Source organism: Varanus komodoensis, unplaced genomic scaffold, assembly GCF_004798865.1.
Source record: "Varanus komodoensis strain SLA01 unplaced genomic scaffold, ASM479886v1 scaffold68, whole genome shotgun sequence".
Lineage (NCBI taxonomy): Eukaryota > Metazoa > Chordata > Lepidosauria > Squamata > Varanidae > Varanus > Varanus komodoensis.
Genome location: NW_025336321.1, coordinates 179,341 through 322,983, shown reverse-complemented (window position 1 = coordinate 322,983; position 143,643 = coordinate 179,341). Strand labels below are relative to the sequence as shown.

Here is a 143,643-nt window from a genome sequence, read left to right as displayed (position 1 = left end):
ATGATGATAAGGACATCATTTTTTGGAGTTAATTCTAGAAGGTGCTGTAGGCCTTCATAGAACCGGTCAGCTTCAGCCTCTTCAGCACTAGTGGTTGGGGCATAGATTTGGACTACTGTGATGTTGAATGTTTTGCCTTGGATTCAAACTGAGATCATTCCGTCATTGTGGCGATTGTATCCCAGTACTGCTTTTCCTGCTCTTTTATTGACTATGAAGGCTACTCCATTTCTTCTGAGGGATTCTTGCCCGCAGTAGTATACCTGATGGTCATCTGAATTAAATTCACCCATTCCTGTCCATGATTCCTAAGATGTCGATGTTCAGTCTTGTTAACTCTTGTTTGACCACATCCAGCTTGCCTTGATTCATGGATCTTACATTCCAGTTTCCTATGGAGTATAGATCTTTACACCATTGGACTTTCCTTTCACCCCCAGATACCTGTGCAACTGAGTGTCCTTTTGGCTTTGACCCAGTTGCTTCATTCTTTCTGGCGCTACTAGTACTAGCCCTTCGCTCTTCCCCAGTAGCATATTGGACACCTTCCGACCTGAGGGGCTCATCTTCCGGCATCATATCTTTTTGCCTTTTGGTACTGTTCATGGGGTTTTCATGGCAAAGATACTGGAGTGGGTTGCCATTTCCTTCTCCAGTGGATCACGTTTTGTCAGAGCTCTCTGCTATGACCTGTCCATCCTGGGTGGCCCTGCACGGCATAGCTCATAGCTTCATTGAGCTACGCAAGCCCCTTCGCCACGACAAGGCAGTGATCCATGAAGGAGATATTACATTATATATAATGCTAAAGTTTTGCTTTCTTCCAAACTCAGTATGGCTAACTTTTTGAGAAAATGTAGAAATACTGCTCTTGGAAATCTTGTGGTTTAAATTCAAAAAGACTGGGTCAGATGCAGAACATAAAGGCTCCTTCAATCTATGGAAGGTTTCCATTCCAGCAAAGCATTTCCACTGCCAGTCTGGAGAAGGATTCTTTCTTCCTTAGTTCTTATATGCTGCCCAGAAATTTGTTCTGGAGAGTTGGGGGACCATCTGGAACAGCATGAGAGATGGCTGGTGTTTCTGAGAGAGGAAAGAATTGATGGGGTTTACCTTTCCATTGGTTGGACTGTCCTGACTAGAACTCTGCTCAGCGAGTGTTCTCCTGCAGCAGGAACACCTGAATCCAATCTAGTAAATTTTGTTTTGGTTTTTATTTGCTTTGCAAAGCAGTTGACTTTAAATGATGCTTAGAAATAAGGAATATCTGATTGCTGCTTCCAGCATTAGTGCCACCATTTTATTACTGTTCTGAGTGTTCACTTTCTGCCCTTTTTTCCCTTCTCTATTGCAGCAACAGCCGGAATCTGAGACTGTTCATCTGTTCATTCCAGCCTTAGCAGTGGGAGCCATTATTGGCAAGCAGGGGCAACACATCAAACAACTTTCTCGTTTTGCAGGTGCATCTATTAAGGTAACATTAAACTGATCAACTTCAAATATCCCCAATCTTCCTGACTATTGCAGCAAGTTTCTGCAGGTATGGTTATGTGTCTGTCTCAGAAAGACACCCTGCTTTGACTAGAAAATTGTAAGTGGTATCTACTGTTTATGGAATGGATCTCACTGACTCCTTCAGAGACAGGATAATTACAAATATGTTTCTAAAAGTTCTTTGAGGAGTGAAATATAAGCTGCAAAACCACCACCACCATGGTGATTGTGAATTTTGAATCTGTTAATTCTTAACTTGGCATAAACCCTTAGGCCACACTTTTGAATTGAGGCTTATTTTGCCATAGTATGCAGAGCAGAAAATGAGATTTTAATGGGCAAACATGAAACAACTTAAATGTTGTTCTTCTCACAAGGCTTCAGATGTTCAAAATGAGAAAAGCCAATTGTTTCACCTATGAAGTTATTATCATTTGAAAAGTTTGCTGTTCAGAGTTCTGCTCACTTACTATATTTCAGCATCTACTGCAAAGGGTCATCTTTGGCTACAAATTATCAACAACTCTACTGTGCTTCAGATTTAATGGGTGTGAGGGAATTGATTAGTAATATTCTTTCTCCATTTATGATTAATGATTTTAACAGGCCAGTGTATCTCTGATAAGAGATTTTAGCTTTCCATACTTTGCCTCCATTCCTTCTCTTTGTTCTAGGGACACTGCAGAATATTCCAAAAGCTCAGTCCACTTTTCAACTTCCTCCAACTCCTTTTCCCAAGAAAGTGGCATATAGCATAGTCCATAATCAAATACGCTCAAGCAGAAGCAAGTTTGACTTAAAGCACTGGTGTATTGCATCTTTTTTTAACCTATCACTTAATGGCTGTATCCTCATAAATTCAGAATGCAAAGGAAATCATTAAGACTGATTTCCATGTTGAATATGAGTACATTTGTCTTCGAATACCAGGGTTGTATGTGTGTGTTGCCTTGCTTTAAAACAGAGTTATTTATCATAGTGAGTTGGGGGTTAAATCCAAACAACTCTTACATCTGTCATGTTTTAGATCGCACCTGCTGAAGGACCAGATGCCAAGCTTAGAATGGTGATAATCACTGGACCACCAGAGGCACAGTTCAAGGTACTATATTCTAGCATTCTGAACTGATTTTTTAGTTGGAAATGCATCAATAAAGACTCTTCTCAACGATCTTGGGAGTGTTCTGCTAGCTTAAATTTCATTTAATTGATGTCAGAAAATGAACGATCACAGGAGATGTCAACCCTAACCTTCCATTTGACTGCTAGGAGGAGGTACTTATGTCTAATGTTTTGCCTAAGCATAAAAATAAATGCTGGTTACTCAGCTATATACTCAGAATGAACCATCAACATATTAAAAAGTGTTTTTAAAAAGCCCCCATTCAGGAAATGTATCAGTTGGAAATCACAGTTCAGATGACCAAAAGTGTTTCCATGGGTCTGTGCACTCACAAGAACACTTGTGAAGACTGCCACATTTCTGAACATAGTCTGATCACACTGATCTCATTGCTTGCAAAGTTAATACTATTGGTAGGCTGACTGCAACTTCTAAAAATGGGCTTAAAGGTCCCTAACAGAATTTGCATGAAAAAGAGCTGCATGTCCAAAACAAATATAAAGGCTTTAATATTGGAATATTTAGATAACCTGCTCTTTATGTGAAGAAAGCAGTGTCTAAATTATACAGATTGACTTACAGTGCAACCCTATGGACTCTTGATATTGTGTAAGCAGTCATAGGTTAATTCAGAGAAATGCTCTGAAATTGGAGCCAGGACTCCAAATTTGGAGCACCCTTCCTCTGTGCTCACAGACGGTACCATTTTTTTCCTTGCCAGCTGTAGCTCTGAGGTTGCAAGACAGGTATTGGGGGATAGGGAGGGGGAAGACCAAGGTACTGACTACAAGGAATCCAAACATTGCCTCCAGCTTCTCTCCTCATTGAAATTGGCTGCCTAAGTGCTGAGGCAATCCTTAGTCCTAAGTGCAAAGTATGGATGCTGAGGCAATCCCTGCCTTCTATTTGGATGCCCATAATCCTCTCAGTTCAGAATGTTATAGGCGTTGGGTGGCACCTTCAGTCACATGGCAGAAAAAAATCAAATCCTCTGTTTCAGTATCTGCCTATGCAGGATTTTCTGAATTACCTATATTGTACTGCTCAGGCCATCAGAAACGTAAAGTTTGGGATAATTGTCATTGGATAACAGATACTGCAGTGTGTAGCACTGAGCAAAGAATGTACATTACTATGACCATTTCATCATAAAATGGACTACTCAGTTTCTCAAGGTACAGGATTTAAGTAGAAGATCATCACGTAATTTTAAGAAACTTATTATTTTGTATTCTCTAGGGAGAAATTCTTTTCAAGTGTACCTTAAGTTTCCATTGATCCATGTCTTGTTGGCTGCTTACATGTGCATCAATGATATTATGGCAAATTAATTCAGCGAATCAGTTCTAAAACTCCTGATGTGTATTCATGGCTGGTTTCTATAAATTTGCTTCAACATTTTCTAGTAACCATCCTGGTAGTATGTGAAAACACTTAGATGCTAATACTGAAATCAGAATTATACCAAATATTATGTGCAGTTTTAATAAGTAAAATACAGGGGAGAGGGATCAGACAAGCTTTTCCGTAACCTTATGTATTTTTCATGGAGCTTTAATATTGGATTTGGTTTATCATTGGACTGATTTGATTAAATATGTTTTTAAAGGCTCAAGGAAGAATCTATGGAAAACTTAAGGAAGAAAATTTCTTTGGACCTAAAGAAGAAGTGAAACTTGAAGCTCATATAAAGGTGCCATCCTATGCTGCTGGCAGAGTTATTGGTAAAGGAGGCAAAACGGCAAGTAACAGAAGAAAGGTTGAATAATAACAAAAGTATCTTTTTCACTACTTGTATTATAAAGTTTGGTAAGCCAGTGTACTAATTTTGCTTTTGTACAAACCCACAGGTAAATGAGCTTCAAAATTTGACAAGTGCAGAGGTTGTTGTTCCTCGAGACCAGACTCCAGATGAAAATGATCAGGTGGTTGTGAAAATTACTGGCCATTTCTATGCATGCCAGGTAGGTTGATGATTCTATAATGTGGAAATAGTCCTTTGAATTTCATAGCATTCAATAATTCTGTATGGTTAATTGGGCCACTATCTCAAAGAGAGAATAAAATGTTAGGTAGAGATACTGAAACAATGGATTCAAATGAGTTTGGATTTTTATGAGTCCAACCTGCAGAATCCACAGTGGACTGGCTTTTTGAGTGACACAGACTGGTTTGATGCCCTAATCTACATTAGTTATTTACGTTAGTGATAATGCACAGTAATTAATGTGAATTAATGAAGGTATACTTTGAACTACAATGCAAAGTATACAATGCAAATTAGCTCAAGTACAAAATTCTGTTGTAAAAAAACCCCCTGCTTATGTCAAGGAACAGATGACAGAAAGAATAGATTCCATTCTGGAATGGAACAGAATGTAGTCCATACCTCGCTGGTAACAAGGCAATCTTATTATTTATTCAAAATGTCTGCTGGAGGAAGGTGTGGCTCCTTTCCTCCAGTTTTCCTGTAACTACTGTTTCTTTCCTATTGGGAGTAGCAGAAGGGAAATATTTGCTAGATTCTCAGCTGGTCCAAATTTTTCCTTCTGTTAGGAAAGTGGTGGAGAGTTGGCATAGCTTTGGACACTTTCATATCCAGAACGTCCCCTATTCTATCCATTTCCCCGCTCTGCAACACTGTGGTTCTGACATCAGAGAGAGGGCTGTGGCAAGGTCCACAGAGGCAGTGAGGAAGGGAAATCTAGATTGGATCTTTTCCATGACCAGGGCTTTCATCTCTGCGGCACCATCCCTCTATAATCACAGGATTGCAGTTTTAGTGACTGTTTGGATGCCACAACAATCAAGTGTATGTCAGCTGTTTTTTCAAAATACCCATGAGTGCTTGACAGATGAACAGGAGCATTGTGTGTACTTCACTTCCTTTCTGTTGTTCTATGAGGGAACACCACACAGAGGAGCAAATCTCCTCCCTTTGACAGCCACAATCAGGAGTCGATTTTGGCTTGCTGTGGCTGTCCCTTTAAATGTATTCCTGGCAAAAGCTGGCTGCACAGAGGCAGACTTGAGTCTGTGGCACTTTGCAAGGGCTCCCTATGCTTTCCCATTATTTTTTTTTTAATTAATGTTTTACACACATTAATAGGCACAATTTTTTTTCTGATCCATTTTCCCTGAAGCACAACAGGGTCAACTTGCAGCTTCAACCAGATCGTGTGGAGAGGTGCAGGGTTCACCCCTCTCTACATTGTCCCAACCAAGGTTGGAAATCTCTTTCCCTTCCTACTTTTCAGTGGCTGGTTTGCCTTGAAAGACAAGATGCAAGGGATCTTTAGCGAAGAAGGGGCAGTTTTCCAAAAACAGCACCCACTTCTTGGCAAGATCCTTCCCTTTTTTACTGTTTCTTCATTGTCCATCAGGGAGCTACTTTAACCTTTTGCCTTGTGCATCTGTGGGTTTAGGATGAAGGATCATATGCAACTCCAATGTAAAGGGAGTTGCAGTTTGACAGTTCCCTTTTCCTGTAAATTGTTTCCATTTGAAGTGTAGGGATGTGGAAGTTTGACCCTTTGCTGATCCCACAGAGTCAGGACAAGAGGGAAATACTGTGCAAAACAAAACACAAAACTGGACTGCCATGGGAAGCCATGCCATGCTGGCTCATTTCTGGCATTAAGAATATTGCAAATGCAGGCTCTCTAACCAGTTTTTGTAAACTGAAAAAAGTTTTTAAAAATCAAAGGGACAAAATGTGATAGCCAAGCAAAATAGGGTTGTTTCAACAGGCAGAGCAGTCATCTCAAGTGCGACTGGGTAGTGTGGAAGTGGTGGGCAATTTTATTTTATAAAATTGTATTAGAATTCTTGCTTGGTCCCTTCAGGTCTTATTTTTTGGCAAAAACTTTTGATAGTCATTTGGTCCTATATCAAATTAATTTGGTTTGCTTGGCTTTTTATATGCATTGGTATTTTGAATCTGATAGGCTAAAATATTTTAATAATAATAATAAATAATGTATGGCAACATTTTTCAGAAAGCTAATCTGTTATCGGTTGTGTGCACAGAGTATTCTTATGGTTTTTACTGTCCAGAAGATCTTGATAAGACTGAAGCAGGGATGGGAAAGGAGGATAGGAAAAAAAAAAGGTATGAAAGTGTATGTGACATGATGGGAATGTTACAACTGACTACTCACAATTACTTTGCCCTGCAGCTTGCCCAGCGAAAAATTCAGGAAATACTGGCTCAGGTAAGAAGGCAGCAACAGCAGCAAAAGACAGTGCAAAGTGGACAGCCTCAGCAGAGACGAAAATAAAGGTTTAGGGAAAGACCCATCGGAGACAGATGCCAGACCAAAGAGAGAGACTGTAACAGACAGGTTCTGGGCACCTGTTGGAAAAATATGCAGACATTTCATCATGCCAGTCATTTGTTTGAGGACCAGGCCGCAGGTGGCATGCTGTCTCTGAGAATGTATTCTTTAGGCTCTCTTACTTTTGAAAACCCAGCTTTAAACTAAGAACCCCTTCACTTCCCTTTTGTTCTATTCTCACAGTTTAACATAAACTTGTTAGTCTTCTTTTATTGTTCTTACTATTCCCCAGCAATTTTAGACCTTGGTTTCATGAAGCTTTCTCTTTTGAGTTCACTGGTTTAAAAAGAAAAGGCATTGCTCTTCTAAGTCCACTTGTAAAAGAAAAAAAGACAATTGAAGGGTGGGATTGTGGGTTAGGGTTTGGGGTTTAAAACAAGGGCATTGACAAAGAGGTTAAGTGTTAATCCCAATGTTAACCAAGTGGATTTCTTTAACATTTGGTTGCATTTTTACATAACACTGCCATGTATAAACTAAGGGAAGTGTTTAATGGTGTTGGCCAGGGCATGAAAAGATAAATATGCATTTTACTAAACTACCTCAGGCATTTAATACCTCAAGTAAGAAATTGTTCCTTTTTTGCTTTTTTTTTTTTTTTTTGCTTTTTTTGTATACTTTATAAAGCTAATAACTCTTGAGCATTTTATTTTTTTAAAAAAAAGTAAAATTTGATCAGCCAACAGCCAGGAGTGCTACAGAATTTATTGAGGTGGAAGAAATATAGTAGATTGCTTCTAGCTGCTGGCTGACAGGAGTGAGATGGAAGCATATAGTCTCAGATTATATCTGAGGGTGTCAACACAATCATTTGTTTGGGGTGGGGGGGAATCAGTGAATGTTCAAATGATACCTAAACAAATGCCAACATTCTGATAGCAGCAATGCCATTATTTTTCTTTTCGGATGGGATGAAAAAGTTTGTGATGGTACTTTGTTGGGAACAGAACAAGGAAGTGATGGCAAGAGGCTGGGACTTGGGGGTAAATTTTAGGAGACTGGACATTTTTGTTTCTTATACTACTTGATTGAATGCATGAATCCTTTGTGCCTTTGACCATCACTACCTACCTACTAATGCTACACTTAAACATTTGCAGCCCATTTGTACTTTGCCATTCTGTTTCAAAGAGCAAGCTTCATCTTCAGTTGGATAGGATGCTTGATCTGCTAGAGCCATTTGGAGGCATGGGTTCCCTGCTCTCCAGCAGATTGCTTCATACCGTTTTCAGTTACCATAATATTGGGCAGGGGAGGAGAGATCAAACACTGTTTGATCCAGTTTAAAGGTAATGAAAGGCTAAGTTTACATATCCAGCCGCTACTAAGGGCCAGACTAAGCCACTTCGAAGGTTTTTTTAAAACTAAAAATGAATTAATACAACCTCAAGCTTGGCTTACAAAAAGATACAGCAGGATTTATGCACATTCTGCAACCAACCACAAAAAAAGAGGAAGAAACTTTGTATCAAAAGGCAGGGATCACAGGAAATTTACCAAATTTATTTTTTTTAATTTCAGAATGTAATTTGAATCATGATTGTGGTAATATGCATTCAAGTTTCTACAATAAACTTCAGTCTACCTCAGTTTTAACAATGTGGCAACACATGGTGCATAAAGACTGCTGTGCGCGTGCGGGCCTGCCCGTGTACGCAAGCCATGCTATTACCTCGGACCCTTTTGTTTGTGATGTTTCTGTGCATGAGAAGATTGGAACTGCTATGCTGCACTGATTTGAGGGGCACAATTAGCAAAAACAAAAGTTTGTTTCACCATTTTGTTGATCTACCTCTTAGACTGATATGAAAATAGAGGCATTTCTACATAGAATAGATCATTTTCCCAAAGATTGTTGTTGTACAGGTTAGAGAACTTTTGAAAAATGGTCTGTTCTTTTTTTTTTTTTTTTACTGCATCTTTTCTTTACTAATTGGTTTAAAAACCACAAATTTATGTTATAGTTTAGCAGAAAGAAACAATGGATTTTCTTCTTGGACAGTACTTTACATAATATTTAGATTTTTTCTTCTTCTTACAGTAACTTACAATTACTGAAGTATGAGAAGGTCATAGTGTGAATTTTTGTTGTCTGAATCCATTTTTTCCTTAATATTGGAAAAAGATTGATTTGTTTTCCATAACAGTTTTATTTTACAAAATAAGTGCTGCATTTACATCTGCTCATTTAAATATTGTCATTTCTCTTGAATTTGTAGACTTTAGTGTGGTAAAATCATGTCTTTTACTTTCAATTGAGACTTGGTAATTTGGAGTACTTGGAAATAGCTAGGACGTGATTCTGTAAATGACTTCAGTATTCACAAAAGTATTGAGCATTTCTCCTCTGTAATGTGCCCCCAATGCAGCTTCACTTGCCAGATGCCTCTGAATGGAATAAAGAGTTTAACTCCTATTATTAAAGATGTGTATGATTTTGTGTTCTACAAGATTAACATGGCAGTTCAGAGATTTACAGCTAGAATTTAGACCAAATTTTATTTGAAAAGTTAGCCTTGCACAAGAGGCGCTGCTTGTTCCGAGATGCTTGCCACACAGAATATAGCCGCAACTTGCTATGATTGAGCTTGAAACTGCTAACAAAAGAAAATTCCCACAAGAGCACACTCAGCATTCATAAGCCTTTTGGGTTCATGAATAATGTAATCAGGATTGCTAAACTTGTGGACTTCCAGATGCTTTGGTCTACAATACCCATCACCCCTGGCCAGCATGGCCAGTTATGGGGGTTGATAAGCATTGGAAGCTGAAGCAACTGAGGAGTCATGAGTTTGCCCACTTCTGCTTTCCATGTTGTAAAAGCAAGACATATTTAAGATAATGGGGATGAGTTCTCTACTGTTCCTGAAGTAAGGGAACAAGGAATTAGCTAGTTGCTTTATTGGTTTTTACACTAGAATGGCAGGTGAGCACCAGTATGATAAACAATGCATGTGGAAACAGTCCTGACTGTGCCCATACAGCAAAATATATTAGTGAGGACATCTACTTGAGTGAGAATGGCCTTCACCCATAATTTAGTTACACAATGCATTATTTATAGAACTTAGCATGGAATTAGATCCAGATGCAGTCAGCAAACTCAGCCTGGGCGCAACTCATTAATGTAGGGTTAGGCAATATGGGTTCCTCTCCTGTCCTATCTGCCAGTTTATAGCTGGCTTTAACTCAGCATAAACTTGGTGTACACTTCACATACTGCTTAATATACTAGGTATTTTCCTAGAGGTGGTGGGCAAGGGGAGTCAAGTGCTTGCTGTTCCAACTCTCAGTGTGTGGTTGAGTAAAGATATAAACATATTGGGGCCAACTTCAAGATTTGGACCCTCATCCTTTAATGCGATTGTGGTATCCCAAGCAGGGCCCAACTGCAGGGAGCAGAAAGGACATGGAAATGCCATGGAAATGAATTTTTAAGCCATATAGTGAACTTACAGCATCTCTACAGCATCTCTAAGAAATAGAACCCCATCTTGTGACAAAGCTGAAATTTATGTTGACGTATTCTGAATTGGCATTTTGATGGTTAATTTATGCCTAATTTTAAATGCATACTCAACATAGTTTTTTTGCAGATAATGCACAGTATAAGTAGGAAAATGTATACTAACAAGACCAGCTTTATATAAAGTCATGTTTTCAAATGTGAAGGCTAACCCATTTCTACACCACCACCAAATAAAATCTGTAATACAAGATACAACAATAAGCAAATGGCTCGTTGACCTGTGGCAAAACTGCATGAGAAAGGAAGAGTCACATTTACACCCCCTGTAGTACTGCCTTCCTGCTCAGTGAGCTGCACCATAGCAGAGGGCCAAATAGCTGTATGCCTACTGGAAGAGACATCTATAATAGTTTCTTTCTGCATACTGGACACAATAACAGATTGCAGCAATGTGAAGGAGCAAAGGATGGATAATACTATGGCTTAAGCAAAATGCAATGGACTCCATAGAGGAATTCTGCTTAAAAGAATCAGTATCTGGTTTCCTGTGAAAAGAAAACAGCCTGCCATGTCACTATTTGGAGAATTCTGTACACAACTGCTACATGTCTATGGTCTTAAAGCAACTGCACTGTTAATAGCTGGGCATGACATTGTTTAGCTTTGTGCAATTTGAAATACAGCTACCTTGCAGGAGAGCACAAGTGTGCTGTTGTGTATTAATCTTACTTAAGGCACTGAAGGGAGGGAGACTTAACAGGCTCATTATTGCAGACATGATTATACAGATAGGTTATAGTTCTGCAGTAGTAAATGTATCAGAAGCACTGCAGTTGCTTTTGTATAGCAAAAACTTTGCAGGGGGGATACTGGGCACACATTTCAGCAGAGTGAAGCTCCTCTCTTCAGACTTGCAATGCAATCATTTTATTTATTTATTCTTCCATTTATATGCCGCCTACTACCAACTACTCAGAAATAACTCCTACCAAGTTCACTGGGTCTTACTTCCAGGTAAGTGCATACAGCAATAGAGCTTAACTGTCTTGTTCAAATGTTTTTCCAGGAACTTCATTCTAAACAGACAGTGACTTGCAACCAAACAAGCTTTCACAGATTATGTTGACACTTTTAAGTTAGTTCTGGTATTCAGGTGAATATATTAGAATGCATCGATTATTTTGATTTTTTGCTGTGAGTACTGGATTGGACAATGGTTATGACAGGGAATGTAAAATGGTTAATCATAGACAAGATTGCCACATACAGGGCACAATTGGGAAAAACCTGTAGTACATGAAGCCGTTTAGCCTGCAAAGCCTTTCCAAACCCAATGCCAGAGAAAAGTAGTAATTCCCACATCAACCCTCCACTGCAGTAAGATTTGGAAAATGCTTTCCAACTGCAAGGGTGTGTAAAACTTGGATGTGCATGGGTGTACAGGTAAAGGGGGTGAGTGTGTGAATAGCAAGGATGGCATGCTTTTGTTTTAGGGCAGTAACAGCAGCACAGGGGTCTGTTCTACCTCTGCATCCTGAAGCAAGTTGGCCAGCAGATGCTCTTGAGTGGTCAGTGAATTATTACAGCTGTGAAACAGGCAGAAAGATAAGTGACCCACTGTGACCAACTTGTAAGACACTTTGCAGATAAACTGCTCATTCATTTCAGATTCTGCCACTTGCTTGGTATGTGCTGAACCTTGTTTATAGGAACAGCTGTAGGAATAGCCTGTAGGAACAGTATAAAAAGTATACCTAAGGTTAATAAATGAAATTAATTCAGAACCATTTCAAAATAGCTCTGTTTGCTTTGCTTTTAGCCACTGTGCTGATCAAGCCATGCCTATCAAGCCTTTCAGACTTGGGTTTCATCTGAAAAATCATTAGCACAGCAACACAACAAGAAACACTTGTGCTACCCAACAATTATTGTTTAGGATAAAAACAATGTGATACAGGAAACCCCATACTTTGAGGAAACACCTATTAGGTTTTCTACCAGTTCATTTCTGCTTGATTCAAGTCTCCTTTCCAGAATATGCTTTTTGAGACAAAAAGTTTTTCCTTCTTTGTGTGCTGTATATTCATTATACAGCTGTATTCTGCTACCAAGTTCTGGGCCACTCTGGAGTCAAAGGGGGTTTTTTTGCCTTTCTTCCTGTTGTAGCTTTCCAGAATTACCACCGCAACCCCAGCAAGTCATGCAAAATAGGTTTGTTTTGCCCTATTTAAAGTATCACTGCTGTTCAGAAGTTAGTCCAAGTATGAAATCTTCGGGCAAGGATTCTGGGAGCATCTGTGCCAACTGGTCATCATAGGATCGAAGTGTCCACAACTTTTCCAATTCATAGATTTCACGTGTCTCTGGCAACATGAAATGGATCACAATATTGCCTGCCAGTGAGAAAAAGCACAGTAAGCCAGTATCGTATTTGGTACATCCATCCATTTGGTGATCACAGTTGAACTTGACCTAGATCAAAAGGAACCCAAGACAGCTTATATAGCTCCTTTTTATCTTTACAACAGCCCTGTGAGGTAGGTTAGGCTGCATCTGACCAACTGACTCAAAGTCACCAAGATTAGGCTAGAACCTAACTCTCCCCAGTCCAATGCTCTGGCGCTCAATGACCTGGTTTACACAATCACAGCCTCCCAATCAAGTAACTTCCCCATCCCCTCAGTGTCAGATGATCTAACAAGCTGCACCCAGGTGGGTAATTAGAGAGATGGCGACTCTCATGGACCAGGGATTAAAATTAAATCACTGGATTATTTAAATTGTTTGACAGCATTAACTGGCTATCAAAGATACTAAGATGTAATCTGTGTTTAAAGTAGTGAAGTAACAGAGGAGGCACTGACTGTAATCATAAAACTGCAACTCCAGCCAGGCAACTGGAACACAAACAAAAAGCCTACTTAAGATCACCATTTAAAGTGGAAGTGATATTAGTATCTACCTGTGTGCATTACATCTGATCCTTATACTCAGCTAATATGATCTTTATTTATCTAATAATTGCATAATCCCGCTGCATACTGTATCAGAGCAGGTATCTGGATGGTGTACACCAACAGCTGGGCCAACGTAACATGGCAAAGATACCATGGGCTTAATTCCAGATTGACACTGGATCAACCGAACTGACAGAAATGGACTTCCCTGTCTCCTCCTCACAGCAGTCCCTCCAGTCTCCAGAAAATGCTACACAGAGTCGGGGATTATGGGGAGGGGGATCCCCAAAACTTAGAGGGCACTTTCTCAAGAAGAGCCTTTCCTCTTGTACAGGACAGATCCTGGGTAAAATTCTCCTTGTACTCTAAAAACACATAACAGCAGATTTTTTGGGGACAAGAAGTCACTTTTTCCTATTGAAAAAAGCTATTGTGACAATATGCTCAACCAGTTTCTACTCATTCTCCACTCTCCTCCTGGTTCTGGTTCTACTATATTACCAATGAGAATATAATTTACCAAAATCTATGCACAGCCAGTTGTCGGAATCTTTTCCTTCAAGTATAACATGAGGATCAGAGTCTGTCTTCAAATGCTTGTGCTGGAAGAGAAACAAGTGTAAAGAGTCATAGTCTTGAATGCTAATATCCCAAGTATAAGAGACCAGAAACTACTAGAATCTAATTATGCATTCCAATAAGGTCAATTTAATGGCCAACTTCTTTGTTGACTCATGTGTCCCAATATATATTCCATCTTGAAAGTATCTGAGACAGTATGTGCTGTTCCCAAGTCATTTAGCTCCGTCTATACTTACTATTTCTATTCCTAGGACTAGGACCAATAGTACCACATTGGTCTCCAGCCAATAAATGTGAGATCTGTTACATAGATTAGAGACACAACTCTGCATGCCCTACTTGCAAATGCCAGCAACTGAATCTGGAAGCTACAGTACTTCCCCCAGTACTACCAGCCTGTTACGCACAAGAGAAATACAGAAGAAACCAAGACGAGATAGAATCATAGAACGGTACAGTTGGAAGGATGCTGGAAATGACTGATGGCAAAAGAAGAAGGGGGTGGTAGAGGGTGAGGTGGCTAGATGGGAGTCACAGGGGCAATGGGTGTGAGCTTGGGTGGACTCCCAAGGGATGGTGGAGGACAGGAGAGCCTGGAGGAATGTTGTCCATGGGGTTGTGATGGGTCAGGCATGACTTAGCGACTCAACAACAAACAAGAACAGTTGGAAAGGGTGATGAAGGCCATCGGGTCCAATTCCCTGCTGTTACAGGACACCAATTTACACCATTCCACCCAGATGGCTGTCCAGTTTCTTTTTGAATGTCTCTAGTGTGGGAGAGCCCACTGCCTCTCTAGGGAGCTGGTTCCACTGTCGGATTGCTCTGACAGCGAGGAAACTTTTCCTGATATCTAGCCTGAATCTGGCTTGTTGCAGCTTCCCCTTATTCTGTGTCCTACACATCAGCAAGAAATCCGGACCTTTCTCTTGTGACTTCCTCTACTTATAGAGGGATACCATGTCCCCCCTCAGTCTTCTCTTCTCAAGGCTGAACATGCCCAGTTCTCTCAGTCTCTCCTCATGGCTGTTCTGCATTGCACCTTCAGAAGTCTGCCGAATAGGTGAGTTCATACAACCTAACAATGCATCATGCTAATAAGATAAATTCACTGGAGACTCCATCTGGAGAACAGCCCATGCTAACTCGAACAAGTGACTGGGCTTACTGTGGTTTGTTCCCTGTCTCCACTGGTCATACAGCCAACATCGCAGGGCTCCATGCTGCAGAACCTGCTCCAATCACTGCCGCTCCAATTTGGAGCTCTACATCCTATTTGCATGAAATCTGCAAATATTTTCCCTGTCCTAACAAAAAAGTTCAACTTTGCCAGGTAAGCAAGTCCCTTCTAAGATATTATATTTTTGTTGGCAATGAAAAAGGAAGGCTTATGCATCATCTTTGTTTCCCTTTGTCTGCATTCAAGTAAACAAAAGTAGAACATGACTCTACTAAATCTGAGCATTTTCTTTCTTGATACAGAAATACGTAATCATGAAATTTGTGTATGTTTTCCTATTGAACAGAAAAAAAATGCTCAATGTTGGTAAGTTTTTAAAAGAATGTCTTGCATGCAATCCTTGATAAATAGTCCTTGTTTACAGAAACATGTCTGTCTCATCTCCAAGAAGCAATACATGTAATGATACAGACACAAAATCCCTCCATTCTCCAGAGGAGTAAACATATACACTTCTAAATGCTGCAAAAGTCTGCTTGCCTGCAGTTCACACAAATCGGAAGCCATCAGCTTTGGAACATTCAAGGGTGGCCACTATGTGAGCAGAATGGGCCTTTGACCTGCTCTGACAAGGTTTAAATGCCCTAAGCTATCCACTGCCATTCTATTCTCAAATCTAAGAAGAATGGAAGTATTTGCCGTACCATTTTTACCAGGTAAAATGCCATAGCGTGGAGGTGCCTTGTAGAAGTTCCACTGACAATGATAAAATAATTGCTGTATTTCATTTCTGGAGGCAACTGGATAACACAAATATCTTGGGCATGTTCTTGTCTCAAAAGTGATACCATTTGGTCAATGCTGAATACTGACGGAAGCAGTTCTGAAAGAAACAATACTCAGGTTATCAAAATCAAATTATGTGGTAAAAATATAAAAGATAATTATAAAGATAAGACAAAACCCAGGGTTGGATGATGTAATTACTTGTCTGTTACTGTGAGTTAATTTCCCTCATTTAGGTGTAATATTTGTTACATTACAGCTTGGTGCAAACATAATACCGGCTCCTAGAAAATGATGCACTGCAAATGGTCCAGATTTAAGCTGGACCAACTTCTAATTCATGGGACACAAGAGCCCATTGCAGGGTTAATTAATTTGTAGCAATTGCCAATGTTGTGCAGAACACCTCCTAGCGCCATTTTTGTAGGCTCATAGTTTGCCATTTTGTACAAACCCGGCAGTGGGGGAAGGTTAGACAACCCTCAAATAACCCATGGCTTGTTTTAGAGTTATTTAACTTGTGCCTTACTCTCTAACATTGCCTGCTACCTGACTTTATGAGACACGACCAGCCATGGCAACTCAGACACCACAAAAAAAGGGGCACAGCACAACAGCACCCATGGATAAATTAAGCCATGGTGTACTGTAGTGTCACGCAAATGAGATCCAGGGGTCTGAAGGCCCTGCTGGATTGGTTGCATTGTGGTGTGAGTGGAAGGAGCATCCCCCCAAATTAGGTCAGCGGACATCCTGTGAGTAGAGCCTTTTCTCTTGCAGAGGGAAGATCCTGGATCCACTCCCATGTCTGCAGACTAAAGTCAGTTTTTCCTTTGCTTACATTATCCATATTTAAATGGAATGGGCAAATTGTGGGACCTCCCCCCAAGATGGTGCTACAAGCCTAGAATTCCCACCTTCCTTTACTACTGGCTATGCTAACTGGGGCTGAAAAGAGTTCTAAATTTGGTGGACCAGGAGTTGCCCCTCCTTGCTTTACCATAACATTTGTATTAACACTAAACAGGCTCCCTCTTATCCAAGGTTTGGTATCTTATTTCAAATCCTATTTCTAATCTTGGTTAAGACAGGAACTATCATTCACATAAGCACAGTTGCAACATAAGAACAGGCTTCTGACCAACAAAGAATACACAGGAAATTCCAGAGATAAAATCCTGACTTGCAGCCATGGTTTACAGACAGCTACCATAATGCCCAACCCAGGCCTTTGGAATACACATTGCCAAAATTCGTTTTGCCAAACTCATATGACCGCAACCCCACAGCTTTTCTCCCTGCAATCCTCACGTGTGTGCTTTCCACCCCTCCACTGTATCCTCTGAGTGGTGCAGATGTGCCTGTCACAGAGGTGGAGGCAGATGCTCTGTGCAGTTCAGACTTCCCCAAGCTGGTGCCTTCCAGATGGTCTAAACTTCAACTCCAATCAACCCTAGCCAGCACGGTTAGTGGTAATGAACACAGATAGTTGTAGTCTCAAAGATCTGGCCTCTACCATCTTAGGGAAGCCTATGTACCCTTGGGATTCACTCTCAGTCAAGAAAGAGAAATTGCTTAAGATGCAAAAGGTGAGAAGGTGGTTCTCTTCGCATCACAAGAGGTAAAGCTCGAAGGGGATTTCTGTTCATTGTTTTCTTAAGTGCCAGGTCTTTCCGCCTTACACCAAGCTCAGACCAGCGGCGAGTCTAAAGGATTCCTTTCCTCGACCTTCCTGAAGACGCCAGGGTAGAGCGCAGACCCTCCTGCACGCAAAGCAGATGCTTCACGTGAAGTTACAAGATTCTTTCACCTGAGCAGAACTCAGAACTGGGCGGGCAGAACTGCATTACGACAGTATCCTGCCGAAAAGCTCTACTGAAAGCGGTTACTGTGGCCACGAGGTGGCCGTCCTGACCTGGATCCTGAGGTTCTTACCAGACGGAAAGCCCGACCCAGCTCCACCCGCTCCTTGCCCATCTTGCTGCTCCTCTCCGGCGGCGCCCCTTTCGTCCCGCAGTTCAGAGATCCCTTCGCTACTCAATCTCCGCAACACTAACGAAGCGCTCCGGCAGGGGACGCGAGGAATCGCCGCCGCCGCCTCCCTGTGTCCAGCCTTGCCCAGTTTCCACGCTCGTCTGGGAACGCCAGCGGCTTCAGCTCCCCACGACTTCACCGCCAGCAAAGTCCGCAAACAACGGCTCCCTCGCCACATGGCGCCCGGCGCGGCCTCTCCGCCAGGAGAACCCCCGACGCTCTGAGGAACTTCTAAATGGCCAACGTTCCAAAACAGACTGTCTCCGCGACACGCCCTCTCACCTCTGGTTGGCTGGTGCGAACGCAGATAGCCATGCTGGTTGGCCGAGTGCTGCACGTGACAGCCCAGACGGCAGGCGCACGCGCAATTTGGAAAGCTGCGCTAAAAGACGGGAGGGAGGGATGTTTCTCCGTCCCCGCTGTGTGGCGCGCTGTTTCCTGGACAGGGAGAGTCTGTTTTAACCCGTTAGTAATGCTGGGGTACTCACGTTTGACATCTGTTAGAAAGACAGCAATAATGATAATGCCAGTAATGGCTAATAATTATTGTAGTTCTTTAAAAGACCCAAGATGCTTCACAATAGAATGGCAGCATTCAAACTGTGAAACAGCAACAATTGTATATTTAAGTAGATGGGGGCACCTTTAAAGACTTAGGGATGTGTTATGGCATCAGCTTTGGTGACCTTCGGCCGCTTCATCAGATGCAGCATGACTAGTCCCACAAAAGTATTTGGGGCTGTTTGCCTAAGAAAAAAGGAGAGTAACTGACATTGCTTCCCAAGGGATGTCAAGTGGCCTCCACCCTGCTGAGAGTTATCTGTGTAGCAGAATCGTAATACTTCACCAGATGTCCGGCTTTTAAAATTGCATTTTGACTGTTTTAAAAGATTTCTCTGCTTTTTTTGGATTGTTGTGATTACATTGTGTATTATTTTGAGCACCCTGGAGGAATGCTTTTAATTACTAATTTCCAACTTTTCTTTGCACTATAAAGATGTTTTTCTTTAAAATTACCAACCGTAGTCATGGTTTACAGTATTTACTACTTTCAAAAAAGTACCTGTTTGAAATCCTCAAGGTACCAACTATCCCATTTGAAGACCCATGCATTTGGAATGAACTATGCAGACAGTGAAAGATGGGGGCAATGAAGGAGGGGTTTGTTTTACACAAGGAGTGTTACCTCTGTTCAAATATGATCAGAGTCAGATATCAGGACGAATGAGGAAATGTTGGTATGTACTGTGCAGAAGACGGATCTGTTGACCTCTTTGAAAAATTTTCCCATAACTGAAATTTAAAGTTTTTTCCATGCACAATTTACTGCCTACTCTTCATTTTTCCAATGATGCTCCTCCAAAATTATTTCAAACATTATAGAACATTTCTAGTCATCTTGGATATTCTTTGGCAAATTTACAGCCCCAAACAAGCATGCATTTAACCCATTTAAAAAAAAATATCAAAATTAAGGTGCATTCCTATGCATGCTTAAACAGAAAAGACCCTACAACTCAAAGCATCACCAATCAGCATGGGTAACACTGTCAGGATAAACTGCATGAGAACAAGTTTGAATCTTGCAATGAAGCAGAGTGAAATGAACCTCTAGGTCCTTGGGCACCATTGTCAGTTTTAAAAGTGGGAGAAGGAAGGAAAGAGAAGACTCTTAGTCCTCTTTCTTGCTCCCTGTCCTGTAACAATTCTTTGCAGGAGAGAGAAATGGTGCAAAAGGAGTAAAGTTAGTCCTATTTCACCCACTCAGTGATACAGCTTGACCTGGAACTTGACCTGGTCAGAGTTGAGGGCCTGAAGCCCAAAGACCTGCTGTACAAATGTCCAGAGAGTGGCAGCTGGTAAAGTCAGCAGCAAAGAGCCCCTTGGGTCAGCACCTAGGCCAACCAGGGGCTATTGGGACTGCATCCTTTCTTGTTATCCTTGAAAACATGTTACAGTCAAGTGGCAGCCTCCTGGGAATGTCACATGCTTATAAATACCCATATTAGTTTTACTTTTAAAAATGTATCCTCTTGTTCTAAACAAAATTATGCCTATTCTTAGGTAAATGTGTTCAGCATCAGGTCAACATACACAAACTATATTGTAATCTAATATAGTTTACATTTTGACTTCAGAAAAAGTAAACCTGTTCAGGGTGTTTCTACTTCTTTTCATTCTTTTTCTAACATACATGTTGTAAAGCATAGAATGGTAGTAGGGGTGAGGATTGTGTGGTTCACTACTTACACAATATACTTGGCCATCTAAAGAGCCCCGATTTGGGAATTTTTCAGCTTCCGTTTGCTACCTATACCACCACAGAAAGGGAGGGATTTGCACTCAAAGGTTAAATGCCTCTGGTAAATCTTGTGCTGACAAAGGATTCAACAAAGCACTGGAATTCCCAGGTGAACAGCTAAGCAGACTGAACAGGGATCAAATAATTTCTGATTAAAAATATAGTATTCAGTATAGTTAATAAAATAATCTTTATACATTTTCCAGCTTGGTAGAAAAGCAGGCAAATCTCTGTGCTGCTTTATTAAAAGACCGATACAACTGTAAGGTGCAAGAATTTCTGAAGTAAACCATGCAAATTCTCCTGGCTATAGTGTGTTTACCAACCATAGGGTTCAATCCAGATCTAGTCATTCTTAGAGCAGTCCCAATGAAATAAATGGGACTAGTTATATTCCTGTATTGTATGGTTTAAAAACTGAACTGCCTATAGAGTTTCAGTCACTGGGCAGCATAGAAAGGTAATAAATAAGTGAGGAGACAAGTCTTCCTAACTTCAGGGGGTCTTCTCTAGACATAACTATATATTTATATATAACTATATATTTCTAATCTTTGCACTACTGTTAGCTTTATGCCTGTGTGACTGGGCTTCTGGAAGTGGACTTTCCCCTGAGGGGCATATAGACCAGGCTGGTGTGAGCAGAAGGTAGATTAGCTACTCTGATAAAGTTCTGGTGATTCATAGTACCTTGGCAAGGATTTCTGACTCCCCAGATTTAACAATATCAGCAGCATCTCACCACTAAATTACAGTGTTGAAATAAAGCTTGAGATAACGAGCACATTTTTGTACAAAAGGACTGGCAACCAAACGTGTCTGAATTCAGAATTATTTAGAATGTATAACTTTTGCATCAGGTTCTGGTTGCAGATCTTGTAAAAAAAGACATGCCCCCCACCCCAGCCCTAGACTACAGGTGCACACTGAATGAACACAGCTGAGTCCCCAAACAAGGTGTAGGCAAATACATCACTGGGTAGTGAAGCCATGGGTATCCTAAGCACTGGCTACTACTCCACTTGGCACAGACAAGAGACTCTTGTGTCTCGTGTTGTGAACTATTCAGAGGATGAACACTGTCACCAAACTCCAGTTTTTCAACTAACTGGGGAATTATGTGTATATGACTGTCCAGTTGGAGCCTTTGGAATAAATTGTATCCAAGTGTCTCATTTTAACAGATGCCTACCCTGGTTTTCTAACAAGCCACACTGAAGCTGGAATGCACAAATCCTTCTAGAACAAAGGAATTTCCAGTTTAACAACACAGTCCTCGAAATCCTCCTAGAACAAAGGAATTTCCAGTTTAACAACACAGTCCTCGGCATGCTTTTGCACAGAAACAATCCTTTCCAAGTTCAGTGAGACATAATGCCTTTAGCTTTCAGCCTGACCCTAAATACCTCAGACAAAATTTCCACTACCAAATACACACTCGCAGGAGTAAATAATCTGAGAAGCTGTATATTAATACCAAGTTTTATAGGTTTATTATTCGCTAATATAGTATAACATTTGAGAACATAAGCAAGTTTAATGTTCCATTTCTCCACAAGATGCCATTTTATATTTCCATATGAATTGAACAGCCATTTCCCTTCCCTGCATGTACTGCAAGCTCACCATCTAAACACATAATTTTAATACTTAACGTATTCTTCCATTGAAATACAGTTCAATGTAAAGCCCAGGTTTATGCAAATATAAGAGGTTATACTGAAGAGTTAGACAATTCCTGGCTTGCTTTTTAGCAGAGGATCTTTCTCATTGTTTGCAGGGAAGAAAACAGCCTTGACATTGTTGAAGTAAACATTCAATCCTTCACTAGTTGCCTCTTGTCCTGTTTTCCTCTCAATAGGTTTGTATTCTTTATATCGCCTAGAAGAAATTTTCAGAATTAATTTACTGAAAAGCCCTCCTGCAAGGGTGCATTATGTTCAGCAAGTAACAAGCAAACCTATTCTTGGATCATATTATGCTCCTTTAAAATATGTTCGTGCACTGAAGGTCAGTATTTTTAAAGATTCCATGGAAACTCTACGATTATTAGCAAAAAAAAATTACGGCTCCAGGTAAAAACTGATTATATTACACATGTGCACAGATACACATTCTAAGCATTTTAGCTGCATGCTACTTTAAGAGCCAGCCTTGGCTTTAAAATGGTATAAATAGATAAAAATAAAGTGAATCATTTTCCCTGCAGAAACCTCTTTCCAAAACAACTAGAAATCTGTGCTGCCAAAGGGGAGGCCCATGTGCCTACTGACAGAGCACAGTCCTCTCTTTGAAAAATCTCCTTGAAGGGCTTTCTGGGCCAAAGCTGGCTTAAAGAAAAAAGAACAACAGAAGGCAACCTGAGCCTTGTAGTTGTCCATCAACACCCAAGCAACATATCCAGGTCACCCAGTCACAATCTTTCCCGCCATGGTTAGAGGTGTTGCACTTCTATTTACTTTTATAGTATTTCTATTTATTTTCAAGTTTGCATCTACACATGTAAATTAGCATATGCATTTTTAGGCAAATCTCGGTCTTCTTTTGTGGCAATGTGCAAATGAACACCCTGCTGTCAACATTTGTGTTTGCATAGTAAGTATTTCAATTCTGAGAGTTTTGCCAATAGTCTGGCACTATTTCTGATTACTGGAGGCAGCAGCTTACTTGTAAAGGAAGAAAGTCAAGGCGACAGCAAAGACCACCAAGAAACCACAGGCTATCAGGACACCTTCTGCTGTTCTTGAAAATGGCCCTGGAGCTTTAATAACAAGATAAACATAAAAATATTATTAAGACATGTCCGCAACGCTTATCATAGCAATCAGATGTAAATTTAGAGGATGCATTGTACAAGTGTTTCATGCATCCATGTTCACTGTGTCTTTCTACAACAGCACTAGGGTGGGAGCAGCTGAGACGACAGCTAACACATTTTCTTGGCAGGGGATCATCTGGCAAAAGGGGGCCTGGCTTTTGAAGGATAGTCCCTGAAATCACAGCTCTGCACAGTATCCAGTAGTGTAATTGTGCTAGCAGGAGTAACAACTGGTGCTTGCAACAGTAACTGGAAACTAGCCTCAGCTAGCATTTCTACAGTGGAACATGTCAGCCAAGCTCACAGGTAGGAGCTCCACTGATCTGATCTGATCTGATCCGATCCGATCTGGAAAAGCGCATCTGGGCTAATTTCTAGGATTCCTGTACCAAGCTCGAGCTTTATGTTGCACTGATGGCCATTCCAACTAGCACGACCTGATGAGCACTGGCAGATGGCCAGCACTGAACATTTCTGTATGTGCCCAACTGACTCTGAAGCTAAATGTATGGGCAAGAACTTATTTCAGATATATTCAGGGCAAGTGTACAATCAGTCAGGTATGGACAGGTGCAGAGCACTGGGAAAAACAACAGTCGTTAACTCCCATTCATCACTGAGTACAGAGCTGCATGATTTATTTTACTTCATTTATGTCCTGCCTTTCTTTCCTGGTGCAGCTGGAGAAGGTGCAAAAATCCCTTCCTCACAGCAGCATTTAGCTCTCCCACGATGGGCCTAATACCTAAAGGCCTCTTGCCCCACGCATCACCCTGAATGCAGGCAGCATTTGGTACCAGGGATCACTGGGCATGTGCAGCACGGGTGTCGTCGCTCGTGTCTGGGGAAGAGGCGTTCAGCTATGCGGCCCTCCGGAGTCAAGGACAGGGATGGCTGGGCACTGGCCAGGGGTCCACAGCTAGCAGGTGGCCACTGGCAAGCATTGCTCCTGCAGTTGCAGGTCCTGCTTGCCTCTGCCGCCTGCTTCATTCGCCTCTCCCTGTGGCCCATGGAAATGGTCGTGGTCACGGAAAGGAGCGGCAGTAGCAACAGGGCCCATGCGCTCCCTTGCCGGACAGGCAAAGATCCAGGGAAGGCAGCAGTGGCCCCGACAAAAGGACAGTGAGGAGTGATAGCAGCTGGTGGCAACCACAGTGAGAAGGGAAACCCGCTAAGGGAGGGGCCCATTGCCCAACCGCCCTGGAAAGCCTGCAGCCACCACAGGCCCCGTTAGACTCCTGACCATGGGTATCTGTTGCCTCCCCATTTTAAGTAAGAGCGGCCACAATTGGCTGCACAACGTACTAGGAACCATCACCCTGCAGGAACTTCTGCAGTATAGGGAACCACTCAGTTAATTTCTAGTCAGTTCAATACCCAAAACAGTAATGCATCCCCACATTCAGTTCATCTCCTTTGCGGTGGGTAAGCTAGTAGCTTATCCAGCCAACGAGGTTTAAGGTCTGAGTCTGAAACCTTTGCTGAAGGCACAACATTTGACTAAAGTAAAAAAGGCAGTTATCCGCTTACAACAAACTACTCAGCCCTTTCCCATCACATCTGGAAAGTAAATAATTCTAATAATGTTTCAGTTCTTTGCTTGTGAAAGCCTCCTAAATAGAAAATAGAAGTTCATTGTGGTCTGTTGCTTGCACAGTCATAAGCTATCCTGCTTGGCTTTATTAGTCTTCTAATTTTGGGTATAGATTTAGTCATACTTAAAGTATACCCATTGAAAGAAGTGGAACTTGAATTAGCCATGATTACATGTGCAATTAAATCTGATTCCCATCCCTAACCTTTCCTAGTTTTACTCATTATTTTTTGAAGTCTATAAGGAAGGCAGCTAGAAATAACCCAAATGGAAACAGCATGCACAAGCTCATATCAAGTTAATAAAACCATGAACAGTCTCCCACATTCTCACAGTACTTGATTCATAAATAATTATTTCTGTGCTGAGATCAGAAAGTTCACCATTGCTAGGCTGAGAACCTGTGAAAGTAACTCATACCTACACAGAGAAGAATCCTTCCAAATGCTAAGCAATCCACTGTAGACTAAAATAACTTCTTTTGAAATACCATGAATTCACAGGAAGGCCAGATTTTCACATGACATATATGACTTGTCAGCAAGTAGTTAAGAGAGGCACTTTGCAAAAGAATGGATGACAGTTGGCCAAAGCTACATCTCCCCCAAAATGCCTTGCTGCCAATTTTATTGCCACAGAAGTTGCTTATCTTTAAACAACATGAAGGGCCAGATTCAGCCAAAAGACCACTATTTGCTGACTATGAGCCTAAAATGTAAACAGCCCCTATTTGCATATTATTGCATCATTCAATGACGACTCACCCCCACTGATAGAGATCAGAGTACTAGTAAGAGCCAGGCTGGTTGCATCACCCAATGTGATGTTTACACAATATGTCCCAGATTCATTGAAGGCTCTTCTTATGGTCAGCAGGCACTCCTCAGCAAGGTCGACTGGGTCACATGCCTCACTCTGCAACACCTGGCATGTCGGGTCAGCAATGATGGTACAGGCATCAGTAGGGAGACTACAGCATGGGAGGAAAGATGGAAAAATAATGGATTTTTCACAGTTCACACCATGCAAGCCAGTTCATTTACTTGAAACATTCCTATACTGTTTTCCATAACACAAAATTATTTATGATCATTTATAATGAAATTAAACAATTAAAGATTTATTTAAAAAACAAAACAATATGTAATGTGCCCTCTGCTTTCTTGAATAATTTACCCCTCCTGAAGACTAATTTTCCCTGTTTAAAAACTGTACCAAGATCCATTTGGAAAAGTCCTTCAGCACATGCACATGTGCAGTGATGATGAGACGGGCTGCAGAGCCATTCAAAATAACCCAGAATTGCCTGGTTGCACACAGTTGCTGACTTCCCCTTGAGAATTCATAAATAGACAGTCAAGGAATTGAAAATACGCCTGGGGAATTTACTATTTACGAACTTGCATGATTCAGTTACATTGGTCTGCTCCAACCTTGTGTTTGCCAGGTGTGCTGGACTACAACTCCCATCATCCCCTGCTAGCATGTCCAATGGTTAGAAGTTTTGAGGGCTGTAAATATCAGGAAGGCATCAGGCCAGCAAAAGTTAAGCTATGTTAGCGGTATAATCCAGTCTTCTTGCCCAATATCAGTATGCCAACAGGAAATACCGAAGTATTTATAGACATTCAATCACACTGGTATTATTTGCTCTTTTATGTGAGGCACCTTTAGTGAACTGAGATGAATACTGCAGTGAACAACTTGGGCACTGGAGACACTCCAGTATTTGCCTTATGAGAGCAAAATGGATGGCAAACCTACCTCCCTTGACAGGTTACTGTAAAATCAACCATAGAGTTCTCAGCTTGAGAAGTTTCCACCTGGACAGTTGTCATTTGGATAATATTTACCCCAAGGATCCCCTCTGGCAAAAGAAAGCAGTTGACAAAATGTCAGAATTTCAAAGACAAGAATGTTGGCAAACAAAATAATACATTTGGAACCACAGCAAATGGTTAGCATGATCTTCACTGGATCTGAAAACTGCTTCAGGAGAATTTACTAGTAGTTACTAATGATGACTAAGCATTCCAATTCTTCCCCCAGAACTGTACACAAATACATGACATCTTATTACATATTGGCTTCTTAAATTCTTATTAAATCTATTAGGGTTTTGTTCTTCTTGCAGTTTATGCTTTTGCATGTTATCCATTATTTATTTTGTATCTATATTGCTTTTTCTGTTTATTTAGTGTAAGAGAACTTTAAGTCCAGAGAACTTTAAGTTATGGGGCAGCATAGGATAGTCATTTAAAGACTATCATAAAGAAATAATACTAAATAAGTGTTTGCCTTCTACTGTAGTTTAATAGTAACTGAATGCAATTATTGTACTCCAGATAATCAGACAGAAAATGCCCTACTTTTTCCTATCCCAGCATGCCTGGAATTGTGCCTTGAGAGACTTAAGAGTTTAGACACTTGCGATTACACTGACCAATTAACTGGTTAATCTATATTTTATTTTATAGAATTTTGCAATCTATAGGATTTATATGTCAATATGTTTAGAACAGTGAGTTAAGTACTCTTACATTAGATATTAATTCTGTTGAAGTCAATGGAGCACCAATCTCATTTTCAGAAGGACTTAGCCTGAATTCATGAGCCATCAAAGGATTGCTCGGTGCGGTTGTATCACTTGCTCTGCTTGCACAATGCCACAATATATGGCAAGACAACAACACTGCAGAAATGTTGTAGAAGGGGGTTATATAGAGCTGCCACACTGGAAAGGTTGCCTGGTAAAATGTAGGACAGAAATTGTATGGCTGGATCCAGAGACTCCCCTCTGTGAATGCCAGGATTTTTGTCAGAAAGGACTCTTCCACTGATGGAAGGGATCCTCCTGTTGAAAAAAACCTCTTTTGTCTCATGGAGAGTAAACATTGGCTGCAGCACCTAATATTTGCCTGGCCTTTGAAAAAAGGATGTAATGTCCTAACTACAGAAACATCCCTTTACTGATGCTACAAAGTCTACTCTTCTAAAAGTTGCTTCTTGCATGGTGAGTCTACAACAGCAGTGCCTTTTTAGGAACATAATGATGTTGAAATTACTTTCTGTTACCTACTAAAACAATATTCTTCCTCTGGGCCAGTCCTACCATTAGGCAGAGTGAGGCAGCTGCCTCAGGCAGCAGTTTTTGAGCAACAACAAAGGCAAATTGTTAGGTATTTGCTTGTAATCTTTTTGTCTGCAGGCAGCAACTCCAGGATCATAGGATGTAGTGGATCTCCTCCTCCAAGGTTGGAGAGAGAGCTCCCACTATCGATCCTCACCTCCACCGCACTCCACCTCCACTCCGCTCCACTCCTTCCAAGTGTCTCCCCTCAATCATGAAAACTTCCAAAGTGGCTTCCACAACTTCCTGAGGTCAGACCTCTGACATTAGGTAAAAGAGAAGCATGTGTGAGGTGGGTATGCGAGTTGGAGGGAAGGAAAGACTATGGATCCAGTGAACCCAATGGCTTCTGAACTTCTGTCCCTGCAAAACATTTAGTCCATGGCAAGAAGAAATATATTTGAAGACTTGCTTCTCCCTAACCTGCACTTGAGAGCAAAAGCAGACATAGGATGGGTGAACCCAGTCAATTGCTGCCTTCCCAAAAAGGTGTTATGGGAAGCAGAATTACTCACAGGTTATAATGGAGCAGAGCTTCCCGCATCAGAGGCTCTTGATGCTCCTTTCTGGCACAATCCTATGCATGTCCAGACATAAAAAATTTCTACAGCTCATGGTATGGTCAAGCCAGCCATATTTGGACAGCATTTTTTTCTGTCTAAAATGCGTATGCTTGTGCTCTTAATGTATTATCACTGTAATTTTACTCCTAGTGGGATTTTCTGGTTCAGGTGCCCAAGTAACTTGGCCAGTTATGGTTGTTACACTGGATGCTGTGGGTTTGCTTGTGGAGAATTTGCTTTTCCATCACAAGCAGCCTTGGAACAGCCTCGTCCTTTCTTTTGGATCACACAGTTGCCTTCTTGAGCTCACTATGTTCTGTTTTTTGTTTAAATGCTAAGTTTCACAATGCTAAAGTCTGCCCTGCCCTCATGGAAGTCCCCAATCTGCATCCTTACCTTTCATCCTTCCTCCTTGCATGCTGGTCCCCAGATCCCTACTTCTGTGAATTGTGAGTCAATTCACCTGTAAGTACAACCTTTTTGCACAAGACTGTCCTGGTGGAAGTCTGTGAATGTGCCTTTGTACCTCTGGAAGAACTCAAGTGCTACCTCATCAAAATAAAAAATAAGGGGGAAATGATCAACTTTCCAATATGCCAACCAAAAATAAATTGAAAAGAGGAGTAAAATTCTGTTCCAGAGCAGAGCAGAATTCATTCAGAACATTAAAATAAACATCACCACCACATCCCTACAGAAATGCCACAAGATCCTCCAAATAGGGATCCTATCAGTTGTGGAAAATATGCAGGCAAAGCGAGGAGAAAAGTCAAAAAGCAGCTGTAAGACCATGACAAGCGATGGGTAACCTGCAGAATTGTACAAGTGGGGAAGGCACCACAACATTAAAACCTCTTCTGAACAAGCCCTTAGAGATGTAGATGTGTACCTGCAATGAAGAGTGATGATTTATAAGGTCCATATCGAGTAATATGGCATCCAGCACTGGGAGTCTGTCCTGTTGGCAGGTCTGTGAAACTGACAGTGGTCTGAGTTGTCATATTAGAAGGCAGTTGGGTGGTGACTGCTGAATCGAGGAAGTAGAGGAGGAAACTGGTAAGCCAATTCCATATCCAGCAAAGTATTTTGAGCATAATGAACAGAATCTACCTAGAACATCTCTGCGTCTTGTCATGCTAGCCTCTCTCTGGGGAAAGACACCCGAGAACAAGGCATTTGGGTCTGGCCAGCTTGGTAGAAACATGTCTGTTGTTTTCCTTCTATAACATTTGCTGTGGCAGGAAAGCAGGTGATGGGGCTCTCCAGAATGCATGCCACCTGCCCTCCTGACCCCTCACTTCAAAGGGTCCTTAGAGCAAGGCATCATTGCGCAGCTTCTCCAGAAAGCTGTGGTGCCCTCTCTCCCTGTGCGGCATTCACCACAGCAGGAGAGTGGTGGGCAATGCTCTCTAGAGCACCCCCTGCTGTCAGCAGGGGGTACAAGTTTCACTACCCCTGAGGTAAGGGATTCAACTCCATCTTATCCGGGGGGTGGGGGTCTTGGTCAAAGTCCCACTCCAAATATCCCCTACCAGCATCACTGCAAAAATATAAGAAGGTATTGTAAACATGCATGCAGCAATTATTTGGCCTGGCTCTGGCCCATGCTGTGTTTAACCCATGGTTTGTTGCAATACCCAGGATTAGGCTGGCAGACAGTCAAACCATGGTTTGCTTTTTCAGTCCCTGAGTTGTTTGTTTCCCTCCTCCTTGTTCCCTCCCTATATTCCAAATACCACTGCATTGATGTCATACAGGCATTTAGGGTAGCTGAGATGTTTCTTACTGCTTTTTCTTACCACTTTTGTGACCTAGTAAAATCTCCCAGGCAGTGTGTATGGTTTTGGGTTTGAACCAAACAACCATGGTTTAAACATCTCAGAGTTCAAAATCCAACAGTAAACCATATGTATGCTTTCCAGGTTGTTTGTGATGATCAAACTATGGCTTGCTAGTGCAGCCATATTCACACATTCTGATGACTGAGAATTCAAGAACATATACCACAGATTAGTATTATGTGCAAAGCTGGCCTTCCACCTATTAATTACTGCCATGGAACATTCTCCTGTTAACTAGTCACACATCCCCTTAATTAGCCACACAATAAGGTAAGCAATTTCATTTCCTTTAGCACAGTGCCTCAAACTTTTACCTGACTGGGTTGGTAGGGGTGGTGTTGGTGTCACTGGCCCACAAGGTATTGGTATAATGGCTTGGACAGACAAGTCAAGGCTGAAATTTCCCAGGAGGGTGTATGTGTGCATTGAAGTAGAACTGTTGGAAACAAATGCACCACTGCCGTCTCCATAATTCCAGTGGTAGAAAATAGCAGAGCGGTTCAGGTAGTTGGACGGATCATGAAGCTGGACATCAAATGTAATTGGGATATCTTTGATGAAGATAAAGTCTGAGGCATTGCGGTCATTCTTTTGGGATATATTCACATAGAAGGGGATTTTGTCTGTGAATTACATAAAGCCAAAACAAAAGGAAGAGTTAGAATGTCCTCAGAAGAGATAATGCCATATCCTTGCTGGAGAAAAGCCAACCGTGTAGCAAAATCCATGTCATGTGGAACATTCACAGTGAGGACAGTTCAAACGTGGCCCAAGGTATTTTCCTGCTCAAGTGGCATAACATAATAATAGTAAATAACACCCCTGCCACAGTCAAGGTGCATTGTATCCAAGGCTGGCCAAATTATTTGGCAGGGGAAAAAACAGTTATTTCCCTGGAAATAAAATGCAACTAATAATCAGCCTCTTTTTAATGGTACTTCAAACCAGCACCTGAACTGGTTACGTCATTCTGTCTAATGGTAGGATTGACTTTAACAAACCTGTGTTCCCTGCAAATGTCCCTGTGTGGGATAGCTGAAAACAATGCATTCTTGCTGGGATCTCCTCCCTTGACTGGCTGCTGTGAGAATGGCAGGTAAGGTCAGAGGGTACTGAGGCAGGGCTAGAGCTTTGTTTGTTTGTTTAAACTATATCCTGCCTTTTACCATAATTTGAGTTCAAGGTGGCTAACAATAAGATACAGGTTTTAAAAATCTTAATTACTATCTAATATAAAAATAAAACAGTAACTAAGAACTAAGATAAAAAATTAAAATGCAATTAAAAGCACAACAATAAAAGAATTGGATTGCACCAATCTGTTGAAACCTGACCAGGAAACCCGCTTGCATGCCAAATAAAAGCTTTCCTGCTGGTGGCAGAGCAAGGGAGAGGAGACCAACCTAGGGTCCCGAAAAGGGCAGCTCCAGCAGCTGGGAGCAGCCCCACAGAAGACTGGCCTGCTCAGGGGGACCAGCCCTCCCTTCCTGCCTAATTGCAGCCTCAGTTAACCTGAAGAAAAGTTTCTGCATCGCCCCAGCCAGAAAAACATTCCTTGATAGGAGGCCAGGAGAAGGGCTGTGCCTAACACTGGCTCCAGGCAGCACCAGTGGATGAAAAAGCGAGGGGACGATCAGTCAGGTGGCATTTTCATCTATGGGATAAGTTTTCCCATAGGGTTGGCTTGCCAGCTGAGGAATGCTAATCATCCCACCCTTGCGTAAATTCTGGTGCACAGACAAAAGCGGTTTGCAAGTACATCGCTGATCCCTGATGCTTGGGACAGCCTGAATTATTCACTGCAAGTCTTGAACTGTGTTTCTGGGAACATTCCCTTAGATTCCACTGTTTGGATTATGAGAGCCAGCTTGAACTTGGGCTCACAAAGAACTGATCCATGGACACTGGTGAGGTGCCTGTGTTTCTCTCCTGCTGTAACCAAAGACTGTGCAGTTTGGTTAACACACATTTGGTTGCTGATGTTGTGAGAGGGCCATGCAGAACAGGGTGGATGTTTCTGCCAGCCTCACGGATGCAAACAGACTCAATTGGCACACGTACCTGTTACAACATAAACCACACTTGCAGAGCTTACTGGTACATATGATCGATAACCCCTTCTGTACACTGACACTTCCATAATTTGTTTTCCAAGAGTAATATTTGTTGTGTTGAGAGACACAATTGCTGAAGAACCTCCTGTCCTTTGGTAATACTGGCCTGCAAATTGGGAAGGAGATGAAAAAGAAGACATTGGTGTGGGAGTGGTCAATCTTCCTTTTTCCCCTTTCTGAAAGTGTGCACAATTAATTCAAGTGAATTGACAACTTGCCCATCATCCAAAGTACAAAATAGATGGATACCATGTTGGATGCAATGCTATAATGTATTACATACTTCTCTAAGGGCTTCTTATAAGAAGGGTCGGGGTGTGTGTGTGTGTGTGTGTGTGTGTAAATGATGCTGCCATTTTACTTCCACAACAGTTCTGTGGGGCATGTTAGGCTGAGAGACAGAAACTAGACCAAGGTCACTTACCTCAGTTGAGTTCATGCTTGAGCAGTAATTTGAATTTGAGTCTTGTTTTTTGGGTCCACGTTCAAAACTCTAACCACTTGTGCTTAGAAGAGCCCTTCTAAGGGGTATTAGTGTGTGTTCATTTATTTTCCCACCTTTTTTTCCTTTTCAAGGAACTTAAGTCAGCTTACATTAATTCCCTTTCTCTCAATCTTATCCCCACAACAACCTTGTGAGGAAGTTGGGCTGAGTCTATGACTGGCCCACAGTCACCCAGTTAGTTCCATGGCTGAGTGGGGACTGGAACCCAGACCTCCTGAGTCCCAGTCCCACACTGAGGTTCTTCCTGAGACATCAGTAAAATCCAGAATACTCGTCTACAGTTGTGTGGGTAGTGTTATTATAAGCCTTAGCCACTACATGGCTCCGTACTGGGCAGTATCTGGGTAGAGCAGGGAGTTCACTCTCAGTTCAGTGCTTGTTGAAGAGAGACAACAGCACCTTTTTCGAACTTCTTGACTGGTGAGAGCCCTCCATGAGACCAGCAACAGTTATGCAATAGAAAACAAAGGAGAGAGGCCACACCTCTGTGGTGGAGCAGACATTGTGCATGCAGAAAGTCCCACGTTCGGCCTCTGATCAAAAGGATTGCAAATAAGTCTAGGATAAGCTTCTGCCTGAGAGCCAGACACTGAAAGGGGGGACTGTAGCTCAGTGGTCAAACGACTGCTTTGCCTGCAGAAGGTCGCTGTATCGATCCTTCCATTGTCAGACTGGGTGGAGGAAGAACCCAGCCTGAAACTTGGAGAGTCAGAGTCAGTCAGGGGGAACACTACTTAGCTAGATGAATTAATGGTCTGTCCAGATTGAGGTAGCTTCCTATACATCAGCACTATCTAAATGTTTGAGACTACAACTCCCACTCTCCAGGCCAACAAGGCTTATGGGATCTGTAATCCAGCACATCCAGAAGGAACTGGGTTGTGGGGGAATGCACTGGCATAATGATTAAAGTAAACTTACCAACAGATCCACCAAGACTTTGTAGCAGACTGTACCAAGTGGGCATTACTTCAAAACTGTGTATTTAATTTTTTAAACTTAATATAGGTGTATGCTACTTCTCCAAAGCTCTTGAAGGTGGTTGTCATTTTGAGCAGTTCTGCTATAAACACACTATATTCAAGTAGGAATGCTGCACATTTTCTGAGTGGCATGCAGGGATCTGTGTGACTTCCAGAACCTGGACAAGTCAATGAAGTAGCATCGGTATCCTCAAAGCAGTATCTGGACTGTCCTTTCCCATAACAATAGCTGAGTTTATCTCACAGCATCCTTAATAGCAGGCAATATAGGCATGTGTAAACCTCATTACTCTTTTTCAAAGTGTTAAATTAATAATAAGAAGGAAAAGAACGAATAAAAAGCTAGTACTGAGCTGCATTTTAGGACCAACCAAGAGTGTGAAACACATAGACAAAATTCCTTCTTCTCCAGTCACGATGGTGGGGAAATGGCCTCCCATCTGGGAACACGTTGTGACTGTTGTTGTATGTGCAGTTTGACCAGCTGCAATCATCAATCCATGCAGTCCAGTTATAAACATATTGATCGGGAAGGTTTGAATAGCCTGAAGAGCCTAAAAGCACACACAAAATCAAGACAAAAGGGGAAAAGAGGGAATGGGAAAATGGGAGAAAAGTCAGGTCTTTAAACAAAACTTGAGTCCATTCAGACTATGGCTGTAAACATAGTTAATAGGCAGTAACCCCATGGATTAGTCAGGGCCTTTCAGGACTGGCTAAGGTATTTTGCTGCCAGAAGCAGAGCAGCAAATTATACACATAAATGCATAGAAGCCAAATGAATACACCTCGTACCTAAGCAAGCCAAGTTATCTTTGCACCTGAAGCAGAAAATTCCAACAACACCTCTCCCTTTCTGTGGGAGCATAAACAGAGGAAGATAACAACCGAAAACAACAACACAAATGTTGCTTTTTTGTGATGCTCTAAACCAGCAGCTGCTCTCGCCGAGCAAGTTGCTGCCTGCAGGTTTTAACCTTTGGGGAAACCAAAGAACATGACAATGCACCGTGGGTGAAGAAGCCTTAGAAGAGCCCGTGGGTTCTTACTGTGGCTTCTTGAAATAATTTTAAAAACCCATTGTGGGTAAGCTGGCTGAGTTTGCACAACCTAACAACCATCCAATCATAGTTTCCCATGGTTTACTGTTGTTTTCATGTGACTCAGGCCCTTATTTAGCTATTTTGGCTTTTCCCCCACAATGACAGTTTTTCTGAAGAAGAAAGGCAGAAGCAACAGTGGAAAAACATGGGATGGTTACAACAGTTAGGGAACATGGGTGCTCCCACTAGGAATTAGAAAGTATTTGTAGCTGTTTCCATCTTTCCTTACCTAGTGGTTTTTCTGTGGTACGAAAGAAGATCAAAGGAGCAGTGAGCAAACAGAAAAGCATAATAAGTGGATACCAGCAACAAATGGGCTTTCTGCAAAATTCCATGACATGTGATGGAGGCAGGACTCAGAGAGACATAGCACTCTTACCTTTTTATTAGTAAGAACATGGATGTTGATCTGCCCTGCCCCACTCAGAATTCCTGCTTCTGTCTGAGTTTTGCTGCAATCCTCATGTGGAGAAAGGAGTTTTCTAAGCAAGAACAGGCTGGTTTGCATGACATGGCTGGCTCACTGGGGGTTCTTCAACCCAGCAGGAGCTGGAATGCATGCCTGGTGAAATTTTTAATATACCACCAAGCAGGGATTGGCATGTCATGTGAATTCAGCCACCAAACTGGTGTAACCTTACAATAAAATGAGGATTATGTAGGGATTGTTTATTCCTCAAATTACCCCAGGTGAGTGGGTTCACACATGTCAATCCCCAAACATGGGTTGTATATTTAAAATGTCACCTGTACATGCCCAAAATGTGCCACAGCTTGTTGTGGCTTAAGGATGCCCCTCATGAGCCCAGCCTGCAGTAGGATCCAAATTAATATGTAGTTGCTTGTTGTAATGCAATGTATTTTAAGGTGGCTCAGTCCTTAACGAGCAACTGAAGCCCATGCACTTCACAGAAGCCCTGCCTCTGGGGGAGAGGAGAACTGCTTGGACTATTTTGTTGACATCAATCAACACAGGTCTCTGTTGCTGTTGTTTTTAAAACTTTTATGGGCATGTAATGTGGACGGCCATGACGAATGTCTATTTGTACTGTGAAATACACCACTACAGTTGGATACACTATCCAGGGATGAGGCAGGGTCATTGTCATGCTAAAAGCTTCATCTTTAAGCACCTCAAGATGGAACATGGAGGTAGAAAACTCAAGAAGATTAAAATGCAATCAGAGCTGTTACTTACCATTTATGCACTTTCTGTCATATACTATATTGCTGTCATTATCTTCTCTTTGACATCTAGGAAAAATCAGCTTCACACGAAAGGTCACATTGGATCCTATCAGGCTTGGGCTGTCACTGGTCAAATTGGCTACTACTCTTCCCCCTGAAAAAAAGTCAAGATTATGTCTGTTTTTAAAAGGAAGACCAAATATGAGATGGGTTGACTCCATAAAGAAAGCCACAGCCCTGAATTTACAAGAACTGAGCAAGACTATCATGGATAGGACATTCTGGAGGTCTTTCATCCATAAGGTCACCATGTTGGAAATGGCTTGATGGCACATAACAAATATCCTGTCTTTCCTCCAAGGATATCAGCAAGATGTACAAGGTTCTCTCCCCAACCCTATTTTATCCTCACAACATTCCTAGTAGGGATGGGCAGATAGTAGAGCAAAAACTACTGGTAGATTGACAGGGCATTTGTAAAAGATCAGTATGGTTTTTTCATTCAACGATATAATGGCAACCCACCCCTTCCATAAATGTTCCTTTGTGGACTGGAATGAAAATGTCCTCTAAGGGAAGAATAACCAGAAGTCAATTTGTGTGGGGAATGACTGTGAGCTGCATTCAGTTCTGAGATTTGAAACACATTCCCAGATATAGAATTCTTCAGTTCTTCATGTGTGTCTTCTGCCCCTGGCTTTGCTGAGGGATCTTGTAAAATCTCAGAGTTGTTATAAAATCAAAGGAAGCCCAGAAACCTGCCCAGTCCTGTTACACAGCACTTTCCCCAAATGCTTCTTCTGCACTGGTGATATTTAAAACAACCCTGTAACATGGAAATGGCCATTCCTCCTCTTAAAAACTCAGTCAAGTGTTTATTTGGTCCATGGACCGTCTCCTCCTTTTTAAATTGTATTTCATGTTTAAACTAGTTGTACTGAAATTCAGTAGAATAAGAAAAGCACACATGTCAAAATTCATATACCAAGTGGTTTAATGCATAATGATATCAGACTCATTTGGGTGAGACAGACTGCTCTCCCTCATCTCACACTGCACACAGAGCCCTACCTTTCCAGCAGTCTTTCCACCTGCGGTCTCCTTTTTCCCAGTAAGGATAAAGCTTGTCATTCCAGTTATTGTGATCAGGAGACCAGCTATTTAGCCTGCCATGGAATTCGTTATGAGAAGATTTTCTTCCTTGACTCATCACATCTCGAAATTCTAGAAAAGTTAAAAATGGGACAGGAGTTACCACAATTATTTTCTCTGTGCTACTTATACTGCAAAGCTCATGTAACATTCTACAACACATATCAAAAACTTGTAGCTTAGATGTTTTTCCTTAGTGTGTAGCATGTTCAAAAGGACATTTGTAAATGTACCAGCTTGTGAATTAACACTTGCCAGTCTTCCATTTGCTCCTTTTCACATTCTCAGAGACAAAGTAAATCAAATGCAGCTCTTACATGAAAGTACTTTGTGGAATTATATTAATTGGTTTAAGCCATGCATGTAGTCTACAACAAATGTTGTATGGTTTGGATGAGTCATAATTTGGATGGTCATAAGATGGCAACTTGGATTCTTTCCAAGAGACACAAACTCATCCTGTAATCTTAGCTTGAAATTATACAAAATCTGAGGATCTGCAGTCTTTTTCCCATCTTTCATTTGACACAATTTCGGATCTCTGGATTGTTTCATAGGATACACTGTCTGATGGGTAGTTCTTTTCAATATGGCAGCGCTTTTAAGAAGGTGATAAGCTCAAAAGTATGATTCTTGTTTGTGGATTCTGGATTCCTTCTTGTTCATTGTTTCTCTGACTGAAATTATTAGGTTTTTCTGTTTTGGTTTGTTTCAGTTTTTGTTATTTTTTTATTCTATCTATCTATCTATCTATCTATCTATCTATCTATCTATCTATCTATCTATTTTGCTTATTTCATGTCAAGCCTCCCTGCTCTTTATATAGAAGTGTGCATCACTTCACTTACTCCAAAAAGTGGTAAATTAGCCTGCTCCAATTGCTGAAGAAACCCCTGGATTTCTGTCCCAAGGTCCTGCCCTGAATAAACACTAATCAAAAGGATATGTGGGGATGGAAGAAGGGCCCTGAATTCAGACAATGGGTGATCAAAACAAAAACGTTCTATCCAACCAATTTCTCTGCCCCTCTTGCCCCAGGAGAAGAAACAGGATCTGCACCTGGTGCAAGGCGAAGGGCTCAGCAACCCCTTTTCACTCTGTAACCTTATTGTAAGGATCTTAAGCAATTGCCTTTCTGTCATGGTACATGAGATCAACCATCTGTGATAATTCTGCATTATGTTAGGCACCAAATGTGAATGAGGCTAAGTGCCACTGAAGTTTAAAACTGTAAACTAACTCTCCCAAATTTGGTGCCCTCCAGACTGGAGAAGATTTGTATACACCATGTAAAAGATGATGGTCATCAAATGGTCATATCTGATAGCTGCTTGTGTTGGCCTCCTGCTGCCAGGGCCACACCATTTTATAAACCTTTAGACTATTAAAAAATTAATTTAAAAGTGATTTGAAGGCTGATCATCCTCCTTCCTGTTTGAATATTTCTCCAGGTTTCAAAAACTGTGCATGTTGGGTAACACTTTCCAGAAATGTGCATTCTTCATATTTTGTTGGATGGGGGAAAATACACATTTTGCATGCACACTTTAAAAATGCATACTTGTCCTTGATTAAAAATGCACATTTTCCCCCATGTGGGGTGTGGAAGGATAATTAGGTTCAGGGATGCAAATGAGGAGAACTGAGCTTTGAGGAACAATTCAGAGAACTTCCAGACCAAGCTTGGCATGTTCACCCTCCCCTGGTCCAAGTGGCCCCCCTGTGACTGCATTTATTAAACACAAACAACACCATGTGGGCCAGTGCATCACATGCGCAATGCCATGTCTATCTTGGACCCCATTTATACAGGATGAATGCAATCCAGGCCTCACAAATATTTTTGGAAACCTGTACCAAAGATTTCTATTTTCCTGGAGCAAGACTATGTCCAACTAAGACCTCTTTAAGGTGTTTTCTGTTATATGTTTCTTCTCCAGAAGAAGCTCATATATTTTCAGCAGACATAAGAATCTCCCCACCCCACAAATAAATCTACAACCCACTGCTTTTTATAGAGAGCTGCCTCTCATTGTGTGCCAATGGGTGTGTAAATTCCAAAATCACTTGTCACAGTTGTTTGTTCTCAAAGCCAGGTGAGTTAAAGGAAAGTAACACAAGACATTAAAAAGAAAATCTCCACCCTTTAAATGCATACTCATGGAAAGGATGCAAGTTTAAATCCAAATTAGCGATAGTGAATACAGAACAATGGAGATTAGTCTATGTAAGCATTACTGAAATAGAAGGATATGATCTGCATATGTTATAGAGTCAAAACTAGCAATTCCCACTAACAAAGTTCATCTGGTAGCAATTTATGCTTGCTTTGACACATGTTCTTATTTTAATGCTGCCCTTTTATAACAGGGGAAAAACGTTCTTAGGCATCCTTCTGTTGTTGTTGAGGCTGACACAAATGAGGCTGCTTTATGAAATGCCTTGCATTTCAGTTAAAATCACAAGTCTTGAAAGGAGTTTTTTCTTCAGCATTCTTCCAGTGGGTCAGATGAGAAGATTTACACTGTAAGAAGTGATCTTACATGCTAGTAAATACAAAAAGCCACCCTATTCTTTGACCCTGTGAATGCATTTTACAAATATAAATTTAAAAACTAATCATCCTAAAGTAATGAAAATTGGAATGGAGACCAGAGTGTCTTTCCAAGTCTTGAGTAGATTAACAATCAAAACAGATTTAACCCTGTGCCCCAAGTATAACTATTGCTGTATTCTTTGAACCGGAGATGCTCAAATATTTCTCCCATTTATCTGTGCCCTGTCAAAGACACATTATATACTATTGTGTGTAACAACACCCAACAGCTTTTGTATTTTAAAAAAAGCTGCTTTGGAAGGAGAAAGGTAAAAGCAGGGAAAGGGCAGGAATGGGTGCCACACCCTCGCCCTGCATGCTGCTTCTCTGCCATGAATTGGGCTCCCAGAGAAGTCCCTCTGTCCATCCTTTACCAGTCAGAAGGGATGTTGCCCACAGAAACTTGCATCTTGAACCCCACAGGAGAAAAATGAGTGGAGAAGTTGCACAACCCCCCACCGCTTTCCCTTCAAAACTTCCCTCTTCTTAAAGTGGCACTGCTTTAAAAGAAAAACAAGGCTGGTGGTGCATTTGTACAAATATGAAAATGTAGGATGCAGCTGGCTCTTAAGAACGAGGGAGTGGCAGCATCAGAACCCCACCAAGAAAAAAGGTTGGCAGTGCAATTTTATGAGAGGAAAGAGCCCCTGGTTTGCATTCAGAAGTCTCCAGTTCAGTGCCCATGTCTCCAACTAGGGCCCGAGAAATTCTTGCCCAAAGCATGTCATAGCCTGTGATGCCAGTCAGTGTTAAATAACTAAATAGATTAAGGATGTGACATGGTAGAAGGTGGATTCCTGTGTCCCTGTGAGGCAAGGACAATTCCTGAAGGAGACATTGGGGCTACCAAGAGATGCTTGAGGTCTGGAAGAGAAACTCTGTGGCTATCATGGCTGTCAGCACGTCCCCGTTCCGGGGCCATCTGTGGGAGCCAGGAGCAGGCGGCATCAGAAGTGAAAAACACTTCCACACCTCATGCACTAATATTTGCATTAATCAATGCATTCATTTGGGATAATTCACACAGAAGGATCAGTTCTCATCATTCCTTGTTCTGTAACTCAGAATCATTCATATGAAACAGGATTCTCATCCTCTATAAGCAAGTAGTACAAGGGATGGGAAAAGGCATCCGTTACCTGAAGTTAGACGGGATGGTTACAGGGCATGAAGAGGAAACGACTCTGGATCAAGTGAGCGTGTACCTGAACAATGCAATCTTATACATCAACTCAGCAGCATGCCCCATTGAGTTTAACGTGAGTTACTGCCATATACATGCATAAGGAATTGCAGCCCTGTTCTAGAAGCAGCGAGACACATAGGATTGTTCTCATAACTCTATCACTGGAGATGAGGACTGTGCAGCTTCATCCTTGTGCTGTGCAGTTTGCAACAGCCTGAGTGGCACTTTGCACCCCCTCCCCTCTCATGCTTCCCTTGCTGGTTTCTTCAGGTGCATCAGCAGTTAAAGACACAGGTGCAAGCCGCTTTTATCCATTCTGAATGGACAATCTATGGCGGATCGGTTTAGTGAAGGGATTAAAAAGGGGGTGTCAGGCACTCACGTCTGGTGGCCACAGCAGGTAGAACTCCTTCAGCCACGAGCAGGTATCCGAGGAGAAAGAGGAGGCAAGCCCACTTCATGAGTGTGTAGATGCAAGTGAATGCCTGGATCACAGAACTTGCACTGGTCTATGTGCTGTTTCTCCAAATCTCTTCAGAGCCTATCTGGGAATAACACTTCCCTGCTGCCCTCCTCTCCTGCGATTAAATTAAGGCCCCAGGGCTCATCATGTGATGGCATTAAGGAGAGATGCATGATTTTGTGTCTTCACTCCTCTCTCTCTCTCTCTCTCTCTCTCTCTCTCTCTCTCTCTCTCTCTCTCTCTCTCTCTCTCTCTCATTCTCTCTCCCTCTCCTTTCCCCAGCTCATGTGATTATGACTCATTTCTCTCACTTTTAAAATCTGCTGGGACTGTTAACAGTTCTGCTTAGGCACACAGGCGTTTGCCTCTCAGGCATTTCTGGAACAATTTTGGATCTTTCCCTAAGGGCAGGTAGACATTTGTGTTAGAGAAGGCTGTGAATACCTGCAGCAGTTCCAGCACGGACAGATTCTGCATTCTGAAGGAGCATTTGAAGCCACAGAGGCTTGGCATGTTGTCCAAACCCAGAACTGTGTTGCAAAAGTGGCTTCAGCTTGGTTTATAAGCCACTCAGACAAGCCATGGCTTCTTGTACGGCTTGCTTAACACTCCATGGTTGACTGTTTCATTTGAACTTGGCTAAAATGACCCACAAGAAAGGAGCAAGCGAGCGACTTGGCAGGAGTGTCACAAACCCTGTGCCCCTTTCTCCAAGCCCCGAAGTGCCTGGTGGCTCTTGCTGAAGGCTGTCATCTGCTTCTCCTCTAATGTATGCCAATCCCTCAGGTTCTTAGGGGTTGGGGAGGTGGCACAGGGCAACACTTCCAGTGTCCTTCGCACACTGCACAGTAGACACTGGCAAAACCCACAGGAGACACTGGCACGCTAGTCACCAGTGCATAGGAAGAGCAATGCTGCATCTCATTGTCTAGTCCAGCATTTATTGACACAGTGGCCAACCAGCTGTCTGCAGGAAGCCTAAAGCAAAGCATGACTGCAATAGCACTCTTCTGCTCATGTTCCCCAGCAACTGCTATGCACAGGCACGGCACCTCCATTCTCCAGTAACTGTGGAGGCATAGGAAGGAGTTGCAGCTTTACACGATCAGCCAGTGCACACAATTCTCTCTCTGCATGAAGCAGCCTTTCTTCATGATTTCAAATGACTGCTTCATCATGGCTGCTCTGCACAGGATTATGCCACAGAAATTGGTATGTCTGTCTGCTCCAGCCTTCCCCAATGTGGTACCTGCCTAATGTGTTGCCCTGGATGATGGAAACCGCAGTTAAAAACAAATGGGAAAGCATCATGTTGGGGAATGCAGGTCTACTCTATATGCAGCAAGAGGATACAGCTCCTCAGCACAGACAAGTGAATTTGAAGAAGGATGCCATGCCTAACTTGACTATAATAATGCTTATTCCAAGCGATTTATATCTATATAATTTGTATGTATGCTTAGTCCCAGAGCTTTTTGTTTGAATTGAAAAGCTGTCACATGATAAATTCCAGAATGATATCCTGCTTGATCTGTTGCAGCAGAATATTGTTATAGAACAGGTTATAGTAATAGAAATGGCAACGATCCAAAAAAGAACCATGAAAGGAGTGCCGTGGGAATTCGGTCTTGTTTTTATCGGAGCGTCCCTGATGTCACATGGTAAGTTGCTTTTGAAATGAAGAGGCGTTTTAAATGAAGCTTGTGATGTGGCCCAGAGGAAAGAGACACTTGGTTGCACTGAGCCCACTGAGCGACACAGCACTCTTCAGACCACCTGGTTGTTTCCCTCGTTGGCGGACATTCTTTGCTTCAAAGAAGCAGTCCCCTTTTGAGAATGTCATGCCAGGATTCGAGCCCTGAGGAAAATTAGAAAAGGGAGAAACGAGTGAACAGCCAAATTCAAAATACGTCCGTGTTAATCAATGGAACTATTAATCAACTACATATTTCAGTGCTTAAAGTTCTGAAGAAATAAAAGGTTTGTAAAGGCAGACTCCTGTGCAGGTTTGTAGGCTGGTGTGGCAAGACCCACTTAGGCTACCTCCCCAGCGGCTGAAATCCTGTTAAAGATGCCTGAAATGTCCGATTCTTGATTCAACAGGAGCAAGATTTAGCCATGAAAGCTTAAAATGGACAAACCTTACTTGGAAAAAAGCAAGATTTGGATGTGTTGGACTTCCTTAGCGATTTTGGGTGTCAAACCTGTGCCCCCCCCCCCCCAGCATCCTGGGGACACCCTATATGGGAGAAGACTGTCTGGGGATGGGGAGTGAACATATTCAACCTTGAAACAGATTGCCTTTAAATAGAGGAGTGCTCTGTGCAAATTAGGGCACATGGCCACCCAATGCATGATGAAAAATACACATAACTCAGGACTGAGAAAACACATTTAAAGATGGATTTACAGGGCTAACATGCAAAACTCTTCAGTTTTAAAAGAATTCAATTTTAAAAACTTTGAAATGGGACGTGTGGTCATCTGTTATTCTTGAGTCCGTTTATCTCCCCTCCCCCTGTTTTAAAAAAAGAAGGCATGGCATGACACTTACTATAAGATGAGGAAACTGGTGCTAGCTCTATATGTACTCATGATATGTGGGGAGAAAGTTGTGAGAGTTGCTGCGTCCGCAAAAATAGAGGGAAGACTGTCAGCAGACTGATTCCTAGAACAAGTTCCCTCATGCAATTTTAACACATTGTTAACTACAGCAGGAGTTTACAACTATTACAGCTGTGAACCTAACAATTTACTATATGGCTAACAAAATAGCCTGGAGGAAAGCCATCTTGTTTGTCTAGATTAGCTACCTTAAAGACAAGCAGCTTTTGAGAACTTCAGGCCTCAACCTTGAGAACTGATACATTCCAGGCCTCAAGTCAAGTGAATGTCCTACCTTTTATTGACTATGCCGGCAGATTTCAGGCATGTGATGTTCCCATCCTGACTTGTCATGAATCCATTCAAAGACGTTAAAGCTGAAAGGAATCTCCCAGACCTCTTAGGATGAATTCTTTGAATTAGTGGCATTTTTAGTATATTATATTTATATCCTGTCTTTTTTCCTTCCAAGGAACTCAAGGAAGCTTACATAATTCTCCTCCTCCTCACAATCTTATACTCATGACAGCAACACTATGAGGTAGGTTGGGCTGAGATTCTGTGATAATCTTTTCTAGATGGAGATGAGAGAAGTCTGAAAGAAAGGAGAAGAGTATAAAATAATAGAGCATTATCTTAGCTAGCAAGATTAGAAAATAAGAAGCAAAGAATCAGAAAGCATGCATATGACCAAAAACTGGATTTTTCTAGAAGAGGCATTGATTGTGCAATTGTCATTTTCTCCTCACAGTTGTCTATATGTTTTTTAGACAACTTCATGAACCTCCAGCTTTGCTTCTAATGTCTAACCAGCATTTTCTGCAAGGTTTTTTTAAAGCAGAGAACATGCAGCCTATAATTGTGAAAGTGAAAGAAAGTGTCACTTTTGCTTGTGTATTTGCACTATTCCACCATGCCACAGTGCCAGCTAGAGCAGTGGCTTTCAATCTTTCCTCAGCTGGGGACTGGTGAAAACAGAAAACCTCCTTGGGGACCACTGAGGCAGAAACAAAAAGCGCCATACACATAATACAGTATTCTGTATATTAGTTTCCAAACACAATACTAAAAGAATGAAAATTCTCCAAAACAACCAGAACCAAGCAGCAAAATGCTAACAAAAGAACAAAATTGTGGCTCCTAGCCAGCTCACACTAAGCCACCTCTCTCCCCCCCCCCCCCCCCCGGCAGCACTGCACACTCCCTGAGAACACAATGCCAACTGAGGAAGAAGTGGTGGAGCACAGCCAGCCCCACGTCAGTCTGTGGTGAGCAGGACCCACAGCCCTCCCACCCCCCCATGGACCAGCAGGAAATCTCCCACGGATTGGTACTGGTCCACAGACTGGTGGTTGAAAACCCCTGAGCTAGAGGATATTGAGTGGAAAAGCAGGAAAGGAAATGCTTCTTAGATCTCAGTATGGAGACGAAACTGAAACTAGACACAGAGATTGGCAGCTGATAGCCTTATGTAGAAAACCTCTCTGTACAACTCACCTTAACGTGGCTATTCTTGCACAAAAGAGCTTCAAAGGCAGACTGCAATGCAAACCTGCTGAATTACAATACTTCAAGAGATTCTGGCTTGCATCTGGATAAAATTTGTTTTTTTCCTCAGCATTTGCAAGGTAATTGCTTGTCCCAATTAGTTTACAAATGCTGAGAGAGAGCCAGTGTAGTGCATGGTTAAGTGCACGGATCTGGGACCCAGGCGATCTGGGTTCTAGTCCCCGCTCAGCCATGGAGCCACTAGGTGGCTTTGGGCCAGTCACAGACTCTCACCTCACCGGGTTGTCACTGTGGGGATAAGATGGAGAGCAAGAGGAGGAGAATGATGTAAGCCACTTGGAGTACTTTTTAAGAAAAAAGATTGAATATAAATCTAATAAATACATAAATAGATGCCAGGATGAATGTGTTAGCATCACCCATTATGTTGTGAAAGGATATTTTTTTATAGTTTCATTGGCATTGTCTGTACTTTCTGCATTTCATTTCCCTTTTTCCATTTTGACTACTAGACAGTATAGAAATGTCATAAGGAACAATACAAACAAGGAAATATCTAGACACAAACTCTATAGAAAGGGCATGCTGAGAGCAGTGTTGCTCTACATGCCAAAGAGGGAAATGTTCAGACAAACTAGAAATGGGTAAATCTGCAATTCTCCTCCTCAGAATTGTGTGGAGGGTGGAGGGGAGCAGGGAAGAGCAATGCAATCCACCCTCCTGCTCAAAATGATGCTCAGGCCGATCTTGAGATGGAGGATGACATCTGCAAGGCATCCAGAGAAGAAAGTTCTGGTGCAATGGGTGACTTTAATTATAAAGGTGATAACTGTATATTCTGGTCATGACAAAGAAGCACAATGTCTGGATATCCTAAATGCCAGGTGGGCATAGAGCCCACAACCATGTACATAATTCTAAGTGATGCCCAGGACATAGAGATGGGGGAGTTGCTCAACCATTTGGGAACAGGGGCTAGAGTACTACGAGTTTCCATTTCTATGTACATTCATTCAGAAGACTGTGGATTCTGGTCTTGGAGGGCAAGATGATGGATGGATTCTCTTTGGGGTGTGGCTATTGGGGCAATCATGATGAGCTCTTGCAAATTCTCTTCAGAATTTGCTATGATGTCACTGGCTGATGTACGCAGGTTACAAGTGGTTTGTTTGGTACAAATAACTTTTTCTGGGTCTTCAGATGGAAATGCTCACCTGTCTCCTGTCATTATAGAGCACATGTTTCAGAAAGCCGCTTAAACTGAAATTTTCTTATGCAGAATGTGTAATGCAATCATTGCAAGGAAGAATATTTATTCCACATTCTACTCTGTTATGTGAATACCTCTGGCAACAGTTGACACAGAGATGAATCTTCTCCTTGTTTTAAAGAGATAGCCATCTAAAATTACTATTTTCTAGGATTTCTGTGGCATTTAAGCACTCATCTGTGCATTGCCGCCCATTACCTGAGGCAGGAACATTGGAGCTGTTTTTCAGTCTCTCAGATTGCTCCTGTCTTACAATACAAGATGTGTGTCTCCTCTAACTCTCCTTTACAATCATTTCCTAGAGTGGATTGGCGGGTATGCCTTCTCAATGCAACCAAGGCTTGGCAAGAACAAGAATGGACATGTGACTGGAGCACTGGGATCTTTTGCATAATCAAAAGCAATCTAATTACCTTGAACACATGACAGACCATTTGCTGGCACCACATTTCATGTGATCTGGAAGAATAAAAGCAAAATAAGCTTTACTAGGATGTGGCCAGCATGCTGACAGGAAAGCCTCGAGTATGCTAAGCCATAAAGGCACACAGATTGTTCATTATGACTTCTCTATAGTAAATGTCTTTTAAAGAAGTTCTTAGCCGTACAAACTGGGCATCCTTAGAGTAATAACCTCATTGCTATCTGATCAAATCCTATGCGATTCATCAGTCTGAGCAAGTGTAATGTCAGCTCGTGTACACAGAATAGGGCACATTAATAAATATTACAGGGACAACATGAAAAAGTGAGTTCTAGAGATCAGAAAGGCAATTTTGAAAGGGTGTCTAATGGGGCAGGACATCGGGCCAGTATCTGAGGTTAGCATAACCTGGGACCTAGAAAACTAATTTGTTTTTTTAAAGAAAAGATGCTGGTTCCAGCATCTATTTCACTGAATCTCTGCAGGTATAGTGCAACAATTATGCTGGTCCCATTGGCCCAACAGCACCACAAAGAGTAAGCAGGATCGGTTTAGTGGGGCATCCCCAAGAAAGAATGCTGAGAGACTGTAGAACAAATCTCTAAATATTATTTACTTCATTTCTATACTGCCCAATAAGCAAAACTGTCTGGGCACTTCACAACCATTCATAAAATTACAAACCCCAAATATAGATAATAAAATGCAACATAAAATTTCGATATACAAAATGTAAAGCAATTTAATAGCTAAATATACTTTCAAAAAATCTAGACTTGTTAAAACAAAGCTGACATAAGTGCCCCATCATACGCTATTAAATGTCTTGGAATAGAGGGTGGTCTTAACCTGACATTTAAAAGATGATAGTTAAGGAGATCTCAGCTGGGGGATCATTCCATAATCAGGGGGCCACCACTGAGAAGGCTACCCTCCAAGCATCCTTTAGAGCTGGCACTCAAAGGAGAATCTCTCTTTCTCTCTCTTTCTCGCACCACACATTTGCGTGTGTGTAGATGGCAGCTATATAAGGTTTGGATTGGTATTAGAAGGATTTGCTATGCATGCAATATTTGTACTGTATTTTATGCAGCTCTGTCAGTGTATAAGGTACTCTGTAGAGCATCATGAGCAAAAAAAGGGATTAAGATCCTCCTTCCATTGAGCTCACAATCTCTACAGAGGAGGAGAGACACATGTACGAAGGAATGTGAGCAAACAGTGATAGATACAGAAGCCTGGTTCCATTTGGGCAATAGAAGAGAATAATCCAAAGTCCTCATTAAAAAGGAGGATTTTGAAGGGGGATCTGAAGGCAACAGGGCATGAATGAAACACAGTAAATTCCATTTCTATACAGTACTTCCCTATTGCAGAAACTCTCTGGACAGTTTACAACAGTAAAAAGAAAGAAAGTACAATAAAATACAATACAAATACATGCCACCCCTTCCAAAGAAATAGGGAATTCTTGCAAGGAGCCATTTATAAGAACATCATAGGTTACATGAAACACTTCACAGTTCAAGTTTCATAAAACTGTGGACATCATAAAATCAAGACAGTATTTTATCATTCAAGTGTTCTTTTTTTCTAGGATCTATATATGAAAAGACAACTTTATAGGAAAGAAAGATACATTTTTTGTTAAAAATATTATTTATTTCATATTCAATGCAATAATTTTCTTATCGGTTTAGTGCACCCACAGGTTCACAGAGCTTATCTGGCTTCTTGCTGGTAGTTTATTCTAACCTTCCCACTCCGGCCATGCAAACCTTTGTATGTGTGATCTAAAGCTATTCAAGTGCCTACAAATGCATGGATTCTTAATACTGCAAAAGGCATTGTGTGGATCTGTCAAAACAGAGAGATAGAAAACCTGTTAATAGAATTTATAACATTCATAGCTCGGGCAGTCCATGTACTTTACAGTTGTCATAACTGCACAAGCTTTGAAATAGGGCTTGACTGACAGAGAATGACATGCTCAGAGAACTTCATGGCACTTTAAATCTGAGTCTTTCGCCCACTAAATCAAAGTGCCTCAATTCACTATTTTATCTTGTGATCTACAGTCGTGCAATCAACCGTGTTACAACACCACTGCCTCCTTGGCTGAAAACACTACTGCATGCAAAGAGTGTGCCAGTCTAATTTCAAGGCTGTGAATGTGGTTGGAGCCGAACATCTGCAAATACATTCCATCTGAAAATGATGCAGGGCAGAAAGTCTTTGCACTGAGATGCATGTGATGCTTATTCACTGCTCCAGATGCAGCAAGTGCTATATTGGGAAAGGCCAAAGCATGGATCTCCTTATTTGGAAAGAAGTACCATTTACCCTGTTTAATGTTAGGAAAGGATGCAGAGCTAATGAGAAGCAAATCTCAAACCTATTATACCATTGGAAGATTTGCTTTGAAGAAAGCTCCCAAATCATTGTAGCATGTACTTAAGGACACAATCATATGCAGCTTTAGACAAAGGCCTACAATGCCCAGTAAGTCCTAGTCAACCTTGCTTGTTTCTATCTAAACATGCCAAGGACTGTGCCTTTAATTTTGTAAGGCTTGCTTTGAGCCAATAATGGTTGTGCACGCCCTTTCCTTTCTTTATGACAGAAGTATCAAACTTCTTGTAGTCTGTGGGCTGACTTCAATTTTGAAAGAGGTTATTGAGGGCCAAGTTCCAACAGTGCAAGGTAAAAGGGCCCAGGAGCAATGCACCAGTGTAACATTTTAGCTTAACTCTCTTTTTAGCACAAAGCTAGTAATTAGTCCTTAGGAGAAATATTCCAGCCTTTTAGAATAGGGAAGAAACTGCACAAAAACTAGTAAGTCACTGAATAGCTGGTGGTATGAGAGGGGAAAATAAGGGGAAGGCATGTAAGGAAGGAGCATGGTCATCAGGGAAAGCCTGGAAGACCACGTGAGCTAGATTTTTTCCCTCAATCTGAAGCTCCACACCTCTGCTCTATGGGTATTCTCTGATTCAGGAAAACAGGATCCTGATCCTGATCAGGATCAGGATCAGGCCTCCCCTCGCCTCGCCTCCCTGCCTCTCCGGAATTGCATTTCTCCATACATGCTGTTCTTCAATATCTGTTAGTGTGTCTTAAGTAGATTTAATTAGTCAGAGGATAGGCATTTCCTCTCTGCAATGCTGCAGGCCCATAAGATCTTTAAAAAGGTGGGCAGGAAGGGACAGCAGTGCGGAAATACCCCTGGAGCAGGGCTCCCTTTTCCTGTGGCAGGATTTTACTTGACTCAGCACTTAGAAATGCAGCCTTGTGCATCACGATCTTTCACATCATTAGACTACAGCTTTCTAAAATAATGCACTGTTCTATGCCAGCTGCGCAGAGCTTTAAACGAATGATACTTTTTGTCTGAATGCATGCTTAGTGAACAGCTTTGGAAATCCCCAAAGGCCAATAGTGCAATTAATTAATCTCTTTATCCTTTACAGATATTCTCAGCTGCTGTTCTCCCTTCAGCTGAAAGCATAGGGCAATTTATAAACCACAGCCATTTATTTAGATATCAATACCCTCTCTCAATGTTGATATCCCAAACATTAAAATGAATGCTTTACAATGAGGAGATGAGTCTAACTGCCCCATTCCTTTCAGTCATAAAGTAATTGTCAATAAAAGCAATTAGGTTTGTCTTACAGAGTGCATTCACCCTTTTATTCCCAGGGTATTCCATCCCTCTCAAGTGCACAATATCTTTGGAACACTAAGTATATCAGCTGTCTTTTTACTGCTCAACAGGGAGATCGGTACAGCTTCCATCCCACTGGTAACTAACCCTCCCAAATAGTCTGCCAAGCTGAGTAGCCTGCATCAGGTGCTGGGAACTTTTATCACCCAACCCACTACCCAATACTACCCATACCCAAGCTGAGGTAGGTGGTCCCTGGAGTTGTGTGGAAGACCCGACTGGTGGTCTTAATGGACTTTGAGGCTCCCTTCTCTACACTAGGTCAGAATTTCATGGCTTCCTTGATAACCATGTTTTATATTATATATCAGACTGAGCCCATATGGCAGGGTATAGTTTGGATTTTCTTTAACAGACTAGGTCAGCCAATGATTTCTCTGCTCTAGGGGCCAGATCATTACCAGATCAAGTCTGATTTCAAATTACCTGTAACCTCTGCAAGGAAGGAGGTTCATTTTGGATGGTTCAAGTTTTGACCATTCTGGGAGATTAGTAGGTGCTTGGTCAGTTCTGCCCCTTGGCTTCTGGCATACAGCTAAGTGCCAAATTATTTTTGGGTGGGTAGCTAAACCAGGCCACAGTGATATCAGAAGCCCTTTCCCCTCTGCATTTTCCTTTATGTGTGCTGGAAGAAGTAACTAATTCCAGGCCTTTTTCAGGATGGATAGACTCAAGCAGCATTGAGACACCATGTACTGTATCAGAATTGGGGAAAAGGGCTGCTTTTATCACTACCATTTTTTCTATTGCAGAGAAAAATGTTGATCTCATTTGTTAGTTCATTAGTTTAGGATTAGCGATCTACTGTTTAGGGAAAGCACAGACCATTTTTGATCCACCAAGCTCAATGCATCCCACAGAAGCAAGGTCAGCCAACTGTTTCTGATGTCAAACACAGGTGCAGGTTGCCAAGCACCTGGCAGGCCAAAATTATGGCTGTTGCTTCCTTAGCTACGTTGATCATTGACTTTTGGCGATTAAACCTGTATGTGTGTGGGGGAAGCGGGGGGGGGGGAGCCTCTCTTGAAGGTGCCACAGAAAAGATGGTTTTTAAAGATGGTTTAAAGGGGGGGGGGGTGAGCTCCTTTTATGAGGGCATCTGCCACCCACAGATTTGTGTGTACTTACATTAAGATGGATCCATTTAGAAAGAGCCCCATTCATCAACTAAAGGCAGTCTAGCTTACTTGTCTGCTCAGCTGTGTTTTGATTTCATGGTTCACAAGCTACAATTTGCTACTCATCCCACCTTTCAATAGTCTTCCCAACAAAAAGAAATTTTGAGCCTCTTACTTTCCATGCTAACCAAGTCCAATAACAGCTCACATGGAAGTGCTTTGTTTACTCTGACCTACTGTAGGATGTAGCCGTGGACCAGGCAGGCTCTTCTCAAGCTACGGTCAGCCATTAGATGCTCAAGACAGTGACATGCCTAATAAGTTTTGAATTACTCTAACATTTGACCTGCACTGAGGAAATGGCAATGACACAAACACACATCCTGTAATTTCAAATGACAGTAATAACATGTAACCAGACTAAGGCATGAAGGCACTTAAGCTTTTTGCTGCCTTTGTTCTTTTATCTAGCAATTGAAAATGTTGTATTTGCTATTGCACTGAGTAGTGCAGAAAGGGACTGTGGCGCCATTCATATTTCAGGTGATCTGTTTAACATCCCACATAACATTACTATGTTGAACAGAATGAAAAAGCAAAAAACACAGCAAAACCCCCGTACCTGCTGTTTCAGTTACTGTAGTTTCGCTTCATGGCCTGAAAAATGGGATTTCTTTTGGAGTTTTGCAGCCTTGTGCAGCCCACTGCCTACCTAAGGAACTCTCTTTCCTGGCTGCAGCTGACTTGGAATGGTGTGCTATCCCCCTCAGTGAGGGTGGGGTGGGAGCTGAACTCTGGACCAGGTGTGTGGTTGTATGTGAGGCTTGCAACATGACATAGGAGGAGCTCTCCCGAAGTGAATTGCACTCCAGTCCATTGGGTCTTGTTTTAAGCTGAAGGTTATTCAAATGGCAAAAGAGGTAATTGTAATGTAGCTCCAGTACATGTATGCTCAACAGTATGAAGAGTTAAGCTCGTGTGTGTTTGTGTGTGTGTGGCGGGGGGGGTGCTAGAGATATACATGGGTTTTCCATTTTTGCAGGGGTCTTGTACCCCTAACCTCTGTAAATGTTGAGGGCCAACTGTATAGTGTTTGCTACTATCTGCCATTTCAAACATCTGCTAGAGAGCTTGGAACCTATCCTCCCCATGGATATGTGAGTTCTATTTTACTTGCTTTTTCTCCCTCTTATACGGATCGGTTCATTCAATGGCCCAATTCACAAGGATGATCCTTAGTTAATGAACTGTGTAAGTATGTGAAAATAAGCTTCTCTTGCCCACTCACCCACTTTCACGTGGCTAAACAACCCAGGAAGGCCTCATTTCTGGGTTACTGTCATAAGGGGCAAACCCACTACTTATGGTCAAATAAACTTTAGTATGATCATAGGATTTGCTATCAGGTTAAACTCCTGGACTCTAAACAACCCAGAGCGCCAGGTCCATAATACTAAATCGTGGAGTAGGGTTGCATCTAAACCAGCCAGGTGTACCATTTGTCTGAGCACTGCCAGGTACAGCACGTAGTACCATGTCTATCAACAGCTAGATGGAATTGAGATTCAAAAACAGGGTATTAATTTCCTGTTAATTTTAGTACCTCAATGTCAAAGATATGTTGTCTCAAACTATTACAGCTATCATTTTGACTATTAGTAATTGTTTGACCTGCTTATCTAAAGCAGCTATTCCCCAATCTGTTGGCCTGCAGAGCCACTGGACTACAACTCCCAGTATTCCCAGGCTAGAAAGCATGGAAGTTGCACTCCAGCAAATCTGGAGGCAAGCAATTTGGGGAAAACAGATCTAAATGCTGATTTTTTACTGCAGCACCCCACCCCTCAAACCAAAGGAGACAGAACTGTGCTCTATAACACCAAATTGCTACAACTAGAAAGTCCAGTAGCTGTTGAAGATCCACAAGGCCAGAGACTATAGCAAACACAGTGGAGGTTGGTGGATATCTCACAAGTTCTGGTCTTGTTGGGGAACAGCTGGTGAAAACATGTGACCTTGGGGAAGTTAGGATTCATCTTGAGTTGTCTGCAAAAAATCTATTACCAAAAGGCATAGAAATCAAAGAGTAATATTGCATATTCTTGTAAGATATGGAAGTCATACACCATGGGTTTTGCTACATTTTAAGTTTATTGCAAAGTTATATTCTCAACTTAAATGTACATTCTGAAACCAATGAGTCAAACAAATAATTTAGTACAAGAAATGAATGAAACTTTTCTGAAACAGTGCTGGTTAGCCATAGGGAAAAAAATTTCTGAAAGAATAAATTGGAATATTTTTGGTACTATCATATTGGTATTATCATATGGAGGAAGCAGGGGAAAAATATAACATCCTCAGAATACCATCACATACTTAAAAGTTCCACAGGTGGTGGCTTTAAAGGAATTTTTCCTAGGGTGAATTTCTTTGCTTCAAATTGCCTCAGTTCTTCTGCAGACAGCTCAGTCTTCAGTGTAAATAACTTTTCTGAAGTAACGTTTGTTGGAATTACTGGAGATGCCAATGTAGCACTACTTCCAAAGACATTTGATTGCTGCCCAAATGGTATGTTCCCTGAATTCAGAGGAGAGGAATCAACTGCTGTAACTCCTGTCCCAAACACTGAAGTAGATGTGGTGTCTGAAGAGATTACAGAAACAGATTTTCCAAATCCTGAAAATCCAGATGCTTCAAATCCACTAGGAGCTGCAGAAGTTTTAAATGAAAAAGCTGCTGCCGATGGAGCTGGTTGATTCCCAAAACCAACTGACTGGGAAGCAGCAGCAGAAGCTGCAGCACCTTGAACATCACCAAGATTTCCAAATGCAGGTGCGCTTCCAAATGTGGGTGTACCTCCAGTTGAGACACTGGCAAGATCAGAAGGTGATTTGAAAACGAAGCCTTGAGCACTGTTCTGTTTAGCCACAGGAAAGGCTGCAAGTGAAGCAGACAGGGGAAAAGGGTTTGCTATATTGAGCTTAAAATGGCATACAGAAACACAGAGGCAGGATGTGAGCACTAAGCACCCACATGACCTCCCAAAGAAAATGTATACTTACATGCTGCTCTAAAAGTGGATTGCTGCTGTGTTGCAAGTCCAAATGCAGGTGGTGGTTGACTAAAAACATTCTTCAATTCAGATATCTTTTTTTAAAAAAGGGAAAAAAACAGGTTCTACATTACACAGAAAAATCAGATTGTATTGCTTTAGATTCAATAATTTTCTAAAATACCCCTACCTATTTATTATTTCCTTGGGAAAGAGACATCAACAAGGCAAACAGAGTAAGACAGGAACTTGCTGCACAGTGGAAGCCTGGCCTGTTGCTGCTCAGACCTTTGGTTTCCAACTGGGCCAACCTTCTGCATGACACAGGGAGGCCTGTCTTGACCATCACTGCCTCAGTAGCCCCTTTGGTCAGAGAGATCACACCAGATCTCTATATTAAAAAACCAAACAAGCATACAATAGTGCTGATACCATTTGTTCAGTTTAGGAACAGTGGCAGGTACAGAATACTTGGTGGACCCCTTTACTGTCATAATCACCTTCCAGGAGAACAAAACTAATAGCCATATGACACCATCAACAGCATCTGCCATTCAATATCTCTTATTTACCTATAAATCTAATTTCATGTTGCTAACTACTATGAAAAGCACTGTGACAGAAGTTTTCAAATATGGTAAACTAAACTAAACTTAAAACCTCCTTCATGGATCACTGCCTTGTCGTGGCGAAGGGGCTTGCATAGCTCAATGAAGCTATGAGCTATGCTGTGCAGGGCCACCCAAGATGGACAGGTCATAGCAGAGAGCTCTGACAAAACGTGATCCACTGGAGAAGGAAATGGCAACCCACTCCAGTATCTTTGCCATGAAAATCCCATGAACAGTACCAAAAGGCAAAAAGATACGGTGCGGAAGATGAGCCCCTCAGGTCAGAAGGTGTCCAATATGCTACTGGGGAAGAGCAGAGGGCTAGTACTAGTAGCACCAGAAAGAATGAAGCGACTGGGTCAAAGCCAAAAGGACACTCGGTTGTAGATGTATCTGGGGGTGAAAGGAGAGTCCGATGCTGCAAAGATCTATACTCCATAGGAACCTGGAATGTAAGATCCATGAATCAAGGCAAGCTGGATGTGGTCAAACAAGAGATGACAAGACTGAACATCAACATCTTAGGAATCATGGACAGGAATGGGTGAATTTAATTCAGATGACCATCAGGTATACTACTGCGGGCAAGAATCCCTCAGAAGAAATGGAGTAGCCTTCATAGTCAATAAAAGAGTAGGAAAAGCAGTACTGGGATACAAGCGCCACAATGACGGAATGATCTCAGTTCAAATCCAAGGCAAACCATTCAACATCACAGTAGTCCAAGTCTATGCCCCAACCACAGGTGCTGAAGAGGCTGAAGTTGACTAGTTCTACGAAGGCCTACAGCACCTTCTAGAATTAACTCCAAAAAATGATGTCCTTATCATCATGGGGGATTGGAATGCTAAAGTAGGAAGCCAAAAGATAACCGGAATAACAGGCAAGTTTGGCCTTGGAGTACAAAATGAAGCAGGCCACAGGCTGGTAGAATTTTGTCAAGAGAATACGATGGTCATAGCAAACACTCTTCTCCAACAACCCAAGAGAAGACTCTACACATGGACGTCACCAGACGGTCAACACAGAAATCAGATTGATTATGTGCTCTGCAGCCAAAGAAGGAGAAGCTCTATACAGTCAGTAAAAAGTAGACCAGGAGCTGACTGTGGCTCAGATCATGAGTTTCTTGTTGCAAAATTTAGGCTTAAATTGAAGGAAGTAGGGGAAAGCACTAGACCACTCAGGTATGACCTAAATCATATCCCTGATGAATATACAGTAGAGGTGACAAATAGATTTAAGGAATTAGATCTGATAGAGTGCCTGAAGAACTATGGACGGAGGTTTGCAACATTGTACAAGAGGCAGCAACTAAAACCATCCCAAAGAAAAAGAAATGCAGGAAAGCAAAATGGCTGTCTGAGGAAGCTTTACAAATAGCTGAGGAAAGAAGGGAAGCGAAGGCAAGAGAGAAAGAGAAAGATACAAACAATTGAATGCAGAATTCCAGAGAATAGCTAGAAGAGATAAGAATGCCTTCTTCAATGAACAGTGCAAAGAAATAGAAGAAAACAACAGAATAGGGAGGACCAGAGATCTCTTCAAGAAAACTGGAGATATGAAGGGAACATCTCATGCAAAGATGGGCATGATAAAGGACCAAAATGGCAGGGACCTAACAGAGGCAGAAGAGATTAAGAAGAGATGGCAAGATTGTGTTGTAAGCCGCCCCGAGGCTTCGGCAAGGGGCGGCATAGAAATGTTATAATAATAATAATAATTATACAGAAGAACTATACAAGAAAGAGTTTAACGTCCCTGATAACCACGATGGGGTGGTCACTGACCTCGAGCCAGACATCCTGGAATGTGAAGTCAAATGGGCCTTAGGAAGTCTGAGCAACAACAAAGCTAGTGGAGGCGACAGTATTCCAGCTGAGCTATTCAAAATCCTAAAAGACGATGCAGTAAAAGTGCTACACTCAATATGCCAGCAAATTTGGAAAACTCAACAGTGGCCACAGGATTGGAAAAGGTCAGTTTACATTCCGATCCCAAAGAAGGGCAATTCCAAAGAATGTGCAAACTACTGCACCATTGCACTCATTTCACATGCTAGCAAAGTGATGCTCAAAATCCTACAACCTAGGCTCCAGCAGTATGTGGACCGAGAACTACCAGAAGTACAGGCAGGATCTCGAAGAGGGAGAGCAACTAGAGATCAAATTGCCAACATACGCTGGATCATGGAGAAAGCTAGGCAGTTCCAGAAAAACATCTACTTCTGCTTCATTGACTATGCTAAAGCCTTTGATTGTGCGGATCACAACAAATTGTGGCAAGTTCTTAAAGGGATGGGAGTACCAGACCATCTTATTTGTCTCTTGAGAAACCTATATGCGGGTCAAGAAGCAACAGTGAGAACTGGACACGGAACCACTGATTGGTTCAAAATTGAGAAAGGAGTTCGGCAAGGCTGTGTACTGTCGCCCTGTCTATTTAACTTATATGCAGAGCACATCATGAGAAAGGTAGGGCTAGATGAATCACCAGTTGGAATTAAGATTGCTGGGAGAAATTTCAACAACCTCAGATATGCAGATGATACCACTCTCATGGCAGAAAGTGAAGAAGAACTAAAGGGCCTCTTGATGCGGGTGAAGGAGGAGAGTGCAAAAGTTGGCTTGAAACTCAACATTAAGAAAACTATGATCATGGCATCCGGTCCTCTCACTTCCTGGCAAATAGAAGGGGAAGGAATGGAGGTAGTGACAGATTTTATTTTCCTGGGCTCCAAGATCACTGCAGATGGGGACTGCAGCCAAGAAATTAAAAGACACTTGCTCTTGGGGAGGAAAGCTATGGCAAATCTAGACAGCATACTAAAAAGCAGAGACATCACCCTGCCAACAAAAGTGCATATAGTCAAGGCTATGGTTTTCCCAGTTGCAATGTATAGCTGTGAAAGCTGGACCATAAGGAAGACTGAGCACAAAAGAATTGAGGCCTTTGAATTGTGGTGCTGGAGGAGACTCCTGCAAGTCCCTTGAACCGCAAGGTGATCAAACCAGTCAGTCCTAGAGGAGATCAACCCTGACTGCTCTTTAGAAGGCCAGATACTGAAAATGAAACTCAAATACTTTGGCCACCTAATGAGAAGGAAGGACTCCCTGGAGAAGAGTCTAATGCTGGGAACATTAGATGGCAAAAGAAGAAGAGGACGGCAGAGGATGAGGTGGCTAGATGGAGTCACTGAGGCAGTTGGTGTGAGCTTAGGTGGACTCTGGGAGATGGTGGAAGACAGGAAGGCCTGGAGGAGTGTTGTCCATGGGGTCGTGATGGGTCGGACACGACTTCACGACTAACAACAACAACAACAAAACTTAAAAAAACAAACAAACTATGAAGACCTTTTAAAATATTCCAATTACTCTCACCAGTGCAGTTTTAGTAGATGCATTTATATTCTTCAGTTCAAGTAATCTACTTCTCCACTGGTTAATTAGCTGTTGGACTGAATTGATCTGAAAAGAGTGGTGGTGGAAAGAGAAGGAATTAGGTTCCGCCAACGAAGCAAATGAAAAACAGTTTTTGAACAACTATGATGTAAAAGTATCAGCATGTTCAGAAACAGAAGAACTTCATTACCACGCCATGAGTCAAATACATTTCCTTCTGAAAAGACTTGATCAAAGTCATTCACACTAAAGACACTTACATAATTTTGTGCATCATTATTTGCTCTGCAGTTATAATATTCAAGACGTAACTCTTCTGGTAAAAAGTCTGTAAAACCTGCAGGAAGAAGAAGAAACCAAAATTCTGAAAGAGAAAGAATATTGCTTCTATCCCCAACTATGAAATTATAGTACCTTCATCCCCCTAGAGGTTACATGTTTGTTGCTGAGAGTCAGTCGATGATCAACTGAGCTCAGTCTGCAAAGAAGGAAAGCATTTGATTGATCTTCTTTCAAAAAGCATGATGTGTCACTTCAAAACATGGCATCCAATTTGTTTTCAGAACAGTGTTATTTTATTTTCAGAGCTCCAGGCGAGCTTGTCAATCCATCATTTGTGCACTCAGGGCCAAATTAGATGTTATCTTGACAAATGCACTATCTTAATTCCACGTCTACCAAGGTAACATGAAATGCACAGCAGGGGAAATCGAGGGGTGCTTAATACAATGATTCTTAGCTGAGGCCATATGGCCTTCCAAAAGTGATATACATACCTTGGAAAACATGCAGAACTTTGAGAAACAGGCATTTTAGCCAGCCCTTTCTTCCTATTTGCAATGGCTTCTGACAGCTGTTGGTGAATTGTTACATAGCACTTACCCCACTCTCAAGATAAAATCACTGATTTTAACCCCCAGGCCCTTAAAAGAAGTGACACATAGCAAAGAGAAATCACAGAGCAGTGATTCCACCCACTGGTGTGGTGGTGGTGGTGAAATCAGAAAAATAATGGTCCTCCAGTCTGTTTACAGTGAGACTAAATACGTGTTATAAGTTTTCAAAACAGCAGCAACAACAACAGACAGGCACCACAACAAGGGAGAACAGATCCGAGAAGTGCAATCAGGCCCAAAAGACCTAACGTGAAAAAGTCACCTGATGGCCATCAGGCACAAAGCCCTCACTGCATGTGCATCTCTGATCTACATATCTGGCCTTGTTCTAACTTTTTTTACTTGTAGCTTGGAGATCAATCGGTCAGAATATTGCATCAGCTGCAGTGGATAAAAAGCAAAGAAACCATTCATACTACCCTTTCTGAGCCTTTCATTCCCCTGCTGACAATGCCTCTCAGCTGTTGCCCCCACGGGCGGACTTGTTTTTGAAAGCCTGGCTGAAGGAGGGGGAGAGAGAAAACACTGTCCACTGCAGGGCATTTGCAGAGGAGAGTAAGAACTCCAGGCAGGGGTCAAGATTCGAGCAGGTTTTAGTTCTTCTCCACTGTAAACGATGTATATTCTACCACATTCCAAGGCTAGACATGAGAACTCTTTGCTTCTCACATGTCCTACTAGTCTTCATAGTTGTGATGACAGTATACAAGGCGCAATACAAAGCAAAGTCACTGCAAGTAGGATAAATCACTGAGAAGTGCTTATCAAGCTGGATCCATGCCTCATAAGTATACCCATCTAGATTTAGTTACATGTTGAGATACAGAAAGAAATAAATGAGAATTTTAAAAACAGAGACCACAGCAAAGCCTCATGTATAATATTTATTTTAAAGAGATCCTGCATATCTTTAAGAACTTTTATCATCCTTTGAGGTCTAATGCCAGTATTCAAATGAGAGATCAACCTAGGCAATTAGGGAAATAAAGACAAAACAGTATTAGGGAAGCCTCTACCTGAAATATTAGGCTTTTCTTTCATTGGTGAATATGTGGAAAACATCCATTGTCCTGAAGATTCCCAAATCTCCATGTCTTTCATTATTATTTCACTGGATAAATGATATCAAAAAGCCATAAGCCAAACTAAATTGCAGATATAAAGCAAAGCCTACTTAAAGTAAGTTTCAAGATTTATTCTTTTTAATACAGAGGCAAGTCAAAGGCTTACTGAAAGTGATAAGAAGCAATATGTTTCATAAGGGTGTGATCCTATGTAAGTTTGGATAGAAAAAAGCCTACAAGTTCTAGCATGCCCCAGGAAGGGTTGAACCATAAGAGGCATTCACCAATATTCTTTCTGTTTCTAAAATACAATAGGCAGGACTAAAAAAGCAATCCTAAGGCTAACCAAAGCTGACAGAGGGACTGCTGGATACAGTAGAAGTACTGCTCTGTGGGCAGAAAGAAAATCCATGGGCAGGCCAGCATTTTTGCCTAGAAAACGCCTCTAGTACACCTGCAGAAAACTTAGCATTTGCAAAAATCTGAATGCAATTATAATGCTTTACTCGCATTGATTTTAATATTAGCAACCTAGTAGTATACAAGTTTGGAGCAATAGCATTGGGTTTTTTTTTTGAAAAAGCAGGACATTCAGATTAATTAATTCAAAGTGCATAAAGAATAAGGTAATAGAAAACTATGACTTACAGAAGTTTGTCTTCCTCATCTTTAATGCCATCATTGCGAAGGTTTTCACTGGGGACTAATGCAGCAAACCTGTTTTGAGAAAAGCCAGAGGATCCGGGATTCCTGTTGTCATGCCAACTGGAGGATTTTGGAAAACTGGAAGTATGAATAACATTACTGTATCGCTGGTTATGTCCAGTCCATGTTCCTCTTCTACTGGAGCCTTCAATTGAATGTCAACATGATGTGTTAATAATATGTACATCTAAACAAAATAACTTTCACTGCTACATAAATTTATGAGCACTTATTGAATGCAATTGTTCTGACATGGGATGACCCTTTGATATTGGAAAGGAAAAAGACCTATGAGCCAACAATGTGATGCAGCTGCCAAAACAGCAAATATTATTTTGGGATGCATTAATAGAAGTATTACTTCCAAATCACAGGTAGTAGTCGTTCCCCCTATACTTCTCACTAGTCAGACCCCATCTGGCATACTGTGTCCAGTTCTGGGCACCAAGTTTTTTAAAAAGATGCAGAAAAATTAGAAAAAGTACAGAGGAGGGCAACAAAAATGATCCAGGGTTTGGAAACACTGCCAGAGAGGAGAGACTGAGAGAACTGGGCATATTTAACCTTGAGAAGAGAAGACTGAGCGGGAACATGATAGCCCTTTATAAGTACCTCAAAGGCTGGCACAAAGAGGAAGGTAAAGATCTTTTCTTGCTGATACAGAGTGTAGGACACAGAATAATCAATTCAAGCTATGACAACCCAGACTCAGGCTTGATATCAGGAAGCACTTTCTCACTGTCAGAACAATACAGCAGTGGAACCAGCTGCCTAGAGAGGTGGTGGACTCTCCCACACTAGAGACATTCAAAAAGAAACCAGACAGCCATCTGGTGTAAAGGTGGGATGGTGTAAACTGATGTCCTGCAACAGCAGGGGTTGGACCCGCTGGCCTTAATGGCCCCTTCCAACTCTCCTATTCTGATTCCATGAACACAATCCTAAGCAACCTTAGCAATGACAAAGTCTCACTTAAACTGCTAGGGCTTATTTTCAATACTTGTGTACAAGATCATGCTGCACTTTTATTTTAAATAATAAATTGAAAATATTTCAAAGGAATGAATAATGTAGCATATTGCTCTGAAGCTTGCTTTTTGCACCTGGAAAGAGGGATGTATGTCCCCAAGGGGTGTGTGTGGGGGGGGGGGGGGGGGAGGTAATATTCAGAGGCAGAGCATTTCCGGCATTGCTAAACAAAGTATTTGTTCATATGATCAGATAGAAGGGGATGCCAAAGAAAGACTGGAAAAAAGACTACAATAAAGCATAAACTATGCTTGTATATGACCTCACTTGGAGACCCCTGCCTTTTCCAGTTAAACTCATCATGTAGCAGGTAGTGATGTTGAAGAAATCTGCAATGAACTGAGCTACAAATGGGAAAACATATCCATAGAATCTCAAGACAATGATTTATTTACTGTTATTCTAAAAGTGCATTTCTGCAAAACTCATTTTGCCTTAAAAATAAAATTACCATACATCCCAAAACACTGGTAACTTTTTCATCACTGTACAAAACCATCATCAATTTTTGTTCAGCATTTGTCCTCTTCTGCATCAAGCAAAAGCACAATAAACTAGACTGTAATGGTGATTATTTCAACGTGTTCTCATGTTATCCTGTAAGCTGTCCAGAAAACCTCTGCTGCAGGGAAGGCTATAAATGGTATGTTTAGGTCCAGAAATAACTCACTGATATTTAAAAATGTTGGATTCAAACCTAGACACACTTAGAATAGATCAATAAAAAGCAATGGGACTTGCTTTTAGTCATGACTAGCATATGACTGTCTCACTGGTTTCAGTCTGTCCTCTCCATGCACAACTAAGCCAGGATCCTACTGGAGCTTAAGGGAAGGTGATCATGAAATATAAGCAAGCAACAGTGCAACTAGAGCAGAACCAAAATCCAAGACACTGTTGCCTCACCCAGTCCAGCCTCCCTAGCCAAATGATCACCCAGATGGCAGAAGAAGGCTGGGTTAGAAGCAAGGTCTTGTTCATTCTAGGGCCTCCTGGAGCTGATGCTCCTTGCTGCAGCATTCTTGTTTTTAAGAACACTTTATAGGCAGGGGACATCTGGGTGGGCTACAAATGCTGATTTAAATATTCTTACTTTTTATTTTATTTATTTATTTATTTGGAGTTTTTATATGCCGTCCCATCGCTTAACGCCTCGGGACGGCTTACATAAACAAACATAAATAGACAACATAGTGCCCGATACACATACAAAAAATACAAATTGCACAGCTATTCATTCTGGCTGGAAGTTAAAACCTACAGATAATATTAAACATTGTTAAATTATTGTTTAAATAAAAAGGTCTTAACCTGGCACCGAAAAACAAATAACAATGGTGCCAGGCAGACCTCTCTGGGGAGTGCATTCCATAGATGGAGCGCCACCGCAGAGAAAATGTACTTTAAAATGTACTTTAATTTTACTTTAAAAATGTAATACCATTTATGATAACAAAACAGTGCTTATTTCCACAGCAGAGCATTTAACATCATGGCAGCATAGCTTTGGCTATGGGTAGTATAGAAATGTAATGCAATAATAATAAATAGGCAAACTCCATTTTATTCCTGTAGTCATAGTGGTGTTATGATTGATGTGAAATTAAAATGCAAAACTGCACATGTTTAGAGTATTTTTGAAAATCAAGACTGGCAAAATGTTTTCTCTCTTTTAGCATATCGGGTATGTAAAAGCAATTGTAAAACACGGAATGGTGGAGAAAATTGTTTGTATGCCTATTATTAACTGAACAAATACAGTCAGCTATCTAATGAGGTCCCCACCTGCCTTGTAAGAACATCAAGAGTGGAATCCTATGCACATTTAGACACAAATCCCAACCTGCCCTAATGATTACATCATAAGATGGTCAAGCTGGGTGCTTCAGGACCTTTTCCTGTCTAAATATGCACAGGATAGTACCCTAAATTAGTAAGAATTACACCACATAACTTATCAGGCTTACAGGAGCGGTTGTAGAGCATGAAGTGGTGGTTGGAGAATGGAATAGCGAAAAGTTACTTGCTTACTTCACAACTAAAGTAATACATACAGTCCTGTAAAAGTTGCCCACCTGTAAAGTTCATTAACTCCAGGGTCTAAAATTATTTAGCAGTCCCACTGCAAGTGATCCAAACCAACCCTGAGATCAAGGCTTGTCTCACAGGGTTAGCTCAGCTTGGAAGGAGATGGTGACTACTTCTTCCCTTCTCTTATTTGTAACATTTTGCAGCAACAGCACATCATAGAGGAGGAAGGACTGGGGAAGGCAGAGGGACCGGTAACGGCTAGCAGAAAACAAGTGGCGAGGCTGTGATTTAAGTGAATTTGAAGTGTAACACTACACCTGTCCTCCTCCCCACCCTTTTTTTCAAGCTTAGCATACCGTTTGGCTGCTGCTGTTATCCTAATCTTCCAGGAAGAGAAACGTGTGCTTCATAAATATCTAACAGACTCCTGCACAAGATCTCCAGGGCCAGGAATGAATAGTACGAGTAGCACCACGAAAACTGCAAGAAATCCTCCTCTTCCTCACCTGAGTTCTGAGAAAAGGACGGGCTGGAGCTCCCGGAGCGCGGATGCTCGTTCCAGCACCTCTCCCCGAAGCGGCAGTTGCCTTGCAGGAAGTAGAAGCAGATCCCGCCCGCCTTACGAGCCATAGCACCGTTGCGGGCGGCGCCCCTCGCCTCCCCTTCGAAGCGCCCCCAAGCTCGGCCCTTACTGACGCGTCGCCGTCACCATCGCTTGAACACAACAAAACCTCTCCTCTCGACCTTTCGCGGAGTCTATAAGGCTCATGTTGATGACGCAAACACGGCGCGCAGCTCTGTCAGGCGGAAGAAAACGGAAAGGTATGAATCGAGGGGGTAAGGAGTTACCCGCGCTCTTAACCTGTAATGGGTCCCTAAGGAGACTTCCGGTTCCCGATTGTGGGTGGTTCAGCTCTCTCATGGGCGGGCCAGGAGCGCTGGAGATGCACGGAGGGACGATGGCATGAAAACACCACCACATTAAAGCAGGTTGGCTTAGGAGCTCATACCTGTTATTTGGCTTGGAAAGCATCGTGGCCCCAAAGGAAGAGGGAAGGCTGCTGGACAGGGCTAAGATTGCGTGAAAGGGCTCCTGTGCCTTTTAAAGGCTGTATTACAAGTAGACATTCAGCAGATACAACATCCTTCTATTAAGTAGAACCCTTGGCACTATATAGAAGCTGGTAACTAGGAAGGTGGGAAAGAGGCACTGACTGGGTTCATAGGACGCCATAAACGTCAAAAGTACTGTTAGAAGTTGTTTGTCCTCAGTGCTGTCATCAAAACCCCGATGACACACCAAACCCAGGTAAAGTCCCAAAGTATAGAGTTGCTTGACAGAAAGCCTTGCTACTCTGGCAAGTGCTTCCAGTGACAGCCCAAGCGGCACATTGGACAGCTGTCATTGCTTTTCTGGTATTACACACTACCCCCACTTGGGGCTTGACAGGTGGTAAGCAGCAGTGGTGCTGGTGTTGATCATGTACTGCCCCTTCCACCCCACATGGAACTTGGGGTGCTGGCACTTAAAGGACACTGGCCTGTGGCCTCTCCCAGCACTCACTTTGGCAGCCACTCAGCAACTGCTGCAGGGAGCAGTAGGAATGCATTCCACTGGCCTGCCTGAGGAGGACTAGCAGAATGCACCCTTATGACCTGCCTGTTGCGGCAGGTTAGCCTAAGTGACTGGCTTCTGTGCAATTGGCAAGCTTTGAAGGACAGTAAGGATATGAACACACACATTCCTGATCTCAGTTTGGCTTTTTATCTGCTAGAACATACAGATGGTTACAGTGATCAGTAAGCAGTTCTATCCGTTTTGACTCTTTAAAAAAAGGTTAAGTCTAATTTTTGCCAATGAATGTTGCATGCATTGGTTCATGAGGCATATCCCCATTCATGTGTCAGCTATCTTGGTAAATGGCAGCTTCAGAATTCATACAGAAGAGTGGGCATAGCTATTCAAAGTTTAATGTGTTCCTACATGTGTCTGAATCACATAAAAACTTCCCTGCACACTTTCTATTCAAGTGATGGCCAAACCAAGGCTTGCAAGCTGCACACAGCTTTTTATTTTACAGCTTGCAGAGGGCTTGGAGCCCCTGACTTCCCTCCCCAGTCTGGATCCCAGTGATGGCACAGGCATGATTGCAGTGAGCTCTTCCAAGGTTGCTGCCCAATAAGGCTCTTTTTCTAAGGCTCAGAAGAGTGTGGTTGAGCTGGTGGCCTCACAAGAGCTCACCCCAGCATGCCCCACCCACTCCTGCAGATGAGTGCAAAGGTGCTTTGATGGTTTTACCTCTGCCGCTGCTCCAGGTGGCGGTGCTATCAGAGGGAGTGGTGGCAGTTCAGTGTCTGAAGAATGCAGCCCTACTTCCACTGAAGAAGCCAAAGATGGAGCAGATCCAAGCCAACCATGAGCTCTACCTATCAGGTGGGAAGGGAAGAGGGGCCAAGAGTAACCACTCACACACCATCTGCTCCATTTTTGGCTTCTTCACCAGGAGTAGGGCCACAGCTGAAGCAGCCACCACTGGAAATGGCAAGGAAGTACCACTGCCACTGCTTCTGGCAGCACCAGATTTGCTGCCTGGAGCAGTGGAGGAGGTAAAACTGTTCAAGTGCCATTTGCTTATCAGCAGGAGCAGGCAGGCCATGCTGGGGTGAGCGTTCATGCTGCTGCCAACCTGATTTGTGGCCTTGTAAAAGCTTGCCTCAGCATGCCATGCACCACTCTTACCTTCCTGAATGTAGAGTGTGGGGAACAGTTGTAGCTCCAAAGAGTATTTGTGTTATTTGACAGCCCCTGAAGATGGCTATCCTATTGTTGCTTGTCCCTTCTGCAGCTCCTTCCAAGGTCTTCAAGTTAGAATTCTAAGAATTATTAGCACTTCTCACTGAGCTATAATGTCCAGGATTGTGTCTGTGGTAACAGTAACCCCCACCTCTATTTTTGGTTAATATGACATTTACTTTTGAGTTCTTGTTAGTAATGGTCCATCACTTTGAGAAGGAAATCCCAGTTAGTGTTCCAGGTGTCCATGTGTCTTACCATGCACATTAAAGATCATACTATGATAAAGAGCACACTTTCAGAAAATCATTAATAAATATTTGTTCCTATCTTGTGGCTCTCAAAACATCTAGCATTTACTGTACTTGTCTTTTCTGTTGAACAAGTCTGGCCACTGCTGCTATAAGTATCTGGCAGGTCCTGGACTATAAGACAGTGTATACTGAAAACAGGCTTAATTCAGTTTTAAGGCAGCAAGAGGTTACAGAGGATAGGGCTTCAGACCTTTTAATGGTTGTGTAGAAAATGAGAATCTCAACAGCTGTAGCCTATTGTGCATCAACTGAAATGTCCTGTAAAGATGCATCTAATCTGTTCTTTTACACCTGGCCACCCTAAATTATAGGATAAATGTTCTTATTTGCTAATATATATAGGAACTGACCCATCACTCTCTTGGATTAAAATTTCTTCTACAATCACACTGGAAGTTTTCAAACCACTAGATTGCTGGTAGCCAGGGGCTGGAGTGGGAATAATGTATGTGAACAGTCATATACCTGTTTATCACCACATGCTTGCATGTGAGGCCCACTGTCCTTATTACTAGAAGATTCTCATGACATAAGAATGTGTAATGTTTATTATAGGAGGTAAGAAAAAATGTAATTATTGGAACCAGCAACAGCATCACATTTTGCCACCACAACCTGCTGCAGAGCAACATCCCGCAAAATGGGATATTATTTTCATTTTATTCACTACTTTGTTATCATCCCTACAAATATTGCTGCTTTCTACAAAATGACCTGTATATTCATGATGCTCTGCTTTGCTCCCCCTTTGCACTATTTAACACAGAAGCCTTTACTGGAAATAGCCACTCCTGACTAGGCAATACTGCTGAGAAAAAGACTGAAGATTCCTACCCTTCCACAACCCAACCAGATGTGCCAAAACTTTAGCTAATGGGGACAGCACTAATACTTACAAGCTTGCTTGGCTTACCATCCAAGATTACATGTGTCAAACGGTAAGTAGTATTATGGAACATTGAATACACACTTCATGACCACATTTAGCAAAACAAATATTTAATTAACAAAGTTTACTGATCCACAAGCCTCACTGAGGTATTTGTTACACTGCGAAAATAATTCCACTGATACTTAACCAAAGTATTCAGTAGACAAAGTTGATCAATACATATCTCTGTCAATACACAAAACAGACTAAGAAAACTTGTTGCACCTAATGTTCATATATTAAGAACTGACAGTGAATCAGATTTGTCACACACTGCCCATAACATGGAAGTTTTTCATACTAGATTGCCCATATCTGGACTACTTGAAAATTAGTAAGCAATACAGGGGGACCCTATTTGCTTATGGAGCTTAAAAAAAGACTGAAACTAACTCAACTCTTTATGGTATCTGCATTTGTGTATCTAGATGAGATTTAAGCTTCTTATTGATGTTCAAACTATTCTATTCTTGGCAAGTATGTTACCTTAATAAAAAAATAAACTTTTCTAAAGTGCTTCAGAATTCATTTAAAAACTGAAAATAAAAAACAGTCCTTAAAATGCAAGCATACATACCATTGTTCAATATAGCTTTAAAAAACCCACATCATTCACTGATTTCATGGAAGAAAGACTGTATTATAACTAAGTACACAAAAGTGTGCTTTAAAACAATATAAGGTGTTCCAACCCAGAACTAAGGAGCCTCATTCTTAGCAGGTTGCAAAACAGGTGGCAAATTTGGAGGGAATCACTGGGTTAGACAATCAGTATTTTATGCATAAGTGATGTCATTCACTTTTGCACATGGAAGCTTATGAGTCAGTCCTCTTACAGTATAGACAAGAATTTTGGAACTTCAGATGCAATATTACATCAGGCATGTAAGAAATGGGTATGAATTTTGATCCATTCCCATGGAAAAAAAAAGAAGTGGGGAAAAAGGAATATTCTAGACATGAGTATTTCCTGGGTACCATCTTATCCACACTAGAGTGTATCAAAGAAAGAAAACCGGAACAAGTCTATACAGGTAAGAGCAGGCTAAATCCCTATTAATTTTTAAGACAAAATTAAATTGGGTACAATAAAGGGGCAAATGCAGTTTTCAGAAAAATTTAAAAAAAGGAAGAGGCAAATTTAGCTCCTTACCTATGCATTTACTTTCTCACAAAGGTGAACAAGTGCCTTTCAGTGTGCATCTGAAGGCTAGAAGACTGTTTTAGGTAAGGGGTGTTCTCCTCTGTACAATTAATATTTTTGGAAATAGATGCACTCATGAAAAAGCACCAGTTCCCATGCGCATGGTTAAAAGTACATTATGGGAGGGTATCACACAGCATATAGTTTTGCACAGATGGAATTAAGAATGTTTAAAAAGAATACAGGCCTATAGCTAGGCATAATTTTATTTGTACTGAACCAAGTGAGAAGGATGCTTATGTACAGATATACCATCAGCAATCTGAGACTGCTTGGTACAGGCTGAAGATGCATAAATAGTTACACAGCTCTGTATTTACTCAACTACTTCAACTACTGGACACAGTAAAGTTGCCCAGCTCCAATTCAGTGATGAAGCTGCATGGCAGTAAATATATCTATGTGTTTTGGCAAATGCATACCAATTTATGACAGTTTTTTCACTCACCATTGCTACTTGAAGAATTTCACTGTATGCATGAAAAAGTGCAGGCTATTAAAAATCTTGTCATTAAATATTACATTTTAAGCAGTTTTGCTTTTGTTTGCAAAACTGCACAAATGCATCTTAAGGAGTTTATGTCTTGTCTTTTCAATCTATGTTCATAGTTCTTGAAATACTCCCGATTCTTAGGAAGACTCTTGAAAAATAGAATTTGCAGAAGCAAATCCACATTACATAGATAGTGGAGATAAAAGTAGAGGATTGCATTCCAATTCTTCCATGGTATTGAGTCTGACCATATAATAATGTTGATGTAACAGCAACCCGTTCTTTCAAGAGTACTGCATCATTTTCCTGAAGTCTTCATGTTTCTAGTGTTTCCTCGTTTGCGCCACAAGTATCAACTACACAGATTAAACAGCTGGTCACTGGGAAAGCACGTACTTTGGAATTGGCTATCCACTTATCTGTTTCAGTATTATATTCAAGGATGTGTCCCAAGCGACCTACACCCTGAAAACCAGCTAAGACATAAACTATGGAACCCACAGCAGCACATTTTACAGTTACACCTTTCCATGGCATAGGAGAGACCATCTTCCACTCATTCACTTTAATGTCATAATATTCCACATTGTCTAAGCCACCTTTGAAAAGAGGAAAACACAGCAATAAGCAATAAGCACAGATTCTGAAACCTAATAATCTATTTTAGATTTAAAAAAGGTTAGTTAAGCCTTACCAAGTATAACTAACAAAAGATAAAACATTTTCTAATGAGGTAAATTAAAAGCTGCTGGGATGGTTTGAAAGAATTAACAATTATAGAATAATAAAGGAATAAATTATAACAATTATAGAATAATAAAGGGACTAGCTAAAAATATACTGGGACTTACTGAGCACAAGAGCAAAAATCCAAGGTTTAATAGCTAGGTTCAGTAATGACTGTGGACTAGTTATTTTTCTAAATTAACTTCTAGTACTATCCTATACATGTCTATTCAATAGTTCAATGGAACATATTCCCACGCGTACAAAAGCTACAGTCCTGTATTTACTGGCAAGGACAGCTCTGGTTAGAAATTCGATGGGAGACTTGAGTCACTGAGCAGGGGGGGCTGGACCCAATGGCCTTTTAGGCTTCTTCCAATTGTATGATTCACTTATGATATGACTTAGGAGTAAATCACATTGTGAACACAGTGTAAGGTACTTCTGAGTGGTCAAGTACTGGATTGTGTTGTTAAAGTCACAATTTCTTCACATTAAGAGGAAATAATTTTAAATTTCTATAATTTTAGAGATTAAATATCAATTATAAACACATTAAATAGGACACTCAGTGGCAATTCTACATCGGAAATCTCCTTTATTCAGATGACTTTCATATATGATAGTATTGTATAAAATGCAATCTTAATTGTAGGGAAGATTATTAGAAGTATTACTATGCATGAATACATACAATTTTAGTCTGGTCTTCCCTTGATAAGTTTGCTGCTCTTGCAGTTTTTAATCATTGTTAATACTGCATAGGTTCTTAATGTGTTTTGTTGTGCTTCGGTCCTGAAATGCAGCCAAGAAGTATATTTTGAATGAATGAATATCACTGTAAGAAATATAAAAGTTGCAGAGGGGATTTTAATTTTAACCAAAAGATGAAATCCAGTCTGCAAGGTACTTTGTGTCATTTTTGACAAGTTTCAAAGGGGGTCTGTTGGGGATTCTGAAGATCTAGAGAAAAATTGAAAGGGTAGATCCCACTGGGACTTCTTTCAGTGTGTGTGTGTGTGTGTGGGGGGGGTGTTCTTACTCAGTTTTGTTCCTCTGCATTGCTTAATCCCCCCACCCCCACTTTTGGTTACTGAAGCAATGTAGCTTTTGATTCAACAAGCTGTCTTCTCAGTACTCACAGGCTTCTGTTAACCATACTTGATGTTTTGTAAGGATTTAACACCAAACCATGACTGAGGAAAAAGAAGGAAATTGGACAGGAATGAGAGGGCCATGTGATCCAGGAGTGTACTGCCAATCTCCTAATTCTAATTAAAGTTCGAGCTATTGCTACAACTGTACCAATCCTCTGGGATTTATGGCATCTGTTTCTATAATAATTTTGTCCCATATGCTAGATATACAAAAAACATGCACTTTGAAAGTTAACCGAAACTATGTTGGTTAGTACTTGTTCTGATCAGTATATTATTTAAACACCTAGTCTCTGTCTCACTCTCTGTCTCTTTCCCTGTGTGTGGGGGGATCTGCAAATGTTGCAATAATAGAGCAGAAATCAGCTTTTACTTGATCCTTTTCAAAAACTAAGATTTTTGGAAAATTCAGGTGTAACTTCGTACAGATTCTGCAAGTTAGCAATACATTTCAAAAGATGCTTGCAGCTGAAGTTTAAGTCAATGCTACTAAAAAACTCATTTTTGATACACCTTAACTTTCCACATCCCAAATTTTTTTTTAAAGTGCTGCTATTGTAAAACGCATAAGTTTTCAACCCATGTTCTGGGGGAGCCTAGTGCTTCCTTAAAACTTATTAGGTGCTCAGTAATGAACTAATAAGTAGTATCATTCAAACTCTTCTAAAAGACAACACCAGTGTTGTAGTTGGATCTTATGGGTGACATTAAGTCAAATGGCTCTGGGCCAGCACTCTGTGCATCCCAAAACATTCTCTAGAATCCTCTGCAGTGCACAGTTTCTATGGCTGACAAGGCAGCACAGAAAGGCTTCCTCAGGAGTCAGAACTGAATTGACAGAATTGTGAGAAGGAACTGAACTGATCAAGGAGGTCATCTTGTTCTAATTTGTCACATGCTCTGAAATTTGATATAGGTAGTTGGTTTACAAATGGGATCCTACAACAAAATGTTGTAGGGTAGAGCTCAGATCCCAGCCATTCCATTTCCTTTCTTTCCCCAGTGTCCCTTCCCCCGACTTCAGCGAGTCAGTATTCAGTTGCATGTTTGGGAATTTTCCGTTGCACTTTTTTTTAAGGTGGGGGCTTGTCCCCAATCCTACCCACATTCTGTCCTTAGGATGTTTTAAAATAGCTTCTCAGTATGAACCAACAAGTGACCTATCTAAACAATGGCTGGCTATTTCTTTTTGTATAATGCACCTCCTCCTCTCTTTCCACATATTCCATTCTATCCTCTTCCACCCAACTATTTGTCTGTCCATCTGTTTTGGTCCCTTGCATCATCTTCCCCTGACGTGTGTGAGCACATGCATGCACATGTGCAGGGGGTGGGAGAATGGGTATTTGCTAACTTCAGAGTTATGGCAAGTCTGCAAATGCCTTTCTGGTATATGGGTGATGCAGTTTTAGTTCCAATTCCATGAGCAATAGACAATTTAAATTGGTATCAGAAGAAATATTATTGCTGCCCTGAGACAGTGTAAAGGGTGGGATACAAACATACACACACACACAGTGTGTTATTACTAAAATTGGTATTTTATGATGCTATATAAGGCTTTGTGATGAGATGACTCTATCCTGAAAAATTAGTAGTAAGCTCCTGGTCTGAGATTACAAAGTACTATGCATTCCAATTAATAGTCCAATTATACTATTAATTCCAATTATATTTCCTTCCAGTACTCTAGTGATTCACACATTTAGAAAGGGGAAGCACCCTGGTTCAATTGAAGTGCACATGTTTTTCACGCAGAAGGTCCCAAGTGCAGTCCCCAGCATCTCCGGATAGAGCTGGAAAAATTCCTGCCTGAAATCCTGAAGAGGTGCTGTCACTCAGTGTCAATGATACTAGGTAAGACGGACCACTCTTCTGACTCGGTATGAGGCAGCTTATGTTTCTAAAATGTTAGCTGGTTTAACTGACGATTTAAAAAAAATTCTACATTAAAAATAATTCTTTAAATAAAACATTTAAAAGTTTCATTATATTTGCATTGTTAGTTCTGTCTGCTACTTAGTCACACAGCACAGAATTCCTCTTTTCTCTTCTAGTGCCACAGAATTCTTACACATGCAAGGCCTCTCCCAAATATCTAGCGATCCATGTGCATGCAGCTCATACTTGTATTGTCACTAAGCTTCTAGTTCAGCCTTTTACATTAATCACTCAGCCAGAAATATTATGTTCATGCAATATGGGCACATTTTGAGAAACTGCACTTGGGACTTGTTGCATATTATGTTTGACATAGCAGGTCTTACAACAAAACAACAAAAATTAATACATACCTAGGCTATTTTGTCCCCCAACAGCAAATATTTTGTCTTTCACAAACACCAACCCATGATTCTTTCGGGCTTCAAGCATTGGACACAACTCTGTCCACCTGAAAATATTAGAAAGGATATAATCTTCAGCTTTATACCCACCCACCCACTGACACTGCATATGATCAGGTAATAAAATTGCAAAGGAAGAAAATGATAGCTTCACTTATGGTTTGAATCTGCTATCTCAAAAGAATACCAGATGAACTGCTACGTCACTTAAAAATGTAACAGAGCCCTAAGCTAACTGCAGTGCTTAAAAAGTGCTTGCTCATTGTGGAAACAAGAAGCAATTAATCAATGGGCCCTTGATAGTCATTACAACTTTTTCCAGTATTGGGGAAGGAAAAAATAGTTTATAATTTTACTACTTTTCTGCATGGTTTAAAATTCAAACTTCACATGATTAAATTGCAAAAAGAGATCAGCAAAAATAATGCACTCAGATACAAATTGTATTGATAGGGAATATGAAAGGCAGTACATACGTTTCTGCTGCTGGATCATAAACTTCACAGGAATTCAAGACTCTTCCAGAAACATTGTTTCCTAAACTTCCTCCACATACATAAATGAGACCATTTGCCTCTACCATCCCATGACTACACCGTTGCGTCAGCATGTTGGGCTTTGTGTGCCAGCTTTCCGTTCTTGTATCATAGCATTCAAACAAATATAAAGCAGAATTTCCTTTAAATAGAGACAAGCAAATCGATTTCAGTAATACTTTAAAATCAGATTCATTTCGTGCAGCCTTGCAATAAAGTCACTGATGTAATATAGGTGTTATGGTAGAAAAGTCTTCTATGCCAGTTGAACAGTTTACTTAAAAAGCACTTTAAGGTGTATGGTTTCAGAGTTAGTTATTCCTTCATCATGCTATCCTTCTAAGATACACAAAGTACACAGTATGATGTCTGAGTGACCTTTACACTACTTTTTCTTGTCAAATATGAATACATCCTCAAAGGTGAAAAGAACCCTAGCAATCCTCACTATTTGGTAGAAAAAAGAGGGTTTTTAAAAAATAAAATGCTCACAATATATTTTGTGAGAGGACAGGTAAAACCTTTGTGGGGGGGAGTGGGGCAAGCAATGTGTTCTGGAAAAAACCCCAATAAAAGTGGATGGAAGTACGCTGAACTACAAGAATACTACACGTTAAAGTAGAAAAGGGGATTCTCGGCTCTGTGTCTCTCAAATGAATTTACAAAAGAGAACTGATAATTACTTAATCCATTCCCCACTGTCCACAAGTCCTTGCAAATGCTAACTTCAAAAATACTGTCAACTAGTTTTTCTGCATCCGGCCTCTAAGACCAGAAATAAGCCCAACCTGAGAAAATCGGCTGTGGCATCCATTCACATGGAATATCATCTTCAATATATAACAAAAACAGGCTAACACTTAAAGAATATCACAAGGCAGTGCAGATGAATTTTGAACAAATGACTGCATCCTACTTATGAAATCTCACACCATTTCTGAAATGTTGAAGAAATATTTTCTGTTTTCAGAGAGGAAGGTGTCTTAGTCTGCTGCAGCAAAGACAAAGTGTCTAGTTCATGAAACCTTTTGCCACAATAAATTTGTTCATCTTTAAAGGTGCCACAAATAAATGTCTAGACAATGACATAGCTGTTATAGGTTGGATCCATGCTTTTACAAATTGATTGAACAGGGTATTCATGGCAATGGGCCCTTCCCTCCTCAAACAGGACAGGGGGTGGGGACACATAAACATGCAAAAATAAATAAATAAATAAAAGGAATGAAGTGGCAATAAGGCTTTAAAGATTTGTCAATATTTGTGAAAGATTCACATAAATTCAAAATATGCAATAACAGAGGAAGATGAACCAATCTCCATATGAGAAATAATAATCAACTGGTGCCAGCAGAGAACTCAGATTAAAAACAAGATTAAGGGAACAGAGGGTAAAGCTCAATTTTCTCTTTCCATCTTCAACCTTTACATTTACGAAGAGAAACCAAAGTGTTTTTCCTAATTGATGGGATTCCAACTTTAAGTCAGCTGTTCAAATATTTCTTTAAATTGTTTGCAATTATTTATTAGAAGCTAAAGGAGGCATTTCAATGGCTAAACAAAACCCTTTGTTGAAGTCCAGCGTGCGTCACTGATTAAAGCCATGCACTCAAAAGCAAGTATCCAAGTTTCACTGAGCTTAGGCTCAAGTTAAGACACGTAGGATTACAGAATTCCATTTTTAAATACTCCTTAGTCTTTAAGGCATGCTTTGGAAAATGGATTATTTTTTCAATTTTCTAGTAAAAAAATTGTCACAAGTTAAAAGCAGCACCTCACTAACCAAAATCCACATGTTCTCACATTTTCAATTTTTCCAGAGAACATAAAAATCTGAGTGAGGAAAACAGAAATGACTCAAAAGTAAAAAAAAATTCAGACCAATATATATTGGCAATGTTCATCAACTGAAATGCATCATAAAAGCTTAATTCTACAGAAGTAAGTCCCAAAGAGTTAAATCAGTCTTCCTTAACCTGGTGCCACAAGATGCTTTGGACTTCAGGAATATTGTGAGTTGTGATACAAAATATCTGGAAGGCAGCAGATTAGGGAAGGCTGAGGTAAATGGTGCTTGTTCCCACCTAACTATATACAGGCTTACAAAGTGTGTTACATAATTTCAGTTTCATCAGCCTATAATAACTACTAATAAATGCATATAATATTGTTGCATAAGCATGTTGGGATTTCTACTAGCCACCTGTGAAAATGTTTATCTTTCAAGCCAACTATGACCAGTAGACTCCTTGCTGGATCCAGATTTAGTTGACTCTTGGTTGGATCCAGTTTTAATCATTCATGTCTTATAGTGTGTAGATTTCAAAGTGAATTAAGTACAACTTAGTTAGATCAAAATATTCTTCTTGAACTTTTCATTAGACTTTTACATATAGAATGTGTATGCACTGACACTACCCAAGACTGTTGTTACATATGGCTACCAAAACTACTTAAAAGTCCAACTGTAAGCCCAAGTCTCACAGAATTCAGCTAGACTAACTTCCAGGTGTGGATAAAATTGTGGCCTTGAGGCTGAAAGGAACTATTTATTTGAAAGTATCTGGTATAGAACAGGATTCTGCTTGCGTAAGGACACTCTGCTAATTGATTCCATGGTGAGCTGGCAAACTAAGTGTCAAGGTCATCCAACTTGGTTCATCCTCATCATCTACAGTCATTCATTTGTGTGTGTGAACTGCCTGCTTGGAAGAGTAACTGCCCCCTCTTGACCCCCACCCCCCAACATCTGGGCATGTATGTGCTACAGTAAATACACAGCCTTCTGTGCCTCACATTTTTTTTGCTACTAGCATGCTGCATCAGGGAGCTGTCAGCAATGTAATGTTGGAAAGTCATACTGGAATACAAGTCTAATTCTTTAACATAGCCAGGCCTATGGCCTCTTCTCATCCTGAACAGGCAGATGATCTAGGGACTCCCACTGTCTCAATGGGGTACCTGTGCTACAACCTGGCTATCCACAAGTTATATGCAGGCCAGTGGGATATATTTTTTCATTCTCAGACAGAATTCATAGGACAAGTGAAAATTACATGACAAGTATCCTTTCTGAAATTACATTTATACTCTTTGCAATGAAGTTTAAAGTTCTTACTGAAATTTCAGAAGCACTTTGATCCAAAAAGTGTTATTACTTTTTATAGAAACATGTAATTACAGTACTAGAGTGCTATATGCAACTTCTACCTGAAGGTTCCCCACCACCAGACCCATAAAACTGTCTTACCTACTTCTGAACCACCAGATGTATAAATTTTACCCTCTGCTGCACAAGCTGCAAGGCTATCACGAGGTGTTGGTGGACCCAATTTGGAATACCAGCTATCTTTCACAACATTGTAACAGTCCATTCGCTTTATAGGGAAAAGCTGGGAACCACCCAAAATATAAACTACATTGTCCCAGAAGACACAGGCTGCATCCCTTCGCTTTTCAAAGGGACATCGGATGTCTGTCCAGCTGTAATCCTGTATGAGAAAAAAATAAGGAATTGACAGGGTTTACATAAAGACTATCCAGCTGAGTAGTTTTGAAATTCTTCACTTCTGACACAATCTTATTTCATTTAAATCTTACATATATACATTAGTGTTTTGAAAATTAGTACTGCCTTGGTATAGCTGTCATGTAAACCTAATCTGTATGTAAAGGATAGATGTGAGCACTCTAAGCAGCAGCAAACTCATATGATTCTATGAGATGAGTGGACTGGAAGTGTAGAGCCAATAGCTAGCCAATACCTTACTGCCTTTTCCATTTGGCAAAAGCCTTGTGTTTGCTCAGGCAAAACAAAAATCTTGAAAAATTTCCTTCATTATGTTGCAAGCAGTTATTTTATTAATGTGTTTTAAATCTTTCCTCAGTTATGGGCATCAACAATTCTTTGGTGGGGAAAGGGCAGACAAAAGGAACTTACTATGAGTCTGTTCAAAAACCTCCTGGCCCTTCTTATAGCCGCTACCCATGATGCATTCTTCCAGAATTTGGATTTATTTTAAAATGGAATAGATAAAAATAGTCAAGAAGGAATGCACCATCGAACAAAAATGTGGTGGGGGAGGGAAGGGAACAAAGAAGGAAAAGAGCTGACCCTAAGAATTATAATTAGGTAAAAAAGAACTTGCAAGAATATGTTGTCATGACAACCAAGAATTCTTCTATGCCACAAATTATAACCTACCTTTGATGGTTACCTCTAATAAACTACAAACAGTGCTGCCAAAAATACCTGCAGCCATATCAGGACTTAATGCTTCCCTGCATTCCAGCAGTCAGAATATCTGCTTGAACAGGCCCAACCAAAACAAATGAAAACTTCATACAATCCATCACACAAAAGAACACTACATTCAGGAATTGTGGGGGAATGGCGAATTGAAGTGGCAATTTCAATGATCTCTGCTGCTCTGTGCCTTATCTCATTTAAACATTTATAAATCATCTTTGAGAGGGTCTTTACCTCTCTAAATGACAGTTGCGCTTGAAGACTTTCAGTCTACAGCTCTGATTACAGCAAGATGGCCAGATAAGGTAAACTGAAACATATTATAGAGTCAACCCCAACAATATGGCATATACCGCCTATGCTGTGGCGGTGAGGGCGGCAAAGAAGAAATTCTTTTCCACTTCCACTGCCTCCTCGCAGTGCCGTCCAGTGGAGCTCTTTCGGGTGCTACAGGGACTGGTACATCCTGGCCCCAGGAAAGATCCTGTGCCACCCCTGGTGGCCCGCTGTGACGACTTTGCCCAGCACTTTAAGGAGAAAATCATTCAGATTCGTCACGAGCTGGACTCCACTAGTGATTCAGATTCTCTAGGGGAGGTGCCGATGTTGCCGTCTGGTCACATATTGTTGGATGTGTTTCAGTTGTTGCGGCCTGATGATGTTGGCAAGGTGCTTGGACAAGTACGTCCTACTACATGTTTACTTGACCCTTGCCCTTCTTGGCTACTGACCAAAGCCAAGCATGGGATTGGTGCCTGGATCCTGGAGGTCATCAATGCCTCTCTGAGGGACGGCTGGGTGCCAGCCCCTTCAAAGGAGGCGGTGGTCAGGCCAGTCCTAAAGAAGGCATCCCTGGATCCAGAGATGGCCACCAATTATAGACCGGTAGCCAACATCCTGTTCTTGGGCAAGGTGTTGGAATGGGTGGTGGCGGGACAACTCTAAGCTCTCTTGGATGAGACTGATTATCTGGACCCATTTCAATCCGGCTTCAGACCCAGGTATGGTACTGAATCTGCCTTGGTTGCCCTGTATGATGACCTGTGCAGGAAGAGAGACAGGGGGAGTGTGTCCCTGTTGGTCCTCCTGGACCTTTCAGCGGCTTTCGATACCATTGTCGTGCCTAATGGCTTGACAGAGACGTTGACACGCGAGCAAGGCCAGAAGCTCACAGAGTCAGGCATTAGAACAAGGAGATTTGTACTTGGTGCCCAGTGCCCAAACAGCCCCCCGCAACCTGACTCTGAGGCCTCCTCGTGAGTAGCCGCTGCCCCCCCCCCCCAGACTCTGAAGCTGCTGGGCTGAGTCCTGGAGAACAGGAAGACGTAACAGGAAATTTACAGAACGCCCAACTTCAGAGAAGTTTGTGCAGAATACACCAATTGCAAAGACAGGAGAGAAGATTGTCCCACCCATGGACAGAGATGTGAGAGGTGTTTAAGGTCCACGTGACTTTCCCCTTAGTTCAGAAAGGAGGGGGTAACTGAGCTGTGAGGAGCTCGTTGCCAGAGCTTATCTGTTGCATTGTAAATCTTGTAGTGAATAGCAATAAAAGTCTTTAGTTTTATTGCCGGCTGCTGTGTGAGTTAATTGGAGACGTGAGTTATGGCCTCACAACAACCATCGACCACAGTATCCTTCTGGATAGGCTGACGGGACTGGGAGTAGGAGGCACTGCTTGGCAGTGGTTCCATTCCTATCTTGAAGGCCGATTCCAGAAGGTGGTGCTGGGAGACTTTGGCTCTGTACCATGGCAGCTATGCCATGGAGTACCGCAGGGGTCCATTTTGTCCCCCTTGCTATACAACATCTACATGAAACCGCTGGGAGAGGTCATCAGGAGGTGTGGGCTGCGGAATCATCAGTACGCTGATGATACCCAGCTCTACCTCTCTTTCTCAATCAATCCAGGTGAGACAGTGGCTGTACTGAACTGGTGCCTGGTTGAGGTAATGGGCTGGATGAGGGCCAATAAACTGAAGCTCAATCCAGACAAGACGGAGGTCCTCTTGGTGGGTGGTTCGAGCTCCTGGGTGGGTGACTTGGACCTTGTCCTGAATGGGGTTGCACTCCCTCTGAAGGACAGGGTCCGCAGCTTGGGAGTGCTCCTCGACCCGGAGCTGTCCTTGGAAGCTCAAATGACTGCGGTGGCAAGGAGCGCCTTCCTTCAGCTTCGGCTAATCCATCAGCTGCGTCCCTACCTGGATGACGATTGCCTAGCGACAGTGACGCACGCATTGGTTACTTCCCGGCTGGATTTCTGTAACGTGCTCTACGTGGGGCACCAGGCTAAGACCTTTTTATTTAAACAATATTTTAATAATGTTTAATATTAACTATAGGTTTTAATTTGCAGCCGGAATGAATTGGGCTTTTAATTTGTATAATCTGTGTTTTTGTATTATGTTTATTTATGTTAGCCATCCCGAGGCATTAAGCGATGGGATGGCATACAAAAACTCTAAATAAATAATAATAAATAATAAATATATGCTTTCCCCCTTTTCTCTCTTTTTCTCTTTGTCTTTTTTGTATTGTTCCTTTTTACTTTACTTTTTGTGCCAAGAGAATAATACTCTAACTTGCTGCAACTTAGACTCCTAAGGCATTTTTGTTTGCATATTTCAAAAGGGCCCAGAAACAATTTCCTGATGATCACTGATGTCTTATTAAACTGGAACTTAACAGCAGTAAAGCCATGTGATATTTCTGCTTAAGAAATTGAGAACTGTAGATGGTGGAAACTGAATTCCCAACAATTGAAGAATGGAAAAATAAGCTGGCAGAACATGTAGAGATGACAAAATTAACTAATTAGGTAAATAGAAGACCTGTTGAAGAATTTAATGATAAATGGAAATTCTATTATATCCAGCATGATTAATGGGATGTACAAGGGAGTTCTTTAAAAAGTAGTTGAGGATTTAAAGTAATTGGAAAATTTGTTGGTGTACAGAATAACTTTTTCTTTTCTGAACCTCCACAGAATGTTGCATGATGGATAGATAATTTGGGGGTTTGAACGTATTTGTTATATTTGTTTAAAATCCCTTGGCAACTTTATTTTACATACACTTTTCTTCTTTTTGTACTTTGTTTCATGTTAAGATTTTTTTTTCAAAAAAGAATACATTCTACAGTACCATGTACTTGTAAAACACAACCAAAAGCAATAGCAAGCCACACAAATCACACCAATGTCCTAAGCCAGTTAAGGACATTGGATCAGAAAACATGGGAATAAATCTAAACAAGATTGTGTCTGTTCATACTGCATTGCACTTTATCAATAGAAAGCAGATTCAAATGTGCATGTCTATCCTGGTAAAATAATTCACATGTCAGTATCTTTGAAAAATATAACTAGAGTTGATGCCCGTGCACAGCAGTTTAAATTACTACTGTCAAGATCTTGAGTTGCAGCAAGTTGGAAATGAAGGGGTTTTTTTAAAGCTGGAAGTACTACAAGTATATAAGATGCTGTACCAAAATGTTTTGATTAATAAAATAATTTGACATCCTGCATAATTCTTCCCCCTTCTGTCACTTGCTTTCCTTCCTTTACTAATTATTCCATTCTGCGGTCCCACTTCCTACCACTCATTCTGTACCTCCTTCCCTTTCCCTTGTTGATTGTCTACCATTCCCCCCACACACCCCTACACACACTCCTACCCCTATTGTTCCTTGTTTGTTGTTCACTTTGTCTTTTCTCCTCCACCACAGCTTGTTCCAATGTCCCTTTGCCATGTTTTTCCTCCTCATTCTAGTCACCTCTCTCATTGCCCCTTTAATTTGCCCAAGCACTGTCCCTTCCTGTTTTGTCTCTCCTGCTTTTTCCATCCAGCTACCTCTGCTCCTGCTCTGGACTCTGATCCATTCCTTGTCCTCCTCCTCCTTCACATCTCCTGTGCTCCTTCCTCATTCCCTGTGCTTCCTCCTGTTTCTCTCCAATACATTCTTGCTTAATGGCACCAGGAAGCTGCACTTACTCCTTCTGCTGAGTTATGTTTACTCCCTGTAGTCTTCCCATTTGTTTTTAGGGGGTTGCCTTCTTTTTTGGTTTTTTTTTTAAATATCTGCAAATCCTGGGTCTCCTAAGCACACACAGACCATCCTATAGTGTGGTCAGGGCTGTTTCAGTACTCACAGCTTTCATGGAAATGGAAAACTGATGGAACATCCTGAAAAAGTGTTTATTATTAAAAAAAACATTTTTAGAATCCATTTTTTCAAAAGAACACCCAGGATACAAAGAACAGCTCAATTAGTAACTCAGGAAGCTTCAGCTTATATTTTCAAACATCACAGTCCACTGTGAATTATCTCTGAGACCAATGCAGTTTCCAAAAAATAGTATGTAATATGGCATGGAGGGCATTTAAAGAAAAAAGTCAAAAGTCTTACTGGGAGTAGTGAAGCCCTAGCTGCATTTTCCCTGTCTAGCCATTTCTAGACCTCAATCAAAACGCTGCTTTCAACTTATAAAGCCCTAAGTTACCTGGATATCTAAAAGATCTTTCACATGAACTTACTTCAGAATGGGATCATTTTCACATGCCTTCCACCCTCTGAGGGTAGGAAGGTTGCTACTGAAGAATGACATTTTCTCTGGTAGCACACAGTCTCTGAACAGTCTCCCTAGATAAGTGTGCCTGTTATCATTTAAGTGCTGGACAAAAATCTGGTTCACATATCATGGCAGCCCACTGTGCATTAATTCACCCATAATAATTAATGTACCCATGACAATTTCCATCAAGTTTTTACACAGCATCCAACTTGCTGTGGGTTTTTCATGTTGTGCAAACCCAGGTTATAGGCATTGTCTGCCTATAAGCCTTAAATAATTCATGGCTTGTTTTAGGGTTATTAAAGGATTTCAAAAAACTTCTGCTGTCTGCCTTCACAGAACACAAATCATAGTATGCTGGATGCCATGCAAAAATGGCAACCAGAAGCACATAACACCAGAGTCCTTGGGGCTAAATTAACCCATAGTGAGCTGCTGTGACAATTGACCCAGGTAACTGTCTATCCTGTTCAGCTGGGCTTTAACAATATTTTTTTGTTAAGACCAAATATATGATTTGGTCTTAGCTGTTTTATTATTATACTGTGCTTACTTTGTTGTTCCCTACTGTTTCATTTTATTTGACAATCATTCCTGATGCTGTTCTTTTAAACTTACTTCTTTGTATGCTATTTTGAGGGCTTTCTCAAGTTATAAGTAAAATGAAGTACTACTTTAGATCCTGACTACTGCCACAATTTGTTTCTTCTATAGTTCTTATCTGTTTTTCAGAAACTAGGAGCTATAGGAAAAATAGAGGTATGTAAGATTTTAATGAAAGTAAATGCATATTTGTACAGCACAAAAATATTAGATCAATTTTAGATCAAATATATAGAAGAATGAATATGACACATGATCGTTTAAAGAGCCGACCCATAAGTTGTTGGATTTTCCCCTCTATATGAGAAGTAAAATGCTATGTTAACATCAGAAATAGAAGATTATCTCCACCTGCTCATTTCCAGGGGCCTATACAGGGCAGAGAGAAAAGCAGTATTTCTACTGATTGTAAAGCCCTACTTAGTAGGAAAATACAGAGACTCTATTTGAATGCACACCTATGTTACATATCCTCAAATTACCCCTTTCTTTAAATGCTTTGATCAATCAAGACTTTGGGTTGGATCCAGACTTAAGTTTAGTCAAACTGGCACCAATACAATCCGAATTGTAGTAATTCAAGCCCCATTGATTTCAATGTATCTATCCCATATGATGTAAGTCAGATTCAAACTTTTACTTCTTTGCTACTGGGAAGGGGGATGGGGATTGGCCTTCAATCTTTTCAAACAATTTCCTCTTTGCTGCTGAAATGATTGCTGAAAAGGAATCAACTGATCTTGCAGGACGTGTTCCCTCAGCCTGATATCCCCATGTCCCAATTTGTTCCTTTAACATTGATAATCTACTTTGGATCTTAATTTGTAAATGAATAGATATTTATTCTTAGCAATAATTAAAACCCCTAAGTAAGAAGTGTTAGAGTTGCTATAGAAACCTCAAAATAGCCCTGCACTTCAGAAATCTTTCTGTCTTATCACATTGCTGGTAACCTGCCCCCACATCTAAACAGAAAAAAAATCTTCATCTGTTTTGTCAAAGATCAGAAGTCTAATAACTATGAATATACACATGAAAGCAATTATATAACAATTAATGCCTGCTATTTAAATACATGTTCCAGCTATTTTATTTAAATTTATACTCTATCCCAAGGATATGACTGGTACAATCTTTTCTGTAAATAAAAGGATAAGTGAAAATGGCAAAAAATGGCAAAAAAAAGTTGATCTAAATGATAGATGATTTGTGTAGAGTACATTCCATCCACTCAAATTTTGAAAGTTCAAGTTACCTTTGGGTTAAAATATCGACATGATTGTGGCTGTGATCCCCCAAACAAGGCAATGCGGTAATCATGCTTTTTTCTTCGTGGGCGAGTGCCATCCACTAATTCTTCTCTATCCTCTGGGGAAAGCAGATGGTACCTCATTCCACCTAAACAAGAAAAGCACACACTTGATTCCAAATCAGCCAAGACACTGATTTGTTCAAAACAAAATCTCTGTTTCTACCATGAGATACACAATAGCTAGGGAGGGAAAAAAATAAACCTTATTTCTACCCATTTAAAAAAATCCATGCAAGTCCTGTCAAATACATGAAAACTATCATAATAATTTACACAGCATTCTTTTATTTTTGAAATATGTTTCTATTAAGCACTGGAGAGAGAGAGAGAGAGAGAGTGTGTGTGTGAAGGGGTATATAGTGAGTGATGCAAACTGGTTGTCATGGACAATGCTTCTCAGGTGATCATGCTATCAAATTCATAATACGAAACTGGGAAAGTTGTAAGATTATACTGAATGTTGACAAGAGCGCAATGTTTTCAGCACACCACAGAAGATGGAACTCAATTTCTCAGTAGGATCTGATTTTAGTACTAGTAGCTTTAACTTCTGCAAGTGTGTTCCAACAAATCTAAATTTCTTCATTAAATGCGTTCAGTATTTCATCATTTTAATGCCACTGCAATTCACTGAGGTGAGGAATGTAATGTATAGCAGCCTCCCTCAACACAGTGCCTTTCATATATTTTAGATGACAATTCTTGATTAATGCCTATTTTGTCTGAAGTGACAAATTACAGTCCAAAACATCTGAAGGGAAAAAATGATACAGAACATCTTCCTTGCATAAATATATTTCTCACAATACAAACAGAATGAAATCCTTAACTTTTTATCTGGTATTTTTATTTTTAGTTGGCATACACTTTAGATATAGCCTGGATCCATGTTAAAGTTACAGATGGTAGTGCGTAGGCTTACTGTTTTTAAAAAGCTGAGAGAAATGTCATTACTGAGGCTATTTTGGCATTGATATTAACATGGCTACCAATTATATTCTAAGCCTGAGAAATATAATATGCATCTTCCAAACTGAGCTTAATTCCTATATATGATTGAAGGTGCAATCCTATCAACCATCTACGTGGAGGCTTCTAATCATCCAATGCAGGGTGAGAGAAATTATATTTGCCTCCTAGTCCCCTATGTTTCACAAAATATGATTCTTCCAGTCCAGCTGGGGGAAAATCTTTGTATATTGGAGAAATATGTTCACCATAGTGAATCCAAATTAGAAGTCTAGATTCCAAACCAGTTGGAGCTTCTTAGTTTTTGAAAGGCAGCCCACAAACAATTTGCTGTTGTTCTTATACGCCATCAAGTCATCTGACTTATGGCAACTCTATGAATGAATGCCCTCCAAAATGAAAGCCCTTCTCAGTTCTCATAAACTCAAGACTGTGGCTTCTTTCATGGAACTAATCCAGCACATATTTGGTCTTCCTCTTCTTCAACTTTCCTTGGAGTTACTGTCTTTTCCACTGAGTCTTGCCTTCTCATGACGTGCCCAAAGTACAACAGTTTCACTTTCACAATTTTTGTTTCTAGGAAAGGTTCTGGTTTGATTTGATCTAGGACCCTCTAGTTCATATTTCTGTCAGTTCAGGGTATTTGCAAAGTTCTCCTCCAGCTCATTTTGAATGCATTAATATCTTTCATGTCTGCTTCCTTCACTGTCCAGCTTTCACATCCATACATAGTGATTGGGCATACAACAGTGTGGATTATCTTTGCCTTGGTCTCTAGCAATACATTCTTCCAAGTTGTCTTCTAATTTCTTGGTTGCAGTCCCCATTTGAATGGATGATTGAGCCAAGGCATACAAAATCCTTTCAGAATTTCAGTTGCTTCATTGTTGAAAGTAAAGTTCTGTAATGCTTCTGTAGTCATGTTTTTGTTTTCTTAATGTTCAGTTGCAGTCCTTGCTTTTCCACTTTCTTTCTTTAAAAATACTTTTAATTCACTGCTCCTTTCAGCTAATAACATGGTATTATCTGTATATCTTAAGAATATTGGTGAATCTTCCACACATTCTCTCTCCTCCTCCTCCTGATTCTAATCCAATTTTCTTATATGTTCTGTGCAAAGACTGACCGATAGGAAATAAAATGCACCTTTGTCCGACACCTCTGCCTATAGGAAATCATTTTGTTTCTTCATACTCTGCCCCAAATAGAGCTTCATGAAACAGGGCACACATCAGGACAATCAAGTGCTGAGGCACACCACTTTCTTTCAGAACAAAAACAGTGCACTACAGTAATCTAAACTGGATTGAACCAATTATGGAATATAACAGTAAACCAGCTCTTTTCAAAAGGAAATCTGACATACCAACCAAAACTAATACTGTATGTCATGCTACAGAAACCATTTGCACAACAAAAAAATATCTCTTTTTCCATTACACTCAGTTTAGGAAGACTTATTATCACATAAATATAAATGGGGCTAACCCATATTATTAGTTGTTCTGAAACTGGGGAGAAGCAACCCACCCCTGGAAGCACTGTAGTACCTCTAATTCCAGAAGGTAGTTCTGAGGGATTATTGATCTGTGCCTTGGCAGGTATGCTATGGGCGTCCACTAGGTTCAATTTTATTCCCCATGTTGTTCAACATCTAAATGAAACTGCTAAGGAAGGCTATCCAGAGATGTGTGCTATGGTATCATCAAGATGCAGAAGACTCTCAGCATGCTTTCTGCTGTGTATCAAATCCAGATAATACAATGGCTTTCTGAATCAGTGTGTGTGCATGGTAATGGACTAGATGAGGGCCAGGAAACAACCCAACAGTACCTCCACCTTGTCCGGATTAACAAATGGTTTGTCTACCTGGATGAGAAATATTCAGTCTATTCTGGAGGGGTTGCAATCCTCCAAAGGATCAGGTTTGTATCTGAGCATGCTGTTGGATCAAACAATTTCTAAATTGACTCAGTGATGTGGAGCACAATCTAGGCCAGTGGTAGCACACCTATGGCACATGTGCCACAGCGGGCATGCAGGGTCCTGTGTTGGCAGGCAAGCCAATTCGCCCCAGCAGCCGAGCATCGGATAACAGTGTACGTAGGGGCCATGTCCATGCTCGGAAAGGAGTAGCGGCACCAGGCAATGACATCACAGGCTGCGAATCAGTAGTCACGACTCGTCCAAGCTTTCGCATGGCCGGTCAGTGCGCTGCCAAGGATATGTATACATTTGCTTGGACTGGCTGTGAGGTGTTTTTTCTAAACTAAAACCTTAGTTTTCTGGTTTTATTGTAGTGTTGGCATTTTGCAATAAATAAGTGGGTTTTGGGTTGCAGTTTGGGCACTTGGTCTCTAAAAGGTTCGCCATCACTGATCTAGGCTGATATACCAACCATGCTCTTTTCTGGACAAAGATAGCCTAGCTATAGTTACCCATGCTTTGGTAACTTCTTGGTTGAATTACTACAGTGTATTATATATGCAGCTGTCTTAGAAAATAGTCCAAAACCTTCACCTTGTCCAATACAGGTCAGAAAGAATATCAATGTGGAGTGGCCAGCATGAAAATATTAGGCCAGTACTTTACCATGTGCACTGGCTGACAGTCCATGTCTGGGCTCAATTCAGAGTGCTGCTGTTAACGTTCAAAGACCTAAATTGCTTGGGACAAGGTTACTTAGAGGATTTTCTCCTCTTATATGTACCTGTCCAGATGTTAAGATCATCCTCAGCTATCCTGTGGAGACTGCGCGAAAGGAAGTCAGGTGGGTGACTACTTAGAAGAGGCCATTTTCTGTTGTGGCACCATAGCTGTGGAATGACCTTCCTAGAGAGGCTCACCTGGCACCTACATCATACTCTTTCTAGTGCCAGGTAAAAACCTTATTTTTCTGGTTTTAGTTTACTTTGGCATTTACTTCTATTTTATACTGTAGTTTTAAACTTTTAAATTCATACACTGTCTTTGATGTTTTCAACTGTTGTCCAGACAGCTCCAGATATCGGACAATATGGAATGTACAAATAAATAAAATTTGGACTTCTTTGCTACAAATAACCCAACACTAAATAAGTAGTTCCCTTATTTTAGCAGCAGTACACTAATGTTGTGAAGTGTAAAGGACATTTTGAAAGTTGGGAGACTGGGCCACAAAGCCCAACACTATGAACTGCAACTGGGCTGCAATTTATTAGTCATAGAAAATGACATTTCAGCATTAAGGGCTTCTAGTCAGCTATTGTTCAGCATCCCAGTACAGAGAAAACAGTGTTAAGCCCAATTTTCTTTTAGGGTTTCATGAGGAAAGGCTTTGAAGTGGAATAAGTCATTCCTAAAGGAAAACATTGAAAGCACATCTGGAAGTTAAAAACAATGAAGTATAATGGCACCTTAAAGACTAACAAAGTTATTCTGGCATCAGCTTAGTCTTTGTAGACTGCTGCTTTTGGTACAACCAACTCACATCATTACCCCTCTGAAACTAGAAGATAAACTTACTGATAACCATTTTGAGGCACTCTGGGTTGTCCTGGATAAGTGGTTCAGCCTGTACCGTTTTACTGAGGAAATTCTTTGAAATTAAAGGAAACCTGACTTTAGCAAGAATGTCAACCATATATGGTTGACGGTTTGGCTCATCATACTTTAGCCATCTGACAGCAGCATCATAAACCTAGAGAAAAGGAAAATACATCTGAGTATACACATGTAGAAGTCACCATTGAGAAACTGGAAAGCAATTATTTTAGTTAAAACAAGGAAGCCTAATTAAGAATCTTTAAAGTAGAGTTTAGAATTACTTGAGGTATTTTCCATCTCCCAGTGCTTGTTAATTGGGATAGATGGGCTGAGTTCCCCATTGGCTAACAGGGAATCTGAACTGGAATGTTTTCATAATAAGGGTAGTTCATGCACCATCAGAGCTATGAAACAATACTCAATAGCTGAACTGCAGTAGACTTCTATATAAACAAGTTATTTTACAATGAACATACATGCACAGATTTGGAATAATTCCAAATAATAATTTTGTCACCTGCCTTGACAATGTCATTTTGCTATTTTTCAGCTACTACTTAAAAATAAAATAAAATCTACATCAAATGGTATCATACTAGTTCTAACTCTTAATTTTAGTGAAAAGTTTAAATTGAAATAATCAGAAAGGTGTAAGTTCTTAATATAGAAATAGGTTGCTAAACCCCATATTTTGAATCCTTCTCCTCTTGTAGCAACCCTCTCTATAGCAACATTGAAATATCCACTTCAACTTCCAAAAACGGTACACCATATTTTGAATGAGCCTGTTATCACATATGATTTCACTAAATCCCCATGTCTCAATCCAAATTTTCATATTAAAGCACTTCTCAGGCTCTCCCACATTTCCTGGAAACTACAGGAAGAATAAATCCTGGATTTAATTGGTCTACTTTGGACATTCTAAAGCTGCCCTATGAGAAACATAATTTTCTCTAACATGACTGTAACTGAAGCTGGACCACCCTGAAGTTTCTTTTGTGATCTGGTGGGCTGCAGAAAGTCAAACAGACTATCACCAACAAAAAAAGTTACTTTGCTTGTGCTTATATGGAAAATGACAAGGAGAGTAAGTGGGCAGGGAACAGAAATGTGTTGAGTGACTGACAGGCTTACCTTTTCATCACAGGGAAGAGTTACTCAGAGGACAGTCCAAAAATACTGCTTGTAGAGAAGGATTTAAGTCTTACAAAAACTTTTGCTCAAAGCTGCTGTTGCTTTTGCTATTTATGTCTCAGCCAAGAGTGCTAACATGTTGAAGGTTTTTGCGAGAGGACCTGTTTTTGGCCAACTCTATTTACTCCTTCCAGATTCCAACTTACCCATTCCTCTTCCTAAATCCCTTCTTTCCATTCCACCTGGTTACCCCCCATCTTCTTCCAGAAGTTAAATTTCATTTCTTTTGCAGTTTTTTTGTTAGTCTCCTTATTTATTTATTTAGGAAGGTTCTATGCCGCCCCATTCACCAAAGCCTCAGGGCGGCTCACAATAAATAAGTTAAATCCTTAACTGATGTCCTTTCTCTTCCCTCTAGTTTACCTCCTCTCACAGCATTTTGGCCCTATACATTATATTTTCAGTCCAAACCAGGTTGAACTGCTTTCCAAAGGACAGAATAGGAGTCAAAACCACATTTTGTGCTCAGTGTTTCCCCCAAGGTACCTTTTTCAAAAGGTTTACCTCAGTTGTAAAAATCTGTAAAGCAACTGGCATCTCACCTGATCTTCTGCTCTTACAGTCAATGTATCTTGGTTCAGGAGATGTGTAACACGTTTAACATCTAGCTGTAGAAACTCATCCGTTTTGTAAACCTCTGTGAAGTGCTGATGGATAAAGTCATCTGCAGTAGCCTTCAGTTCTGGGCAGTCAAGACATTCTGCTAACACACTTATACCTAAGATAAGATGCAGAAAATACATGCAAAGAATCCTTAAAACCTTTGAATCATGTTATAAAATATTTCATGTTTCTCCATGCATTATGTATCCCAGTCTCTTCCAAGTTGGTGTCTTTCTGATGGTTTAGAAGAATTCCATAAGCCACAACTATTTATTTATCTGTGTAATTTTTACCCCCATCCAATACCCAGTGGGTCTCAGGACAGCTTGCAGTTCAACTAGTTCAGTCAATGGTGAGCAATGGTGGGAATTGCAGTCCAAATCATCTGGAGAGAAGGGTGACACAGTGGCAAAATACTGCTTCCTTCTGAAATACCACCATATATAGAATCACTGTATTGAGGTAGCTACTAGATAGAAGGATGAGTTTGTGCTGCACAGCAATCCACCTTGAGATATGCTATGTAGTATGGATTCTTCATGGAGGAACTCATGGTTGCCTGATAGATAACTGGGTTCACCATAGGTTGCCCCTCATTCCTTCTTCAGTCTTCCAGCAGGTATCCCTGGGGACATAGTTCTGTCCCAACTCCGATCACACCCACTGTGCATAAATATTCTATTCCCCCCCACCAAAAAAACCCTCCAACTTTTGAAGATGCACACTTGCAAGTGACAAAAATGAATGGTCTTGCCTACTTGATATAATAGATGCAAGCTCTCAAGCAAAATGCAAAACCAAGAACAGATCTTGCCTGAAAAGGAAGAGGATGAGTATATCATTCCCTTCACAGTGAGTTCTTCCAGTTTTCAAGTGTGGACCTGGCAATTCTCAATGCCTTTCACCATTTCCTGAGACTTTAAGAGTTCAAGAAACAGGAAAAGTGACAGCTGCCAACAACAAAATAGCCATTTGCAACCTCACTTCATCAGACAGTCTGATAGCAAACAATTACTGCAACATTAAGCAAGCAAGACTTTTCATTTTTGGTCAAATGGGTACCTCCACACCTACATAAACCAACAAATTATGAAAATATTTGTGCACTTTTCTGGTGCCTTAAAAAAAAAAAAACAGGTCAGTGAAATCAGTGAAAGTTGCTGCCTGTGCACTTCAGAGATGTGGTGACACAGCAATGGGTTCAGCAACCCCTATGAGCCACGGGTTGTCCAGGTGGCTTGTTGTCACACAAACCCACTCAAAGTCAAGTTCAAAATCTGCTACCCAGTATTTATTCTTAGTGACTTAGCATAAATGGTTAAACATGAAGTTTTGCAGAAAAAATAGTTCAGCCTGGTTTATCTGAAAGCTACTAACAGCTTATTAAACAGACTAGCCAGATATAGTATGCACCCATGCTTTGAAATATAATATTAAATATGCATGTTTCCAATAGTAATGTTCCCCCTGTCCCCAATGTAATTAGATCTGAAGACTGTCCTAAAAAGTATCAAACAACAACAGAAGTGTTAATTATAAGGTATGGTGCACTTTAAAAATGTCACGATTTCCTTGGACCAATATTGTATTAAATGTGCCATCTTACCAAGACAATTTGAAGCATCAACTTGCTCCTTTAAAAAGTCCACACACATTTTTTTCACAGGCTCAATTTGGTACTGATTTGCTGCATCTAACAATGACTGGACATTGTTGCTATTCACAGAAATTCTGAAAATAATGGAAGAATGTTACCACAAGTAAAGCATTTCAACAAGAACGGAAAGCAAAATATATCCCTATTAGATTCTATACAATGCATTTCAAACAAGTCTGTATTTCATTTACACATCCTTATCAGCTTAAAAGTGTGCAAAACTAGGAAACAGTATCTTTCACAATCATATTAACCAGGTCCAACATATTAATTCAAAGATTCACTGCATCACTAGCACACCAAAATAGGAAGTTGCAGGTAGATAACAACTGATAGTGGAAAGACAGATTTTAACTTGGTAAAAAGCATCAACTCACAACAGCTTTTGCACATTTCTACTCTGCTAGGCTTCTCATAAAGCTCTGACTAGCAACAGCAGATACAAGATAATAAATAAACCTACCTTGCAGTGTAAGCAAACTCTACAAGTTGCTCAATAATATCAGGCTCTGCATCTTTTAACTCCACTTCAAATGACTTTGATTCAATCATGTTTGCTGAAATTAGATATAATGATTGTTGTAATTAGAGTCTAATTTACCAAAAGAAAATATGTTGTAATGGAAGGTGACTGAAATGCCAAGAAAATCTCAAAAATCATTTGCAAACTGAACAGAATCCAGAATGGGTCATGTTGCTATCCAGTGCTCAATGTACTAAAAATAATGGTTTCCTTAATTATTTTGAAATCTTACCTATAGAACAACAACTAAAATATAGAATAAGGAAAGGAAAAACTGCAATTCTTAAAAATATCCAAACGCATGATCTCACAAAGAACACTTACAGAAGATACAATAACAGGAAATAAGCACTACCCAAGTTTTACGTAATTATTTACGTAGCTCAACATTTTAAAAATGCCTGTATACAAGTTCTTTACAAACTGGTCTACTCATGTGTTATCATTGTGCTTCAGCAGCTACCATCATATTCTCCAACTAGGAGACAAAGCTCTGTCTCTCGGAAGGAAAAATAGTCCACATTCATATTATTAGAAAAGATGACCTCAGTATCAAGTTGTATCAATAGTGACCTTAAACATATTGGCACATGAAGGTGAAATAAAAGAACACATCCCCTTAAACTATAGTCTATTTTTAATGATACTTGAAGATGAAGACTGGATATTACAAAACATTACTCTCTGAAGTAGATGCATCTGTGGCAAGTCTTTTTCTGCACTGACTGTGTCACAGAAGTGTTCTCAGGAAGTGATAGAAAGGGAAATTCAAGGGTACCACTTATCTTGACAGCATGGTTTTCAGAAGAGGAACAACCAGTTGGACTGATGTTGCAGTGACCTAGTTCACAGATACAACAGCCCACTATGGCTTAATTTACCTATGGAGACTGCTGTAGCATGCTGAAAAATCTCCATTTTTGCATGGAATCAGAAGATGTCTGGCTTACCATGTCATTCAAACCCCAGTGATGAGGGTTGTTTAAGGGTTAGACAACGCTCCAATAATCCATGGCTTGTTTTAGTTACTTGAGAATTCTGTAATCCTCAAACAAGCTAACACTCACTTGGATTCACACAACACAACAAGTCAGGGTAACCCATGGCAAAAATGATGCACAAGACACGATGGCCCCAATGGGTAATTAGCCCACAGTGATATGTCATGGTATATAAACAGCCACCAAATATCTGAACACATCCAGGCACACAAACATAGTTTCTTAACCAGCTACAAACACAAATAAAAGCTATGGTTTATGCTTAGCTTATAACATTTGGCTTCTTTAAACTATGGCTAGTTGTAATGTCTGAAACCAGAATTGCAGATTATCTCAGGTCTGTTTTTTCTGCTTTCCTCTGTTGTCATGAGCCAAGATTCTGCCTTCAAGCAAACATCTGTCAGAATCCATTTTCCTTGCAAAACTTTCTTTAATAACTCTATTACAAATGACTCAGAATGAGTTTCTGAGCTTGTTGAATCCAACCTAGTAATTACTTTCAGGGACTCTCCTTAAGAATGCATCTTTGCCCCACCCCTCCAGGAGGGGCTCTTTAAAGGCAAGCATGCCTCCTCCCTGTCCTCTGCTCATTTAATTGGGACTCCTGCACCTGCTGGCACCTTGCCTCAGGGTTCAGCTCAGAGGGGGAGGCTGGTCCATGTGTCAGAGTTCCTCATCTCCAGTGGCTCCTACCAGGAACTGTCCTGCATGATAAAGCTCCTGTCCTATTCCTTCTCCTGTTGCAGCCCAAGACCTTGAGTGAAATCATGCTCCCCATTCTCACTGAGACATTCTTTACCTTCTGGATCTGAATAAATACCTGGGACATGGCTAGTATCCTGTGGGAATGCTTGCCCAAGTGCACCAGCCCTCTGCTCCCAAAACCCATGAAACAGAGGCACCCAGCATGAACAGTCTCGAAACAAAACTGCTCTGAAGGATGAGAAAATGGGCAGGAGAAAAACAAACCACGAGTAGGGAAAATAAGCCACAGTGTGTTCATCTACAAGAAAATTCATGGCTAAAGCTGACTACAGTTAATAGAAACCATGGCTTAGAGTCATGTGTGTTCATAATCATTCATTAATTTGGTGCTACTGAACTACATTTAGTCTGAGCACTGGTCTAGCAGCACAGATAAAAGACCAGGAAGAAAAATTGGTACGTAGATTGAAGCACAACATTCAGCAGTTCATACTTACTAAACCAATTTTCCCTAATGAAAGGAGACAACTTACTGGTAAACATTAAGTTAAAGAAGTGGCTGGCTGAAGCAAGTACAACACGATGAGCTGGAATCTTCCTTTCTTGAACCATGAGAATGACATCACAGAGTGTTTTCTAAAGCAAAAGAAGGCAAAATTATGACAGATACATAAGAATATTCCATACTGTTGTATAAATCTTCTCTGTTTAACTAGTTAGTGTGTGACATTAGTGGAATGAATTGTATGTACAACAAACATTTGTATGTACGGAATGAATTGTATGTATGAGAAAACATCTATCCAATCTATTAAGAGTATTAATGAAATCAGTTTTCCCTGTCTGTTAAATCATAATTCATTTTATATAATTACAGACTAAAATATTTCAAGAAGCATCAGTAATACTGAGAAAAAACGGATGAGTCCCCTAGTCAATATTTTTAGTATCATGCATGGCAGGATATTGTCTCTGGAAATCCAACAAAATACCACTAAAATGTTCTGAGAAGTTTACTTACAGTGGATTGCAACCAGTTTTATAGCACAACTATATGCACATCTACTCAGCCGTTAAGATGGCCCAGACAAATGATATTTATCCCCCCTCCAAAAATGTATAGGATTGTAGCCTTAGCCAAACTTAAACAAGATAGACTGAAATCAATAGGGCTTCAACTATGAGTAACTTAACTTCATAATTTTCTGTGGGTTTACATCAAAAATTACCAAGTCTGGATCCAACCTTGATTTTTTTTTGTCAGCAATATGCATGAAGTAAAAGACAGCTCTCATGTACTTTCAAATTTTCTATTCACATTAATAGGACTTACAGAAATAAGAATGTTATTGTGGACTTCCAACAGTAAAATGGGAAAAATGAATTTCACAAATGATTGTGTCAATTGCTAGAGTTGCTACTAATGTGAAGACATATTTCAGATCAATAATAACTTTGCTGTTTTCTACATACACACAAGGTTTCCATTTCTATTTTAAATTCAAAACATTACTGAAATAGGCAAAGCTACCCTGTAAATCCCATGTGTGTTGCTCAAAAACTACCCCTAAGGATACATAGGTTTGCAATCTTAACACCCTAGCAACAACTCATACTTAACAAAGCAGTCATTGACTAAATAATCCAGTGCTTAATCCATGGTTTGTTGTTGAGTTAACGGCTGGTTATTTAGTCCTTAAACAACCTAGTGCTCCAAATTCACATGTTAACATTTTCCCCTATAATATTTTGCTGTACTGTGCAAAGGACAATAAAGTGAAAACTGTGATCCAATTGTCTCCATTTAAATCTTCTATACATTTGTGACAAGGATTGCTATTTTAAGTGTTGAAAGTTGCTACATTAGATTTGCCAATACATATAGTGTTTCAACCTCAAAATACAGCCAAATAGTTCAGACAGATTTATTTATTTATGTATTATTTTTCTATCCTGCTTTTTTTCCCCTTCCAAGGAACTCAAGCCATATTACATAATTCTCCTCCTCTCATCTTGTCATCATGACAACAACCCTATGAAGCAGGTTGGACTGAAAGTCTGCGACTGTCCCCAAATCACTCAGTGAGTTCCATGGCTGAGTGGGGACTACAAGCCAGATAAGCCTGAGTCCCAATCCCACACTTTTAACCACACTGGCTCTCTTGTATCACCAAAACAAAGTTATTTTTGGCCTAAAATTTGTTCTTACTGAACAAACTTAAGATGTGAAGTAACTCTAGGAAGTGATGACTACACAAGTAAATGCTACACCAGAATTTGAAGACAAACAGTGACAATTGGTAGGATAAATATTCTCTTTCTTAGATCAGGAGAGCGGTACTGCATTATAAAAACTAACTCAAATGCACCTGATTGCTGCACAATTCAACTAGCATTTTCCATCCACTTGTTTTTACTAATCAAATTACACTAAAAATCTTATGATGGTTATACTGTATCTTTGGAATGACTATCCATTGGAAGAATGTACATATTGATATCCAAGATAACTTAATGCAGATTAGCTAGCTTCCTTTTAGCACTCAGCTTACCCAGCCACAGGTATAGCCAAAACATTAGAAATGGGGGCCTTTTAAAAATATATTTTTGTAAATGAGATGGAAACACAGATATCCTGCTAAAAGGAACACCAAATACAACGGAGTGCTCTTCTATATACAGCATTACACTTGCTATTTCTCTGGTGTATCAGAAAACTATCTTAACCATTGCATCAGAGAAATATCTATACATAATATAAGAAGCCAAGCCACAAATCAGGCTGCCACCAGGGCGTTTGCACAAACTCCCAAGGCAGCTTTAGAAAAGTCACCACCAGCGCTCCGCCCCTACCGGCAATACGGGAATAATACTGACCTGCATTACAGGGCTGTCGTAAGTGTTATAACAACAAAAGAACGCACGTGATGCACCCTCAGCCCCAGGAAGCGCAGTGAAACTGCTTGTTCTTACTCATCCCACAATTCCTTCAGGTTTAGGCTCGAGGTGTGAAGACACCTCAACACAAAGCCGGGGATGGGCTGGGGGATAGTCTTCCTAGGAACTAGAGGTTAAAAGGCCTCACCAGAGGCCACCCGCAACCCCTTCTTTCCGCCTGCTTTCAGCTCTCTTTCGCCGCCTTACTTGCTTTCTCATGGTGTTCATGACCCCCATGAAGCTAGCCAGTAATTTGGCTTCTTCTCGAGCGGCGAGTTTCTTCTCCGTTTTCTTCTTGCTGCTTTTTTCCGACGCTGAGGCCGCCATGCTCCCGCCTCCTTTCTTTCCGCACCGCCACAGGAATGAGAGCTTTCCTGGCCAACGCGGGGGTCATACGCGACACGCTACCGCGGCAGGAAGAGCCACCGCCGCAACCACCTCAGGCGCTCGAGCCGAAAGGACCCCCGCCGCCGTTATAGCCCAGTCGCGAGAGCCGCCTCAGCCGCCGCCGCCGCGCGCCCCGCCTCCACAGGCTCCCCTCGCCAATCAGGAGGTCGCTCGCGAGGCAGTCGCTCACCAGCGCAACACCTCCCACCCCCTTCCGCTGGCAACAATTTTGAGCGAATGGGGGCGCGGGCGGCGGAGGTAAATAAAGAACGAGTCGGCGCGCACTGACGTCACGTACCAGGGCAACGAGCCGCCGGAGACAATAAAAGACGCGAGTTGTAGGAAAAGGTGGGCGCGTGGTACACCTTTGCACCAATGTGGGGCACTTCGGTAGCTGCTCAGCAACCAGCCTGTAGGAACCAGCTTGGTTCTTAATGTTTCCTTTTTAGGAAGCGTGCTTTCAGGCAGACTTGCTCGCAAGTAAGTATGCTTAGTCTTGCGGATACATGCATGTTTATTAATAAATTAGGTCCGTGCAACACACGAAGCAAGCGGTTTAACTCGGAACCTGGTCATCGATCCAGCTAGTTCATTATCGTCTTATGCTACCTGTGAATGATTTTTCAGTGTTTCACTCAGCTGTTCTGATACCAACGACTGCACCTGAGAGACCTTCTGTTAACAAAAACTCTTGTCACTTAGTGTTGGTCCTTCCCCTGTTGCAAAGCTGGGGAAACCTATGGCCTTCCCGACATTCCCAACCATCGGACATGCTAATTACGGCTGATGGAAGTTCTGGTCCAACATCTGGAGAACCAAACGTTCCCTGATTCTGCTCTGTTGGGTCCTTTGCTGCAGTTTTGTACTCTGGGAATAAGGGACAATTAAGTCAATGAGATTTCCTTGTGAGCAGACATATATAGCATTATGCTGTTGTTCTGTAGTTAATTAGGATTGGGAAAATCCTAATAAACAATTGCAAAGAGAAAGAAAAAAATAAAGTGAAATAATGCAATGTGCAACCTTCATGTGCAGTTATCGCAAATGTGTATGTTTGGGCATGTATATATCCTGGAAAACTGCTATTTTCCAAATAACACATATTCATCACATAATGGTTAAGATGTGTTTAATGGTTTTTAATACCTTACATCTTGTTTTATAATCCATTACTGTGCCTTTTATCATGCTTCCGTTGGGATAAAATTGAAGTCTTGTGAAGTTTTATAATGGCACTTGGTTTTCAACTGTTGGATTTTACTGTTATATCTTCTGTTAAATTTAATGTTACCTTTCATTGTATACTTCTTAACCTTGTAACCTGTTCAGGGAGCCTTATTGGCTAATGTGGCAGAATAAAAATCCACTAAATAAATAAAAAATGTGATTCACATATGAGAATATGACCTGTGCAGTTTCCAATGTGGACATGCTTTGTATGTAGGATCTGTCATGCCTGAAAAGTTCTTCTACTACTACTACTTCTTTTTTCTTTTCCAGAACGCAAGCTGAAAGATTGATCAGTAGTCTTAGGTGAAGAATCAGGCTGCCAAATGCCTGCTAAATATATAGAATTGACATCAGTATGAGTAAGCGTATGTTTAATCAGTGCTCTGCTCCAATATTTTAAGCATGCTTAAAGTCAAACAGCTACAGCCATTGGGGCTCAAGTACATAACTTAAATCAGCTATATTTGTATTCAGTCAATAAGGTCAAATGTTTCAACTTGTTTGCCATGGTGTAAAGAATATAGTACTTGAAAGGTTGTCTGCTTTGGCCATAATTCAAATAGAATGCTGGACCTTGGTCTCGTCCAGCATGTTCTTTGCATGTGAAAGGTTTAAGACCAATCTCTGAACTCTTCAGGTAAGGCTGCAAAAATCCCTTGTTTGTATGTTCACATGCCATGTTAAAAGTTACCGTACTCTTCCTCTTCTTGCCTATTGCCTTATCTTTGCATTGTTAGAGCATTTTCTTAAGGTTAGGAAGAAAAATAATCATTTTATCCATTCCCCTATGCACTAAACTTCATGCTTTCATTTCAGGGTCTGCTTCCCTGAACAAAACTGTGTGCAATTTGGGAGGTTGGTATGTATATATGGAATGTAGATATAGTTATGAAAATGCAGTGTTTAAGGAAAAAAATAATCCAGGAAGGAAAAGAATATAACCATAGGGAAAACACAAATATTTGTTCTGGAATAGTTGGAGAGAAAGCTGAAATAGTATGAAACAACAGTACTTGTTTAAAAGTAGAATCCTGTCCACATTAAGACATAATCAAACCTATGCAATTAAGACAAAATCAGTGGGAAGTTTCTTTTAAAAATAAGATCAGTGCATGTATATACTCTCTGTCTCAGATTGCTGTGGGTTGTTTTTGTTTCAGAAGTTGAGCCATGGCTATATTACAGAAGTAGTTGTGACAAATCTACACTTATATTTGGAGAGTGCCTTTTAGGAACAGCTAAAAAAAAACAGTCCCAGATTATCAGCCATTCCATGAGAAGAGTAAAATTGGAAAGGAAATTTCTTCATGCCAACTTGAGCCCATCAAGCTCAGGATTGATTGAGAGCAGCTGCTCTCTCATATTTCAGGCAGCGGTCTTTCCCTGCCATACCTGAAGATACCAGGATTGAACCTGGGGTCTCTCTCATGTAAAGTATGAGCTCTACCACTGAGTGACAGCTATTCCCCAGAAGAGAAGTACACATGTATAAACCCATATTGTGGATTGGCATTCTTCAGGAGTGAAGAAAACCGGGTGAGCAAGGCCAGAGGATTGTACAAATTAGGTACTGTTAAACTGTCTGATGGAGGCTTCTTTGTTGGCAGCGGCTAGTCAGACCTCACCTGGAATACTGTGTCCAGTTCTGGCCACCAAGATAAGAAAGATGCAAGTAAATTAGAAAGGGTCCAGTGAAGGGCAACAAAAATAATTCAGAGTTTGGAAACACTGCCCCATGAGGAGAGACTGAGGGAGCTGGACATGTTCAGCCTTGAGAAGACTGTACTGAGAAGAAGAGAAGGGAGACATGATATCCCGCTAAGTACATCAAAGGCTGGTGCAAAGAGGTAGGTCAAGATCTCTTTTTGCTAATGCCAGAATGTAGGACATAGAATAATCAATTCCAGTTGCAGCAACCCAGATTCAGGCTGGACATCAAGAAAAGCTTCCTCACTGTCAGAGCAATACAACAGTGAAACCAACTGCTTAGAGAGGTGGTGGGCTCTCCCACACTGGAGACATTCAGAAAGAACCTAGACAGCCATCTGAATGGGATGGTGCAACTTGGTGTCCTGAAACACCAGGGGGTTGGACCTGATGGCCTTCATGGGCCCTTCCAATTCTATTATTCTAAGGCATCTTTTGGGGTTCTGACAGGACTGGATCATAAGTTTTGCTTTCCTGCCTGTGTTGCCCAGGCCACGGACAGTAGGTTTTTGGGATTCTCAGAAAGTGATGCACCAAGTGATACACCAACTTAGATTTACTAAGAAGGAGATTATTATCGCAATAATATAAAATGCTAGCTAGACTTCCAATGCATTTAGCAGCAAGCCACTTATACCACACAGTGGGGACCCCTGCAAGATAGGATTCCAGTCAGCTGGCTTCAGATAGAATCAGCAAGATCCCCCTTGAAAACAAATCTCAACTAGAGTGCAAAGAAAGTGGCTAGCTTATATAGATTACGGGTTTATGGTATTCAACACATGCATACAGGATTGTATATAATTAAAAGATATGATTACTGGAATAGTTTTGATACTACTATTTAAACAGGAGCTAAAAAATAATGAAGTACAGTGAGCTAGTAAGGAGTATTCCTGTCTGGATGGCCAGGGTTCCCTCTTTGTTTGACATCAAAACATAGGCTTAATAGCTGCCTTTTTGCCTATAGTAGCAATGGTTGATAAGGAAAGGACCATTCAAAGCTGTGAATGTGCAGTGTGTATGCCTTTTGGGCCATCTCCATATCAGAAACTTACAAGAATTGCTAGAATACAACCTTCCTTCCTTCCTTTCTTTTTTTTCCAAAGAGCGCTGTTTTTGTATTATACCCATCTAAAATTTACCATTGCAACTTATGCATTGTTCTTTCTGCTGAAGCTGGTGCCTTAAGTCTTTGTTCAGCTTCTCCTTTTCCATCCTCAGAGTCACTTTTTGTTTGTATATATGCAGCATAATGCTTCATATGCAAGCATTATGAAGAGGCTACCCTCACACCCATGGGAGTTGTGGGATAGGATCTTACGTATAAAGCCAAAGAGCTCTGTTCATCACTGTGCATTTTACAGCACCATCATCCTACTTCATTCATGGAATTTTACAGGGATCCTGACATCTTCAGCTTGTAACCCTCCTGTGCTTTCCTACTGCTTCTTTTGGCTTCTTCTGCCTTCTGTCTTACTGCAGAAAATGCATTAAAAAGAAAAGATGGACTTACTGAGCAATGCCTTGTGATTAAGAGTCTCCATCTGGAAGTACCCATCTGTTCCCTATTTTAGCTTTATGGTGTGGGAGCCATGGCAACATGGTTCCTTCTTCCTAAGCCATCACTGCAGCAACTCTTCACACCAATATTTCACATCTGTAGCATGAACTCCTCCCATATGGCCTGGGCTGTGCAATGTTATGTTTGTAACCCAGAATAAGCTGAGTTGGAACAGCTCCCTAACCATAAGATAACATCTACAAAGACTCTCAGCCAAATGAACTTTTAATTTTTCTTGCAGATCCTGGCATATTAGTCAGCATTCTGTCACTGAAGAACATAAGATCATCCATGCTGAATCAGCCTGGTCTAGTTCAGTATTCTGTTCACACAGTGGCCAACCTGATGCTCATTGGAAGACGAAGGCATAAAGGCAGCAGCATCTTCTGCAGCCATTAGTGTTGATAGACATACTGACCCTAATACTTAAAGGTAACGCATAGGTATCTAGACATCATAACTAGTAGTTGTGGGTAGCCTTATCTTCCAATTCACTTTTAAAGCCATCCATGGTAGTAGCCTTCACTCTTAGAAGTTAGAACATTCATAATGATGACATCAGACGACTAACAAAGACATTTTGGTGCCTGGGAAGGGCAAAACGGTGCTGCTACCCCATTTTGGTGTACAAAAGTTGAATGGAATGGCAGCTGACTGCTGGTGTTTCCCTTCCCACCATCCTGCTAATCTCCCCTCTTGCACTGGAGGGTTACTGTAAAATGCCAGGTTGTCATAATAGGCTTTTTGCTTCCTGGGACAATTATCTTGGGGAATTTCAACATTCCCATTGATAACAGCATAGGGAATCCTGTTTGGGACTTTATGGCCTTTATGATAAACCAGGAAGTTGTCTTGGCATATAATTGGGTTAGCCATTGCTTTAACTTGCTGCTTTCAACTGAGTATGAAACTAGAAGTATAAAATGGGAGGCGGGATCTCAATGACCCCCACTGACTATTAAGAGGTTTTGTTATTCAGGAAATATGGAATCTTAACAGCATGTCATGAGCGGAGCCAGCTGGAGCTGGGGGTCAGACTAGATGCCCTGGGAGACCCCTTCTGACTCGCTCTGTTTCTGTGTTCTATGTTTCTTCTTGGTTGTGGTGCCTAGTCTTCCCCAGCCTGCTGTACTCCTGCTATGTTAGACTACAACCCCTATAATTTCCAGCCAGCATGGCCATGCCATAAGAATTATCAAGTTTGCAGCCCAACACATCTGGGCTGCAATAAGCTCAAAAACATTTTGTTCTGCCCAGCATTTTGATTGCCTGATCCTGCTTTCTTTGTATTTGCAGTTTTTAAAACTTAATAATTAACCTTGGTGTATTTATTGTTTTAAGTACATACCACCCTGGTATCTATAAGGATGTAGAATGTATTAAAATATTTTTTAAAAAGTTAATTACTAGAGGCATTCAAAAAGAAACTGGACAGCCATCTGAGTGGGGTGGTGTAACTTGGTGTCCTGCAACAACAGAGGGTTGGACTCGATGGCCTTCATGGCCCTTTCCAGATCTATGATTCTATGATTGAAATGTTGGTGACTGGGCGGTATCTTTCACCACACCCATAGGTGGTAGTCTACATTAAGGAAATGTAGGGTAGTCTGTGTGATGCATATCCACAGTTCTTTTCTCCAGCATCTTGCCCTTAGGGTTCCAGGTCCCTCAGCATTTGCCTCCTCACCCTGCCAAATGGTGAGGCTGGCCCTGTGACATCTGAACAGCTGAGCCAGAGCTATGAAGTGGAACAGCATCATAGCAGTTCATGTGGTCAGGTGGGTTTTTTTTTAGCCCTGTCTAAGATAGTACAATCTCTTAGATATGTGTGTGTTTTTAACCACCCATAATGTAGCAGACAAAAAAATGGTAGGAGGCAAAACTAGTGTTTAAAAGATGTACAATTAACTCAGATTGAAGGATTCTGAAATCATGATACCCAGCTTTCTAAAACCAAGTGATCTTTGTTTGGATGCATCCCATTATTGAAATAACGTGATAGGGGACGAGAAACCTGTAAAACATTCTATTACAACTGTTTTATAGTACAAATGGTAGTAGCATAATGTTTTATTCCCCTCCCTACTTTCCATATCAAGTTATTTCAGTAATGGGATGCATCCAAAGAGAGGCATGAGTCATCTCCATGAGACAAGCAACTAAGGCACCTCCCTTGGAACAAAACCATGTATACCCAGCTACAACATCTAAGCACTGTAAACAGTGTTACGTTACTGACATAGTTTCCTGCAAATCATAGAAGCAAATAAATTTTCCTGCCCAGTTTAAGATACTGTATAATGATATTTTCAAATTAACTCCAGCGATACACAGTGGGATGAGAATCAAGTGCCGAACTTCCAAACGGAAGAGTTCAAAACTGTCCTTCAAATAAATATGAAGGGGCGGTCTGAGGTCACACTGGTGAGAAAAAGTGCTTTGCTCTGCTAAAAAGCAAAACGTTACTCTGCTTTTATTCTACACATTCTATGGTTGAGGTTTGATGACAGAACATGAGGTAGAGGAAGCCATGGTAAGCTAAGACTCACATTACTGTATGTTTAGAGAGACTTGAGGTATTTTAAATGAGTTGAATCTGGATTTCCTGAGTTCAGCTTCAGTCTCATTGAACTCGATAGGACATATTATGACTTCTCATTGATCTCAGTGCAAATGAAGGCTCCAATCCTATGCATCTCTTCTTGGGCATTATTGTAAACACAATGGGCATTGATTTTGAGTAACTATGTATAGGATGACACAGTTGGTTCAGCTAATATTAAGCAGCATCCAACTCATTATGTTCCTTAAGTATTTCACAAGTAGAGCATCTGTTAATCTGTACATAGATTTCTACTCATTATCAATTCTGTAACTAAGTTTTGGGTTTTATTTTATTTAGATCATGATTTTTCTGGACATACAGCTGTTCAGTTGTACTAGACAGCTAGCATCAGAAGCACCACCAGGTTTGATGGGGGCTGTACAAGATGTATTTCAGCCCCCTCACTCGGGCCATACGACTACCACACTGCTGCCTAACCGTAACCCTAAACCTAGTCACAGGGACAGCAACCCCTTCCCTCCTCACTGTCGCCCGCCTCCTCTCCTTCCTGGCTAAATTGCAATTTGCCACTGTGCTCAAGAAAAGTGCTGTGCTAGTTGGTCAGACCTGCTTCTGTGCACCATTTCCAATTAAATTATTTCCCAAGTGTGAGAACAGCTGCAGCTTTCCAGTACAACTAGGCAATTCTTTGTTGTTGTTTTTAAATAAAATGGCAGACTTGCACAAGTGTGCTTTCATGGTTGTCCAGTATGTGAAGTCTTGCCTGGTCAATTTCTTACCTCTTTCTGCTGTCAGAGGGAGCTGTTAATTGAAGTAGGTAACATACACAGAAATTGAGAAGGCAAAGTATTTATCAGTAAAGAAGGCAGGGACCAATTGTCAAGTTGTCATTGAAAAGAATCAGTACAGGGGAGAAAAGCAGCAAAAAGAAGATATACCAAAGGAGGTTAGAATAATATTCGCTTAGCAATGACTTTTAAGTGTTGAACTGACATCTTTCAGTGTTTTCCACCTTTTCAACACTTCATCAAGTCTCATATATCCTTTCTAAATTTCACTCTGAAAGGTGCTTTAACTTTGACAGTTGCCAAATGCCCCTGTATATGGGCTGGCTTGCATTTTTTGCATGTTCTCCAGGCGCTAGTGTGTAGGAACAAGTACAAAAGTGAGGGCACCCTGGGAATACATGAGTGTCCCTGGGAGACTTACACCTTTAATTTCATCTGACAGCTCATACTTTGTCTGATTTAAGCAAGGGGAGTGGACTTGCCTATTTCTGAGAGTCAATACCAGGGCTGGTAGCGGCTGTATTTTTCAAGCAGACAACCTACTCTCACCATGACTTACCTGAGACTCCTAAGAACAAGATGAAAAAAGAAGTGTGAAAGCATATATAGCAGGTCAATAGTATGATCAATAAAAGCTTGGTGTAATTAAAAAAAACATAAAGGCAACAAGAGAAAGGATGGAGTGGAAACATGTATCAACAACGATATATGCATATTAACAGTAAAAGGCTGGACACTTTCACCATCTGGGCTCCAAATCCATTTTCACCAGTAGATGTCATTGTAGCAATGGTAAATAATAGATACAGTACAGGCAGCCAATTAGCTTAGTAAAATTATAGGCCAATAAGGATTTTTATGTATGATTTATTTTTACTAGAAAAGAAAATCTAGCAGTGCTCAATCTAGCAGTATTTTAGATGAAAAGTTGCATCTAAGGCAACACCTGCCATCTATTGCTCAGGAAATATATATGAGGGGATGGATCTAGGATCTGCCTTCTAGTGATGGAAGGTCTTTGTTCATAGAAAGTACATCTGCCCGATTGCAGAGGTCCCTTTCTTCTACCCATACCACAGTTCACTCCATTCAGAAGGTTCCTACTACCTTCTCTAGCATTTTCAGGGGGCTGAAGAAGGTGGTTTGAGGAGAAGGGAGGTCTGCTTTTGCAAGCTCACTTGCACATTCCTCCAACTGATTAATTGGTTTCCCTCCTTGCACTAATGGAATGGTGGAGCGGCTAATACCATGTTGCCTGCAGGAATTATTTTCTTCCCTCAAAATATCCACACAAGGCCTCTAGAGTAAAGGCAACAGTGGTAATACCACAGTTCCACAGCTATGTAATACATTTGTTTCTAGCCTACAAGCTGTTATATCAGACCTACATTCCTCATCCAGAATCCAGAATACATTTCTCCTTTATGTGCTATGCAAAACTGTCTCAAAGAAACTAATAGTGGAATGCTATGCATGTGTATTGAGTCTATGCATATCTTTGTTTACTGAGTTCCTCACAATTGTGCTGTATACTGGCATTATTTTGCATATGCAACATTTGACTGGGCCTAGTAGAGGTTTCTTTTTGTTTCCAAACCCAGATACCATAGGTTAATTATGGATTAATCAACCTGCAGTTAAACAACTAATTTTAACTGCAGATTGCTTAACATGATTTGGATAGTTCAGAACAACTTCCAATAGGCCTGATTGGAGGTTGCATATGTGTAATGCTAGCAGCATGCACTGTGGCAAATTGTGAGATAATTAACCTATGGTTTGCTGCAGCTATGTGCAAACTAGATCTTTTGCTGAAATCTTATATATGCACACAGAGGAATAAATCCCACTGATCTCAGTGTGACTTAGTTCTGAGCAAATAGCTTACAATTGCACTGCACATCATTTCTGAAGGCTACTTGCTGCTTTCAGTCATGTAGTCCTTCTTGAAAACATTTGGAAGGCTTCTCGTTGCTGTCACTTCATAAACAACTTCCCACATCTTCTGATCTGCATTTTTGTCATGAGTCTTATTGATCAGGATGGAGTTTTACTACAGTGATTAAATTATGTGTACATCTTTGGCTATATAAAAACTGTTTGGTAATAACTTCAGTACCTTAAAGAGTAAATCCTTAATGCATGTCAGAAGAGTAGCTATCTAGCCACACATGACAACTGTTATTGGCACTTGGATTTCTAGAGTTATTTTTATACTACATAAGCATTTTAAAATAAGTCACGGATGCCTTCCTATAAGAGAATGGCTAGTAACTTGGCATTCCTAGGTGCAATCTGAAATCTGCATAATACCTAGTAGTAATCTATTCAACCAAAAGGACACAAAAATGTGGAAGCTTCTAAGACTGTGATCAAATACTGCAGATTCTACGGCTTTAACATCCAACCAGTGCCCCTCAACTTTGTTTAAAACCAGCCCAATGAAGAGATCTCGGAGCTTGAAAGCTTGCTCACCATTTCATGTTACCTTGGTTGGTTGCCATAAAGGCAATGCCAGATTGTGAACTTTGTCAGATACAGTCTATGCTCATTTCCCCCACAAAAACTGTAACCATTCATTCATTCATTCATTTAGAGTATTTGTATGCCGTCCCATTGCATAGCCTCAGGACGACTTACATAAATAAGAAAAATAAAATAAAACATAATACAAATAGCAACACTTGCCATTAGCAGAAGCATCAGTTAAAATGGCATAATCCTGTGCATATTTCTCAGAAGTAAAACCCACTGTGTTTAACAGTGCTTGCTTCTAGGTAAGTATGTTGCAGGTTAAAAGCAGATTCTGAGCTAAAGGAATTTAAAAAGAATATTTAAATTTTTATCCTGCCATAACGCTCAATACTCAGAAATAGGTCTTGTTACATGGTTTCTTTTGCAGATAGCAAAATGTGTATGCACACAGACTATCAAGCAATGAATAATCTCTAATTTTCTGAAGAGGAAATCAGATTGCCTTGTTAGTTGGCAGCTCCCAACTTCCCTTCCATGCTTTTCTTGGCTCAGCTCAGTCCCGGGCTGCTCACAGAGGCCTTCACACTTGTGCAAAGTCTTAGAAACAAATATATTTTGAGCTAAAAATAGAAAGGAAAAAAAGGTTGCATGAGGTCTTGCTCTTAAGCAAATCTACAAAGCTACTGTTGCCAGGGAAGAGGGGCACCAGCATTCAATCAGAAGTGACTGGTCCTGGAATTAGATAACTCAGTGATTATCACTAGTATTTATAATCATTCATTGGTTAATTCAATCAGAAGTGACTGGTTCTGGAATTGCATACCTCAGTGATTATCACTAGTATTTATAATCATTCATTGATTATGTAAGCCGTCCTGAGGCTTTCACGACAGGACAGCATATAAATATTTTAAATAAAAAAATAATAAAAATAAATTCAGTCACAGCTAGAGATGCAGCTTTTACATATCACAGTGCAAACAGAGCAATCATATGCCTGCCTAATCAAAAGTACATCACATTCAAGTTCATTGAGACTTACTTCCAGGTTACTGGATATAGGATTGGAGACTAAAAATATAGGAATAGATATAGAGCGTACATCTTGGTTAACTTAAATCTATTCAAATAGTAGATTAAATAAGAAACGTTTCCTAAACTGTAAGGATGAGTACTTCCATGGGTATCCTTTTGCTTATTTCAACACTGCCCCATGGGAGAGAGGGGCTAACTCTGGGTCCATTCGGAAGGCTGTGTTAGACCTTTACAGCCCTAAATGATCTGGGAAAAGGAAGGATATACTTCATATGAACTTTTCTAATCCCTCATATGAACTTTTCTGTTCACTTTGGTCTTCAGTTAAATCTCTGCTTTCCGTTTCCTGTGTGGAATGAGGGGGCAGAGTTTGTAGTACAAGGTCCTTTCAGATATCAAATCTAAACTTTCTTCCCAAGGAAACACTTTTATTCCTTTCCTTCTTGCCTTTCAGCAGACTCTGAAGATGGTTCTGATTTGTAGGGTGTTTGTGGCAGGATTCCAAAATTAACATGAACTCCAATGCTACTGTGATTTCTCTTTGCTATTTTAGTAGCTGAGACTCTGCTGCTATCTGAAAAATGGTTTTGGTGAACTGGTTTTTATTGAAGGATTTTATGTCTACATTAAATCTTTTTTAGCCTTTTTAAATTTCAGCACAATCTAAAGGTGGAACACATAGGATGTAGAAAAATACATCCTAGGATTCTTTCCGACCATTTATTCAATGCATTAACACTTTCAGGTTGGCCTATTTTTCTCATTATATTTCAAATACATTGGAGGATACTAAAAGCAACTCAGCAATTCAAAGATCAGCTTGGAATCTGAATAAACAATTTATAAGGCCTTTTCAGATAAGAAATGCATGAAGGTGTTTTGTGTGTGAGAACAACTGAAGGGAGCAATCTCACCTCATTAAATCATGAGTTGGATTTCTCATATTTCAGGTACAAGGGACATTAAATGTACAGCTCCTACACAAAACAGCAAGAATGCATTTAACTCCCTGTCTATAATATCTGGGACATCAAAGCATTGCATTATAAACTGACATCACAACATGTCATGTTTTCCTGCCTCCACCTCATTGACTATCTTTGGTGCAGAGTGAGATAGAAAATGCCACATCCAGATTTGGCTACATTATTGAACAGAGAGGAAACTAAAACATAGAACATAGCAGTCTCTTGAAACAATTTAATATGCATGTGTGCGCGTGCACATACACACAACAAAAGATAACATCTAGTGAAGTAATAAGGGTTAGGCCATTACAACATATAGTGTCCAGCTCTGGATCTCCTTGTATTTGGAATGAAGTAGACTTGTTCAACATTCATGAACATGCCTCAAGTGATACTATGTATACACAACATCACATGCACACAAAAGCTTATGCCATAATAAATTTGTTCATCATTAAGGTGACACATTGTTGTGTATGTTGCAGCAGCAAACACAGCTTTCCCTCTGGGAAGTTTTACAACATAAGTGAAACTTTCAACTAAATTAAACAGGTGGCTGAGTGACCTGAAGACTGCATCTGGTCCCTTTTTGGAATCCCTTCTCCCATGGTGGCTAAACTGTGGCCTTCCAGATGTTTTTGGTCTATAAATCTCATCAGCCCTATCAAGCATAGTTAGTGGTGAGGTATAATGAGAATTGTAGACCAAACATCTGAAGAGTGACAAGTGGTCACTCTTGAAGTGAAATGTGCAACGTGCTGCTTTTTGCCTGCTAGGAAACTCCTGAAAAAGAAATAGGGGAGGGTGTCCATAGACTCTATGGATCACACCTGAGAATTCACATACAAAGCACGTACTCTATCCCTGAGTTATGCCCCCTTTTTGAGTAGGGATGGAATCACTGTAAAACCATGCTCACAATCCCAACCCAGACAGCTGATCCAGAAAGAGGTCATGGTCAATGATAGCAAAAATTGCTAAGAGGTCCAAGAGGCAGAACAGCTGGGCAACCAAGACAGTTTCTGTCTCAAAATAAGTCATAATGTTGGATTGAAAGGGATCTAGAAAAAATTATAAATCTATTTTATATTAAACTTGTATTTGAAAAACTCTATGGCACTATTATACATAGTTCTGACTCTCTCACTTTCTCTCTTGAGAGAGAGAGCTTTCTATTGTTACAAATATTATCTTTAATTATATAAGATTCTGGAAACAATTGTTTTATTTATTTTTAAAATAAGTTTAAGGCACTGTGCCAGATTACAATTGGTCATAAATCTGAAGCTTTGAAAACTAGCACCTAGAAAACATTAAGGCCCACAGAGGCATGTCAGTTTTGTTGTTGTTGGATCTCATTAAGTAAAGCATACTGTAAATGGCTTGAAGAGAAGCAAGATTATAACTTGCCATGAGACCTAGAAAGATAAATCAGTTATAAATATGTATAAGCTAATGGTCAAAGGTGTTGCTACTTTGTAATAAATATGTCAACATCTGTTGTGAGAAATTTTCTGTACTCTGATGTATGATGTAGGCTGCATTAGGACTGGAGAACTGAGAACAAGTTGTTTCCATACTCTCTCTCTTCCCACCTTCCTTCCTTTTCTTCCCATATACACCATGGAAAGGTGAAACTAACCACCTGTGTAGTGAACGCTTGTCTTTCCTGGCTTACAAAAGCTGCGAGAGAGAACTGAGTGGGTAGGAGTAGTGGTGAATACTTCTATATGGCAGGTTTGATTCCACCTTGCTTAAAGGAGGCAGTGGCAAGAACTTGGCTAAAAATTACTCTCCCTGAATCACATAGCATTGGGTAACTTTTGGCTAGTCTCCAATATTCCATTCTTGACTGCTCAGTTATGGAGACTTTTGGATGAGATGGATTATCCACTTCCATTTCAATCTGGCTTCAAGCCTGGGTTATGTAACAAAACAGGGAAATATGTCTCTGTTGGTTCCACTGGATCATTCCACAGCTTTCAGAGCCATTGACCATGGTACCTTCCGAGGTATTAGTGTGAGGTGGGAACTGAACACATTCAGTGAGCCCCACCATCTGCGCCTCTTTCCTCTTCAGCCCTCCTGCAAGTCTCCAAAGGAACAACTTGGAAGGATCAAGCATATCCCCTCATTCCATGTTGTGAACTGTTTCAGCCTCACTATGGCTTTTCTTCCTTTAAAACCCCCTTTTTTTTGGGTGGGGGGGAGGGAAGGTGGCAGTGGAGCTGGCTTTTGCAATCCCATTTTTGAGACTCTATACACAGAGTCTTTTACAGAGCAGCAGTAACACCCCAATAATAGCAGGAGGCCAAGTTCTAAAATTTGTGAAACAGTTTAGTTACCTTAGCAGTATTATGAATGCAGATAGGGGGACAGAAGCAACTGTAAAATGCTGACTAGCAACTGCTGTTTTCCAACAAAAACAGAAGATAAATTGACCATTTGATGTTGAAAGGTTGAAAGATCATGCTGTTGCTCAAAAATTTCAGCTGGAGTTAGAGAGCAGGTTACAGCAGCTGGAAGACCAGCATGGATTAGAGGAAAACTGGAGAGTATTTTAAAAAGCTGTTATAGAGACCTCAGAATAGATAATTGAAAGGAGGAGGAGATCATTGAGAAAGAAATGGATACAGGACAAACCTGGAAGCTGTTCGATGAAAGGTAGCAAAATACTATAAAGATCAAGCACGGACATCAGGGGTAGCAGTGAAAGCGGCAGCAAAATAACAAGAATTAGATTGGAAAGTGAAGTATAGCTGCAGGGAAGATAAGAAAAATTGGTTAGAACAAAAGGGGATGGAAGCCCAAGAAGCAGCCTTAAAGAATGATACTAAAACACTCTTCTGTATAACCCAAAATTTAACCGGTTACCAAATGAAAGCAAATGTGCCCATTAGAGACAAAAATGGGAAAATTCTTCATGGACAAGAAGAACGGGATGTGCATTGGACCAAATATTTTAAAGAGACATTAAATCAGCCCCACCTGGCACATAATTTCAGCAGTCTACCTCTAGCTGATCTGGATGTAGATATGAGATTATTTACTCAAGTTGAAGTGGAGGAAGCTATACGTGCACTGAAGAATAATAAAGCACCTGGACTAGACCAAGTATCAGCTGAGTTTCTGAAATGTGGTGGTAACATGGTCATTTGTAAGCTTACTATGCTGGCAAAATGAATGCATCTGGATGATTGGAGATAAGGTATCATTATTAAAATTCCCCAAAAAAGGGCAATTTGAGCTATTGTAACAACTGGAGAGGTATTACACTCCTTTCAGTCCCTGGGAAAGTGTTTAGTATTGTTCTGTTGAACAGAATGCAAGATAAGATTGACCAATATTTGCATGAAGAACAAGGTGGATTTAGACAAGGCCACTCATGCAATGAATAGATCTTTTCCCTGCAAAATATTACTGAACAAAGCACTGAATATCAAAAAACATTGTTAATTAATTTTATTGATTTTGAGACAGCATTTGACTCAATCAACAGGGAATCATTATAGAATATATTGTGCATATATGATATTCCTAAGAAATATGTCAACATTAAAAAAAAACTTTGTAATAATTCTAGATGCTGTGTGAGAACTGAAAATGGCACAGCTGATTTTTTCATGATTGATACTGGTGTCAGACGGGGCTGTATATTATCCCCATTTTTATTTTTTGATCATTATGGATTATACCATGAAAAAAGGAATGAAAAACTCAGACTTCCTCATCCTGTGGAAAAGAACAAGGCAATTTGACCGACTTGGATTTTGCTGATGACATTACTTTACTTGCAAATACTGTAGCGCAGCTGAGAGACATGACACGTGCACTTGAAACAGAGGTATGAAAAGAGGGCTTAAGAATTAGTGGTAAGACCAAGCTAATGCAATTTGGCAGTGCTCAAAATAGCACCCCAGTAAGAGCAGAAGGCCAAGTTCTAAAATTTGTGAAACAGTTTAGTTAACTTGGCAGTATTATGGATGGAGATGTGAAATGCTAGATAGGCAAAGCAACTGCTGTTTTCCAACAGATGGGCTTGGTTTGGGGTATGTCTGCTATAGATATTATAAGTAAGTGTAGATTATTTAATGCCATTTCTGGACCAATTGCCACCTATGCCAGTGAGACCTGAAAATTTATGACAAAAATTAGCCAGAAGATCAACGTCTTTCAGCAATGTTGCCTTAGAAAGATATTATGCATTACATATTGGGACCATATTGCAAATCAAGTATTACAAGGATGTGGTACTCAGAGACTCTGAGTTTGTAACAGAACAAAGAGTGCATTTTGCTAGCCATGTGCTCCGCATGAATAAACAATGTCCTGCTAAGATTGTAATTAACTGGATACCACTAGGTCAGTGGTGGCGAACCTATGGCACACGTGCCACAGCAGGCACGCAGAGTCCTCTCTGTTGGCACGAGAGCCAAGTCGCCCCAGCATCGCCCCAGCAGCCAAGCGGAGGATAACAGCAGACATAGGGGCCATGTGCATGCTCGGAAAGGAGTTGCGGCACCAGGTGATAACGTCACGAGCCGCAACTCATTAGCCGTGACTCATCCAAGCTTTCGCATGGCTGGTCAGTGCGCCGCCAAGGATATATATATATTTGCTTGGACTGGCTGTGAGGTGTTTTTTGTAAACTAAAACATCAGTTATCAGCTTTTATTGTGTCTAGAATGGGCAGAAAGGATGAGCAGTGCAGAAAAAACTGCTCAAGGAAGGCTTTTTCAAAATCACCCCATTCAGTAGTATTTTACCCCTATATTAGAGCTAGGGGAGCACACCAGGGTAGGGTTAGGGCAGTGGTGGTAAGCCTATGGCACACTTGCCGCAGCAAGCGCACAGAGCCCTCTTTGTCGGCACGCGAGCCAAGTCACACCAGCATCGCCCCAGCAGCCGAGCACTGGATAATAGCGCATATAGTGGCCATGCACATGCTCCCAAAGGAGTTGCAGCACCAGGCAATGACGTCACGAGCCGTGACTCATTAGCCACAACTCGTCCGAGCTTTCGCATGACCAGTCAGTGTGCTGTCAAGGAAACACACACACACACACACACACACACACACACACACACAGTGATACCTTGGCTCACAAACTTAATTCGTTCCAGGACTCTGGTCGTGACCCAAATTGGCCATGATCCAAGTTAAATTTCTCCGTAAGGGTCAATATAAATGAGGTTAATCTGTTCTGTAACTTTTTTTTTTAATTGGACAAATGTGAAGCAAAGTGATAAAGAACAACAAAGATCATGGCCATCTCCCCCACTCCCACCCCAAGCACGAGCACGGCCATTTCCCCGCCCCCGCAGCATGACCGTGATTGCACCCGTCACCCCTGCACGCACCCCTCATCCCGGAGCTCTGGGGGGGGGTAGACGGGCACAATTGTGGGTGTGCTGGGGGGCAGATACGGGCACAATTGTGCTCGGGAGGGAAGATGGCCGAGACTGTGGTTGTGCTCGTGCAGGAAAGATGGGTGCAATCACGGGTGTGCTGCAGGAAAGATGTGCATGATCTCTGCCATTCCCCCCCACCCCCAGCACAATCGCTGCCATCTCCCCACATGGGGGTGGGGGGTGGGGAGATGGCCGCGATCGCAGTTACCACCCAATGCGGAGTTCGCACCGAGTCAAAATTTTTATGAAATTTCTGTTCGTGACCCAATTTGGTGGTGAACTGAGGCATTCGTGAGCCGAGGTACCACTGTATATATATTTGCTTGGACTTAAGTAGTTTTTTCTAAACTAAAACCGCAGTTTTCAGGTTTTATTGTAGTGTTGGCACTTTGCCATAAATAAGTGGGTTTTGGGTTGCAGTTTGGGCACTCAGTCTCTAAAAGGTTCACCATCACTGCACTAGGTGATGAGGTGAGGAAGACCAAAAAAGACCTGGCGTCAAACATGAATGACCTAAATATCAATCCTGAATGGCAGGATAAAGACACTGTTGCTGCGGACCAACCACTATGGAAGACACTTGTAGCCCGATTTGCCTTGCACAGGACGTAAAGAAGAAGAAGAAAAGCAGAGTGCCCCTTGCAACACTGCCCAGCAAGTTTTATGTTTATTTTAATTGCACAGCCAAATGTGCAGGAAAAAAAAGAAAGAAACAGAAGCACAGGTAAGCCGATATTTTGCAGTTGTGCGACTGTGATAATCTGAAGGGCAGTGTCAAAGGGCAAGCGATCATCTTGAATTGGCCCGTGTTTGGGGGGTGGGGGAGCCTACTGAAAAGGTTGACCTGTCAAGAGAAGCCAAAGGCACAAGGAATCTGTTGCTGAGAAAGGGGCATTTAGGGATTTGCACTCTCTTTGCAGCAAGATCCTCATTTTTTCTTCTTTTTACTTTGTAGTTATGCATACTGCCAGGCTGCAATATTTTGCACTTTGTCCCAAACCTCTAAGCACTCGGGAAAGTGCCAGTGTGCACTTCTCCCTTTTTTCAAGCTTCGGATGCTAGCTTTGTCAAACTTGTAACTTTCAGTTCTGGGTGGGTCTGCACATAACGGCAACCCTATGTGGTAATTCACAAGGGCAAGCTGCCATTAAGCGTCAAGCACTCACAATGAGCCCAGCCATCAATCAACCTCAGCGCTTTGTCCCCACTCCCGTCTCTTCTGTCTCATTCCTCATGGCAGTGTCCTAAGGCAGCCTTCCTCAACCTGGTGGCCTTTGGAAGCATTTAGACCACAACTCCCAGAACTTCTATCCAGCAGGGCCATTGACTGAGAATTCTGGGGGTTGCAGTCCAAACAAGACTGGAAGGCACAAGGTTGAGGAAGGCTGTCCTAAGGGATGCCACAGATTGTTCATGGTTCCTCTCTTTGACCACAGATCTTCCTGTCTTTGACAGTGTGGTCTGAAGCACAACAGGGAGGATGGGGCAGGTGATCCGGCACTCCTGCTTCAGAAGAGACCTTTGTAACAGGAGGCAAGTACACCTGACTCACTCTGTACTCTTGCACTTTTCTTGGAGCAGCCCTGCTGAGCCAAATGCCAACTAGAGTTCTCACGCAGGAGGCAGTAAGAGCAAGCCGCTTGGCAGTGCTGACCTGTTCTTAGGGCAGCTGCAGTGAACAAGTTGCCGGTTTCCACCTCCTGCCTCAGAGCTGTACTCCCAGGCAGAAAGCAGGAGGGATGGGTCCTTGATTAGTCTGGCAGAGCTTCCTTGAGAATGGGGCAGCCCTGCCAAGCCAACTGCTGGCTCCTGCCTCTTACACAAGGGCAGTCTGGGCAGGAAGCAGGAGGAGGTAGGACACCTCAGACAGCAGTGCCAAAGTGCGGGTAGCTCTCAGCTGCTCTCTCTGACTAGGCACTTGGGCAAGAGTGGCAATGGCTGCTCCTTGCCAAGCAACTTGTCTCTTCTGGGGCTTTTCAGCAAGCAATTGTGATAGGGACAAACCTAGAACAGACCACTGTGTTCACAACCACAAGGTTTACAACTGCAGCAAGTCACAATGGTTGGTCACTGTGATTGGGTTTGGACAACACAAGAAACAACAGTCACAATCAATGGTTGTTTATTGTGTTGTGCAAGCTCAGTCCCTGAGCCCTTCTAAAAATATGGTTTTGAGTATGTATGTCTCAGTTCAAAACTCCCTGCTCCCACTCCCTTTTTAAAGGGAACCAGAGCTTTGACAACTAGCCCCTTTCGCTCGGTAGCTTTAGAGTTTCACTGTTTGTGAGAGCCCTCTATTTTTCTCTTTTCCCTTCTCCTTTCCTCACCCCGCTTCCTTGCTCTCCAGGGAACTTTTGCTTCCACGAATGCCTACGCACCATGAAGGCACAGAGCTTCTGTTACTTTTGGTCTGGACAAAAGGGGCAGATCTTTGGCCCACTGTCTGAGAAATGCTGATCTACACCCACTGTCACAGCTAGCTTTGATTTTAAAAGTGCAAAACTCAATTTTCTCAGCCAAAGCTAAAAAGTATGTGATGTTTTTCTCTTTACTGTTACCATCACAACAGGAAACTGACTTTCCTTCCCACCCAATCAACCTTCAAATACCTATAAATGCTTTGGAGGAAACTGGTTTGATTGCTTTACTTTTCCTGGAATACAAGCTCAATTGATTGATTAACCAGCATCATTGTCAATTGGAAGAGTGTCAAGTAGAAATGTTCCTCTTCCTGGCAGTTTGAATCAACTTTACTAACCTGAGGAATGAAAGCCTCTTGTGACCCCAAGCATGGATTTTTCCCTTGTTGGCTGTCTCTGACTTGTAGGATATTGAGTGTTTCATTGGCATATTTGTGAAATCCTCGTATGAGTATTTTAAAGAGAGACAGACAAGATTCTTTTTGTTCTACTGGATGCATGCACGAAGAACTAACCTGTTTAATCTCATATACAACATTGACTTCCTCTAAATCTCCCTTTCCTTAATTCCAAGTTCCTATTAGGCCAAAGGTGAAAAAAATGGCAGGGACAATATCTAGATGACTAGAAATATGCCCTTTTCAGTACTGGTGCCAGTTCATACTTGTCTCTTAATATCAGTTATGATTTTGTTTTTAATAAGACTTTTTACCAATGTGTCCAGAAGAGATTTTGAATTTCTTATAATTTCCTGGATAGTCCCAGGATCCTGTTTTTGAAATGTGTGTTACATCAGTTCCAGACCTCTGGTAAGGAGACTGGTTTTTCGGGATAAGTTACGCATTTTTGTTAAAGACCAGCAGTCTCACATCAGGTCTTTAATAAATCTCAGCTGCATGCTATGTGGATCCTATGTTTCATCCATTTTAAATCTGCCAATAAGGCTTAGAAAGTCAACTCAGTTCCTCAGACTTCCTTCCTGAAAATATCAGAGGATGCCATAAAAGTGTAAATTGTGGTCTACCACCTGGAAATATTGTTTAGGATGGCCCATTAGCACTGGGCCTCACTGAGGCATTGACTGCTGACTGGGGATGCTGAATGTGCACATGTCTAATAAGAACATATGGGGGTACAACTTATATTGGGGAAATAGTGCAACCTGGTATTCTCCACGTTTTCTACTCCAAATCCTAGCATTCTTGATTACTGGGCATGCTGGTTAGGACTGGCAGGAATAGAAGTCCAAAACATCTGAAGCCCACCAGGCTGGGAAAGGCTGCAAAAGTAAATCTCCAAGTTTAGTTTAATTAAATGTACTTCTGCATGTTTTTACTTTTCCTTGCAGAAGTTCTTATTTTTCTTTTTTGAATGGAACAGCACTGAAGTTTTTTGTAGCATGTGTCAAGCAGCTTGATCTGTTATGGCTGGAAGCTTAAATGAACAAACCTGTTAAAAGGTCTTTGCATAATTATCCAAAGACCGGTTTGCATTTGACAGTGACCTGCTATTTTTTTTTTAATTGCCATATTCATGCCTCCATTATATAGTTATAATCCACAGTTGGGCAATATATTTATTAGGATCAACCATACTGTTACAAATAGTGAGCAAGTTTTCAAAATGTATATACTCAAAAGTTCCATGGAAGTTTATATACTATAATAAGCAAGTGGACAGATCAGGAATGGTTGTGATAAAAGATGAAAGTAGATTCTCAAATTCTCAAAAGTACAATTCTTTGCATGTTTAGACACAACAAAGACCTTCAATGCTCAGGATGTCCCAGCCAGGGTAGCCTTTCCTCTGTCTAAACTTGCACAGGATTATGCCCTTACAGATTTAACTAGCAACTGATTTATTCACCCAATCAATGCACATAGAAATGCATATTAACTTTTGCAAAATGCATTTCTCTGTATTCTGTGCAAAGCATTTTAATTGAATCATTCCCCTTCATTTCAATATGTGTGAGAGAGAGCAAAGGAAGGAAGGAAAAAAAATAGTTCCAATCTAAGATGATAATCCTAACAAGGAGACACCCAGGTCAGGAGGAAAGTTATAAGCATGTTGCAACATTTCTGTTTCTGAGTCATATATTAAATTGGACAAATAATGAATCATCCAGTCTTTTCTAATCCTCAAAAAATTCAACTTAGGTTATTGCAGCAGATTAATGGAAAATCTGTTAAATCTTCAGAGCTTTTTGTATAGGATATGTTATATTCAAAACACTTTTGAACTGTACACAATCAATACCCTATATGACAATCTTTAGAAAGATAATGTAAAGAAAAATAAATATATTTGTTCAATAAAGACAACAAAACCACCTCTCAGTTCTTTTATTTCTTGATACAAACATGCAAAATCACCACCATTATGTGTTAAAAAGAATCCATGAAATGTATGGTGGGAGAAGCCAGATGGTTTTTCTTGATGATTGATTTAGTAAGCCTATAATCTTCTAAAACATATTTTTCATTTCCAAAGACTCTATGAAGAGATTTCATGTATACAGTTATCAACACTGGATGGCTGGTGAAGCCACTAACCGATCAAAACCAAGCATCCAAACAGAGTAATGAAAATAACAGGATGTCATGTTGAAGTCTTTCAAGGAAAACTTTAAAGATCTAGCAGAATTTCAACAATTAATAATTTGATCACATCAGCCTAAGGAGATGTGCAAATAAATACTTCACTTTGCAATTAACTCCTCCCTGACTTCTTCCATTCAGAGGCAGTGTTAAAGAGCAGCCTACTAGGGCTGAAGTCCCAAACCATTTTTTCAAATCTCTCACAAGTCAGCTATCTAACAGACCATTCTGTCCTCCATGGGCACTTGATGAAATAAAAGTACAGGCCCCTTTATGACTCTGCTGCGTCTGACCACCTTGGAGTAGCTGGCATTTTGCCCTTATGTGTTTCAGCACCTTCTTTCCCCTCCTGCAATCCTTCTGCCTGAGGTCTGTTTTTGAAACAAAAGGCCTCTTCTCTCCTGTCCTACACCCTTTTTACAAATGGGGGTGTACTTAGAAGACAGAATCCTTTAAAGGGGTTTTGCATGTCTATGCTCAAACACAGATATCAGCACACATATAAATTAGCATATGCAAATATTTACATTGTTTTAGCCTTATGGCTCTGAGCTTTGGCTCTTTTTAGGACCCAGCATTGTTCCTGCTTCCACATTTGTGTGGTGTTTTGTTCCAGTGGACAAGCCATTCCACATGTTTCCACAAAGTGTCATCTAACCTTCTATTCAGCAAACACAGTGAAGAACTTAAAGATGTAATCCTATGGCTTTCCAGCATTGACTGAGAGGCCATGCTGCTCTTCAGAGTTCCAGTGCCAAGATGCTACAATCTCAGCTGAAGGCCAAGCCCCACCGTGCCCCCTGGCAGCCAGCACAGAAACAACTGTGTCAGCTGCCCTCCTTGCAAGATCCCAGCTTGGCCTTGAAGGGAGAAAAGGGGTGTGCTGGGGTGGGTGGAAAGGCAAAGAGGTTGGGGACATGGAGTTACACAGATTTCAATTGTTGCCCTAGCCTTCCCTCCCGCTTCCCAGGGCAAAATCTAGATGTCCAAGAACAGCTGACTAGATAAGCTACATGGTGCAAGTTGTGCTGGTGATGGAAATTGTCACATCTTGAGTGGATGTTCATAAGTCTCAGAATTCAAAGGCTTATCGGCATCTGCTGCAGAGACCATGGGATTGTGTCCTTGGCAGAAGGCGACCTGCACTCCATGGAGTCTGACATTCCATTGATATAACAAGAAGGAGCCCACAAGCTGGACCTGAGTGCAAAAACATCCTCCTACTTGAGCTATCTAGCTACTGGTGTACAGAAAGGCATGTCTCTGATACTCTGATACTCAAGCTAAGCACAGAAAGTGTTAAACCCCATGGATATGTATAATCCCCTTTTACAGCCATCCAAGTTGATGGCTATCATTATACCTTATGGAAGCAAATTTTATAGTTTAACTCTGCACTCTCTGTAGTACTTCTTTTTATCTGTCCTGATCTTCTGTCAATCAGCCTTATGGGATGACACCAGGTTCTACTATTATAACAGAGGGAATAAAATGTCCCCCTATCTACTTTTGCCTCAAAATGTATAATTTTGTTCACCTCCTTCATGTTTCCCCTAACTCACCTTTTCTCTAAGCTAAGGAGTCCCAGCTACTATCTTTCCTCAGAGGGAAATTTCTCTACCCTGCTTGATCATTTTCATTGCTCTTTTCTAACTCTGTGCTTTTTGAGTTCATGATTAGAACTGTACACAGTGTGGGCACACCATTGATTTGTATAAGGATACTATAATATTGGCACTTTTATTTTCCATTCCTTTTCTAGCTAAGTCCAACATATAATTTGCTTTTTTCATAGCAGTTGAAAGTTGGATAAAGATTTTCATCTAGCTTTCTACCTCAAGCCAAAGATCTCTTCTGTGATCAGTCACTGCCAGCTCAGATCCTATCAGTGTGCATGTAAATTTGGGAAGTTTGTGCCCCAACGTGCATCATTTGACATTTGCTTACACTGACCCATATTTGCTATATTAGTGCCCATTCTCCAAGTTTGCAGTGATCATTTTGAAACTCTGCACAATCCATTTGGTTTTAATAACACGAACAATTTGATATGATCAGCAAATTTAGCAATCACACTGCTCACTGCTGGATAATTTACTAACAAGTTGAAACATACTAGTCCTAGTACAAATCCTTGTTATGTTCCACTATATACAGCACTCTACTGGGAGAAGTTTTCACTTCTGTTTTTTAACTAATTACTGATCCTTAAGAGGACCTCTCCTCTTATTCCTTAGATCTCCAATGTGGGTCCTGTGGCATCAATGTACCCATGGCAACCTCTTTTAGCACCCACCCTGCACTATCAATCAAGCTTTCTAGATAATGCATGAGATCTGCAACCTTCACACCAAGCATTTACCGTAAGGCCTACACATCCATCACAAACCAAGTTGCCTTTGGCCCTAATGATTACCCAGTACCACCAGTCTTCTCTCCCAGTGGTATATCTTAAGGGACACAGGGTATCTTCCAAGAAATTGGTCCCTTCTAATGAATGTTTTTCCTCTTTCTTGTAGTAACACCCTCCTCTACTGAGATTCACATTCTCCTTTAAAGCTGAGGAGCTTTCACTCAGAAATAAAGATGCTGCTATCAGGCTCCCAAAGAATGGTCCACGAACCTTTCTGCCTGTCAGCAACCTTGCCTTTCAGGGAATTACCTTGTTTACTGAGGACTAGGAACTCATTATATGATATACACATCCATGGCTTCAGTTCAGCAGGCAGACTGACATATAGATTGCTTCCATATCCCTGTTGGCTTTCTTCTTGTATGACAGTTTATTTAATTATTCTTATTAAAATTGTTTAAATCAAGTTATTTGTTAGCAGAAGACACTGCAAAGTTGACTGCCCTGACCTCCTTACCATGTATCTACGTAAATTTGTACAAGTGCTTAACTTATGTGGGTGGTTCATATCTTTTATACTTAATGAATCACTGAGGCTGAGATGTTTTGTCACTGAGGGTCTTCATGCTCAGTTACCTTATAACTCTTCTTTTCCATGATAAATGCATTCATTCAACAAGTAATAAGTTATTGCTGAAAGAAAATCCCTGCAACCCTGGCTGTTATTATGGTTGTTGGCATGATGCCTAGAATGTGGTTATGCAATTGCCTACAGACAGCTGATTAGACAGTGCTTAGTGCTGACCAGTATGTCAAGACAAACTTTAAGATGCCCTTGATCAGCGTCTTTTATTCCCCACTGTGGCTACCAATAGTCAGATTTTCTTTGAGAATTGTGCCAAGGAAACTAACACGTAGCCAAGGAAACTAACACATTGGCTTTTCTTGAAACCTGTCAGTTTCAGCATTGCACAAATCCATTCTACTAGGCCTAGGGATTCTTTTCTCATGTCATCAAACATTTGTTTTTAAGTAGAGAAAATAAGGGATTTTTCTGCCTCCTTCCACCAAGGGGTATAGACTAGGTATCATCTTTGAATTAATTAGGATTTATCTGACTATCCTACAAAATAGAATGATTGAACTTTAGGGATACAGGGCAAATTGGGCCCACCTAGAGTCCCAGTCTGGTTCTCTAGGCTTCTCCAAAAGGCCATGCCCCCTTCCCTTGTCTCTATTCCCTTTATGCCAACAACTGATCATTTCCTAGCTATTGAGCAGTTTCCCCCATTCTAAAAGGTTTCAATGCCTCTCCTAAGGCTTAATTACTGCTAATATAACCCGAAATATACTGGCATTTTTGGTCCCACCTCTTCTGTCTTTGTTCCAGCCCACCATTGAAATGTGTGCCCCCAACTACTGGTGTAAAGGCTAACATGTGATAGGGCTATTCTTGAATGTATTGCTTTATGCTCTAACAGCAAAAGAGCCAAAAGGGAAATGTTTTCATTAGTTGTCAGTTTTTGTTTTTTTAAATGAATGATCAAATACTAACTGATGCTTTTGAATTGTGTGGCAGGATATGGCTCAGATGACTTCCATTTGTACTGCTGAGCATTTTAGGCATACTAGTAATTCACTGTACAGCAAAAAGGACATATGCTAAATCAACATGAGATTCTAAATAATAATGATGACAATGTCATAATAGAAGTAATAATACTGCTGGCTCATTAATAGTTATAATAATTGGTAACATCTTTCATCCTGTACAGTACAGGATGCATCTGTCCCTTGGATAACCACCTTTCTTCTGTTCATCTAGTTTATAACACTTCCTGTCTCACAGGGTTGTTGGAAATATAAGTAGGAATTGTGAAGCACCGAAACTTACTGTACGAATGCATAATAATAAAATAATAATAAAACAGCAAAGAGCTTTACAATACCTTGTAAGACATAAAGACTAGATTGCTTGTGACATTTGCTTTTGCGCTCATTTGTGATGCAGTATTTGTCGTTTAGAAAAGCTTAAGTCTCAATAGTTCTGTTAGACTGCAGTCCTATACACACTTACCTGGAATAACGCTCATTAAAATAAGATTGGGATTAAAGGCTGCACTGTCAGCCTTTTCCGTGCCGCCAGCCTCTCCTCACCCTTTTTGTTGCAACAGACGACTACTACGGTTGGCCCTCCGGAACTAGTTGACACAATTCTAGGAATACAGAGCCAGGCGAGTGATTGTGTGAATGAAACCTGGGGCTACGAAGGGGGGACGGGTGCGGTTCCTCACTACACTGCCTAGGCGCCCGGAGCTACGGGGACGAAACAGCGGGAGGCGGAAAAGACGGAAGACCTTCACCTCCTCTGACCCCCGCAGAACCCGCCGGGAGTCTTTATTGTCAATCAGCTGATGACGGCACAAGCGAAATCCCACCCCTCGAGCATTATCTCCGAACACGCGCCCGTTTGCAGTCAACTCATCTCCTCTCATGAAACGGGGCAGCCCCACCCCTTCGGGAAAGAAAAAGAGGAAGGCAGGCCCGGCTGAACTTCCCACCCCCTTGTCGAGCTTCTATTGGTACCGTAGGTGGTCCGGCCGTCGCGATTGGCTTTTCCGCGCAGCCACTCGGAAATCGCCCCTGCTGGGCGGTGCTGGCATCTGCCGTTCTCCCAGTCCCTCTGCCAGTCAGTCTTTCTTTCTTCTGCACTTTTGTTGATTCGCCCGAGCAAGTACCACCGGGCTGGGCGAAGCGAGGAAGAACAAGAGCACCAGCTCCCGTTAGGAATGTGCCCAGAGGAGCCGCAGAGGCGCTAGCTCGACGAGGGGTGAGCCTGGAAGTGGGCGCCGAGGGAACTTTCTAACAAAAAACCTCTCTCTCTCTCTCTCTCTCTCTCTCTCTCTCTCTCTCTCTCTCTCTCTCTCTCTCTCTCTCTCTCTCTCTCTCAAAATTGTGGTTTGGTTTCTCCTCTGGGAAGGTGGAAAGAATAGACGGTTGAGTAACCTCTGGTTGTGCGCGCGGCGCCTTTTCTTTCTCTGCGCGAGGTCGCAGGTTCGAGCCACTCCCCCGTCCCCGTGGAAGACCCGCACCCGTCCTTCCTTCCCCTTGCCTCTAGTCCCGACCAGTGGAGATAACGGGGGATGCGCGGGCACCGGGGGGCGAGCGTGGGCGGGGCGGGACGGGGCGGGCTGGGGAAGCGAGAAAGGGGGCGTGTGTTCTCCCGCGCCCCTCATGCGGGGGCCGTCGGCAGAGGAGAAGGATGTAGACTCGGGCATGAGGATCGGCTTAGCTTGCCCGGTCAGGAGGTCGGCTTGTGATGGCTTAGTTTTTAGTACCTCCTGTTTTGGCCTCGGCTCTTTTAGCTCCGATCCTTTTTTACCAACTTGAAAGGGAGCCCTTGGAAGAAACAGGAGTCGGGTCGGGCGGCGTAAGAGCGACGGCGAGCCGCGCCTGCTTTGAGCCGCCGCTGCCACCTCCTCCCTTCCCCGCGCGTTCCAGAGGACGGTTCCAGCAGAGACGACCACGGCCACAGAAAGGTGTCGTGTCGCTTTCAAGGACTACCTACCTGTTGAAGTGGCTTTTAATACGCGAAAGAGAATGCCGCGACAGATCTATTATTAATCTTTGTGCGTCAGCGAGGGTTTTTGTTTCCTTTTGTGCTGCGCGTTTGCGTGTGTGTCCGACGTACTTTTGCGCGCAGAAGCAAGTAGAACAATTGTTAGAGAAGTTCGAGAAGGGTAGCTGAGTTCGTCAGTTGCAGCAAAAACAGCCTCGCGGCGCGTTAAAGAGGAACGCATTTGTTGTAACGTCACCTTTCTTGGGCTCGAGTCCACTTCATCAGACGCCTCAGGTGCCACAAATATGCACACACATAGGAAGGCATGTGGGGAGGAGAGCGGATATGAATTTCATGGAGACCTACTTGGCTTTGTGGTTTCCTGTCCTTTAAAGAATCAACGCAGCCCCAAAGCCCTGTTGAATAGATATTGTTTACTTACCGTCGAGTCGCCTCCGACTTAACGGGACCTTATAAATGGATGCCCTCCAAAAGGGTCTGTCTTTGACAGCCCTTGCTCAGCTCTTTGTAACCTTAGTGGATTTCAGGGTATGCAGGGTTTCCGAAAAGAGTTTTCCCTGATGAAAATTTGTTTTGCCAACAGCTTCATTCAGAAATTAAATTGTATACAACTTCATTTTCTGCTAAAAATAATTAAACAAGATTGTGAAACTGCCCACATGGGGTTTCTCCTTTAGACCCCTCATTATTAATACAGTGATCAACAGTGAACATATACTGTTGAAATAGTTTGAAACTTGTAGCATTAGCATTCAGTTTCTGCAAGATGAGGGTGACCTTGTCACCACCTTTATCATCATTAATAAGCATTCTGGACTTGGCTATCCCTGGTATTTTCATTTAAATTGCTCAGGATATTGGCTTTTGTCTTCTCAAGTACCAGTTGGCAAATGTTCTTATATTTTCAATTTAAATGCATTTAACTTGCTTTTTAAAGAATCTGTTTGTGTTCAGGGTAAGATGGCTACCTTTTAATTCCTTAATTATGTTTAAATCTGGTCATGCAAGATTGCCGAGTAGTTGATCAATGAAGGCAATTTGTTACAGTAAGTTTTCCAGTCTGCTTTATAGATTCAGGCACATGTTTTGAGTTGCACTCTTTAAACCTCTGTTTAGGCAGAAACTTCTGTTCCTGCTTTTTCTTTCCTTGTTCCATCTTGAAAGCATGCCATATTTCCTTACCAAGAAGGGCTTTGATCATAGTGAGGGTTGTGCAGGAATCCCTAGGGGCTTTGGGGACATTCTGGATTTGAATGTGGGTCTCCCCTCCTGGTCTGCCTAAGTGCTACACCATGCTGTTCTTCTACAATAATGTGAAAAACACAAACAGTCCCTCACAGAATACCCCTGAGAGCCCTTATAGATCCCCTCATTTCATAAAGAGCATTTTATAGTCCCATCATAAGGTGGATTATATTAATTGCCATTGGGAATAAATATCTTCAAGCCTTGCTCAGTTACTACTTAAAATTGCTTTTTGAGAGTGAGAAGGCACTAAATGTATTTACAAGGCAATCTTGTGGTTACATCCTGTCAGCAGTAGCCAGCACAGCATAACCAGAAGCACAGTCAAAAGCACAAGACTAACTATAGAATCGAAAGACAATATAGCAACATCTACAGATGTGCCTACAACATCCCTGACAGCTCTGTTGCCACCCACCAATCACATAATTGTGTACCTAAGATGCCCTACATTAGTCATACAATGGGACAATGTCATTATAGTGCCACCCTATCATCCATCCCCTTTCCATGTACAATGCACACATGGCTGTGAGGAAGCATCCAGAGTGCATCCCTTATCAGAAGCACCACAACTCATGGAGCAGGAAAATAGGAATTGTGCTTGTAGGTGCCAGACTCCATGGGTTTCACCTCAAACACAGTGTTTACATTGCCAAATGGAAGCAGCAGCAGAACAACAGAAAAGAGTAACAGCAGCCTACAAATAGCTACTTACTGGGGAAAAGGTGCTGGCCAGACACAGGAGGAAAAGGCTACTAATCTACTTGCAACAGATAACTAGTGACATACCACTGTGGATATGGGAGGCCTGTGTGTGGAACCCCAAAGCCATAACTTCCAAGCAGAGTATGAGTCCTGCTGTGGAAACTGGGATCAAATACTGTTCAAAAGCACTGTCATTTAATAAACTCTACTGTCATCTAAGGCTTCCTTTGTGTTATTTTCTGCAGTCTTTTGTTGGCATAAGGTTGCGTTATTGCAGGGAGATTACAAGCCTTGGGGAACATACAATTACTCCTGTTCTATGCTCCTTCCCTGCTATGTTCTGCCTACTCTTCCCTTTATACCCACCTAGCAGCCTTTTCCAGTGCATGTATGTTGCTATGGTACTGCAAAATCACTGCACCGGGGTATCTTTGAACTCTGCCAGTTATGAGGATTTAGAATTGACCATAACCCTACCTAGCAAGTATAACTTGGAGATGAAATTGAATTATCAAATGTGCAAAAATTATGAAAATATCTGTTCTAAATGTAACATATCCTTCAAATCACTGTGTTTCACTGGAATTTATTTACTCTTGCTTCACAAGAGACTGAAATATGAAACAAACTTTGGACAGTCTACTCTAACTGATGTAAAACTATCTACTTTCTTTAGCTTCAGTTATCTGCTTGTATTCCCCAGACTTTGATTTTTGTTATCATTTTACTCTCATTTTACACAGCCACAATGCACTGTGTTAAACTAACAGTAAAGCAGTGCATTTGTTGCTGCATTTTTCATTTTGTTTTGCTTTTGGCTCACTATTTTCAACTGGTATTGAAAGTTGACTGTAAAGGTATATATTCTGCCACTGAAAATGTGTGGATTTTTATAAATTTGCTTTCAGCAGAATCTTAACAGGGAGGCTCAAATTATTGTAGGGTTTCACTCGAAAAAAATGTTTGACTTTATAGCTGTAATTTTGTGCTAAAATCTTGTTTAGTAAAGGGAAAAACAGGTTTTCCTGACTTGTTAATAGTTGTATTATTACTGCTATTGTTATTATTACATTTTATTTATGTACCACCTTTCTTCCTCTTGTAAGGAACCCAGTGTGGCTAACAAGGTTCTCCTCTCTTTTATCTTCAGAGCAAGAACCCTCTGAGGCAGGTTAGGCTTGGAGTCTGTGACTGGCTCAAGTCACCCAGTAAGTTTCATTGTGAGCCAGGGATTAGAACCGAGATCATCTAAGTCCTAGTCCAATGCTCAGTCTTGGAATATTACACGTAGGGAGCAATCTTCTGGTCCCTAGACAGCATCTTGGGGCCTATAGGATATTTTATATGGGTGTATTAAGAGACCTGGGAAGGGGAATCAGAGCTCCCACTTCACTCTACCTCACAGCTAGTGTAGAAAATACCACACTAGTTGCTTTCAGAGGCTGGGAACTCAGCTCCTCAGGAGGGGGTTGGAGAAGGAAGTTCAGAGGCTTACTGATCTCAAGGGCAAAATCAATAGGATTACAACCTTAACAGTTTTTGCTCTATATTTATTACCCAGAACCATTAATCAAGGATGTCAGTACTGTACATATGAAGTAGTTGACCATTTCACGAAGCTCTCTATGCACAAATTCATTTTGCATTATGTGAATCATAAAAGATGTAATTTTTGTGGAATTTTGTATAGCAGTTCAAAATTACAAGCATCTCTCATCCATGTGAATCATACTGTGATGAAATTAGTCTAACACTAAGGCTATTTGTTGTCAAGCATTAAATCTGGCAGAGATTAGTTTGTATACAGCTTAAACCAGGATCTAAACATCTAACTATAAAAAGGATGAAGCCCATTAAGAATATACAATCAGCAATATGAACACATTTTTATGATATTTGAGGGCACAGTCCTATGCATGTTTCGACAGAAAAATGTCTTACAGTTCTCAGTATTCCCCAACCAGCCATGACAATAGGAATGCAGGGAGTTATAGAACTTTTTTCCATCTAAGTATTGTGTCTAAAGTCTTGGGTGAAAACAGATTTCAGTTATGTTTGATCAGTATATTAGGAAGCTTCTCCATAGTATATGATTTTACATCTCTGATGCCTAAAAGAGAAGATTTTATTAATGGCAAATTGTGCTGTGAGTCCTGTGTGCTAGAAGCAGTGCCCAGTGTTGTTGATGTACAGTCCATAACTCAGATTTTAAAACTGTGAAGGCAGAACAGAGGGAGTAACTTCTCTGGGTTCTAGTTAATGCATTTCAGCTTTTTAAAGCATATGATGCATATCTTCATGTTTCTATGGGAGATTAGCACTTCTTAACTGGTATATAGAGAACCTTTTCTCAGAGTTGTTTAACAAGTGACTATAAATTGATGTATTTCCAATAGGGAAGGGATATAGAAATCCTATTTTACCCTCCTGTAGCTGTTGCAGATTGTCAAAGCACAGCTTGTGAAGCAGCCTTTATAGAAATGATCTGGCTGATTGTCTTTAAAAGCAAGGGGAAATATTAAGCTCCTACCTGGCAAGAAATGGTAGTGTAGAGACCTTAAAATGGGGCGCAAGGGACTGTCCCCCATGATATTTCTGTAATACATAAGGCTTTCTATCCTAAGCTGCAACAACAGCACTATTTGCAAGTACATGAGAAAAGCAGGCTTTTGGCTCTGGAATCTCTGAGCTGAGTTTCATGCTCTTGTTTCAGTTTCCCCAGTCAAGTTTAGAATTAATATGATTCTGATAAATTTCCATTTCTTGCACGTGACAAAGCAGAGGAAGCTTTCCATTTTACTTTCAAGCACACAAATAGTAGAGATGGATTCCTATGCACATTTACCAGCAAGTAAGCCCCGCTTAGCTCAGAATGACTTTTTTTAGTGGGCAGACATGTATGAGATTACACTGTAACATAGCTAATCTAGAAATTACAGATTGGTTATTGGTTCTGGTTAAATTGATTAAAAGAAGTATTAATGGATAAATCCTGCTGAAAAAAATCAAGGTAGCATCTGCAAAAGTTATGCTTCACTAACCTTTTAACGTTTGCTGAGTATGTCAAATAGCATGTGGACAAGGTGAACTAATAGATCTTGTTTTCTTGGAATTCTAAAAGGCTTTTGACAAAGTCCCTCACAAAAGATTTCTGAGCAGACTTAGCAGTCATGGAATATGGGGAGAGGTCCTCTTATGGATCAGTCATTGGTTAAGGACGGAAATGGCAGATTCTCCCAATGGAGGAATGGAAACAGCAGGGTCTCACAGGCATCAGTATGATTTTCAACAGGGTAATAAATGATGTTGAATTGGGAGTGAGCAAAAGTCTGTCTGACTGAGGAATACTGGGAGTTGTAAGACTTTTTTCTATCTAAAATGCATAGTATTGCACCCTTAGGATGGTTAAAACAAAAAGGGATTGTGAAGCACTTAAAAAGGATCTCACTAAACTGAGAACTGCCATCAAAACAGCAAATGGTTTCAGTGTAAGCAAGTGTAAAGAGATGCATGTTGTACTGACATCACACACAAGGGGAAGAAGAAATCTTGGTGTTGTGGTATTAAAATGTTAATTCAATATGAAGCTGCTATGAAAAAGGCAAATTCCATGTTGGGCATAATTAGGAAAGTGATAAAAATACAACTGCCAACATTAAACTTTCCTAATATAAATCTATGGTCCAGCGATACTTGATATACTGTGTGTAGGTCTGGACGCTGTACCTAAAAAATGGACATTGCAGAGTTAGGAAGAAAATGCAGGTAGGGGTTACTAAAATGATAAGGGGCTGGGACAGCTTCCCTATGAGAAACGGTTTCAGTATCTGGAACAGTTTAGGTTAGAGAAAAGGTGAGTGAGGGAAGACAAGATAAAGGTGTATAAAATTATGCATGATGTGGAGAGAGTGGTTAAGACATTTTGCACGGTCTTTCATAATACTGGAAGGCACGGTCATCCCATTAAGCTGATTGTTGGGAGAGTCAGAATAGATTAAAAAAGTATTTCTTCACACAGCATGTAATTCAGCTGTGGAGTTCACATCTACAAGACAGAATGATGGGTACAAATTTGGATGGCTTGAAAATGAATATGGACATATTCATGGAGGACTAGTGAGCAATGACTACTAGTCCTTCTGGCTAAATCTGCTGTCTCCTGCCTTGGAAGCAGGATGCTTATGTATGCCTTTTTCTTGGTAACATCTGTGGGACATTTGTTAACTTGGTAACATTTGTTCTTACGCTCATATCCTGCCTGTGGGTTTCCTGTTAGGCAGCTGGTTGGCCACTGTATGAACAAAAGGTTGGTCTAGATCAGGGGTCTCAAACTCAACTTAACTGGGGGCTTCTGGAAGTAGAGTCTGGGTGAGGCTGGGCCGCATCAAGTATTCCACCCCCGCGGTGGTGGTGGGCCGCTCATCCCGCTGCCGGCCCGGGTGCCACCAGCGCTTTGAAGGCCGCAGGGCCCCTCTCCCGTGCCCTGCCCGTCCCGGAAATTGGCCCGCGGGCCGCGAGTTTGGAACCCCTGGTCTAGATGGACCTTTGTCTGATCCTACACAACTTTTCCTATGTTCTTGACTAAACAGCCTCTTAATACTTTTGTGGACTAATTTGTCAGGCATATATTTCTTAAATTAAGTGCTCCTAAGCCATATTTCTTGCCAATATGGTTCTCAGTGTTTGTTCAACTGGAGTTTTCTTTAGGAACAGAGATAGCTGTAATTGTAAGTGAAAATAGAATCAATGCATAGAAAAAAAAAAACCTTTCAAACTACATGTTTGGGTAAAGCCAATCTTGATTGATCTTGAAAATGTTGTTTTATGTATTGCTTAAAATGACAGGGAGAGGACTACACCCAACTTCTGCTTTTTTTGTTCCTAAATCAGCTCTTTTAGGAACTACATTATAAACAAACTTTTTTCCTGAAATGTGCTGTTGTTTTGATTTCAATGCTATTTTGCAATAATTCAACAGTTTTGACTTCATATGTTTGCTATTAATTATTTTAAGGGCAATAAAACAGTACAGTAGTATCTATCATGTGAGGTTAGTTCCACTTAAAGTGGGGAATGACATGGGATGGAATGGGAATAGGTTTTATTGTTATACATTTTTCCAGAGTTAAATAATTTCTGTGAAAAGGTACACTCTTCAAAGAATTTCAGCTTAGAACAAAACTACATATAATTCTGCTAATTATATAACATGTAGCTGAGAATTCCTTTTATTTACCCTAGTGTAAATGCATGTGGCTCAGCTGCAGGGGAGAATTATTTAATAGACTTATATACCACTGACCATATTTAAAAATATTTCTTATGGGTACAATCATATCTCAGCATTCCCAATCCAGCAGTGTGAGGAAGCCTCTGCATATAGACCTCAGTGCTTGGAGGCTTCTCCAGATTCTCAGGATCTAGATTGAGGTGGGGGCAGACTTGCTCAATGGAAGAGTCACAAACCATAAATGTCAGATATTTGACAGCTGAGAGTGGGGCATTGGCTGGCAGCAGTGGCAAGTGGGCACCCACAGGCAGCAACAGCAGGTGGTGAGTGGCAATTGGGTGCCCTCAGTGGTAAGTGGCAAGCCCCAAAATAAACTCAGAGCTGCATGTGGCTCTTGAGCCTTGGTTTGGCCATCCCTACTCCAGATGATCCACACGTAGACATCTGTTTGCAAAGGCTTGCTTGCCTTGCACAGCCATGAACAATATTATTATTGTATAGAGTATTAATTGAAAGTGGGGTGAGCAAATAGAAGAATTGGCTGTCTTCAGACAGACAGATAAGACTAGGTGTTACATGTGACCAGTAATCTAAAAAGCTGACCTGTTAATCATATGGTTTGGACCTGAATGGCTTGAAACTGCTAAGAGCCTGCTGTTCCATAGCATCCTGCTGTTGACATCGGGTGGATGTTTGCTTCGACAATGTATAAACGTTGTTTCTGTTGTGGGTTGTGCGTAAATTAATAACATTTAACATAATGGAAGACAGATCCTTTTGGTTATCTTGCTATATGTCTTATGTTGACATAAAATAAATTAATTCAATTGTATTTCAGAATAGATATATTTAAAAACAATGTGTTTTTCAAGTTATATACGGAAGCAGAATTCCTCTGGGTTTATGTTTGAAGGTTTTAGCCTGATTCTCTGTCAGTATTTGTTGATCTGACAGTAGGAACTATAAATGTTTATCTCATTTAGTGAACCAAATTATAGGGATATAGGAAATAAGTTGCATTTTTTAGAAACCTAGTGTATATATATTCATGTTAGTTTTGCTGTATTTCACCCTGGAACTTGTGAAGTGTTTCTAGAACTACTTTTTGTGTAAATCATATTTTTGGTTATATAAAGGAGCAACCAAGCACTAGGATAGAAGAGTGATAAATATTCTGGTTGGGAAACTGCTGGAGTAGCAGCAAATTGTTAGATCAAAAATAACATAATATAGTTGAAAATGTCTTTAAAATGTTGCACCCTGATACAACATATCAGATTATAGAACAGTAGTCAGAATAGTGCTGCGTACATCTAGTTTAAAGTAAATAGAAAAGGAGATGGGATAATATAAAAATATAAAACTAAAGAGAGAGAAAATAATGGTTCAGTGTGGCTGCCTGTAACCCTCCAAACTCAGAGGATTATGGACATCCTATGGAGGGCAGAAGAGGTAAGGATTGCACCCATACTTCTGGGCCTTCAAAAAAAGTTTTTCCCTGAGTAGAGGAGGTTGAGATATCATCAGGGTTCCTTGAAGCACGATGGTGCCTTGCCCCCAGAACACCCATGAAGTGCTGAATTTGAAGTAAATCTTCTGACTTTAGAGCCGCAGTTGATGTGGGAAGAACTGTGTTGGCTGCAAACCTGGAGGGAGGGTGCTCTGACAGTGTCCAGTGCCTTTATTCAACTTAGACAGCAGAAGAAAGCAAGATCCAATAATTCTATCTAGTTTGTGAACAGGAAATTGATTGTCCCTGCTGCTTATACAAGAATTGTAATCATCCTATAGAGATACCATATGGATGATTGCCTAGAAACAAGTTTACAGAAATTGTTCCTATTTTCCCTCCCAATTGTGATGGTCCTGTATTTTAGAAATGGGCTAAAAGCAATAAATTGACATCACAGTGGCACCACAAAAACATTGCTGCTTTAAATAATTCTGTGTTATTTTCTTGGAAAGGTCTTATTTGGGTGACTCATATTCCTTATAAGCCCCATTACAATGATGCTTCTTGAAGGCAAGAGAAATTTCTCTCTCACTTGACAGAGGGATATGCAACTTAGATTTGAAAGTTAGCTTATGTCTTTGTAACTTCATATCAGTAGAAACTAGAAAATGCTTAGAGATTCCAAGGAGGTAGTTGATAAAGTTCAAATTGTTTTATTTCCCATCTTTATCAAATGCAACTCTTCTTAATAGAAAAAATCTTAAGAGTTTTTGTTGTTCTTCAGTGAGTCACTTGTTCTCTGTAGTTTATAAATACACTCTTGTCTGGAGTTTTAGGTTTCTGCACTGCCTTGACAGCTTCTGAAAACACATGTTATCTTTTCTCCTTGTCCTTTCCTGCAACTAGATTGAAGTAGACAAAACTGGACAGATATGTTTGTGTTAGATGTCATGTAGCAGAACATCACAAAAGCACAACTTGTTTTATTTAGGGTGTTTTTTGTTTAAGTTCTCATATTCATGCTGAACTGGGATATGAGGCTTATGGATAAAGTAGAGACAGTCATGAGTCATGAACCAGAAACTTGAGGACTAGCTAATGTTTTTGGCCAGATTCACTGCAACTCTTGCACTGCCCAATTTTATTTCAGCATTCAGAAAGCTCACTTCACTGTGTTGGACACACTTTCTTGCATCTGGCAAAGTGGTCTTTGTTGCTTCTCATATCCTTCCCAGCTCCCTAAACTGTCAACTTGCTCTCAGGGTTTTCCTGTAAGCAAAGATGAAAATGAAAAGTTATTGCAGATTGGATCTGTTGATGTTGATATCTCCAAATCCAACCTCTAAGAAAAAGGAGACGAGGAAAACTAGTGTCATAGGCATGTATCAGTGAGCTTCTCCCAGTGTCTCATTTGTACACTACACATATTTTTAAAGATACATTCCATGCTCATGGGATTTTTGCTATAAGATGGTAAAAAATATGAGTAGTCCCATGGCCTTCTGTGTTTTTACCTGCTTCATCTGGCTAGAAATGCATCATTTTGTATATGTTGAGTAGTCTTAATTGTGGCATTTAAAAGGGTTGGACTGAATTCCAAAAGTTTTAATGAAGTCTGATAATAGTGAGTCTATTGGTGGTACTACCTTCTGTCATCTCTTGCCTATTCTCTACTTTTTTGAGATTTAACAGATTTACCCCTTTTGCAACTGTAATTAGGTCTCATTTCCTCCTATCTATGTAACTAATTTGTCAAGCATAGACAACATATGGCTGTAAGCAAATGCATTTGTATGCAGCCTGTGAGCATTCAAATTTTGAGAAATCCATCATGTCCCCCTGTATGCAGAAAATAAGGGTGGTGGCAGTGTTCCCAGTTGTTAATCTTGCTTCTTTCAAGATAATGGGAAATGAATTGTTTGAAAGCCAGTTTTATGGTGTGCTGACTCAAAATTTTGACCATTAGCAAGCAGAAATACCAACATGCGTGGTTAACCTTGCCAACTTGAGAAGTAGAGTTAAAGGTGATGATGCTTCTTGAACTGGAAATGCCACACTAATCCTACTGTTGGCAGGCTGTACATATGAGGAAAATATCTTCATTTCTGAACCTTAGAATGTATTCAATGAGATATTGATGAACATGATGAAACATGTTCTAAACATGTTTTGAAAAAAATCAAACTGGACATCTGCTGGTCTTCAGTCACTATAGGTTTGCCTTACTTGGTTTCTTTAATACTTGAACATCTAAGAGAAGAAGGGAGTTGCACTGATTGATACACATAACTGGGAATAATATAAACTTATTCTGCATAATATATATCTACCCTTAGCGTTTCTAATTTTGCAGAAAACAAAAGTAGAGGACAATAAATACTTACACCTTTTCCCCAAACCTTAAGGTTGAAGATTTCAGAACCAATGTTGGAAGATGTTGGCTGTGGACACAGGGGTTGTAGAAGAATGGTTATCAGAATTCAAGGTAATGTGAATCTTAAAATCCATATTGATTATCAAGAATTAAATGCTGGCTGTACCAGAGTTGATAGCTACTCCTCTGGGTAATGTGTTAGCCTAGGCCTGGGAGATGCATCATCATGATCCTCACTCAGTTATGAAACTCATTGGGTTCCCTTGGTCTGCCCACAAGACCTCCACAAGGTTCTTGTGAGGGTTAAGGTAAGGGGAAAGGAAAATCTTGTATTTCCTAACCATACCTGCATTTAACCCTCACATCAAAGGGGAAGGAGGGGAGGAAGAGTAGGATATGATATGATATGATATGATATAATATAATATAATATAATATAATAGAGACCTGTTGATAATCACCTTTTTGATGCAAACATTAGATCTTAAAATATAAATTGTTTCAAGTCCAATATATAACACCAAAATTCTTAAGAATACATTAGTGAATGTTGAGGGCTTGAAAGATTATTAAAATCCAAATAAAGGCAATATGACAAAATGTTGGTTGCTGTGGAAGAATGGTTATTGGAAGTCCAGTTTATGTAGGCATAAATTGCCCATTGTGTGCCACAAAATGGAAAGGCAAAATAAACATGTGAAAATCAATGTGCTATTGAATTATCTTTATTTTTTCTAAAACAAATTCTTGGATTCTCCTCATTTGTGCTTGGAATCAGTGATGAGAAGTAGGAATAGAATTTCTGCCTTTTCTATGCAGTTCATGTTAATAGCTCCTGATTCAGCAGTAACACTAATGTAGTCCTTAGGATTCTAATCTATGGCAAAACAGAATTTTAGTGTTTGTATTAGTCTTTTAGCATAGTTATAGGGAAAATGTTATTTTCCTAGAATTTGGTCCTGATAACTCAACAGTCTAGTGTCGATGAATGATTTTTTCTTTTCAGCAAGCCACAGATGGGTCAGATTATTCCATTTGAGAAGTATAAGAAGTGCCAGACTAAAATTATAACTTTAGTTTAAGGACAGGGTATAGATCTTGAGGGTATGAATTCACCATTACTTCATTCTTTGGATTTCTTTTTGTGATTAAATAAGAAAGAAAAAGCAAGTTGGGTTAAGATCTGGTCTGTATTGGCTTTGCTTGTGAGCACCTCAGTTGCTAAGCAAATGGGTAGACTTTGTGTCCTATAAAGCTTTTAAACTGAAGTTTCAGATCTCCTGGCATTGCCTGTTTTTAAGACTTATTTTTCAGAATCTTTTCCTGTAGAAGCTCCCTGCCTTGACTATGTTCAGCTAAAGACCCATCCTTCAGAGGCAGCAGCTAAAAGTTGAAAGCAGTTATAATGTATGAAACAGTGAAATGTGTGGCTGAGATTGCAGATTTTCAACATGTGTTTTTCTCATCCCTTGTAAAAATTTTATCCATATTGGCTTCTGGTGGGTTCTGCATTTGCCTTGCTTGGCTTCTTCTGATACTGCACGCTTACTGCCGATTTATTACTTCTGTAATAAATCAAGAGCATGGTCACAAAAATGGGGTAGTTAGTGGATGATTAATGGCTTGTATGGTGCACCTGAAACATTTTGTCTTTGAAGGAACGCTGCATTAAGGAGGAAGCAATTCAGGTCTTTGACAGTGAAATTCTCCATAGGAAAATGCCCTCCTTAGAAGGAAAAATCAAGGAAAGAAAATCTAAGAATAGTCATATTAAATTAACATATGAACTCAGTAAATTGATTAAGGATATTGTTGGTTTTATTTTTCTGAACCTTTTTAATATTTTAATGAAGAGTGGGGTTTCTTCTATTTTAGGGTTTTTTCTGCTTTATTGGAAGGTATCAAATACTATGATTTTTGGAATTTGAAGGACTGTGAACTTTTAATAAATTTGTTACTGATATACTACAAAAATACAAAACCAACACAGGAAAGCAGAACTTACAAAAGGAAGGTGACAGTGCAACTGCTGCATATTTATTCAGATATAAACCTCTCAATCTATTTCTTAAGAGTGTTTGTATGACACATGTAATAAACTGAAATATTAGGAGTAGCAATTTGTCAAGATAGTAGTAAGTATGGTTTTAAACTGCAGAAATGAAGCCTACTTTACTTTCATTCAGAACTTGTCTCCTTAAAATACTAGTAAGGAGTATTTTTTCTTTTAATCTTTTTTATTATTTGTAACAAAACAACACAAAGCAACAACAATACCAACACAAAAACATATGTTGTTGTTGTTGTTAGTCGTGAAGTCTGGCTGAGTGATTAAAAGATATTTAAAATAAGATATTTATTAAAGATATTTTGTTGTTGTTAGTCGCGAAGTCGTGTCCGACCCATCGTGACCCCATGGACAACATTCCTCCAGGCCTTCCTGTCCTCCACCATCCCCCGAGTCCATTTAAGCTCACACCAACTGCTTCAGTGACACCATCTAGCCACCTCATCCTCCGCTGTCCCCTTCTTCTTTTGCCATTCTTTTGTTCCCAGCATTAGGCTCTTCTCCAGGGAGGCCTTCCTTCTCATTAGGTGGCCAAAGTATTTGAGTTTCATCTTCAGTATCTGCCCTTCTAAAGAGCAGTCAGGGTTGATCTCCTCTAGGACTGACCAGTTTGATTGCCTTGCGGTCCAAGGGAGTCGCAGGAGTCTTCTCCAACACCACAATTCAAAGGCCTTAATCCTTCGGCGCTCGGCCTTCCTTATGGTTCAGCTTTCACAGCCATATATTGCTACTGGGAAAACCATAGCCTTGACTATACGCACTTTTGTCGGCAGGGTGATGTCTCTGCTTTTTAGTATGCTGTCTAGATTTGCCATAGCTTTCCTCCCCAGGAGCAAGCGTCTTTTAATTTCTTGGCTGCAGTCCCCATCTGCGGTGATCTTGGAGCCCAGGAAAATAAAATCTGTCACTACCTCCATTTCTTCCCCATCTATTTGCCAGGAAGTGAGAGGACCAGATCCCATGATCTTAGTTTTCTTAATGTTGAGTTTCAAGCCAACTTTTGCACTCTCCTCCTTCACCCACATCAAGAGGCTCTTTAGTTCCTCTTCACTTTCTGCCATGAGAGTGGTATCATCTGCATATCTGAGGTTGTTGAAATTTCTCCCAGCAATCTTAATTCCAACTGGTGATTCATCCAGCCCTGCCTTTCTCATGATGTGCTCTGCATATAAGTTAAATAGGCAGGGTGACAGTATACAGCCTTACCGAACTCCTTTCTCAATTTTGAACCAATCAGTGGTTCCGTGTCCAGTTCTAACTGTTGCTTCTTGACCCGCATATAGGTTTCTCAAGAGAAAAATAAGATGGTCTGGTACTCCCATCCCTTTAAGAACTGAGTGATTTGGACCACAATTTGTTGTGATCCACACAATCCACACAATCAAAGGCTTTAGCATAGTCAATGAAGCAGAAGTAGATGTTTTTCTGGAACTGCCTAGCTTTCTCCATGATCCAGTGTATGTTGGCAATTTGATCTCTAGTTCCTCCCCCTCTTCGAAATCCTGCCTGCACTTCTGGTAGTTCTTGGTCCACATACTGCCGGAGCCTAGCTTGTAGGATTTTGAGCATCACTTTGCTAGCATGTGAAATGAGTGCAATGGTGCCATAGTTTGAACATTCTTTGGCATTGCCCTGCTTTGAGATCGGAATGTAAACTGATCTTTTCCAATCCTGTGGCCACTGTTGAGTTTTCCAAATTTGCTGGCATATTGAGTGTAGCACTTTTACTGCATCGTCTTTTAGGATTTTGAATAGGTCAGCTGGAATCCTGTCACCTCCACTAGCTTTGTTGTTGCTCAGACTTCCTGAGGCCCATTTGACTTCACATTCCAGGATGTCTGGCTCGAGGTCAGTGTCCACCCCATCATGGTTATCAGGGACTTTAAGCTCTTTCTTGTATAGTTCTTCTGTGTAATCTTGCCACCTCTTCTTAATCTCTTCTGCCTCTGTTAGGTCCCTCCCATTTTGGTCCTTTATCATGCCCATCTTTGCAAGAAACGTTCCCTTCATATCTCCAGTTTTCTTGAAGAGATCTCTGGTCCTCCCTATTTTATCGTTTTCTTCTATTTCCTTGCACTGTTCTCTTTCTCCCTTGTCTTTCACTTCCCTTCTTTCCTCAGCTATTTGTAAAGCTTCCTCAGACAGCCATTTTGCTTTCCTGCATTTCTTTTTCTTTGGGATG

The 143,643-nt window shown here is 40.9% G+C and overlaps 6 protein-coding genes and 2 long non-coding RNA genes across 24 annotated transcripts in view; 3 read left to right on the top strand and 5 right to left on the bottom strand.

Moving 5' to 3' along the window:
• The window catches only part of IGF2BP3 (insulin like growth factor 2 mRNA binding protein 3), a 96,502-nt gene extending 87,129 nt beyond the window's left edge, over nucleotides 1-9,373 (top strand). For all 3 annotated transcript variants that reach the window (XM_044450737.1, XM_044450739.1, XM_044450738.1), the window contains 5 exons: nucleotides 1,355-1,474; nucleotides 2,522-2,596; nucleotides 4,227-4,358; nucleotides 4,468-4,581; nucleotides 6,796-9,373. In XM_044450737.1, the coding sequence (XP_044306672.1) occupies nucleotides 1,355-1,474; nucleotides 2,522-2,596; nucleotides 4,227-4,358; nucleotides 4,468-4,581; nucleotides 6,796-6,897 (543 nt within the window). In that variant the 3' untranslated portion in view covers nucleotides 6,898-9,373. The remainder of the gene's footprint in view (nucleotides 1-1,354; nucleotides 1,475-2,521; nucleotides 2,597-4,226; nucleotides 4,359-4,467; nucleotides 4,582-6,795) is intronic.
• Nucleotides 9,374-9,434: 61 nt separating this feature from the next.
• On the bottom strand, nucleotides 9,435-18,208 carry MALSU1 (mitochondrial assembly of ribosomal large subunit 1). Its single transcript, XM_044450740.1, has 4 exons — nucleotides 17,864-18,208; nucleotides 15,847-16,025; nucleotides 13,901-13,982; nucleotides 9,435-12,816 (listed from the first exon to the last, which is right to left on the bottom strand). The coding sequence occupies exons 1-4, from the start codon at nucleotides 18,138-18,140 to the stop codon at nucleotides 12,659-12,661; spliced, it is 696 nt and encodes a 231-aa protein (XP_044306675.1). The 5' UTR covers nucleotides 18,141-18,208; the 3' UTR covers nucleotides 9,435-12,658.
• A 3,604-nt stretch (nucleotides 18,209-21,812) lies between these two features.
• On the bottom strand, nucleotides 21,813-41,498 carry GPNMB (glycoprotein nmb). 2 transcript variants are annotated; one of them, XM_044450758.1, is made up of 11 exons: nucleotides 41,420-41,498; nucleotides 37,175-37,327; nucleotides 36,114-36,257; nucleotides 34,184-34,366; nucleotides 32,272-32,430; nucleotides 30,525-30,833; nucleotides 29,259-29,396; nucleotides 26,441-26,543; nucleotides 25,441-25,646; nucleotides 22,932-23,025; nucleotides 21,813-22,145 (listed from the first exon to the last, which is right to left on the bottom strand). In XM_044450758.1, the coding sequence occupies exons 1-11, from the start codon at nucleotides 41,496-41,498 to the stop codon at nucleotides 21,992-21,994; spliced, it is 1,722 nt and encodes a 573-aa protein (XP_044306693.1). In that variant the 3' UTR covers nucleotides 21,813-21,991. The 2 variants fall into 2 exon arrangements, with proteins under 2 accessions (XP_044306693.1, XP_044306694.1); XM_044450759.1 differs by having other exon boundaries at nucleotides 29,259-29,393; nucleotides 41,420-41,450.
• A 12,786-nt stretch (nucleotides 41,499-54,284) lies between these two features.
• Nucleotides 54,285-65,735, bottom strand: NUP42 (nucleoporin 42). The gene is made up of 7 exons (XM_044450670.1): nucleotides 65,451-65,735; nucleotides 61,828-62,029; nucleotides 61,132-61,226; nucleotides 59,480-59,556; nucleotides 59,199-59,285; nucleotides 55,218-55,302; nucleotides 54,285-55,092 (listed from the first exon to the last, which is right to left on the bottom strand). The coding sequence occupies exons 1-7, from the start codon at nucleotides 65,572-65,574 to the stop codon at nucleotides 54,524-54,526; spliced, it is 1,239 nt and encodes a 412-aa protein (XP_044306605.1). The 5' UTR covers nucleotides 65,575-65,735; the 3' UTR covers nucleotides 54,285-54,523.
• A 3,299-nt stretch (nucleotides 65,736-69,034) lies between these two features.
• Nucleotides 69,035-99,787, bottom strand: KLHL7 (kelch like family member 7). Of its 7 annotated transcripts, none has more exons than XR_006416649.1 (12): nucleotides 99,506-99,785; nucleotides 96,895-96,997; nucleotides 94,596-94,689; nucleotides 94,082-94,206; nucleotides 92,415-92,590; nucleotides 90,655-90,829; nucleotides 86,125-86,267; nucleotides 78,695-78,935; nucleotides 75,385-75,586; nucleotides 74,858-74,955; nucleotides 72,101-72,201; nucleotides 71,145-71,279 (listed from the first exon to the last, which is right to left on the bottom strand). XR_006416649.1 is itself a non-coding variant. In XM_044450666.1 (12 exons), exons 1-11 carry the CDS (start codon nucleotides 99,623-99,625, stop codon nucleotides 72,105-72,107), a joined length of 1,617 nt encoding a protein of 538 aa, XP_044306601.1. In that variant the 5' UTR covers nucleotides 99,626-99,787; the 3' UTR covers nucleotides 71,145-71,279; nucleotides 72,101-72,104. The 7 variants fall into 7 exon arrangements, 6 of the variants coding, with proteins under 6 accessions (XP_044306598.1, XP_044306599.1, XP_044306601.1 ...); XM_044450666.1 differs by having other exon boundaries at nucleotides 72,101-72,244; nucleotides 99,506-99,787; XM_044450663.1 differs by lacking the exon at nucleotides 72,101-72,201 and having other exon boundaries at nucleotides 69,035-71,279; nucleotides 99,506-99,783.
• A 2,858-nt stretch (nucleotides 99,788-102,645) lies between these two features.
• LOC123033881 lies at nucleotides 102,646-119,198 on the top strand. Of its 2 annotated transcripts, XR_006416666.1 has the most exons (6): nucleotides 102,646-102,762; nucleotides 104,428-104,618; nucleotides 105,828-105,964; nucleotides 115,602-115,862; nucleotides 117,894-118,154; nucleotides 118,867-119,198. It is a non-coding gene; the product is annotated as an uncharacterized LOC123033881 (long non-coding RNA). The 2 variants fall into 2 exon arrangements; XR_006416667.1 differs by lacking the exons at nucleotides 102,646-102,762; nucleotides 104,428-104,618 and having other exon boundaries at nucleotides 105,403-105,964; nucleotides 118,886-119,198.
• An 8,298-nt stretch (nucleotides 119,199-127,496) lies between these two features.
• Nucleotides 127,497-143,643, top strand: part of FAM126A (family with sequence similarity 126 member A) — an 80,683-nt gene continuing 64,536 nt past the window's right edge. For all 7 annotated transcript variants that reach the window (XM_044450746.1, XM_044450743.1, XM_044450747.1 and 4 more), the window contains exons 1-2: nucleotides 127,497-127,633; nucleotides 139,425-139,504. In XM_044450746.1, coding sequence (XP_044306681.1) covers nucleotides 139,454-139,504 — 51 coding nt within the window. In that variant the 5' untranslated portion in view covers nucleotides 127,497-127,633; nucleotides 139,425-139,453. The remainder of the gene's footprint in view (nucleotides 127,634-139,424; nucleotides 139,505-143,643) is intronic.
• On the bottom strand, nucleotides 134,906-139,467 carry LOC123033866. Its single transcript, XR_006416661.1, has 2 exons — nucleotides 139,404-139,467; nucleotides 134,906-138,288 (listed from the first exon to the last, which is right to left on the bottom strand). It is a non-coding gene; the product is annotated as an uncharacterized LOC123033866 (long non-coding RNA).

Excerpts from the sequence above, each read along its gene's own strand:
- NUP42 (XM_044450670.1), bottom strand. The coding sequence starts at position 65,574 with ATGGCTCGTAAGGCGGGCGGGATCTGCTTCTACTTCCTGCAAGGCAAC. Across the intron at positions 59,557-61,131 it reads AGAAAAGCCTAATATTTCAG|GTTTTACAGACTTTTTACCA; the intron begins GTAGAGGCTTCC and ends TTCTTCCTGCAG. Across the intron at positions 59,286-59,479 it reads ATAATGATGCACAAAATTAT|ATCAATTCAGTCCAACAGCT; the intron begins GTAAGTGTCTTT and ends CACTCTTTTCAG.
- MALSU1 (XM_044450740.1), bottom strand. The coding sequence starts at position 18,140 with ATGTGGCGAGGGAGCCGTTGTTTGCGGACTTTGCTGGCGGTGAAGTCG. Across the intron at positions 16,026-17,863 it reads TGGGTCGGGCTTTCCGTCTG|AACTGCTTCCGTCAGTATTC; the intron begins GTAAGAACCTCA and ends TGTTTCTTTCAG. Across the intron at positions 13,983-15,846 it reads CATTTTACCTGGTAAAAATG|CACAAGCATTTGAAGACAGA; the intron begins GTACGGCAAATA and ends TTTCTCTTCCAG.
- KLHL7 (XM_044450663.1), bottom strand. The coding sequence starts at position 99,625 with ATGGCGGCCTCAGCGTCGGAAAAAAGCAGCAAGAAGAAAACGGAGAAG. Across the intron at positions 90,830-92,414 it reads CTGTAAGAGCAGAAGATCAG|GTTTATGATGCTGCTGTCAG; the intron begins GTGAGATGCCAG and ends CCTTTTCTCTAG. Across the intron at positions 78,936-86,124 it reads GTCGATATTTTAACCCAAAG|GATTACAGCTGGACAGACAT; the intron begins GTAACTTGAACT and ends TTTCTCATACAG.
- GPNMB (XM_044450758.1), bottom strand. The coding sequence starts at position 41,498 with ATGAAGTGGGCTTGCCTCCTCTTTCTCCTCGGATACCTGCTCGTGGCT. Across the intron at positions 30,834-32,271 it reads TGTGGTTTATGTTGTAACAG|ACAAAATCCCCTTCTATGTG; the intron begins GTACGTGTGCCA and ends TGTAATTCACAG. Across the intron at positions 22,146-22,931 it reads TTGACTTTCTTCCTTTACAA|GCGATATAAAGAATACAAAC; the intron begins GTAAGCTGCTGC and ends AATTTCTTCTAG.